Here is a 134,543-nt window from a genome sequence, read left to right as displayed (position 1 = left end):
GATTGCCCGGATATTTTTCTTTCGCATTAAAAGTCTCTTTCCTGCACCCCGTCCGTCTCTGTGCTCGCGAGGGGGGAAGCGTTGCCTCGAGAGGCGCCCGAGGGGGGGCGTGATTGTCCTAGGTCACTGGGCGGGGGCTGGAGCTCGTTGTGTGTTGTATTGTGTTGTGTGTTATTGAACCCAGCCCCTGTTGCTGCCACCCCCACCCAGCAGACGGTTACACAAGCAAGCCAGGGGAGGGCATGCTGCATGCTGGGGCCTGTGGGTGGCCTACGAATGGGCTACCTGTGGGACTGTGTCTGAAACACCTTCCCCCGCCCCGGGAAGCTGTCCAGCTATCACTGGCTTTTGGCAGCCAGGTTTGTAGCCTCCTTAGCCCTTCAGTACTGCCTGTCTCCAGACGAGCATCGCCGGGAGAGCCAGCCGGCCGCAGAGCGAGCGTCTCCTCCCTGCTTCGTGGACCGGAGTCACGGCACGGGACATGTGAGACCTGGAACGGGTCACTCTTGTTTTTAACGGTGTCCAGCACAAAGCTGCTTCTCTGACTCAGATGTTGTTTGAGAGAATGGACGGCCTGCGCTGACCTTCCCCGCCTGCCTCGGGGGTGGGGGGTGATGAAAACCGGGCTGTAAATCTGAGGCTTGCATCACTTCTGCCAGAGACGCTGACTTGATCCAGCCAGCAAAGCAAGTGTGTGTGTGTTGGGGGGAGCCAACGCCTCCGAACGCACAGCCTTGCCCTCCAGGAGTGGCCAGGGGCCTGTCTGCTGAGGGGCTGCCATGGAGGCCTGGTCTCCAAGGGAAGGTTGTAGCAGCATCACGATGGCTGTGAGGTGTGTGGGAGGGCGGGGGGGGGGGGGGGGAATCACCCCTTCAAGTGTTCCTCAGCTGTATCTGAGTCTGCGGGTGAGGCACAAGCCAAGACAATCCCTGCCACCTTTCACAGTGCCCTCTGGGTCCGGTCACACCCCCCAGGGCCAGCCTTCCTCTGCTCGCTGGCATGCAAGTAATGCCACAAACCCCTTCCCTGGCTCTCCAGAGGTGGCTGGCGCTGTCCGTGGCTCTTGGCCGGTGTAAGCTCTTTGCGGCGGGGACCAGCTGCGGGGCTGGGCCCCGTGGAGCTCTTGGCCCCCCTCCAGAACGGTCGCCTGGGGCTGGGACCGTTTTATGGCTTCTCAAGTGCCAAGTCACTGAGCTGCCCAGGAGACGTTTGCTGCTCTGCTAAGTGCCAGGCGGACCCTGCCTGCCTTGGGTGCCCGGCCTGCTGCGCTGTGAATCCAGGAGAGGAGCCGGCTCTGGCCAGAGTTGGGTCCTCTTGGGCAGGCCGGATGGGACTCAGCAGGGTTAGTAAAGTCAGCAGCGGCTCTGAGGCACGCAGGCCCTTCTCCCGTGCACGCTTTCCCCTCGGTCTGCCCTTTACGTGGCTTTTCCGCCCCCTCGTTTTTGCTCTACCTACAGGTCCTGGCACTTGCTAGGGGCAAAAACCTTCCCACATCCCAACTGTTCCTCACAACCCCCATGGATTGTTTGTGGGCCACGTGTGACCCCTGTTCCTTTTTGTCAGGGTCCTGAATTCCCCTCTGGCCAGAGGTAACTCCCCGCTGCTCTCAGAGGAGCTGAAGGGGGTTGGCCTGTGCCCTCAAAAAGGGTTTTTTCCAGATATCCGCATGGAGCTGCGAAGATTCACTCCAGGGGAGGAACTGAGAAAAGGGCTTTCATGTCACCTCTGATTTCCCCCGGCCGAGACACGGGCGACTCAAGCTCGATCAATCAGCCCTGCTACAGGGAAAACTCAGGGGTGCTTTTTTTTCTGGTAGATTTGCTAGAATTGCTAATTTACAGACTGAATTAGTGGTACTCGTTCACATCCCGGCCCTGCAGCCCGGCCCTTCTGCCCTCACAGTTGTCTTCCTGAATGCCAGCCTCGTTAACCTGGACGCTAACGAAATGAGCCCGCTGGTAACTCCTCCCCAGGCAGGGGGCTCGCCCAGCCGCACTTCCTCTTGCCATAGCTCTGGTTTGATGCTCGCGGGCGTTGATGCGGGGAGCTGACGTTTCCCAGCGCTCACGACTCGGTTTAGAGCGAACTTCTTAACACCAAGCCTTCCTCACAGGTGCTGCCTGGGCGGGAAGTAGCCCTCTGCGCCTGGGAACAGGCTGTCTTCATGGCTCCATCTCCCGCGGAGGCGACTGTCTCACCCAGCTGAACCAATCTATTGAAACACGCCTGTCACAGAAAGAAAAAGCAGGCGGTGGAAACTTTCTCTAGGACCTACACAAAAACATGGTATTACGGCCAGGCCCTGCCCTCGCGTGGCTCGAAGGGTGGGGAGGGCGATCTGTGTAGGACTCCACTCCTGTTCTCCAGGCCAGCGACGAGGGTTGCTGGGATCTTTTTGCCTCTTGCTGCGTGGGATGGACCGTGTCGCGTGGCAGGAGAGGACGTGGGCTGGGGCGGGACGTGGCTGTCGCTGCCATGAGCCTGCTTCTGTCGTACGGCAGCGTGGCATGGTCCATAGGGCGCTGCCGCAGGGCCGGTCCTGGTGTCACTGGAGTCTGATGTCCCTATAGGAGCGGCTGGGCCATGTGGGGCCCAGCAGTTAGGGAGGGGACGAGCCCCTTTTCCTGCCTCTCCTAAATCCCGCCATGAAGGGTTAATCCCCAGCACGGGCTCCACGGCTCCCAGCCAGGAGAGGTGGCCACCATGAGCACAGAAGCCAAACCCTGCGTCCTCCACGCAGCCTGGCGCTCGAGGGAGCGGCCTGGGAGCCAGGACTCCTGGGCTCTGTTCCTGATGGCCCCTCGTCCGACGTGGGGCGAGTCACGGCCCCTCGCTGTGCCCATGCCCCGCCCCCCCTGCGAAGCGAGGGAGACGGCGGCCTCCTTCATGGCATGCAGTGGGATCCTCAAGGGAAGGACGAGCAGCTGGGTTGCTTTGCTGGCCTGGCCACCCCCCAGTACCGCTGAGCCTACAGGGTCGGGGGCTGCCCTCTAGCAGGAGAGAGACAGCTGCCTTGACGTCTGCCGAGGTGCTGGGGTGCTGCGTGCAGGCCAGTACTGGCGTGTAGAAGGGATCGAAGCAGCACGTTCCCCCCACTTCTGGCTGGGGCCTCTTAGCTGCCCCTGCTCCCAGCTCCATGAAGGACGCGAGAGGAACACGCTCTCCCCGCCTGCTCAGCCCTTGGCCACCAGAGCCTGCCAGGGCAGCTGCTAGCCCAGGGGCTGGCGGCCCCTGGCCCTAGGAACAGGGCTGGGCACGCAGCAGTGGCCTGTGGGAACCTGTAATGCGCTGCCCGGTGCTGCAGAGCGCCCGGCTAAGCGTGAGCGGAGAACGTGGCCGCTCTTCCGTACCCTCCTGGGACGGTGCCCGCCAGCCTGCCCGAGTCCCCTGCTACAACCAGCACCTGCTTCCTCTCCGCCCAGACGCGGAGCTTCCTGCCAGGCTGGGCGGGTCCCGGTGCAATGCCGGGCAGGCCGCTGGGTCACGGGCCCGAGCCTCGAAGCCTCCCCAGCGAATCGTGCTGTTTGGTGCACGGAGCCCAGCCGGGCTCTCTCTGACTCCACGCATGCCTCGCGACGACTCCGCAGCAGCGAGGGCCTTAGCAAGCAGGCGGGATGCAGGCGCCGGAGGCAGAGACCAGAGCCAGCGAACCGCCTCGACGTTCGTAGCGCCCGCCCGTCTTTTCCTACCCTAGGGGTGAGCCCAGCCCCCGGCAGGGGGATGGAACCACTGACGCTGAGGCGCAAGACAGCTGCTGCTGCTCTGTGATGAGAGTTCGCAGCGGCTGTGCTTTCTCAGGTGGGTCACGTCCCCCTGGGCCTAGCAGGGGAGACAGCGAAGGGGCCTCTCGCCCCGCACCCCGCCTTCCGAATTGTAGGGGGGTGCCGATAGGGTCCAGAAAGAGACCCCCACATGCTACAGAGGGGGAGCCAAGAGGTGAGACGAGTCCTGCGGGGAGGAACGGAGCCACCCAGTGCCTTGACTCACCTACGTAGCGGCAGCTCCCCCCTGGGATTTGGCTGAGGGCTGGGGCATGAGGAAAGGGGTCCCGGCACGGCATCCACCAGGGACCGGTCTGTGTGCCAGTCACACGCCCTGTTTATGGCCCAGTTGGTTTCAATGGAAGGACAAAGCCTCCAAGCTCTCACCATGCTGCTTTCCCTAGAGCCCTCTTCTGGATTCCAGCTCGTGGTGAAATCCCAACCCAGCAGGGATCCCCCGGCCTGGAGGGGTTCCCGCCTCCTGCCCAGCACCTGTGCTGATCCCCTGGCCTAGCCGCTATCCCACGCCCCGGCCTTGCTGTTCCCCTACTCTTGTCCCCACGGGAGAGCACGGTGAAGGCAGGAAGCCAGGGTGACCTTTACCCGGCCACTCTCTCCCCGGACATGGGCAGCCTGCCCCAGTGCCCAGCTGACTAGCTGATAAGAGAAGTCATTGCCCAGGGCCAGGGGCTCGTGGTGGCTTTGTTGCGGAGGGTCTGTAGGAACAGGGGTCTCAGTGGACCTGGGCCAGAATGGCTCAGTTTGGGTTGGACCCTGTTCTCTCTGGCCTAGGAATGGCCCCAAACTCTTATTCTCCCGGCTAGGGCCTGGGCAGATACCAGGGTGCCAGGCGTCCGATCGGAAAAGGAACCTGACAGCATCCGCTTGCCTTCATTAACCAGCCCCCCGGGGGCAGGGGAGAGCAGCAGCTGCTCCAGGCTCCAGCTTCTTGGGCAGACAGGTAGGCACTGGCCAGTCGGGGGGGGAAATCCTGTCCACCTCCCCTGCAGCCTTCTCTGCACCGATTGCCCCGGCCCTTCACTCCGAGGACCAACCCCCCACTACCCCACTGTGCCCCGATTTCCCCACCCCAGCCCCTCACTCTGGTGACCCGACCCCCCACTCTGCCGTGCCCCATGGCACCATTCCCCCGCGGGTCGATGGGGAACATGGAAGCCCCTCCTTGGCAGACTCAGGAGAGCGTTAGCTGGAACTGGGCTAGGATGAAGCAGCCTGGCGCTGGGCCATATCAGCTTCACCCCACTCCATCTGCAGTAGGTGGCAACCTTTGGGGCGGGGGGAGTGAAAAGGGCTGAATCTGGCTGGGGTGGGGGCCGGCCGGGAAGGGGAGCAGATTGCTGACTCCTGCTCAGCGAGGGAAGCTGCGTGGGGCCGGGGACCCTGAAGGTAGGTCGGTACTAGGGCTGCAACGGGGAGTACCAGGCGGGGGTGAAGGGGGAAGTGAGTCTGCCCAGGGTCCTGCTGCAAGGAGAGCTGCAGGGAGCAGAGTCGGCCCTGCCCAGGGATTGGAGAAAACTCTCCTGCTGCAGAGCCAGCTGGGGGCTGCACGTGCAGAGAAGCTCTGCGGTGAGCTGTGGAGAGGGGCTGGCGCCCTGGGGAAAGGCTGTGGCAAAAGCCCCAAGCCAGGGCAAGGTAGGAAGTGGTCCAGGGAGGCAGCAAGCCCAGGGGTCTGTGCAGTCAGGCCGGGGTCCTTGGGTCAGACCACAGAGGAGCCGGGGTCCAGGGTTCCCCACTCGCTCGCTCACCAAGGAAAGCGGAGCAGTGGAAAGCCCCTGGTGCCAGCGGTTAAGGGCTAGTGAGTCCAGAGTCACACCGAAGGCCCGCCCTGAGCTCTGAGACCTATTTCATGCTGGGCCCCCTAGAAGGATGGGGTGAGAGGGCTGAGTCACAAGCAGGCCTGGGCGTGGGAGACCCTTGTTTGCAGCTAGCATTGGATCTGGCTGCTGAGGAAGATCCAGGCCGACACAGCCAGTGGCTCTCTGGCTCCCACGCGGATGCTCGGCCTCGGGGCTGAGTCGTGACCTGAACAAAGCCAAGGGGCTGGTGCTCTCACTGAGCAAACCGTGATCCCCGGCAGGATCCGGCCCGGAATCAGGGCCCTCGTTGTCCACGCACCTCACCAGCAGGTGGCAGCGTCACCCACGTCCTCTTTAAACTTCCAGCTGGTCTCTGTTTCCTGGGGGTGGGGGCTGGGAGGGGCTGGGCACAGACCCCAGTGCAGGGCATGCCTGGCAGTTCTGATCTGTGTGGCCGGGCCCCTGGAAGTTCTGTCCAGACCGCCGGGTGGCCAGGGGCTCTGGAAGCGGGTCAGAAATCAGAGTGAACAGAGGGGATATGTTCAGAGGGGTCGCCGTGTTCGTCTGTTTTTACCACAACGGCGAGAGTCCTGTGACACCTTAAAGACTAACAAATTTATTTGGGCCTCAGCTTTCCTGGGCAGAAATCCACTTCGTCAGACGCATGAAGTGGAAACTTCCGTTTGGCAGGTGTCTATACACGTGCAAGGATGGGTGGGTTACACCACAGTGCGAAGGGCGAGTGTTAACCAGGTAAATTCAATCAGACTTCTGCAAGACATTTGACTTGGTACCACATGATATTTTGATTACAAACTAGAAAGCTATAAAACCAGCATGGCCCACATTAAATGAACTAGAAGTTGGCTCACTGATAGATACCCAGCTGTAATTGCAAACAGAGAATCCACCTCAAACGGGTGTGTTTCTAGGGGGGTCCCATAGAGATCAGTTCTTGGCCCTAGACATTTTTATTAATGACCTGGATGTAAACATAAAGTCATCACTGATAAAGTTTGCAGCTACTACAAAAACTGGGGGAATGGTAAATAATGGAGAGGACAGGTCACCAGTACCAAGCGATTTGGATCATTGTGTGAATGGGTGGAAATAAACCACGTGTGTTTTTAATACAGCTAAGTGTAAAGCTATACATCTAGACCATCAGCCACACTTCGAGGATGGGGGAAGCAGTGAGGCTGAAAAGGATTTGGGGGTCATCGTGGTTAATCAGCTGACCACGAGCTCCCAGGGCAATGTTTAGCCAAAAGGGCTAATGTGATCCTGGAATGCATAAGCAGGGACATCTTGCATGTGAGTTATTTTATCTCTGTATTTGGCATTGGTGCAGCCACTGCTGGAATCCTGTGTCCAGTTCTGGTGCCCACAATTCCAGAAGGATGTTGATAAACTGGAGAGGGGTCAAAGAAGAGCGCCGAGAATGATTAGAGAATTACAACGCAGGCCTTATAGTGATAGACTCACGGATCTCCATCAGTCAACGAAGAGAAGGTTAACGGGGGACTTAATTACAGTCTATTTAAGTATCTATCTGGGGAACAGACATTCAGTCTAGCAGAGAAAGTTCTAACACAATCCAATGGCTGGAAGTTGAAGCTAGACAAATTCAGTTTGGAAATAAGGCGTACATTTTTAACAGGGAGAGTAATTAACCAAGGGAACAATTTAGCAAGGGCTGTGGTGGATTCTCCATCGCTGGCCATTTTTAATTCAAGACGGGCGGTTTTTCTACAACGTCTGCTCTAGGAATTATGTGGGGGCAGTTCTCTGGCCTGTCTTCTACGGGGGTCAGACTTCATGGCCACCGTGGTCCCTTCTCGTCTGGGAATCTGTGGAGCTGCAACAAGCCAGGCACCATCTGGGGATCGTCCCCTCCCCCCCACCTGTCATCGCAGAGTGCAGGGGTGATGCCTGCCATCTTGGCGAGGGGGAAAGAAAGAACATTTACCCTGAACCCTTACAACCTTGTTTTACCTAGGACAAATGTGAGTGCACCTCCCAGCTTGGGTTGCCCCATGGATGGCACCCTCTCCTTCCAGCAGTTTGCTGGGGTGGAGGCAGACTGAGTTTCTCGCAAGTAGTCGTGGCCCAGTTGTTCTGAGCTGGATGATGTCGCTGGCATCACGGCAGCCACGAGACCACGCCGCAGCCCCTCTGCACTGCTGGGATCTCTCCAGGGCCTGGCCCTTCATCCACACCTGCCTGGCTGCCCCAGCCAAAAGAGTCCCATGGAACTGAACCAAGGGATGTGTTCCCAGGGGAATTAGGAACTTTCCGACCTCCACTCCGGCAGTGAGCAGCGTGTCTATATCGCTCCACAACAGCAGCGCCAGGGTGATTGCACGTAGTGTAGACGGACACATTACATAGTGTATGGGGTTCCTACCACAGGTGCTGTTCTGGCTGCGCGTGTGTGTGGTGCGTGATAATGTGCCTGTGTGCTCCTGCACGCTGTGGTTTTGGTCAGTTAGCATCCGATGCCGTTGGGGAATATGAGTAATTTTTAATTTGTGTCTGCAGGAAGGCAGCTGAAGTCAGCAGCTCGTATCAATACAGCTCCACTTACGGTGAAGGCCGGCGTAATGAAAATCCAATGGCATGCTGGTGGGAGTAAATAAGTATGCCATTAAAATGAGAAAATCAAAGCCCCGGACAGGTCTTTTCTCTTGCCCATTGATTTCTTTTATTACGGAAATATTGCTGCTAAATAACATTAGTGTGAACAATCTGGACAGCGTTTTCCGTAGATTGCGGGTCAATAACTCGATGACAGGGATGGGGTCCCATTCGCAGCTGAGTGCCAGGGGGCGCAAGCATCTGCCCGGGTACCGTTCTTCACCTCCCATTGTTCAACAGACCAAGCCACACGGTCGGCGGGCTGGGAATGTGCTGCTCTGTGCCGTGAATGCCAGGTGACCGTGCATAGATGGCACCCTCAGATCATCCACCCTGACCTCCTGTCTGTTTCAGGCCCTCAGACTTCACCCAGTCACCCCTTGCTGATGCCTGGTGTCTTGCCCCACCCCAGGCTAGCCTGAGTAATTTTGTATCGTCTGCAAACTTTACCACCCCTCACCATTTGCCCCCTTTCCCAGCGCGTCTGCCCAGAAGCTAGCACCGTGCGAACTAGCTTGACTGGTTATGGTGATGGTGGGGGATGCGCGTGTGTGTGTGCGCGCGTGTGTGTGTGTGCGCGTGTGTGTGTGTGAGCTCCCAGAAAGTAACTGTCCACACGCCGCTGTAAAACCAGATCTGTGCGACCTGGGCTGGGGGATTCAGTGCGTGAGGTACCACACTGTATTGTAAACCTGGGTTCACAGCCAGGCTGACATGTCCATTCTGCGCAGTACGGACCTTCTCATTCTGTGCTGCAGCTTGACCTGCATCCACACTGCAACATGACAGGGCTTGAACTCGAGTCCAGGCTGGACTCTGGCTCTGACCTAACCTGCTAGCAGGGTCCTGGGACCCAAAGCCTGAGTGCTTGTGGACCCAAGTCAGACTGATTTGTGTGTGGACAGAATGGGCTCAAACCTGAGTCAGATCCTGGGGTTAGCGTGCAGTGTAGACATAAACATAGACGCTGGAAAAAGCAAGAGAGATCTTTTGGGTTTGATGTTGGCTTGGGGGATTGGTGAGCTAAGAAACTGCTCCTTTTTGTCCTTGTTTCCTTCTGCATTCAGAGACACAGGACTTTATACATTCCTTGTAAACCAGCAAGATTGCATCAAAGAAAACACCAGGCTCCATCCATTTTTATTCCAACCAGAACATCCCAGGGCCCCAATTTAGACTAGACACTTGGTCAAACAGACAACAGCGTCATAGCTACCAAAAGTCTGCAGCTGTATTGCCAAGGGCCCTGATTCATCCAGTCCTGTACCTCCCAACTACTTCAGCTCTTTGCCTCCTAAGATAAGCAGGGTTAGGGCAGGTCAGTAGCTGGCTGGGTTGGGACAGGGGACGCCTGGGATAGGAGATGGTGAATCAGTCGGTGGGGCGACAGCACACTGAACAAAGATGCTGCCATCTGGTTGAGCAAGGAAACCAGTGTCCTGGCTCCTTGACATTCCCATCAGAGACCAGCAGCGCGAGCTCCTGTGTGCATTCGGAGGACAATCTGCTTCCTCCACTTCCCCTGGAGTTTCTCTGGCATGGGACTAAGCTCATGAATTTTGCATCGTCCCCAAATGTTGCTCTCCAGACAGCACCCGTCTCCGTGCAGAACCCTGGGCCCCTCCCCCCCTTGCCCTTCTTCCATGGTGAAAATTCATCGATCGGTGATTGTGGCTCTTTGGTTCTTAAACCGCAGCCTGATCTGTGACAGAGCTTTACCTCTGTGCTCCAGGACCACTGTATTTAGCCCTCCATAGCCTCTTGCGAGGGACTTCATCGAGGTTTTCAAAATAACCGTTATCGACCAGTTTTCCTTTAGCTGCTAATTTGCTGATTCCCTCGGAGTCCAGCCCGTTACAAAATGAGACGTGGGGTACACGTGAGACGTGGATGCGGAGCAGGCCCTGGTGGGGTTTGGTTCGGAGCCAGCCCTAGACCCAATGTGCATGAACCACGTGAATGCTTGATCCAAACCCCTGACAAGAACAAATCCAGGGCGCTCCCCATCAAAACATGTTCTCTCTGCAGCTCTCTCTATCTTGCTGTATTTCTGTATACAGGCAGCTATTGATTTGCCTCGAGGATCTATCTATCTAAAGGATCTATCTATCTACAGATTCTTCCTGTGGTATCTATATATCTAGTGTATCTCTCAATCTCCTCTGTCTACAGTATCTGTATATCTACAGTGTCTATCTCATTGCAGTATCTATCTCCTGATTTACCTCCCGCATCTATCAACGCGTGGCATTTATCTATGATATTTATCTGCAGGATCTCTGCTTCAGTCTACAACCTGTGGCTTCTTAGGCCTGGTCTAAACTTTAAAATCAGATCAACCTAGCTACCTCGGTCAGTGCTGTGAAAAATTTCGCCCCCCTGCGCACCATCAAGTCAACCCAACCCCTGGTATAGATGCAGCTAGGGAAGAATTCTTCCTAGCCATGCAGGGAGCTCTACTATCAGGTATGGGCCATGCAATATCTCAACAAAGCAGCCTTTGCCCTCGCGGGGTCAAGGTACATAGATCTTATAAGAGACAGTCTCTGGGCAGTTTGGGGTTAAAATATTCGTACAAAACCTGGGGTCAATGGAAACGTTCCCTTGATTTTTTTCGGGGATGTAACATTAAGCTCTTTGGGTCATGGACTATAACTTATTACACATTTGTACAGCACCCAGCACAATAGGCCCAGCCTGGTTTTGGCCTTCAGATGTTATGGCAACATCGACAATACAGTTATTGCAGGTTTTCTGTGTGTTTGGGTCTAAGCCTTCCCCTATGCTCTTTGCAAACCCGGCATTTCAGCCGTCAGTTCATGCCAGACAGCCAGGGCGGGGACAGTGGAATAAAACTGCAAGTGTCTGGTCTGCTTTCACTGAGTCAGAGGAGACCAGCTGAGTTTTCAAACGCTTTCCACTTCAATCCTCTCAGAAGTGATTCGTAACACAGCGAGTGAATGGGAGGGGGTCGATCCAGGAATTTGAGTCGGAGAGTGTGCCTTTAGAAGAGACAGACACATTTGAGATAACGGCCCTGTTCTGCTGCTCTCGTTGTACTTGGGGCGGGAGCCAGGAGCTCTCCCTTCCTTTCATCTCTGTCTGTCAGGTACTTCTGCGGCCCCGTAACCGTGATCGCGGCGTGTCTGACCGCTCGCCAGGTGAAAGCTCCCTCGCAGCTGTTAGTGTGAGAGTGGCTGACCCCCAGTCTCTGTCCTGGCTGTGTTACAACAAATCTGGTTCTGAGCCGGACCCGCACATCTGCCCAAGCTCTGGGAGGCTCAGTCTGAATTTCCCAGCTCAGCTCAAACGCTCGCTAAATTTCCTTCCCATAACAGCCCCAAAAAAGCCCCCTTTGGTGAGCTGCTTCTGACTGTGCCATGGCTCAGGGTCCCCATCTCTCTGGGTCTCTGCCATGCCCTCAGGCTGCTTCTTTACACCGGGGGTTCCTCTCCAGGAAAATATTTGTCTTGGCTCCCTGTCTGGCCCCAGCCTTTAGCAATGATGTTCCAGGGCTGATCCCCGTCCTGTCACTAGATGTCACTCCTAGACCCCATCCTTTCTGCGGCTCCACGTAATGTATGCAGACTCTGATGTGGACACATCTGTCTTTTAAAAGTAGGTTTAAAGTGGCGGTAAACAGCTGGGATAGCGTGACGGGGGCGGGGAGGGTATGTGAAAGAGACGTCATCTTTGAGTCCCACTGCACTGATTTGTTCTGGGTGCGCCTCCTTGGATTTATCCAGTCCAAGCCTTTGGTTTCGGGTGTCCAGTCTGGGAGGTGACGAGCCTGGTTTTCAGAGATAACACGGAGATGGGACGCTCTTTGGGGCAAGGATTGTTTGTTCTGCGTGTGCGTGGGGTCCTGGTCCATGACGGGGACACCGAGGCACTGCTACTCAACAAATAATGTGTAATAGCGACCAGCCTCACTTGTTTGAACCCAGCCCCTTCCATGCGAAATGCACAGGCCCCCACAGCCAGCGGTAAAGGAATAATCCAGCTAGCCAGCAGCCGTCATAGGCCTTACGTGCACCAGCCCCTAGATGGGACAGAGCACCTCCTATGCCTCTCCCTGAATGTCTTGTGTCGGGTAAGCCAGCAAGAACTGGCCTTCGACCACAGCAGCCCCTTTTCCTGAGTGTGTTTCCCAGGATGAAGGTTACAGAGGAATTCCAGGTGCTGAAGGAGTTCAAAAGCACCTTCTGTCCTCTGCTCAAACCCATCTGCTATGCTCTGCCTTCAGACATGGCCAGCCCCTGCAGCTCACTGTGGTGACACACTGTCTCCTGGCCTTCTGTCCTGCTTCGCCCGGTGCCCTTCACTCTCATGCTGTTGGTACCCACCCTCCCAAGGCAAGTGATAGCCTGCGGAGAAGTGGCTCGCATTCCGTCAGCTACAAGTTTTTGGTGGGGTGGGTTTTCGTTTCGTTTCACAACAAAAATGGCTATTTGACCAAAACAAACCTTTCCAGGTAGGTCAGACACTTCCCTTTGCTGATGAAAAATGGAAATGTGCGTTTCGTTTTGAAAATGTTCGGGTGTCCCTTTTCTCATTGTTTTTAAAACTTTTTTTTATCTTTTCCAGTGGGAGAGCAAAAAACGAGGAGAGTTTGGTGCGGGGAGGGCAACGCTTTTTTTATTTTAAATGAAAGTTTTGGTTCCATTTCAAAGTTTTGCATGGGGGAAAAAAAAAAGAATCCTGGAAATGTTTTGACTGGCACAAATGTTCATCTCCTTCTCCGCTGTTTGCAGACTTTGCCGTGTTGAGCAGCCCTTTGTCCGAGCAGTGCAGGAGCGGTGGCCGGCCAGAAACATGGCATCTCTCGCTGTGCCTCAGAGCTGCAGGCATGAGGCCCACGGCTGGAGCCGACAGCCGCCATGCAATGCAGGTCCGTGGCGTGGTTAGCAGGTCTGGAGCGGCTGTCGGGTTTGGGGTTATCCTTCTCCCACACCTACCCTGCATTGTCAAGAAGAGCCCAAAAACACAGGGGAACCTAGAGAACCTGCATGGAGAGGGACAGGGAGACTGGTTCCTCCCTCCAAACTCCCTAAGTGTCCTAGACCCTATACCGCTCCGCAAGATACTAGCGCCTCCCATTACACATTGTTACCCTGGAATGGGGCCCTGCTGGGAACAATCCCCCATGGACGGACACACACACACACACACACCCGGCATTCCTGCACACTTTCCCACCTAGTCGTGTGCAACACAACTACACCCACATGGAGAGAAATCTTGTTAGATAGTGTGCCTTCATTAGGGCAGCTCTTCCTCCGTCAGCGTAAGAGCTCTGCAAACCCGCAGGCGCACATGGGGGGGGGGGTCTCTTCTGCGTTTCCAAGTGTCGGGAGTCACTCGGTTTCAGGTCTGCCACCCTATCACGGGGCATCAGAGGAATGTGTTAACAGCCCTGCCGTACGTGCGCTGTTGTGTCTGATTGCCTGGGCAAACTCCTGGCCTTACCTCTGGGGCAGTTCTTTGCAGGGATGGATTAGAAACAACGGATGACGTTGGATGTTACTTTATATATATCTGACCCCATCCATCGTCTGTGGCGCCTACACAGTCTTTAATGGCATGACCACTGGGTGTTTTTATCTGACACACAGGCCCCTGCCTCCTTCAGTGTTCAGGATGGACGGGACTCCCCGAGTGAGCAGCTGTTCAGTGTTTTCTTTTCTGCCCACCATTCAAACCCTGCTCTGAAGACAGAACTATTATTTTTCAAGGGCTTTTTGTGCTGCCTACCGCTCTGATATCTGAGTGCTTCGTACACGTGAATTGTTTTGTCCTCACTACATCCTGGGCGGTGAGATGGGGCGATCCCCCTTTTACACATGGGAAATTGAGGCACAGAGAGATTCAGGTCCAAAGAGTCCACTAATTTGGGTGCCCAGCTGGAGACACCCAGGCCCCGATTCCTCAGATGACTGAGCTCAAGAGAGCACTTTCCGCTCGTTGAGTTCAGGTGCAGGTGTGAGCGCTCAGGAATTCGGCAGATCAGACCCCAGGGTCTCATGTCAGGAGCTCAGAAAATGAGGCTCGCACCGTTAGTGACCTGTGAAAAGTCTGCTTTAAGTGACTTTTCCAGCATCACACAGCGATGCTGGGGCAGAGGCAGGGAGAGAATCCAGTACTTCAGGGCAGCGTTCAGCTGCCTTAACCACCGAACTATACTTTCTCTTCCTGCACCCCCCTGCCTTGTTCGCGACGCACCTTCCAACTTCTGCAGCAAACAAGCCGCAGGCCTCCCACGTACAGCATCTATCTCGCCACACCACCCTGATTCCTCCCCAGAGCACGGTCCATCCTGGGCACTGAACGAGGCAGGGCCTTGTGGGGGAAAAGCTTGTGTGTAATCATGTCCTTAGAGACTGTGCCCTAATGCACACGCGCAAGGGGACTGGATTAAGGTCGCAAGGGCCCGTCAATCTCTGTGAGCGCTGGGGTGAAGGAAGGCCCAGGGAATCAGACCTGAGCCCACTGTCCTGTACGAGGGGCAGGGAGCTGGGAAAGAACTCTGGAGGGATGTGAGACTTTTACTGAGCCCAGGCCAGGCAGATGCTGGTTGCATGAATGCTTCGTTTGAGTCTGTGAACTCTCTGAGGGGAGGAAAGCTATGAGCCCACGAGCCCTCCGCTTGGAGGAGGAATGGGGATGGTCGAAGAGTCAAGACTGAGGTGTGTTAAGTTACGAGATGAAGTTTTAGTTCATGCCTTTGAGACATGTACAGTAACAAATGGCCCCGGGACAAGCAAGTGTATGCTCAGCCCCGGATAGTGTTGGCCGAGTGATTGGAGGGACCCTGAGGGGAGGGGAAACTGAGGCTGGGAACCTGCAGAGCACATTCCTGCCACAAGAGGGCACTGGAAGAGGCCTGGCTTGTTATAGCCACCCCCACTGAGGTCAGTGGGAGTGGGACTCGGCCCCACGGGAAGGCTAGAGATGGCAGTCCCTGAGGGGGTGCAGGGAGAGTGTAGTCTAGTGAGCAGAGCACGGTGAGGGTTGATACTCAGGACTGCTGGGTTCTGTTCCCAGCTCTGCCGCTAACTTTCTGTGTGACCTCGCGTTGCCAGTTTGGGTCGGACGTACTCCTGAAGGTTCCATCCCACGACATGATCTTTAATTAATTAATCTTTCGTTCCTGGAGACTCCAGGGCAGTGCTGGAGGGATGATGGTGCGGCTTGACAAAGCCCTGGCTGGGATGGTTTAGCTGAGGTTGGTCCTGCTTTGAGCAGGGGGTTGGACTAGATACCTCCTGAGGTCCCTTCCCACCCTTCCAGTCTTCTATGATTCTATGGCAACCCTAGTGTGACCCTGTCCAAGTCAGTCAACGTCCCCTTGTGGGCCTCTGTACAATTAGGAGAGTGATATTTGCCCGCCTCATAGGGGTGCGTATGATCATTAGTTAATTGTCTGTAAAGCACATCACACCCCTGAATTGAAAGGCACTGGAGCAATTGGAAGTGTTTCAATAGACGTGCTAGTGTGTATGTGTGCCACTGCTCTCCAGTGGATGGAATCTGAACTGCTGAGCTGTGTGTCCTAGACCCTCTACTGTTGCCAGAGATCCTTCTTTAGCTCAGGTGCTGTGACGGCATCGTGAGCTCTCCCAGTGAGAGGGTCCGAGTTCTGTCAGTGGTTCTCCCACAACAAAGCTGCAAGGGGGTGCGGTGGATGTGAGACGCTGGATGACAGCCGCTAAGTCCGACATCACTGAAGATTTGCTATGGTGCAAATGACGCCATTATTTTCAGGCGCCTCTTTGTGGTTCTTATAAATCTAAAGAAATAATCACGGTTAGTAGTAACTAGATGGATGACACACAAATCACTCGCGCTTTTCCTTTGCCCTCCCCGTCCCTTGCATGCGTGTTCCTAACCTCACAAGGACGGAAACTTTGATGCTATGTGTGCAAAGGTACAGGATCCAGGCAGCTCTGTTTGTAGGGTGGGGTGTCTTCTGGACATGTCTGACCAGGGCAGCCTGGGGAACAAAGGGTGGGAATTGGGGGGGCTCTTCTACTGCCAGATCAGCTGGGAACAGGACACGTGATAGGACAAACAAACACAGAGGCCTGCGGGGCACCTTGTCCATTTATCAGGAAGCTCTGAAATACGAAACCACAACTAAGAAGCTCAGGCAGCACCAACATCACAGAACAAAAGGCTCTTTAGAAATTCAAACTCATTCGCCATCACTGACCGTTTCAAAATCAAGGTTGGATGTGTTTCTAGAAGCTCTGGGGCGGGTCTCTGGCCGGTGTGTTCCAGGGGGGTCAGACTCGATGATCACAATGGTCCCTTCTGGCCTTGCAATCTCTGAATCCCGCCAATAAAATTGCAACAGTCCAGCAATTAAAGGGGGACTGATCCTCCAGTCATTAGGTGAAACTCCCAGCATGAGGGGCCCTTTATACACTTGAATAGCCCCACATGCTCTTGAATGCATATGGCCCATATAAAATACACAGCAGACTAATCGCCTGTAGCTATTTAAGATCTGCCTAGAGCTTACTACTGAGAATTAGCACTAAGAGCTAATAATGAATAACACAGACAGAAAAACGTGCCCTCTGCTGGATGGAAGCAGATCCACTCAATTGTGTGTCATAGGCCCTATACTGCTAGCAACTAATGGTGAGTTTCCTTCAGCCTGAGTGGCAGGAATGATGTTGGAGCAGGAGGATCTAGCTTCTAGCCCTGCTGTTGGTGTGAAAGGTTGCCAGCGTGTGCAGCGGAATGACAATGATGAAGTTCCTAGGTAGCCATAGATTTTGGGAGCCTCTTTCGTCTGCTGATCTTGAAATAGGGGCAAAGGAAGCTCTCTGGGGCAGGTACCTATAGCCCTGTTTTACAGGTGAGAAACTGAGGCACAGAGCGGCTAAGGTGGATTAAAAGTGACCACTAATTGTGAATGCCCAACTCAAGACGCCTCAGGCCTGATTTTCAGAGGTGTTGAGCGGCTACAGCTCTCCATGCCCCGCCAAGCAGTCCCTAGGTGTCTGGGTACCGGACATTGAGGTTCCCCAGACTAACGGCATTTGTGCAAATGTTGGCCTGGGTGACTTGTCTAAAGTCACAAAGGGAGTCAGTGACAGAGCTCGGGATAGAACGCGGGAGTCCTGACACCAGAACGAGACCAGTCTTCCACTTACAGATAATAAATACTTGCGAATATCAGCGCGCTAAGTGCACACAGAAGGCAACACACACCAGTACACTACAGAAACGGGGTGGCCTGCAGCATGTTTGTCTCCTGCACAAAGAGAAATGGTCCTACAGGAGCTAAAGGTCTGCTTCTGCTGTTTCACCAGTAGAGTCATCAAAGATCTTTGCCAGGGATCCAAAGAAGCGGAGAGGAGTAGTGAAAAAGCACATTCCCCTGTGAAGATCAGGACTCACACCTAGTGGCCACCTGACAACGATGTTGCTTCAACGTGGCATGCTGGATATTTGTCACTATCACCAAACTACTGTGCAGTTCAGTCCTTGGCTTAATATTTCTTCAGGACAAGCCCAGGAATAGGGGTTGCTGCTGGTCCACACTAAGGTGTGTCAAGAGACCTGGAGGGGTGTCCTAGAACAAGGCGAGCAGGGGGTGAGAGCTATAAGATTGTGAAGCATGTTTCTCCCTCCCCATGGTCTGAATGCAAGCAGCAGCTTTGTTTCATACTCTCCTAGCCCTGCCCAGGCCTCAAGAATCTATGAGACTCATTATCTACCCCAGAATGGGACAAAGCAGATCCGAGATTTAGAACAGTCACAGGGCAGTCGTGACCCATGGGCTTCAATGAGATTCTCAGAACAAAGTAGGTCCTATTACTTAAAGATAATGATCTTACATTGCTACAGTGTATTTCAGACAAAACACTTTACATGCCATATATATGGGACTGACGTCATCCACCACTGAGATGCAGCTACCTCTGAGGTGGTGCACATCAGCTACCTAACAGCAGACAACAAGAAAAAAAATGAAGATTACATCCTAATGAAATTCCAGGGGACTTGGGGAGGCAGAATCTATAGAAAAGGTGATTGTTTAGTGGTGCATACATAGACCTAGCCGTCAAGAGTGCTCAGATCTAATCATAAATCTAGTGCCATTAACTCACTGTCGGCCTGAGCAAGTCACGTATTCTCTCACTGGCACTGTTTTTCCCCATCTGTGAAACACAGATGACAACCCTTTCCTATCTCATCCCGGCACTGTGAGGATTATGTGAATAACATTTATAAAACATCTCGAGACCCTCAGAGGAAAGGCATTACATAAACACAAACTATCCATATCATAGCCCGAATGCCCTGGGGTTAGGAAAAATCACTTTATGAAGAAAGTGCCACGGGACGATATTCAACGGCCACGATCGGACGGAAGCTTGGTTTTGTGGGTCCCGTTCAAAAGAAGAATGGAAGAAGTAACCACTCCCTCCTGGGCCACCACAACGACTCGGGGTGTGTTAGAGGAAGGGGAAATGACAGATTGACACTTTGAGATAAAACAATTTTCTTTTCTAAGGAAGGAAGGAAGGAAGGAAGGAGATAGATAGATAGATGGGGGCGTTGGGGATGGATGGATGGATAGAAGGGATGGATGGAAAAATAGAAGCGTTTATGGGGAAGGTAAATAGATAGAAGGGGTCTGGGACTGCATAGATGGATGGATAAGTGGAATGGATGGGGACCGATATAGAAAGAGAAAGAGGGGTGTACTGGGATAGAGAAAGAGACAGATCGATGTGGGCCCTGCGCTTTGCAGGAGGGGCATTGCTGGCTGTTCCCCTGCTTTAAGCCCATTGACTTATGAATGGTTCTAGCCGAATTAGATGCACTTAAAAAAATCAGTTTGTTAAAGCCATTGCTCACCCCTGAGATCTGCTCACATGGTGACCTTGCCATTTTGGGAATTCAGGAGTGGAAATTCAGGAGTGGAAAAATAACCTCCTAACAGAGTGATTAGTCTGGAGATGTAAGGAGCTACAGTAACCAGCTGTCCCCATTTCCAGGGAAAGCTGCCTCTGAGAGAGAGATTTTATAGAGACCACCTGCTCACCCCGTTCCCTCTTCCTGGTATTTATCTCAGATGTAAACACCCCGAAGGAGGCTAGATGATATCGTGTCTAGTTATCCTCCCCTAGTGGCACTGTCTCTGCTGCACCTCAGCATGTAATATTCCAGTTGTAGGAAAGAGAGGGTGGCCCAGTGGTTAGAGCTGCAGGAATTCTGGGCTCTGGTTACAGGTTTCCATGAGTCCCATCCTGCTGCTGTTCCTATTTGATTGCAGTAGGCTTGTACAATAGCTCCATGCCGCCCTGGGGTGAGTCACCTCACCTCAGTGCCTCAGTTTACCCATTTGTAAATCTGGGGGAATACTGTTCCTGCTTCCCAGAAGTGTTTTGAGACTTTATTAATGAATGCTAACAAAGCACCTGGGATCTTCAGGTGAAAGGAGCTATACAAGCAGGAGCCTGATCCTGCAAATATTTACACAGATCCATGGCAAAGGCATAGTTACCAATATGCCTACTGCAGGATCAGGGACTGTGTTATTTGCTTTGATCTCGTGTCTGAGAGATCCATGCAGATAATTAAAAGCAACAAGGTTTTTTCCCCCCTCATCTATTTATTTTGTGCATGTATGTGCATTAAAATATGCTGCAAACATAGAAAGAGGAGGGTGTGAAGCTGCGAAGATTGGGTCAGGGTGACGTTTCCTTTCTCTTCTGTGAATTTCTATAACCGGGGTGCTCTGTCCCACAGCCCTGCCTCCGGTGATCCCTCTCAGGGTCAGAACCTCCACTTACTTGATCACAAACGAATGCGCCCACGTCTTCGGGACAAAACATTGACGCCCTTTGCAGCTTTTGTCATCTTCGATGCTGTAAAGATGAATGCACTATAACTGCAGGTAGGTAGGTAGCTGAGTTGTATTCTTTTAATCTGTGTAAGAAAAGTAAATGAACAAGAATGTCAGAAGAGTGAGTGGAGTGTGTGTGTGAGTGAGTGGGGGGGGGGGGGGATTCCTTCCAGGAAAAAAAGAAAAACTCAAAACATCCTGTAATCCTATGCCCAGCAAACAATGGCCTTTAGGCACAGGGTAAGGACAAAGTTGATGTAACTGTGAATTTCCTGGCTTTGTGGGTGTGAGGCAGCTGGTATGGCTGGGTGTGGGTTTTGTGTGATTTTACACCGTTCCATAGCCAGTGCAGGATTTGAAGGTATATATATATCTATATTCCTCCTCAACCCCCGGCTCTTATGTTAACTTTTCAACCTGCTGCCCCTCACACTTATGCAGCGCTAATCACTTTCTGCTACAGCTCTCTGATGAGATGAAGTGCATCTGATTTGAAAGCAGGTGGGGGGGCCTTTCTGCTGTCAGCGGCACACGGCATATGTGCAGATGTCAGGAGGATTTATCCCAAGGCTTTGTGTAAGTTGCAGTGATTTCCCTGGCTGACAGGGAAAGGCAGGTCTTGTAGATGAAGATATCAGGCTTGGGTAGTAACATTTCTCCTGTTGAATGCGCCTGTCACTGCGGATCCTTTATAAACCCCCCCCCCCCCACACACACACACGGTCACTCACTCTCTCACACACACACGGGCAAGGAATGATCACACTTTTGTGTCAGGTATGGCAGAAATGCACTTTTCAAGCATGTCAGAAGATGCCTTGTATGGTGGCCAGGCCGCTGCCCCCAGTCTATGGATTGTCTGTGAAAGACAGAACACACACACACACACACACCGAGGGAGCTTCTGATCGCACACACACGTGTCAGTACACTAGGCGGCAAATGCCCGGGTGTGACCCCTGTTACACACACTGGACTAGGCTTCTCTGCCTGCTCTCACCTGTCATCTTCTGGGACAGTGAGGACAGGCTGGCTTGGTTTCCTCTTGCAGTAGTAATGGTAAAAAATAAAATAAAAATGCACCCCCCACGTGTCAGAGCCCTATGTTAGAAATGCACCGGTTTGCACCCCTATGTGCAGGCTGGAAAGGTCTCCCACACACACAGCGCCAGGCCCGGGTTGGAAATGTGTGGCTGTGACCGCGCACACAGCCTGGTCCAGAAGGAGGTTAGAAAGGCACTGATCTGATCCCTGTGCAGTATTTATCCTCCTATGTGATCTCCCTGCTGGGGAAGCATTACAGCAATTTCCCCCTTTGGCTGTCAGCAAACCCTGCCCTCTCCATTTATCACGCCCTTGACGTGTTGTTAGCAAATGGGGAGCAGAGAGGGCTGAACTCTCAGTGGAAGGGGTCAGACTGGCTCTGCCTGCCACTTGTTGCAAAGAAAAAAAAAGAGAGGAAAAAAAAAAAAAAAAAACCCTACCACCCGACTCACTCCTTCAACAAGCTGCCGAGTAAAACAAATGTGTGTAACAATCTGAGCAATCCTGTGCAGGCCGGGAGCGGGCCCAGAGCACCAGCCCAGCGCCAGAGGAATAAAAACACAGCCCCACCTCTGATTTTTCTTTTTTTGAATATATATTTATACAAACCCGTTCCCCCCTCCCCACCAGCTCGCTCCCTTTTGCACACAGGTCAGTGGGCGAGAAGGAAGCATGGTTGAAAACACCCGTGTAGCCACGAAATCCGCTTTGGTAAGCATTGCTTTTTAAAGAAAACTGTACCTTTTCGAATGCTTTTCAGAAAAATGACCGTCGGCTCGCGGGGGGGGGATGGATTCGGTTGCAGTTCTTTGGTTTCTTTCAGTTGTTTTGGGGTGGGTTTTTTTTCTTGGTGGGGGGTGGAAATGGGATCGGGGGAGGGGGTGGAAACTGCATCGAGCCAAACGTCCTGCAACTCCCCCCCCTGCCCAGCTGATTATGATATTTAATAAAGAGCCCTGATGCCACGGGGACTGTACCAAGGGGTGCACGTGGATTGCAAGCGGGTGTGGATCTGTCCGGACCGGACGGGGGATTCTCCCCGCCCTAGAGCCGGGGGGTGGGCTTGTGGGGACCCCCCGTACCCCCATCTCTCCTCCCCGTTTAAATTCTCCCGCTTTGTCTCCCTCTGCTCTGCTCTGGAGACCCCCGGACTTCGCCTGTCTCCCCCTCCTCGCCCGTCCGCCTGGCTGGGATGGTTTCGGGGGCGGGGTGGGGGGTGTCTCCCCGCCAGAGCCCGGCTCCGGGCTCCTCGTCTGACTCCCGGCTGCAAACTTTCCGCCTTGCTTTGCCGCCTGGGCCGAGAAGCCGCTTCCCAGGGCCGGGGCAGAGGGCGGCGGGGCTGGAGCCGGAGCCGGAGCCGGGCGGCGGCAAAAGTTAGACCAGAAGAAGCGTCCCCGCGCCCCGCGTTGGTCCGGCTGGGAGCAAAGGGGCGAGGCGCTCCGCTCCTTCTCCCGGCCCTCTGTCTTTCCCCTACCCGCTCTGCACCCCCTTGCCTCCCTTCTCCCCTTCTTCGTCCCCTCTCCTCCTCCTCCTCGCCGGCCGGCCGGGCACTCGCCGGCCCACTCACCCCCAGCCCCGCTTCCCCTCTGCTTGTGTCTCCCCAGCAGACCGTCTTCTCCTCCCCGGGGCCGCTGCCCCTGCTGGTGCCGGGCGGCGGCGGCTCCCCCGGGCGCGGCGCTGGCCTGGCGGCCCCGGCGGCCGGCGGGGGGCTCCGGCTGGAGGCGGTGATGGAGAACCTGCAGCGGCAGCAGGCGGCGCGGCTGGCCCGGGTGGAGGAGAAGCTGCGGCGGGGGCAGCCGGAGCCCGGCCCGGGGCAGCTGCGCTCGGTGGCCGGCAGCCGCCTCCAGCAGCAGGCGCTGGCCCTGCAGCGCTACCAGGCGGCCGTGCGCTGCGGGCTGGCCCCCCGGGGCCGCCTGGGGGGCTCCCCGCCGGGCGCCGGCGCCCCGGAGCCCGAGGAGGAGGACGACGACGAGCCGGAGGAAGAGGCGGGGGCGGCCCGGCACCCGCAGCCGCGCTCCCCCGGCGCCCCGCAGCCGCGCCCGGAGCCCGCCCGCTCGCTCTCCCCGCCGCGCCCGCCGCCCCAGCCCCACGAGTGGACCTACGAGGAGCAGTTCAAGCAGGTAAGAGCCGGCCCCCGGGCCGTCTTCCCCCGGGAGCCAGCGGCCCCGGAGACCCGACCCAACCCGAGAGCTGTCCGTCCCCCCCCAGCGCCCCCGCCCCACAGCTGTCCCCATAGCCCTTCTTGCCCCCCTATCCGCACCCCATAGCTGTCCCCACATTTCCTACTGCCCCCGGATCCGCACCCCATAGCTGTCCCCGCATCCTCCTTCTGCCCCATATGTCCACCCTATAGCTATCTCCATATCCCATTCCTGCCCTATATCCCCGCCCCATAGCTGTCCCCACATCCCCCTCTGTCTCCGTAACCCCACCCCATAGCTCTCCCCTTATCTCCCAGCCTGCCTTAATATCCCCATCCCAATAGCGATCCGCATGTCCCAGTCTGCCCCAGTAACCCTAACCCAATAACAATCCTAGTAACTGCGATATCCCTCATCCGCACCCCGGTGATTATCCCCATATCAATGGCCGTATCCTCCACCCTGCCGTAATATCCCTACCCCAATATCAACCCGTATCCAGCCCACCCCATTATCCCTCCCGACTGCTCCTGTCTCCCCAGATCCACCCTAATAACTGTCCCAGTATCAACAGCAGGATCCTCCACCTCTCCCCAGTAACTCCCCCAATATCTGCCCTAATATCCTCCCCCATGCCCACTCTCCGTCGAGTCAAGGCCACCCCATCGCCCCGAATATCCACTTCCAACCTCCATCCCACCCCCCGGGTTCCTATAGATCCTCAGCTCCAATACCTGCCCCCGCAATCACTCCTGCCCTGCCCCCTTCCAGCCTGCCCCACTATTAACACAGCTTCTCCAGCGTAAGCCACCGCTTCCTTTACCTTCCACCCCCCCCCATTTCCTGCTCCCTGCACCCCTATTTAATACTGCCCTGCTGTTTGCCCCCCTATCTTGTGCTCCCCTGCCCCAGCCAGCCAGCTGCCATTGCACAAGCCTCTCTGCCCTGGAGAAGTTTTGCTTCACTCTCTGACATGGCATACACAGGGCCCTTTCTCATCTGGGGAGGGCAGGCATGGCTTGGACAGCTTCCTCAGACTGGCTTGAACGGAGAGGGTGGGACTGGGAAATTCAGCCACTTGTTTGGCAGTGGAAGGCGAATCCAGCCTAGTACACTGCCTAAACCATCTGCTTCCTACCTCTAAATATGCAGGGACTTCCCCATCAGGGCATGCATTTCCCCGTTCCTCTGGGTATGTTGCTGTGGTTTGTATGATGATGGTTTACTAAACGTCTTACAACAGGTTTTTTTACCTTGCCCTTTGGAGACCTCTGTGTGATGCTTCCAACCCCGGAAACGCTGACCAAATTCCTACTGTGTTAGAAAGTGCAGGGCTTCCTCCCCATACACTCGCTCCTTGCCCAGGCAGCCCTTTCTCACCAGAATGAGTCTTTGCAGAGTCGGAGCCCTGCTCTCAAATATCTCCAGCCCCAAACTTCCGTCTCTTTATCACGCCAGTAAAACTGCAACCCCTCTCTTGATTTAGGGTAGGAAGGTCCTGTTCATTGTCCCTACCCCTATTGTTCTCAAGAACTGGATAGTTCAGCAGTGGCGTGAACGCTGGTTAATGCAGTACCCGCTCTCCTGTCATTAACTTCTGGAGGAATATAGGGGACTGTTTATAAAAGGGCATTTCTGTAACTGGATGTTCTAAGTGGCTGTGACGTTACCCTTGACTTGCCCTGCACCCAGGGCCAAACCTGCAACCCTGCCGAGAGATTCTTGGTCAGGCAAGTTGTCCAATTGGTGGCAGTCTCCTGAGTCCGCGGCGCTTACTCCTGCGGATGATCCAACTTGCTGTTGATTTCAGAGGGGGCTAATTACAGGAGGGAGGGTTACGTACCTGAGTGCCGGCGGCGGTACCTGAGAATCGGGGCCTGCGTGTGGGGAGAGATGCGGGCAATGTTGAGGCCTGCTCCTGCTCTAAAGTTAGGTCGCTGGCAAAAAAAAGAATTTCCCCTCTTCCCTGGAAGCTGATTTTCCCCAACACTTTTGCTGTTCACCTGCAGAAAACCCTGAGGAAATGCACCCTTTGGATGCAGGAAATGGAGTCAGGGCTGGAGCTGCCATGGACTGATCTTATTTATCTGGAAGAGACAGGAGCAGAGGTCTGTGTTTGAGGTGCCGAGGCAGATAAGGAGATGGAGGGGGCAGATAAGGTAGTGTGGTCGCTTGACAGACCCCTGCGGATGGCAGCTGACAGCCGGGGGGGGATAGCAGTGCCTGCTGTACTTGGCTTTTCATATTCACTCCTGGCCACGAGTTCTCTGCAGCGTGTTGAGAGTGACTGACGCATTTATAGCCAAGTAGCCCAGACCTTTCAACGAGCAGAGAGGCAGCAACTGGAGTGTTTATAGAAAGGAGTTCATTAAGCAACTGAACGGTGCAATGGCAGGGCAAGCGGGGCAGCCTGGCTTCCCCGTGCTGGGTGTGTGGCGGAACAGAGATGTCTCTCAATTTTGTCTTAAAAGCTGGAAGGGGGCGGGCAAGGGTGAGTGAGGGGTTTTCTATATACCACACACGCGCCCAGCTGTTAGCAATGAGGCTTCTGAATGGAACCCGGCCGCCTTTGTGCTGGAAATGGAAACGATTGTATTTACAGCTCGCCGATGTGCAAATTGATTTCCTGCCCTTCGTTGGCTGCATTTTTGTGGAATGAGGTCGTGTGGTGCGCCAGCTGATCACCCCGCTGCTCTTCGGGTCCCTCGGCCACGCAGGGCCCGCTGAAAACTCTGGCCAGGGCAGGGCTCAAGCGGCAAACTTTTAATAAGGAGGAACGGTCTTTCCCTTTTCCCCCCTCCTCTCCCCTCATGTTTGTTGTGTGTAATCGTGCGGCCCCTGACATGAATCCGCTTCACTCCTGGCATTGTCTGAACCCTGGTTTTCAGCATGTGTTTGCTGCCCCCGGAGCACCTTGGCTTGATGTTTTAGTGCCCGCATGTGTGAGCTCTATTCCTGCACCCGTTCGTAGATCCCAAGGCCACACGGCACCGCTGTGATCTCTAGTCTGACTCCTCCATAACACGGGCCAGAGAACTGCCGGGAATCGTTCCTTCGGAACTAGAGCAGATCTCTTCAAAACAAACCAAGAAATATTAGCGGAACCCCAGCCTGCTTTCACTGAGTTTAGTAAAACCCTCTGTCCAGGGAGAGAGACCATAAAAACCTCACCATTGTTCAGATGCGTTTTGCATTGGTACCCCCATCCAAGTTCTGGGGGGCAGGGGGACAGAGGGGACAATGAGAGCACCAGGGGCCCAATACTGAAGTCAGTGGAAATTTTATGAACACAAGGAATCTCCGGAGATCAGGGTGTATAACTGGGTTCTGTGACCTCTGGTAAATTAAAGTAATTACTGTTTGCAAAGGAGGGATTCCATTACATTTCCCAACTTGTTTCCTTTCGCTGTGATCCCTGGAGAAAGTCTGGCTTCCAGGAATGACGGTTGGTTTTGCACTAAGTGTTTAATGCCGTGTCTATGAGCACCGGAGATGGTGGGTTTGGGAAGATCTCTGCGGTGCAGTCGCACGCTAGAGGGGCGTGGGTGTGTCTGCAGATCATTGTTACAAATCCAAGCGTCACTGCCAAAGCAGTAAGAATGGGCTTAGCACAGCCCCGGGAATGGTGCCCCCGCTGACCTTTCTCTTTGAGAATTGCGCAATTATTACCTCGTTCTCCGGGGTTTCAAGCACAGTAACTGGCCAAACTAGAAATAGATTACCTCAGCATGTACCTGTAATGCGTAAGGTATGCGAGCAGGCAGTATGCATGGGCTGCCCGTGCCCCATTTCCATGTGCACTCGGCCTTTGGTCTATTTCAGGATCCAGGCGTGTATTTATAGAGAGAGGCCCACAGAATTGAGTGGGTGGGTGTGCTGCATAGAATTGAATTGCACGGCGAGGGAACTGCTTGTAGCTGCGGGTTACGTTACACACCATTGAAGAGAAAAAGGCTGACTGTCCAGTTACGAGGGGGCAGTGTGAGAGAGGTGACATGGCTACCCGCTCCGTGGGCTTGTTAAGGCTGTTCAGAGAGAAAGCATTCAGAGCATGTGTGTGAAACAGGGAAATCATCCTTCTAACACTCTCGGCCCTGGATCCCAATGTTCAGGCACACGTCCCCCTCAGGGAACGTCTAAACACACATGCAGTGCAAAAACGGGGTCTTGGTTTAAATGGAGCACAGAATAAATACCTGACTAGACAGATAGAAAGAAAATTGGATTGGCTGGCAAATAAAATCCTTCTTTTCTTTTCTTTCTTTCTTTCTTTCTGCTAAATTTTCTTCTGGATTCTTAAAATCAGATGAGAAATGGATATTTGTCACCCACCCAACCATCTGCCTGTCTGTCTTGTATGCCCAGCAACAACACTCTGCAAATTTGGCATCTGATCTAGCAAGTGCGTTTTCCCAGACAAGGAGAGCCTGGCTCCAGGAACTGCCCCTGGTGTATCACCTTTAGAGACAGGAATCACACGTTCTCAGCAGAAGGTTTGATGCAAAAAGTGGCTGCAGCTTTGGGTCGATCGGTCATCAGGGCTTAAAGCCTCAGGATAACGAGGCAGGCGAGGGTTAATTTGAAAGCTGCGGCTAGATGGTGGAGGAATTTAGTTGAAGGAAGCCCTATGGAACCCGACACAGTTGTGTCCCTCCTGTCCCCACAACACACGTGCTAGTTCCTGGACATGTATTGGAACCAATTCCGTGCTTTGGGAACCTCCAATGACAGCAGCGTTTCCCGGTTGTTCTGAAAACACTCTGGCATTGGGTGTGTGTGTTTAGCTTTTGCTACATGTTAGAACCAAAATGTGGTCTTCCATCTTCTAGATAAGAATATAGGAACGGCCATACTGGGTCAGACCGATGGTCCCTCTAGCCCAGTATCCTGTCTGCCAACAGTGGTCAATACAAGGTGCTTCAGAGGGAATGAACAGAACAGGTGATCCGCAAGTGATCCATCCCGTCAGCCATTCCCAGCCTCTGGCAAACAGCAACCCCTGGACCTATCCTCCATGCATAGACACGCTCATGATCTGATCACCTTAGATAAGAGCCCTAATGCTGCTGCAGCTGGTGAGGATGTCCCATCCTCTGAGGATCACCCACTCCGTGCAGCATCCAGAATGTGCTCTCCCACTTTCTTAGTTTATCAAGGGGCCCTTTTTCTCCTGTGGGCATGGGAGAGAAAGGCCTCTTGGCATCTCTCACTCCTGTTCCCTTTCCCTCAAGGGCCTTGGTCAGGCAGACCGTGAGTCACCCTCTTTGCCTGAGGATGAGCGCTCATCCAGGAGCGAAAATCCCCTGGTCGGCTCCGTGCTGTGGAGGTCTTGAGTGTGCTTCCTCGGAAGGAATGGTCCTGAGCTCCAACACCAGCATGGCCTGCCTGCATGTCCTGTGCCTTGTCCCAAGCCTGTCTTCTGCAGTCCTGGAGAACAGGCTCTGTTCTGAAGGAGCTGGGCTCTGAGTGGGGACATTCCTGGTCCCTCGCCTTTTGACTTTCATGACTCGCAGCAGCAATGCCCCCGAGAGAGGCCAGCTCAGAGGTTTGGTGGAAGCTCCCTTCATTGCTTCTTAGACTTCTGTACCTCGCCTGATTCAGTGGCCCTCACCGGGAGGCTGCAGCAAATGACTGGGGTGGTGCCTCATGCCCCACACAGCTGGTTCGTTCCCTGACTAATGCCACCGCTGCTGCCATGGGGAAGTGTCCCAGGCCAGGGGGTCTGTACTAGATCCGCTGTGCAAGGGCCACTGGGGTGTTGGGGCAGAAGAATCACTGAGATAGTGCCATTGAATGTGCTCCCTCCCTTGGGTGTCAAGGACACGTTCCCGTGTGCAGGTCAGAGGCCAGATGTCTGCCCTGCCTTCCTTATTCCTCTTTATGCAAAGTCACTGATTGGTGCAGGTAGAGTAGAGAGTCCTGAACTCAGATCTTGGCAGGTCTGTAAAGGAGGAACTCATTAAAATGTTGCTGAGCATTTAAAAACAAACCAACGCCCCCTGACCCACCAGGGCTGAGAGGGAAGGGCTGGTTCCCTGGCCCATGCAGCCCATGGTGCCTCTGCTGAGACTTTCAGGGAGCTTGTCAGTTGCATTAGCGTTTGGGCAGTTCATCTCCAAATGGATAGCGCAGAACAGGAGGGGACTCAGAGAAGAGCAGCAAGAATGATCACGGCCCTGGGCAATGAAGAGAGGTTGAACAGATTGGGATTGTTAACTTAGAAAGGAGCTGAATAAGTGGGGACAGGATGAATGTCCATGAAATACTGTCTGGCCTGTGAAAGGGAGACTGGGAGCGCCCATCCTCCCTGTCTCACACAAGAGCAAGGGGATGCTCGATGAAATGAAAAGGGGGCAAATTGGAAATGGCTAAAAAGAAATACGATGTGGAATGAGCCTGTGGAACTCACTGCCACCAGATGCTACTGAGGCCAAGAACTTAACAGGATTCCAACAGGGAGTGGGCACTTCTATGGATAACAAGAATAGCCGGAGTTATGCTAGTTAATGCTCAAAGTTCTGGGAGGGATATGAAATCTCATTGCTTCAAGCCAGTCTTGAGTTAGTAGGATGAGACCTTCATGAGGGGGCAGGTCCCACATCTGCCTAATGCAGGGTTTCGTGCACCTTCCTCTGAAGTAGCGGGTGCTGTCTGAGACCAGATACTGGACTGGCCTGTTTGACTGTTCCTGCCTTCTGTCTGTCAGACTTATTACTATGGTATGACAAACTTTAATGCATTTATCCTCACCCCTCTGTGTGGCAAGGCAGCGCAGGGCTGTTATCCTCCTACCAATGGGGTCCAGAGAGGATAAGTGACTGAGCTAAGGTCACACAGGAAGTCTGTGTCAGAGCAGGGAGAGAACTAGGCATTCCTAAGTCTGATCTAACTTTCTTCTCTGAGCTAGGTCCCCGCACGTCTGCACCACACACTCTTTTATTTCCTCCCCACCCCCAGAAGAGTTGTTAAGTGTTGGTAAAATAGCTGACTGTTCCTTGCTGGGGAGATCTCAGGGTTAGGGCTAACGTCACCCATGAAACACCAGTACTTTAATAACGTAAGAGAGAAAGGGGGATGGACACTGGGGGAGGAAGGAAAAAGGGTAAGCTGGCTAGTAGCCGTGGATGAATCATGCTGCCCCGGACTCTGGTGTGGAGAGACTGTGTTTGTACGCTGCCCAGCACAGTGGGGTTCTGGTTGAAGACCAGGGCTTCCAGGTGTGATGGTTGTACATATAATAAATCAACAAAAAATCCTACAAGGAAATCAGAACTAACCTCTGTCACCAGAGTATCTAACCTCCCCTTCCTGGACTTTCCGTAGTGTGGGGGGTGTCGGGGAGGGGCAGGACTCCTGGGTTCTGCTCACAGCTCAGCCGCTGGTTTTCTGTCTGATCGAGAGCAAACTGCCGATGGCCACGTTTTCAAAAGTGGCCACTCATTCCTGGGGCCTCAATTTTTGGGCGCTCAGCTGGAGAGGGTGAGGGCCTGAGTTTCAGAGGTGCTGAGTATCTGCAGAGCCAGCTGACTTCATTTAATAAGATAAGAGGCTACTGTGGCTAACGCATAAAGGCATTGCTACTTGAGTTCCAGTAGTCACACTCAAGGCTGTTGTTTCAAGCGCCAGTGCTTGAACCTTCCTCTTGCTTTCCCTGTGTCTATTGATAGCAAAGCTCTTTCTGGACTCGGGATGTGGTGCTGATGATGGAATGAAGCGTGATAACTTCAGAGTTTAGGTATTGGAGCTTGTTCTTTGGGGCCAGGCACTAGATCGTCACACAGCGCATAGTTAACCTGTGGAATTCCTTGCCAGGGGATAGTGTGAAGAGCAAAAGTATAACTGGGGTCAAAAAAGAATGAGATAAGTTCATGGAGGATAGGTCCATTTATGGATATTAGCCAAGATGGTCAGGGACGCAGCCCCATGCTCTGGGTGTCCCTAAACCTCTGACTGCACAAAAGCTGGGACTGGATGACAGGGGGGATGGATCCCTCAAAATTGCACTGCTCTGTTCACTTCCTCTGAAGCATCATGGTACTGGCCCACTGTCCAGAGACTGATTACTGGGCTAGGTGGACCACTGGTTTGAGCCCGTTCTCATGATCTCTCCAGTTACAGACTGTTCTCTGTTCTCATGATCTCTCCAGTTACAGACATGCCATGGGGGACTTGTCCTCTGTTTTTTCCTTATCTGTGCACAAAAATAGAGAGACTTGTAAAAAATCTCTTGGAGATGGAGGACTCTATCTTTGGAACTCCGAGATGAAATTAGCTCATTTGCACTGCGAATTCTACCCCGTCCCAGGAACTGACACCAGGTTTCAAATTGATCTGATTACATATGGATTGCAAGTACATAAGAACAGCCATATTGTGTCAGACCATTGGTCCTTCTAGCCTCGTATCTTGTCTTCCGACAGCAGCCAATGCCAGGTGCTTCGGAGGGAATGAACAGAACAGGCAATTGTCAAGTGATCCATCTCTTGTCACCCATCCCCAGCTTCTGGCAAACAGAAGCTAGGGACACTTCAGAGCATGGTTTTGCATCCCTGCCCATCCTGGCTAATAGCCATTGATGGACCTATCCTCCATGAACCTGTCTAGTTCTTTATTGAACCCTGTTATATTCTTGGCCTTCACAACATCCTCTGGCAAGGAGTTCCACAGGTTGACTGTGCGTTGTGTGAAGAAATACTTCCTTTTGTTCGTTTTAAACCTGCTGCCTATTAATTTCATTTGGTGAACGTTAGTTCTTGTGTTATGATGAGTACATAACACTTCCTTATTTACTTTCTCCATACCAGTCATGATTTTATAGACCTCTATCATATATCATATCATATCATATCATAGTTGTCTCTTTTCCAAGCAGAAAAGTCCCAGTCTTATTAATCTCTCTTCATATAGAAGCTGTTCTATACCTCTAATCATTTTTGTTGCCCTTTTCTGTACCTTTTCCAATTGTGATATATCTTTTTTGAGATGGGGCAACCAGAACTGCCTGCAGTATTCAAGGTGTGGGTGTAACAAGGATTTCTATAGTGGCATTATGATATGTACTGTCTTATTATCTATCTCTTTCCTAATGGTTCCTAACAGTCTGTTAGCATTTTTGACTGCCGCTTCACATGAAGTGGATGTTTTCAGAGCGCTATCCACGATGACTCGAAGATCTCCTTCTTGAGTGGTCACAGCTGATTTAGTTCTCATCATTTTGTATGTATATTGGGGTTATGTTTTCCAATGTGCAGTACTTTGCATTTATCTACATTACATTTCATCTGCCATTTTGTTGCCCAGTCACCCCGTTTGGTGAGATCCCTTTGTAACTCCTCACAGCCTGTTTGGACTTCACTATCTTGAGTCGTTTTGTATCATCTGCAAATTTTGCCACCTCCCTCTTGTGAATGTCATGTCTGGGAACCATGACATGGGGAAGCATGGGGAGAATCCGCAGCCTTTGAATAGCCTATAGGATTGCTGCATGGCGACTGGCTAAGCGGCCTCTGATGTCGCATGCCCAGCACCCAGCAATGAGCTGTGCAGAGAGGGGTCTTGAAATCAGAAAGTAAAAACCCGCTAAGGAGCCTTCCCCCCTGGATTTCGTGGCTGCCTTTCTGTTGGGTAGAGACACCAATTGCCCAAATAAACATGCAATGCAGGAGGGCTCAGGTTGGATGGAGCTTTTTCTTTTCAAAACCCTGTGATTTCCTCTAACGCAGGGAAACTGGACGAGGTGGTTCAACTTGTATCTCGAGGCACTAATGGCACCAGAAACTGCTTGGGCTTCTCTTCTGTCTTTAACGGTGGTGGAGTTGTTAGCTGAACCCTTCTTGTGTATGGTTTTACAGGCCACTGGCTCTTATCCCTCTTCCTGGTTGTCTCCACACTTTGGATAATAACAGCACGTTGCACTTTCATAACCCTGCCCATCCACAGGCCTTTCCAACGACCCCCTCTGTGAGAAGGGTAAGTGATGTGGAAACGGCAGCCACAGGGAAGTTAAAGGGGACTCTGTCAACTTACATTTGCCCCCACATTGACATTTGATTTGCAGTTTTTTAAAAGCAGAGACCAACAGAAATGTCTCCACACATTAAAAAAAAAACCCAAAAAAACCCCCACCCCCAGTGAATGAAAACACTGCCTTTCTAAGGAAATCAGCATTCCCCTCTGGGGTCTGATACCTGAACATTGCAACCCTGGGAACCAGAAAGGGAAACTGACTGTAAACAGACGTGAAACTGACACGCTGATGTCACTCTCTGAGCTGAGAGAAAGGCAAACAGGGAACGGAAGGCCAGGGTGCTGGATTTCCAAAGGGGTTGTGTCTTTCACTCTTGACACAGCAAACATGCTGTGAAGGAGCCACCGTGTACAGTATGCGGGGCCTAGCTTCCTCTATATGGTGGTGGGTTCTGGAACCAAGAACGCAGTGAGCGCCACCAGAGGTCTCTCAAACTATTTAAAGGGATACTACTCAATTCCTATACACAACAAAAATTCTTGCACGTGTTATAATCTAAGGCACTGTTTGTGATGTAGGTAAAGAAACGTACATGCTTTTCACATTTATGGTGTTGCTCTGACTTGCCCTCGGACCGGCCATTCAGTGAATCAATGGCAGAAGTGGGCCTAGGCCCCAGATCTGACGCGCCATTCAATGTGTTAACCACTAGGCCATGCTTCCCCACAGGTGGTGGGTGATGCTGTAAAGATTTATTGCTGCAGCTATAGCATGAGTCATTTACTTTGATTATGCCACTTATTTTGTTTGTGTTCTGTCCTTTTCACAGTCTCTCTGCTTTATCCCCTCTGAAATAGGGTTACTCTCTTATCGAGGCAATGTTATAATGGGTATAGTGGTGTGCACAAGCTGTATATAAAGGTCATTTTATAGCAGGCCACTATTTGAAATGCATGGCAATGTTTGCTGTTGCAAAATTCATTTGAGGCTCTCACAACCCTTTACAAACAATCCCAGACAAGCTTAGGTAAGATCCAGTTCATATTGGTGATAGCAACCGAATTAAAACATCGTTATCAGAATATCATGATTATTTAAAAATAAATAAAAGAAAATAAAAGAAAAGGCCTGAAATGAAGAAATTCATGAAAGTTCCACAAACCGCCTCCGGCCTGTTCCTGGTCATCACCCATGTGTCTGATTGTGCAGTCTCTGCATCAGATGGTAAGCAATACCACACATGAGCTGTGTGTGTGTGTGTGTGTGTGTGTGTGTGTGTGTGTGTGTGTGTGTGAGAGAGAGAGAGAGAGAGAGAGAATATACATTGGACTCGGCGACTCGTAGTGCGACGTTGGCTCTGAGATCATTGTTTCCGGGCTGCCTATGGCAGGTTCAGGGATGAAGCGTTGGGGTTTTTGCTGTTTGCGGGTAGTTGAACAGGAAGAGGGTCTGTGGAAGAGTTGGTTCACCTCCATGAACTGGAGCCAAAATCCCGGCTCTCTAGTACTGAGATAATCCCTAGCGCTCTGGTTCTTTGTAGCTTTATTTACAGTTTGAGTCGAGGGTGGTCCATCTTGGAAGTGATGACTCATTATGGCCTGGATGTGTGCTGGCTGAGCCGACCCGGGATTGCTGGTGGATAGTTAGAGGATCACTGTAGAAAACTGAGTCAGAGTTAAGGTTGTTTAAAAGTTCGTTATCTGAATTTTATGATTTGGGAATTTTTTTTTTTAACTGTTGCCTTTGCTTTGAATTTCCAACCCTTCTTCTTTGGAGTAACCACAATGTGCTTTTCATGTCGTTGCGATCCATGTTCAGTCTCCGAACAACGGTTTTGGCCTGAGAATTTCCTTAGCTTTAGAAAATATTTTAAAAATACAAGGAGACAGGAAACCAGGGTTTTATCTGCCTTCTAATAGAGGGATTGTATTTTGCTCAAATTCTAGCCGTGCTGCAGAGACAGCTCCCGTTATTCAATAACACAAAAACCAGGGTAGCGTTCCACTCAGATAAGCCACAGGTGTAGAGTCCATCACCACCTGGGATGCCCAGAATTTGGCTGACAAAGTTTCCAAACTCTGCACTGGAGCCGGTAATCTTGAACCGATGTGGGCTGGCCTCCGGGACTGACTGTCTCATGCCTGGGGGCTTCCAATGGCCACTGGATCTTTGAAGTTTACAGGGGCCATGGAAAAATCGAACCATCATAAGCCCGGAATGTAGAAAACATCTGCCCTGGTTAGGAATAACCATCAGCTCCTCAACCCTGCGCTTGAATCGAAGGGGAAGTTGTTGTCACGACTGACATTACAAAAGGGCATGGAGAGCTTTCCCACAGAGTCCAGCTGGCCTCCAGTTTCACAAGAAGAGGCCATTCTGCACACAGATCAGCCGCACGGCGTTTCGAGCAGAAGAGACTTTTGGAAAAAGCTGCTGGTGGGAGGAAAGAGCTGAGAACCGGGTTGGCAAGGGAGCAGCTTTGGATTTTATTCTTGCGGTCCCCAAAGGCAGCGGGATCCCGGCACAGTGCTAGGATGTGAGCGGCAGTAGCCCAGCCCAGGTGGGGAAGATGGAGAGGCCATGAAAGACAGAAAGGCAGGGGAGAGGGCGGAGGGGATGAAAGCACCTGGATTGCCCTGTAATTTGCTTCGTAGGGAGATGCCGCTGCTTGCTAGGGCTTTATAATTGAGTGGTTTTGGTTTTTGTGGGCAGGAGGAAGGGACATCAGACAGCAATCCCCTCCCCCCGCCTGACCATGCCCCCTCCCCCCCAGTTAAGACCCTGCTTTGTGGCAGACGTGTTCAGACAGAGCACAGAGGAGTTCTGGCTGCCCTGCAATCCTTGTCCTGGATTTAGCGCGGCAGCTCTCGCCTCGGCAGAGTGTGTGGTCTTCGCATTCCACCCAGCAGCCGCCACCTCCAGACCCAGAAGGGACCCTCTGGGAGAAGCTCCCCAATCACCTGCCTGCTCCCCGGTTACGCGCCCTCGCCCCTTGAAGGCCTGCACAGCCACGGACCGTGGCCCCTGCCCCTTTGCGCTCGCAGACCCTTGGGCCTGCGCCCCAACCCCTGGGAATACACCCTGCCATGGACGTCGCGGCACTGGGGAGGCCAGGAGAACTGCAGCGGAGGGCCCAGGCGAAGCAGTGTGCAGGGGAGAAAAGCCATGCTGGAAGCAGAAAACCACCTGGGGCTTGGAGGGCGGGCGGGGGCGGGGGAGCAGCAGAGCTTGCGGGCATAAGCCCCTTCCCAGGCCCAGACGGGGTGGCTGCTTCCACTCAGAGCTGGGTGAGTTGGAGGTGGGGGGCTGCTGTCCTTGGGCCCAGTTGTCGGTGTTCGGCGCCGGGGGCGACCTCCCTAATTTCCACCATCTGTACAGCATGAGCCCACTGAGGGGCTGGGGACAGGATCTAGGGGCCGGGAGCCCAGGCTGTCAAGGCTCCTCCGTGCATTGGCCCGTTGGGCTCTTCCCAGAACCAGCTGGGACTATCGCACCACATAGGGGCTGGCACAGATGGGCAGGGCTCAGGCTGCGTGTCCATCTCTCTCGGTACGCGCGTGTCCCGTGTCCATTTCGTGTCTGCAGAGGAAGGATGGCACAGTGGCGAGTGTATCAGCAGAAGAGCTGGGTTCAGTTTCCCACTCTGCCACAGACTTCCTGTGTAGTCTCGGGAAAGTCCCTTAGCTGCTCCAGGCAGCTGCTGCCCATCTGTACAAGGGGGTCCGTAGCACCGCCCTGCCTCACAGGGGCATTGGGAGAAGAAATACAGTAATAACCGGGCAGGGCTCAGGTGCTACGGTGATGGGCCTAAGACAGACAGTACCTTAGCGTCTCCCAAGGATATATGGAACAGATACAGACCTGGCAGGGCAGAGATGTACGTACAGGGTGTGGGAGGTCACACCGGCAGCCTCCATGGGAACCGGAGAGAGTCGTCCCTCAGGCTGCCAGCTGGACAGACCACAGCTGGTCGGGCGTGCAGGGCCTGCTGTGTGTCTTGCATCCACAGACTGCACGCCAGTGTAGTAATGTTCTGATCTGACACACACACACCCCGTACAGCGCAGGCCGGAGGATGGTCCTGAATTAATTCCTGCTTCCAGGGCGGTCGCTGGGGCTGAACTGCAGCCCATCCTTTAGAAACGCCGCCACGCTTGATTTAAAAATTGCCGGCGATGGAGAATCCACCACCACCCTTGGTGAGTGGTTCCAGGGGTGAATGACCCTCACTGTGGAAAACGTGTGCCGTATTTCTAGTCTGAATTTGTCTAGGTTCAGTTTCCAGCCATTGGGTTGTCTTATGTTTGCTAGACTGGAGAGCCCTCTGTCACCCAGCTGCTGTTCCCCACGTAGGTACTTACAGACTGGGACCAAGTCACCTTTTAACCTTCCCTTTGTCAAGCTAACCAGACTGAGCTCCCCTATTTATGCATCCCAGGCTCACGTTAACTCTTTTAACTACAGCGTCACACTGGTAGTAAGCTACCTCCATCTGATTCTCCATCATGACCTCCTGGTCTTTTTCAGAGTCACCGCTTCCCAGGAGAGAGTCCCCCAGCCTGTAAGTATGGCCTGGTTGCTTGTTCCTAGTTGTATGACCTTACATTTGGCTACGTCGAAACGCTTATTGTTCGCTTACCCAGCCATCCGGATTGCTGTGTGTTAAGGACCTGCCTTCTTCGTTATTTACCACTCCCCCAATTTTTGTGTCCTCTGCAAACGTGATCAGTGATGATTTTATGTTTTCTTCCAGGCCATTGTTAAAAATGTTAAATAGCGTAGGGCCAAGAGCCGATTCCTGCGGGACCTGGCTAGAAACACGCCCGCTCGATGGTGATTCTCCATTTACAGTTACATTTTGAGACATGCCAGTTAGCTAGCTCATTTCTAATCCGTTTTTTGTGTGCCGTGTTAATTTTGTATCAGTCTAGTGTCATAGTAAAAATATTGTGTGGTACCAAGTCAAACGCCTTATAGAAGTCTTAGTATGTTAAATCAGCACTCTCAGGTTGATCAACCAAATTTGTAATTTCATACAAAAAATAATATCAAGTTAGTTTGACAGGATCTATTTTCCATTTACCCAGGTTGATTGGCATTAACGATATTCCCCTTCTTTAATTTTTTATTAATCAAGTCCCGTATCAGCCACTCCATTATCTTGCCCAGGATTGATGTCAGGCTGACAGACCTATAATTCTCAAGTCATCCTCTTTGCCCTTTTTATATATTGGCACAACATTAGTTTTCTTCTAGTCCTCTGAAATTTCCCCAGTGTTCTCAGATTTATTCAACATTAATGGTCCAGCAAGCTCCTCAGCCAGCTCTTTTCAAACTCTTGGATGCAAGTTTTCTGAGCCTGCTGATTTGAAAATCAAAATTGTAACGTTAGTAGCTGTTGATTAACATGCTCCTTTGTTACCATTAGAGTGGAGAGTGTTTCATCATCATATGATATGACTACATCCTCTGTCTTTTTCTCAAACAGAACAGAAAAATGTATTGGACACTTCTGCCTTTTCTGCGTTATTATTGGCAATTCTGCCATTTCACCCAAGCTACTGGACCAGTATCATTGTCAGGATTTCCTTTCTGTGTCTGTTGCAATTTTAAAAACTCCTTCTTACTGTCCTTAACTCTGGTGGCCGTACTTTTCTCCTTGTGTCCCTTGGCTTCCCTTATCAACTTTTTACAGTTGTTAGTTTCTAATTTATATTCATTGCTGTCAGCTTTGTCCATTTTGTCCATTCGTCATATATATGTTTTATTTTGTATAGCTGGCTTCACTTTCCCTCTAAGCCAGGTTAGTTTTTTAACCTGCACCAGCTTCGTCCCTGTAGCCGCCTTTATAAAGAATAGCCGGGAAAGGGAGACCCTTCTAGGGCAGGTCAGGGCGAATGCTGGTGCTTTGAATGCCAAGAGTTTCGGGTGTGGCTGACCCTAGAGCCCCCCCTCCCCCCTCCTATATTGCACCTTCAATCCAGGTGCATCAGCCAACAACTGGAGGCTTCTTGGTGCATAATTAACGGGTCTCTGGTTGCATTCCAGCTCTGGGAGAGGGGGTTGGGGGCGGGCGGGTCAGTGTTGTTTCCTCCCATGTTGCCAGGAGATTTCTCAATCTAAGGTGGAAAATCTCATTGCCAGCCCTGCTGGCAGGGATGTTCCCCTCCGGGGAGGAGGAAGCGGGCTGGGGGCCACCTGCCATGGAGGATGGCTCTCGGGGCCGAGGGGGAAGGGCCGCCAAGGTCTGAGGCTAGGAGCAGAGATCAGGTCTGGGGAGTGAAAGGTCAATGCATTAATCCACTGTCCGGGCCAGCCCCGGGGGCCGCCAAGCAGCGTTTAATGGCAGCTCCTACGCCCAGCCGCTTTGTGCCGCGTTGTCTGGTGTACGGCCAAGAATGTGCCTGCTGTCGGCAGGCGATCAGCCCGGCTCCGGTAAACAAACAGAGCCCTGCCCCATGGGGGAGGCATGTGTGTTTGTGTGGGTGGGTGTGCGAGTGAGTGTGCCTGTGTGTCTTGGGGGGGGTGTACGCATGTGTGTTTCTGGGGGGTGGGGCTGGGTGCACGTGTGAGTCTGTGTGCAAGTGCATGCGTGTGGAAGTGCATGTGTGTGTATAGCTGCGTGTGCAAGTGCATGTGTGTGCAAGTGCATGTGTGTGCAAGTGCATGTGTGTGTGCATAGCTGCGTGTGCAAGTGCATGTGTGTGTGCATGCATGTGTGTGCAAGTGTATGTGTGTGTGTGCACAGCTGTGTGTGTGGGGGGGGTGGATCTCATGTCCACTTGTGCAGCAGAGCACAACTCAGGGATGGGACTCAGCATCAATGATGCCTCCGAGTGGGTTTCAGGAGCGGCTGCCACCCACCAACTGCCCCTTTTGTCCCGCCGCAGAGCCCCCACCTACCCCCCTGCAGCACAGCGCCCCCTACTGCCACCCTGAGGTGTTGAGGTCATGCAGGCCCACAGCGGGCCGTGCCCTTCCCTGCGCAGCCCAGCTTGGGTCTGCCGTGAGTCCCTCCTGCTGCAGATAAAATCCTGCCTCTGTGCTGCTGGGCAGCAAATACATGCAGAGAGCCGAAGAGCAGCATGGGGGGGTGGGGGACAGCACGCGTGTAAAAAGCAATCAAGGGTGTGAAGCGAAGATCAGCGGCGGGAGGGAGGTGGGGCGGGGATGGGGGAAGCGAAGGTTAGGACAAGCGCTGGCTCACGGGGCGAGGGGAGGGCGCGGGAGCCGGGGGAAGCAATTTCCCGACATGAGGGCTAGGCGCCGGGGAGAAGTTTCTGAAATGAGTTCTCTGCCTGGGTTACTCACAAAGGGAGCGCGAGGGGACGGCGTGGCGGAGATTTCCCAGGGGAGCCAGCAGCGGAGATTGGGATGAGACCGCCTCCGGTGAGCAGGGAAGTAGCGCATCTGATGGAGTGATGGGGTGACTTCGGGGACGGGGGGGGGCTGGATCTGAGCTCCCGACTGGAAGCAGTGGAGGGCTGGGCTGAAATCCCACCAGGACTGGGTGCCTCAGTTTCCCCATCTGTCAGATGGGGCTAGCGAGCCGGAAGCGCACGGAGCTGCTTGGCTGAGAGTGTCCCACGGGAGTGGAAATTGCCGGTCCTGGTTGTGAGGCGGGTTCGTTACCTGGAGGGGACGAGGGAGCAGAAAACAAAGCAACTGGCAGATAAAACAGAGCCCCCCCGCTCCGCCCCCGGCCTTTGGGGATGGCTCAGAGGAGGCAGCTGACTAGTGGCTTGATGGGCCAGGTTGGTGTTAGGAGCCGTGTGGCTGAGTGCCAGCGGACGCTGGTCCTGGGCCAGCGCTGCCTGCATGTTGGTGCTGTCTGACCACCCTTGGGGGCCCACCTGCGTCTTCCAAAGACCCGTCTGGAGGGCCGTCGCTGGGTCCGCTGCCCCACACGTGCGTCGAGGGGGTGGGAGGCCGTCTCGCGGCAGTGCCGTGGGCTGCAGACACAGCCCGGGCCCCGCACCCTTCAGCCCAGCTGCAAACCTGCTATCGAATGCTGGCCTGAGAAGTGGAGGCTGTTGGTGGGGCGCTCTGGGTCTTTCTGGTACCCGTGCAGCCCCCTTGTTGGCTTCTTTTCTCCTTCCCCCTCCCCCAACATCTGGTCCTTTGCTTGATCAGGGCAATTAATCATTGGGGCAATAAACATCCGCCCCTCCCAGCCCGACCAGAATGCGCGGGCAGGGGCGGGTTTGCAGCCTTGACCCCTGGCCCCTGTGCGGAAGACGTGTGCTTGGAGCCGGTAGCTCCGATTGTTCAGCTTGGGATGCTGAAGACTGTGTTGGAACTGCAGGGTATCACTTTGAGTGTGTGTGTGGGAGGGGGCGGGAGGGTTTCCTCATCTTGCTTGGGGGGCTCTGGAGGGAAGCCTGTGACCAGAGTCAGGCTGGAAAGAACCACCCTAGAACAAAATGGGGTGAGTTGTGCCGCTCGGCCCAAGGGAGCAGCCTGTTTTCTCTCTCTCTGGTTTGGTTTTGTGTTAGGATTCTGGATTCCAAGAAAGAAAGTCATGCTGGGCTGCAGCCTTCCAGCAAGAGGATGTGAGACTTCTGATTTAATTTCTCTGCGTGTGCGCCATGAATGCAGCAGGCAGGAGCATCTGGGAGTCTAGGCCGGGTGGGGGCACCCACTGGTGGGATGGGGAAAGTGGCAGAGGAGAGAGGAGTTTGCAGCTGGTGTCTGGGCCGTGGGAACGGGCTGTGCGTTGGGAGTCGAGAGCTCCTGGGTTTGGAGGTGGCTGTTGAAAAGGTTCGGAGACCAATGCGAGGTGGAACTTTGTTGTGGGGGAGCCAGGTCGAAGCAAGCCCCTGGCCCAGCAAGACCTTGGTCCAGGGAGCAGCCACGCTCGGCCTGTGGGCAGGGGGAGACCCAAACTGGGGCAGTTGCCATCCTGAAAAGCTGGGCCTCTTCCTGCACCGTCCCCTTGGCCTTTCCCTCCAGCTGCTGCCAGGTCATTGGATGTCACGGGAGTTTTTTGTGCCGGGGGCAGGGGAGAATTTCCTGACGCCCCCCTTCACCTTCTCTTGGGCAGGGCCTGGGCTAATCCAGTAATTGGTTTAATAATGAAAGGCAAATTCCCATATAGAAACAGCAGGCTGGGCTGGGCAGGTCCTTGGGGCCATGGGAAAGGCGGCGTGAGGACCCCAGTCATAAAACCCACCGCAACGGGGCCCAGAGTGTCACAGCTTTAACGGCAGTAACTGGATTTCCTCTCAGCCGCTAGCGGCCTGTGCGTGCGTGTATCCAAAGGTTCGGCGTGGCAACGGATCAAACAGCATGAAGGAAATTCCACACTGTGGTTTTATAGCTAGATGGCGTGTGAGACCCGCCGGGAGCATCAGCCCCCCTAGTCTGATCTCCTGGGTGACACAGGGCGGAGAATGTCACCCAGTTACCCCTGCGTTGAGCCCAGGAACAAAGCATCTCCTCCAGAAAGGCAGCCAGGAAGAAAACAAGAGACGGAGACTCCACCATGCCCCTTGGGTGTTTTTTTCCAGAGGCCAATCACCCTCCCTTTTCGAGATCTGGGCTGCATTTTTAGCTTGGGTTTGTCTGGCTTCAGCTTCCGGCCATTGGCTCTTGTTCTACCTTTCTCCACTAGACGGAAGAGCCCCTTAGCAGCTGGGATTTTCTCCCCAAGCAGGTTCCCACACCCGGTGACCAAGTCACCTCTCACTCTTCTCACTGATGAGCTAAACCGATGACGCGCCTTCATTCTCCCTGCTAAGACATTTCCTCCAGCCCTGGAATCGTTTCTGTGGCTCTTCTCTGCACCCGCTGCAGATCTGTAACGTGTGCGAGGATGATTTCTAGGGAGGGATAAATCCAATCAGCTGGGGCAGCTCCTGGCTGTGGATCTTGCAATGCTGTGTGTGTTGCATGGTCAGTCACCTGCCACCCTCCCTGGATGCAGCCAGGATGCAGCTGAGCCATCCATCCCTGCTCGGACGGAGAACTGGAGTCAGCCTCTGTCCCCTGACTCCAACCTCCCGGGTGTGTTTGCATTTTCTAACACGCCCGCCTGGGAAAACCCTCCTGTCGCCCCTTACTCTCAGCGTGTCGTAAAGGAAAAACCAGCAAAAACCTGGGGAGACAGCCAGGGATGTCATTGCTTCTCTTGGTCCGTTCTTGTGCATCTCTCCCATCTGAGTGCCCCCGGGCCAGCCAACTGCCTTGCCGAGGTGAGCTGGGCTTTTCCCTCTTCGCCCTTTTTCGCTTGATGGCAAAACAAGGGCCTTGGAAAGCAACCAGCCCCCTCCTGTCTGTGCACAGGCTCAGAGAGGGCAGCTGCCACAAGCCACAGGGCCTCTCGCGTCAGATGGGAAATCCCCCCGAGATCTGGGGGCAGGATGGAGCCAGGCAAAGTCAGGCCGTCTGGAGCAATTCCTCTAGGAAGCGGCAGAGCTGCCTGGCCCCCCCTTACCTTGCCCAGCAGCCGGGGGGGGCCCGCCTGTGCAGATGGGAGCCCTCGGCCCCAGTAGTAACCAGAAAGCGGCTCCCAGTAGCCGAAAGGTAGAGCCGCAAAGCTGGCAATGCTGCGGGGGGGGGGCCTGGGGCCAGGGGCCCGTTTCCCCGGAGCAGCGTGTGCTGGGTGGTAGCAGGGGTGCAAGTCCAGGGAAAGCACCTGCCCTCCGTCCCTGGTGCTGCATGGGACAACTGCAGGGCGCACAGCCGCCTCCTGGGGTGTGGGGAGGAAGGAAACGCGCCGTACGCTGCCGGGGCCCTCCCATCCAAACCAGCAGCCCTTATGCAATCCCAGTCCTGGAGTCCCCTCCCCCTTCCCCAGCTCTGCTGGTGCCCCTAGATCCCAGCCTGCAGCCCCCTGCGCTGCCAGCCCTGGGCTCTACCCCTCCCTGCCCCACGGCTCTGCTGGTGCCCCTCAGTCTCAGCCTGCAGCCCCTGCTCTGCCAGCCCCGGGCTCTGGCTCCCCCCAGCTCTGTTGGTACAAGTAGATCCCAGCCCGCAGCAAAGAACAGAGTCCTAGATTCCAGGGCCGGAAGGCAGCACTGTGATCCTCTCCTCTGACCCCCTGCAGAGCGCAGGCCAGAGCCCTGCCCCCAAATCATTCCCAGAGCAGATCTCTGGGGCGCACCGAACCTCAGAGACCCATTTCCGGGGCTATGCACTTCGTGCTTCTCCAGTCCATTGCCAGCAGAGTCTGGACAGGGGGGCCCCGAGACCTCCCCTCCCCTTTGTCTTTCTCACACCAGTTTGGAGAGGCCACACCCGCTTTACTGCCCTTTGTGGGTCTGTTTTCCTTTAAAAAAAACAACCCACGTGGCTGGGTCTGCCCCCAGTCCAGAGCTCAGGAGCGGCCCCACAACGACAGATCGGGGTTGCCAGCCTAGTGCGCGGGAGATAACAACCTAACAAACCAGCGAGCCGCCCAGCAACCCTACAATAACAAGCCAGCGTTTGTGCAGGGTGCGGGGGGGATTGTCTTTAAAGTCACAGATTCCGGTTGGGTGGTTGGCCAGGAAGCTGCCAGTAGCTAATGGGGATCACCCGAGAGGCGCCTTGGGTCAGGTCTGTCCCCTTCTCTGCCTGTCCCTGGGCAGAACAGGCTCTGCCCAGCATCCGTGCCTGGGCGCTTCCAACCCCAGGGTCGCCCTGGCTGGAGGAGCTGCTGGGATCGGGGCTGGGGCACGGGGGCAGCTGGTCTGACAGATGTTGGGGTTGCAGAGAAGGGAAATCTCAGAAGGTTCCTGTCAGCAAGGCAGCGATTTCCACCTTTGGATTTACGGCCGCGCGGGCTGGGGGGGGAGCGGGGTCTCTGCGCTCTCGCCTCCGCTGAGCCACTTCACTCTCCTGCTCTGTCACCTCAAGTGCCTGTTAACACAGGCTGGATTGCAGTGTAAACCTTGTTAGCCTGGCGTGTGACTGCCTGTTCGCTGAGCGCCATGTTCTGGGGCAGCTGCCCAGGGGCCAGGCTGACGGGCCTGGGTGGGCTTACCCCAGGGATGGAGTGGGCCCGATGTGGGGCCTGCGCTTTGCTTTCATCGTATTGACTCAGAACTATCCATTTTTAGTAATGAGTTACTTCATATAGCACCTCGCACCCTCGGGGATCCTCCCCATCCCCCCTCCAGCACCTTACAGACTTCGCCTATTGACAGACGCAGGCCTCATTTCATGCATCGACGAAATGCAGCCACCTCTGGGGTGCAGTACGACAGCTCTTTAACCACGCACAGCAACACCACTTGACAGGTGGGAATGTGATGACCCAGGCTGGCACTGGGCCAGGACACCGGAGTTAACCCCCCAACCCTTGGGCAAAGCGCCACAAAAGACACCGTCGAGGGGGCAGTGCTGTTGGCTTTCCTTGATGTAATAACGATGCATAACACTGCTTTAGCACTCTCCTCCCCCTCACCGTACGTAATGCATCCTCAGAATACCTCTGGGAAGCGGACCAGCGCGTATTGTCCCCATGCACCAGGAGGGGTGCCTGTGATGATGGAGCTGGATAAGTTTATGGAGAGGATTTACGTGAGGGCTGGCCTGGGATGTCAGGACTGGTCTCGATGACCCAGGAGGTCCCCTCTCATTCTGTGTCCAGTGTTAAGGCGGGGGCTGTTCGAGAGCAGAGGTGAGAGGGGACGTGGCAGAGGCCCGGGAGATAATGACCGAGCTAGAGACAGTGGACCGGGCTCCCCTTTACCCTCTCATAACGCGACCCCCAGGAGGGGGGGCAGTCGGTGGAATTGAGAAGCAGCAAATGTAAAACGGATCAAAAGAGTTTCTACATGGTTCAATTAATGAGCAGAACTCGCTGCTGCAAGAATCAAGGGGGCTGGGAGTCTGAGGGGAGAATTTTGAAAAGGGTTGGACCGTTTTAGGGTTAATGGGGACAGCCAGAGCTGTCAGAGCTGGTCAGAAATCTTCCCATGAAACTTTGTTTTTGAATGGCAAATGCTTTCTTGACCGAAAGGAAAATCGTCATTTTGTCGAACGTCGTGGGGTTTTTTACCACACGTTTCTCAGTGAAATTCTTTGAATTTTTTTAGAAAAATGTTTCCGTTTGGTGGGGAAAACATCACTTTTTATATTCTCCAACTCCACAAGCCCTTTGCTTTTCCAGAAGGAGAAAAACGAGTGTCTCCCCATGGAACCAAAACTATTTTAAAAGGCTTTTATTTTTAAAAATCGTTTAGAAATTTTTCATCGATTTTAAAAAACCACGAGAAATTTCAGACAAGATTTCCTTTGGGGTTTTGTTCGCTTGTTTTGCAAAATGTACTTCCCCCCCCAGCTACTCCCCATCGACAGTTGCATCGGACAGGACACAAAGATTTAGGAGTGATGTGAACTCTCCCATTTCACAGTGAGAGCTGGACACGAACTGGCAAGCCTCTCGGGATACGTTAGCCCATAACTGCCCCTAGGAGGGTGCTTGTCAGAGCCGGCCACTGTCAGAGATAAGGTGGGGCTAGATAGACCATGGTTCTGATCCGTTGGAGGTGCCCAGAACTCCACCGCAAGTGAATGGCAGAGCCAGGGATCGAAACTGGGACAGCACTGCTCTCTGTCCTCTGCATTTTACTCCATCTCTCTGTCTGTCTGTGGAGTCTGTGTCTTGCTATTTCTGTAAAGGGTTCAGAGCAACCCTACAATAACAAGCCAGCGCGTACAGCCCCACGCGGGTGAATAATTCCTGCAGGAACAAGCCAGTGGCTGGGTACAAACAGGGAAAAGCTGCCGTGTTATTCACAGCTCCGCCGATGCACCCCAGTCCCGACTTCCAGCCCCCCCTGCTATGCCGCAAGGCCGGGAGAGCCCTGGCGCAGGAGGAGGAGGAGGAGGAGGGAGAATGGCAAGGCCCCCAGTGGGCCATGCAGTATGGGGTGTCCAGTGTCAGTTTCTGGTGTGTGGGGCCAGGGCGGGCTGGGGGTATTAATCCCAGGCGTTTGTTTGCTGTAGTGTCACTCTCCGGGAGCTCTGCAGAGGGGAAAGTATGCGGGGGAACTCCCAGGGGAAGGCGGAGGGAGGGGAGCCCATTGTTAGGGGCCCCAACCGGCCTATTTGCTCTATAAATACTCCAGCTTCTCATTCAATTAAAAGCAGGAAGGGGGAGGAGAAGGCCACTTAACCCTTTCCTTGCTGGGCAGGATCAGGGAGGTGGCGGAGACCCCCAAGGGTGGGCGGGAAGCGAGGAGTCCTTCGTCAGCCACCCAGCTGGGCCGGCGGCCATGCCAGAGCTCTGTGGGGCAGAGCCTCAGGAGGGGGACAGGGCTCTGGACCCTTGGGACGGCAGAGGGGGGGACACAGCCCCAGGGCCGTGGGGCCAGTGGGCTATCACGGGGGCCTGGGCTCGGCTGACCCGGTGTAGGACCACGTGCTGCTGGGAGGGGCGCAGCGGGGTGTCTCTCTGTGACACATCACCTGCTGCTCCTTGCTCCATCTCTTCGGGAGGGGAATGGGGCTCTGTATATTTGGGGCCGGGCTGATCCCCCGCCAGGGGCCTGCTACAAAGCAAACTGCCAAGAGTCCAGGCAATCCACCGGGAAACAACACTGTCAGTACCCCAGGACCATCAGCCAGCTCCATCCAGGGCTTCCCCGGATCCCCCTTCCTCTCATCGGCCCCTGTCCAGGCCAGGAAAGGGAAGAGATAGCAGCCAGTCCATCCAAGACCCCCCCCCCTTCCTGGGAGTCATCCAGTGCCTCGCAGGTTCGATCCCCAACTCTCATTGCTTCGAGCGGGCGAGAGTGGGCGAAATGCCCTGCCCGGCCTGGCCCGGTGGATCAGCGGGGGGACTGGTATCACCCCACCGGCGAGCTGCCCAGTCGGGCGGACACCCTGCCGCCCGTCACGTCTATGATTCAGAGCTATTAAGGCCAGAAGGGACCGTTGTGATCACCTAGTCTGACCCCCTGCATAACACAGCCCGGAGACCTGCCCTCGTAATTCCTGGGGCGGATCTCTTAGAAAAACATCCAGTCTTGAGTTAAAGACTCTCAGTGATGGGGAATCCACCACGACTCGTGGTAAATTGTTCCAGGGGTTAATTATTCTCACTTAAGATTTGCACCTTATATCCCTCTGGGCTTGTCCAGCTGCCACCTCCAGCCACTGGACCTTTGTCTGCCAGACTGAAGAGCCTGTTATTAAACATCTGAGCCCCGTGTCGGTACTTCTAGGTTGTAACCAGGTCACCCCTTAACCTTCTCCTTGTTAAGCTAAATAGACGGAGCTGCTTGGGTCTGCCATTAGGAGGCGTCTTCTCCACTCCTTTGATCATCCTCTGAACCCTCTCCCCTTATCAGCATCCTGTGGGCACCAGAACTGGACCCAGGATCCCAGCAGCACCCAACACAGAGATAAAATAACCTCTCTGCTCCTACTCGGGAGTCCCCGTTTATGGATCCAAGGATCACATGATCCCTCTTCGCCATGGGCAGAGCCCTGTGGGCTCCTGTTCAACGGGTTATTTACCATGACCCCCAAGTCCTTTCCAGGGTCACGGCTTCCCAGATAGAGCGCCCAGCCTGTGACTTTGTTCCTAGACGTCTGGCCGTACCTTTGGCCGTACAGAAAGGTGTATTGTGTGCTCGCGGCCAGCTCCCCAAGCCAGCCAGGTGGCTCTGCCAGGGACCTGTCCTCTTTCTCATTTTCCACTCCCCCAGTCTCTGTGTCGTCTGCCGATGACCTCGCCAGAAAGGAGTTTTCCTCCAGGTCGCTGATCAAAATGTTAACTAGCGGAGAGCCAAGACCCGATCCCTGCAGGAGCCATGGGATGGGCCACGGGGACGGGAGAGGGGAAGGTCGGCAGATGGCGCGCCCCCCTGATCTGCACAGGGCTTAGTGCAGCTACCCCCGGGGCTCTGACCCCAGCTCTGATGACAATGCCCCTATACACCCAGGTTCTTCTAAGCCAGCAGTTCTCAACCTTCTGCCCAGCGCCACCCTGCCTTTCAACCGAGGAAAGTTTTGGGCCATTAAAAGGCAGAGAATCCTCCCTCGGAACTGCTCGTGCCGCCCCCCAGAATGAGAACCCGGGTTCAAACCACTCAAACCCAAGCACCCAAACCTCTGCAGCCTGGTGGCCTGTGCTCCCTTCTGCACATGGGTCGAGAGAGCGTTGTCTAGTGAGCAGAGCACAGGATCCTGGGTCCCGTTCCTGGCTCTCCGTGTGAGTTTCTGCCCGTCAGCGTCCCCCTGCGGGTTCCGGGCAGCGCGGGGCCACGAAGGGTGGGTTGGGAGGGGCTGAGGAAGGAGGCTGGCCCCCAGATTCCCTCTCCGCTCCCGGGCTGCGCCAACCCAACAGCTACGCAGCAACACAGCGGGCCTTGCAGCTTCCCACTGGCCACCCGGCTAGTGCTGAGCCAGGCTGGATGGCCGCGGCAGCTGTGAAGGAAGCGTGGCCTGCGGAGCCGTGGGAACCCGGCCAACAAGGCTGGGTTAGTCGACATGCCAGCTGGGCCTGTGCCAATCCCATTTGTTCATTTCATCTCGCTCTGAACTCTCTTGCCCGGCCCTCCCTGGCTGCCGACCTGCCCGCTTCATGTGCTGATTAAACGTCTCGGGGGGGCAGGCACCTCCGCCTCCCTCCTGCTGGCTCCTGCCCAGACGCCAGCGCTGAACGCAGGCGGTGGGTGCCCCGGGGCGAAGTCCCTGGGTCAGAACTATCCCAGCACGGGACTAGGCCCGCTACACTGCATGAGCCGGTGTTGCGGACTCCGCACTGGCCTCTCCCCCTGTCCAGTTCAGCTCCGGTCCGGGTTTCCCCTGCACTGCGGTAGGGGCTGCTCTGGTGCTGGACCTCTTGTCCATCAGCTGAACCAGGTCCCAGCCACCTGTGGTCAGCAAAGCTCCCAGAGCAGTTTTTCCGAAGACCGGAGGTTTTCGTTCTGGTCTCCTGGCTGCATTCCAGCGCCGACAGCTGCGTTTTTTTTATTGAAACCCCTGCTGCGCTTCCGGTCGGATACAGTAGCTGTTCGCTGTCACAGTGCTGCGGCCCGCCACCCCAGAGGTGGCCGCATTTCGCTGGTGGCCAAAGAGGTGACCCCCGAGCCTTCCTTGCCAGGGATGCGATGACGTTTAATTAGCGAATAATGTTTGTAAAGCGCTTGGAGAGCTTTGGGCGGAAGGCAACAGAGAAACGCCACGGTGCCGTTATTAATGCCTGGTGCTGCAGATGAGGCCAGCCTCCGCTAATCTGGGCCCTGACGTAATCTAGTAAAAGCTTTTTTAATGCTCCTGTTGCTGCGTTAGCCCGGCCCCAGGCATCAGATGTTCCCCTTTGCGTGGGACCCTCCATGGTCCTCTCGTGCAGGGGAAGGATTAGGAAGCAAGGAAACGAACCAGCGGCTCGTTGGGCGGATGGGTGCGGCGGGGGGAGGCAGGACTGGCTGGGGAGACAGGTGGGGATGCGGGGAACTGGCTGCTGACCACGTGGGGCTGGAAGATGCTGTTCCAAGTATGATGTAGCACCATTATTTGGTTCATCTCTCTGAGCAGTGGACCAGTCACCGGCGTTAGCTTGCGTCTCGCCGGCTCCTGGATCCCCTCCCCACGCTCGGTTCCTGAGAGGGGGCAGCCGGGGTCCTGCTCTCCCTCCCGGCCGTGGCGGGGTGTCTGGGGAGAAGAGTTCTTGGAGGCCCGGAACATCTCTGGGCCCGGCTGGCTGAGGGGGTTGGGGCCAAAAGTCACTGGTTGCGTTTCAGCCCCAGCCGCTGGGCGTGGGGGCAGCCTCTGAGCAGCGCGCCGGTGGGGCCCCGCCCCGGGAACCGGTGGCCACGTCTCCACGCTGACTCTCGTGGACTCAGCCGGGGGGCCCAAGGGCCGAGCGGGCTGTCGGGGCTGCACTCCCACGCCCAGGGCAGGGCGGCACACGCCAGCGCCGGGGGGCGCTTTGCCCGGTGCACCCTGCAGCGCCGGCTGGGAGCGGTGGGATGCTCTGAGGAATAATAATTATACCCGCCTCTTTGCAGAGGAGGGCGGAATCAAGCCCGGGGCCACCCGGCTGCTGAGCTGGGAATAGGACACGAGTCTGGGCCCCAGCCTGGTGCTCTAACCACTAGGACAAACTCCACCATCTGGGAGGCTGCCTCCATGTCCCCGCCGTGCCCCCGCCAGGCTGACGGGCCAGAGGCAGGGTGGTGACTCTCTCGCTGGGGCGTTAGGCCCCGTCTGGCTCCGTCCTGCATCAGTGGCAGGCTCGTGGCGTCCGAGGTGGGGGCTGGGTGTGAGGCCCCACCTGGTGGCTTCCCGGATGACAGGTGGGGCCGGGAGCAGGGCAGGGTGACAGATCAGCCCATCTGCTCTCGTGAGAAGCAGCTTCATCAGTGCCGCTCCAGCCCTGGGATTAATTCATTTCTCTCGGCCCCTCTCTGGCAGAGATTAACCCAGAAACAGATGTTCTTCTGCCCCCCGCTCCGTATTGAAAGTGGTCTCTTCTGAGAGGTGCTGCTATTCATCCCAGCACGTAAGAGACTCCCTGTGGGGGGAATGGGGTCTAGTGGTCAGAGCAGGGGGCTGGGAGTCAGGACTCCCGGGCTCTGTCTCTGGGAGGGGAGTAGGGTCTAGAGGTCAGAGAAGGGGCTGTCGGGTCAGGACTCCTGGGTTCCCTTCCTGGCGCTGGGCCGGGAGTGAGGTCCAGTGTTCAGAGCAGGGGGGTAGGAGTCAGGACTCCTGGGTTCTGTTCCTGCTTTTCAGAGGGGAGTTGGACCTAGTGGCTAGAGGGAGGGAAGCCCTGATAGTCGAGGCTCCTGGCTTCTGACCGTAGCATCCCTGGGTGGCCTGTTGCATGTTCTTTAATCTCTCTGTTGCAGTTTACCCATCTGCGGAAGGGGCGTGTGTGTCTGGGCGCACGATGAGCTCCTTGGGTGGAAGGGCGATAGAACTGAATAAACAGCTGCTGCTTCTTTTCCTTGATGCCGTTTTTCCTGGCGAGGGTCGCGGCAGCAGCCTGGAAAGTAGGGAGGACCAGACCTCCCTTTCTTCTGCTCCAGCTCCTCCTGCAGCATTCCCAGGCGTTCCCAGGCCAGCCGGGAGATACAATCCCTCCAGCGTGTCCTGGGTCAGCCTCGGGGCCTCCTCCCGGTGGGATGTGCCCGGTATCGTTCCAAAGGAAGCCTACCCGGGGGCATCTTTATCGGGTGCCTAAACCCCTGCAGCTAGCGCCTCTCGATCCGGAGGAGCAGCGGTTCTACCCGAATAGCCGAGTCCCTCAGCCTGTCTCGGAGAGTCAGCCCCGCTCATTTCCGCCGCCTGCACCCTGAGACAGAGCCACAGACTGCAGAGAGGAGCGAGCGACAGCTGAGCGCTCGGATTAGAGCGAGCCAGAACCTTGCCTGAGGAGGCCAGAGAGAGCAGCTGTCTGCCTCGCCGGGGAGGATAGATCAGCCAGCTAGGGAGAAACCAGGCAGAGGCATGGCCAGGGAGGAGGGCAGGCGCCCTGGTGCTCAGTTTGCCTCCTGGTCAGAGAGGACGAGCAGCCCAGAGCCTCGGGGCCAAAGGGTCTGGTGTGAGAGCGGGGCTTGTAGACATGCACTGTGACTGCAGCGGGTTCTGCCTGCAGGTCTTTTGGTCCGGAGGGGGAAAGACCACCCAGGGGACCCGGACGGGCAGGGGGACCGTGGCAATCCGCCACATGCCCGTGATTCTGTCCTGCGGGTCATTACTCAAAGTTCACGGCCATAGGTGAGGATGGGGACGTCAGTTGACCTGTAAACCGAGAGCTTCATCCTTAGCTCCCGCTTCACCATCACGGATCAGTGCAGTGCCCGCATCACTGCCGCCACCACCGCACTGATCCGCCGGTCAGTCTCCCGCTGCCGCGTGCCATCACTCGTGAACAAAACCCCTGGCTGCGTCAACTCTTCCACTAAGGGCAGCTGCTCCCCCTCCACCTGGAGAGAGCGCTCCTCTTTCTTCCGGGAAAGAGCCATGTCCTCTGATCTGGAGGTGCTGGTTCTCGTCCCAGCCACTTCACACTCGGCAGCGAAACGTTTGCGTGCGCGTCGGAGAGCACAGCCTGAAGAAACAAGAAGATCATCATCCTCTGCAAACGCAGAGATGCCACCTCCAATTCCCCGTACCGGATACGCTCCCCAACTCGGCTGCACCTCGACATCCTGTCCTTGAAGATCACGAACAGGAGTGGGGACAGGACAGAGTCCAACGCCCACCTTGAACCAATTCAACTTAATGCCAAGAATGTGGACACAATTCTCACGCCGGGAATAGAGGGACCGGATAGCACGCAGCAGCGGCACTGGCCGCTCAGACTCCCACAGGACGTTTCGGGGAATGTGGTCGTAAGCCCTCTCCATGTCTACAAGCAAAGGTAGACCTGGTTAGCCAACTCCCACCACCGAGTGAAGAGCTGGTCCGTTGTTCCACGTCCGGGACGGAAACCGCGTTGTTCCTCCTGAATCCGAGGTTCAACTAACAGGCGTGGCTTCTTCGAGGCCGTCCACTTGTCATTCTCCATGGTCTTTTCTAACTCCTCCCAGGCCTGGGCTTTACTTCAACCACCGCTCCTAGAGCAGCCCTTCTAGCCTGCCGGTATCGCTCCCTCGTTTCAAGAGTCCGAATCACAAGCATTTCTCGGCAGGCCTCCTTCTTCGCCTCGACAGCTTCCCTCATGCCTGGTGTCCACCACCAGCGGGTCCGAAGTTTGCCACCGTGACAGGCACCGATTGCCTTCAGGCCACAGCTTTTCACGGCTGCCTCCACGACTGAGGCCCTGAACGCGGTCCAGTCAGGCTCAATGTTCCCAACCTCGCCCGGAATGCGGGAGAAGTTCTCCAGAGGTGGGAATTGACGTCTTTCCTCACAGGGTCCTCCACCAGGCATTCCCAGGCGACCCGCGCTGATTGTTTGGGCTTCCCAGGTCTATCTGGCCAGCATCCCGGGCATCAGATCCAACTCACCACCAAGTAGTTAGTAGTCGGTTGACAGCTCTGCTCCGCTCTGTTCCCCCAGGACATACGGTCTCAGGTCTGATGAAACGACTATGAAGTGAATCGCCGCTCTCCGGCCCAAGGGGCTCTGGCATCAGGTACATTTGTGAGCAACCTTGTGTTTGAACATGGTGTTTGTTCTGGACCATCCATGACTAGCACACAGGTCCAATAACAGCTCACCTTCTGGGTCCAGATCAGGGAGGCCGTTCCTCCCCATCCCTTCCCTCGAGGTATCTCCAGCGTTCCCCACATGGGCATTAAAGCCCCCCAGTAGAATGGCGGAGTCAGTGGGTGACACAATCCCACCGTCTCTGAAAAGGCCGAGCACTCTGCACTGCTGTTAGCCATGTAAACACACACGGCGGTCAGGGTTTTCCTCTCTGAGACCCGCAGTCTCTGAATAACTAGCCCCGCACAGCCGGAGAGCTGTCCTTTATGGGTTTGGCTGGGGATCTGCAAAGGGAAGGAGTCTGTTTGGTGCTGAAGCAGTAGATAAGGCTGAAATCCCATGAGGGGGTTGCAGGACATTTGGCTCTCTCCTTTTCCCTGGCCCAGCCTCTAACCTCAGGCCCTGAAGTGAGACCCGCTCTGAACGGGTCCCCCGTGACTCACCTTTCTTGGTGGAGAAGAAGGAGCCAAAGGATCTGGGTTCTCTGACTCACGGGCCACATGTGAGGTCCAAGGCGTCTGATGTCGCCACAGATGGGATCCAGTGGGAGGTCTAATTTTGGACACAGAACTAGGCCCTATGATAACCCTGCGTCAGCACACACCGGGAACGGCTGCCTCCACTGAGCCATTCTAGCGTAACCCGCTGCTCCCCCCTAGCACCACCGTTCTGGCCACCGCGCCGCACGGTCATTGGCACGGTTGATGGGCCTGAGAAGCAGAAGCTAGAGAAAGTCAAACTAGCAGCGAGGGCAATTAGCCGCTGGACTGACCCGCTTGCAGGCCTGTTGCGTGACGTGTTTACACCAAGATGGCGTGCGTCTTGCTGAAAGATCTGCCGCTCCTTCTCCGTGCGGCTGATGTAAAGCGAGAGCAACAACTACAATTTTACCTTCCGTTGGTTTAGCCAGACAATTGCTTCCGGAGAAGCGGAGTGTATTGCTGCGATGTCGCCTTGAGACTCGTGAATTGGGCGTTAAATCTTTCTTGGAGAGTCTTTAAGTTTCCATTTGTGCAGCCAAGTATCTGCACCTGCCACGGTTTGTGCGGATGCGGTTTAGGGTTTAGGGTAAGCTTTGTAGGAGGTCGAAGCCAGGGATCTTCTGCGCTGGGTCCTTCACGAGGTGGTTGTGACCTCTCGCAAACTCCATCCGGCTCTCCAAGCTCCAGCAGGGTTGAAGTGACGTTGCTGAAGGTTCAGTGCGTGGGTGCAAAAGATCTTCTCTAGCTAGACCACAAGTTGAGGGGCAGGAAGCAGGAATCCCTGAGCAGGGTCTCTGGCCTGTACAATCTTATGGCCTTAGCCTCTGTGAATCTGTATCTCGGGGGGACAGCTGATCTCCGTCCATCCCCCGGAGATCACTAGCTGCCACCACACGTGTGCTGTCTTTGTTGGTTCACCCCAGCTTCAGACCCAACTGGCTGGACTCATGGAGATCCATGTTTCATCCCAACTTTCTCTGTGATCTTCCCGGGAAGATCACAGGAAGCTCAATGGTTGGGGAAATCGTCAGTGTCAGGAGCAGGCTACTGGGCAGGAGTCTAGCCACAGCTTCTTTAAGGGAGGCCAGCAGGCAGGTCAGTCCAGGCAACGCCCCGAACATCTCTGCTTCCACCAACCACAAGGAGTATGGCTGTAATGGAGAGGTCGTGCCCTCCAGGTCTGCAGTCTCCGGAGCGAGCAATGCTGGCTGGAACGCAAGCTGAGAAATCGCTGCCGTTTCGTCTCCGCTGGGCACGGCTCTGTCGCCATCGGCGTGGGTGCTTCGACTCGGAGCCGGGTGATTTCTATCTCGATGGCTCAGTGAGAGATGCTCATTTCTGTTGGCCCCGTCCAGCCAGGTCATTCTCCGCCCGGGAAAGTGCCACCCCTCGGGCACTGAGGAGGCTGTGGGGAGGCTGGAACGCGGCTGGATGTGGGGTCAAAGGCATGGATAGCGGGGCAGTGTTGTGTCACTTGGACATGGGCAGACCCTGCAGTAAAGGGAGTTCGTATTGTGGGTTTCCAGTGAACACTGCACTGCTTCCACCAGCCAACTGATGGCCGGTGCATGGTTTTCCTAGCCGTGCGGGCCTGGGACACGGCTTTGGGAGGGCCTGCACCTGAACCCTGCAGGAAGAATGGACCGACTGGCTGCATGGGGGCGTCGGGGGGGGAGGGAGATGGGGGACACACCTGCCTGCTACCCCAGACCTCTTTGGTGAAGGCAATTTCCTCGCTTTTCCTTTGATAACTACCTAGCAGAGCTCCGGTCGGTGTGATGGTGAGACCCTGTCTGCCCACAGAGAGGGCAGTGGTGGAGGTGCGGGCCCAGTCCATATAGAGAAGGGGGTGTCATCCGGTTCCAGGACAGCCCAAAATTCAGAGGGAGGGGGCTCAGGGCTAGGGTTCCAGCCCGGCTCGTTACAGAGACAGCTCGTCACAGCGGTGACCTGTGGCCCGTATCAGACGTGGCGACTGGGAGGAAGTGGTCAGAGTTGGGGGGTGTCCAGCCTGTACGGGGGGAGGAAGGGAGGGCGGGGGGCGGCTGGGGCTCAGAGCCGTGTGGTGGGGGCGCGCCTACGAGCGTCTGACGCGTCTCAGGAGAATTGCCCGGGACGGGCGTGTGCCCAGGGGGCGCTTGGCACCCTGAAGGCAATGCGGAGGGCTGCAAATTGACAATAAAACCCAAACTGAGGACGCAAAGGAGCCGGGCAGGGCAGGGGTATGCGGTGCCGTCTCTGCAGGGACGGGGGCAGAAGACGGAGCGTCAGGGCCACTTCCACAAAGCGAGGCGCGGGATTTCCCTGGGCCGGTGCGTGGTGGGGTGGGGGCAGCGTGGGGCTAGCAGCCTGGGGAGGGGCACAGACTCCCCTGGCTCGGCCTGGCCCAGGGAGGGCAGCTTCCGTCCCTCCTGAGCAGGGGAGGCTTCCCGGCCGTCGGGGGGTGTCGGACTGTGACCGGGATAAAGGGGATCGCGACCGCTTGAGAGCACACAGCTGCACCAGCCCCGGCCGACCTTTCTGCTCAGCGGCCCGGCTCTTCCTGAGGCCGGGACGCCAGGGCGCGGGGGAGAGCCCGCCGCACCTGACGGAGGGTGGGCACAGCACTGCCTTCCCGTGTGGGCATGACAGCCAGGTCCCTCCCCACCCCAGAAAGAAGCTGTCGGCAGCATCCCAGGGGGCTCCTCCCACCTCTGCCCTCCCACGCCACGTCATCGGTTTCCTCAGTGGATTCCCACCACCCAACCCTAGGACAGTGGGGGAGACGGGCCGGACCCCAGTGGGGAAATGGGACAGATCCTTCCAGGATTTCAGAGCTGCAGGAGGGAGGGCAGCTGCGGTTCTGGAGCTGGGGGGTCAGCGCGGGAATGGGGCAGGAGGCAGCAGGTTTCCATTCGGCCCTGGGCTGGCTTGAAGGAGGCCCCAAAACTTGGCCACATCCCAGCAGGTGGTTCTCCAACCCCCATCTCCTGCCAACTCCGGGGACGGGGCGGGGAGGCAGCCTGGGGGTGCTGGCATTGCAGCTGCTGGTTGTGGCGTGGGCCCTCCCCCGAGGGCCCCGGCTCCTGGCCGAGAATCACCCGCCTCCTGTGGGAGCCGAGGTTTGCAAAGCTGTGCCCAGGGCTCGGTGCCATTCACCTGCCCGCTGCCCCGGGACCAACTAGGCTCCGTGCCCACGACTGGCTTCTTCCCGGCTCCCTTTTCCTCCGGCTGTGTGCATGCACCATGCTGGGCTCCCCGGAGGATTAGCCGAGCCGTTGCCATGGCAGGGAGCAGCTGAGGAGAATGCCGTGCGCAGGTTTAACAGCTCGTTGGGAAGCCGGCTGGCGGTGGGGGTCAGAGCAGCTGTGGCAGGGAAGGCCCGTGGGGAGGGCCTGCTCCTCTCCCCGCACCAGAGCATGGGCCTGGCCGTGGCAGTGTCAGGGGTGCAGAGTGATGCGCCCGCCGGCGGGGCCTCTCCCCTGAGTCACAGCCAGAGACTCCCCAACATAAGGCTGGGCTGGGGCGAGGCTCCAAGCTGGGATGCCGGAGATCTGGGCTCCGCTACAGACTTGCTGGGCGGCCTTGGGCAAGTCCCTGCACCAATCCTGGCCTGTCAAAGCGGGGGTGATCGTCCTTCCTTTCTGCCGCCTATGTCTGCCTTGTCCGGGTCCTCGGACAGCCCTGCAGGGCAGAGACCAGCTCTCACCAGGTGTCTGTACAGGGCCTGGCACCGTGGGGCCCTGATCTCTGTCGGGCTTCTGGGTGCGACCATGGCACGCCTAATACCGATCGTCTCGATCGCTAGAGACAGAAGCTTTCACTGGGGCAGGGCCCACGGGAGCTGGCCTAGCCGTCAGCAGACAGAAAGGTCCATGGCCAGAGGTGCGGTTTATCACCTGCTTCTTTCAAGTTACTGTTCGGGGCCTCGCCCACCCAGCCACACAAACCCGGTCCGCGTTGAAGGACCTCCAGGGACGAAACAAACGCTGGGTCCCCCGTTGGGAAGCGGAGGCTGGATTCAAGGGATTCCAACCGCTGTGGCGCGGGAGGTGTCGGCTGTGGTCCGGTGACTGGGCCAGAATGGCCTGGTGCCGCGGTGTGGTTCTGGTCTCACCTGGGCGGGGAGAGAAGGCGGATTGTTCCTTTCAAATCTCGGGGCGGCTCTTCGGAGCTGCTGTGACGTGTGGAGCCCGGGGTAGGTCCGCCGGGAGAGGGGGCAATACACAGAGGGTAAGTGCGGCAGTCAGAGGTGGCAGATCAATGCAATTTATCGACGGGGAGCTCACCGCTTCGGACGCGAATGAGTTCATCTTCCCAGCACCTCTCGGAGGCGGTCAGGATCGCCCCCATTTCACAGCTGGGCCTGGAGGGGATGCCAGGAGATCAGCTGGGCCGCCTGGTCCTGGGCTCTGAGCTCTTCGGAGTCTGGAGCCCTGCACCGGGCCAGGAGCCTGGGGCGAGTTCAGGTGGGAAATGCGGATAAAAAGCCGGGATCGGAGCATGCTGGTGTGTTTCAGTTGGCCCGGGAGCCCCTGACTCCTCTCTCTGCATCCCACACACAGCCCCTCTGGAGGTTATAATTTATGTCCACAGGCAATTACCCGCGGCGCACTCCCATTTCCTGTCAGCGCGCCCCAGCTGCCGGGTGCCCAGGCTGGCTTTCATTTTAATAAGTGATGCTCGCCCTCCAAATTGACATTGATTCATCGGGGCTGGTTCAGGAGGATGCTTTACGATCCGGGGCTGGTAGCGGAAGGGAGAAGCTGCTGGTGCTAATCCTTTCCAGGACCTGCACTTTATGACTCCGCTGATGATCTGGAGAGAGGGGGGCCGGGGCAGGTGGGGCAGAGACAGCGCCTCTGCTCACAGAGAACAGGGGGGGTTAGAGATTCACAATCAGGGATGCCAGGCGTGTCTGCGCTTGGGGCAGTGGGGGATGAGTTCCCCCACACGACATGGCTCCTTCCATGCCCCTGCCCCTCCAGGCCTTTTATTTTGTATTCTTTTGTAAAGTTAGGAGGTGACAAATAATGTTCACAACTCAGAGGGCAACGCACACGCACGCACACACACACAGGGCTGCACAAGCCCGTGCATGCACACAGGTGTGCACTCAGCAGTACATACAAACACCCCCCCCCCCCCGGATGTGCGTAGCCCCAAACACGAAACATGCACAGGTGCACACAGCTGGGCATGCACAAGCAGACAGGCACACAGACATGCAAGTGCACGCAAAGCCCAGAGGCGCACGAGCACACGCACGCGGATGCACGGGCACACACGCGGATGCACGGGCGCACACGCGGATGCATGGGCACACACGGATGCACACACGTATATGATACGACTCATGTAGGGCCTGACATTCAGAAGAGCCATTGGGTCGGATGTGAGGGAAGCCCCGGCCAACCCCCTCCCCCCTCACCCCTTCTGCCTTCGGGTGCCACCTCTCTCACTCTGCAGCCCAGCCCCCACGCTTGCTCCACCGCACCTGGTCTGACGCCCACAGCGGTCCAGGCAGTGTCCGTCAGCCCCGAGGAAGCCAACGTGCCGTTTCTCTGGTGGCACCCAGCTGAGGGTGAGGGGCATCAATTCCAGGAGGGAGGCCAGGGCGCTGGACTGGGAGACGGGGCCGGGGTTCTCTTCCCAGCTATCCCAGTGCCTCTGCCCCCTGCCGGTTTGGAATCCAAGCTCTTTCGGGCAGGCGTTGTGTGTCCCTGTGTGTCTGCAGCGCCCAGCACACCAGGGCCATGATCTCGAGTAGGTGCCACTTGAAAACATACATACTTGTCACAGCGACATGTGAGCAGGCCATGCGGCACCGCTCCCTGGGCCGCTCGCCGCTCTGATCTGCAGGGATCAGTCCGTGTCGTGGGAGTGAGCCCGCCGTGCAAATCCTGGCTTTCTGGGCCCTTGCTACTGGACAAACCACAGCTGATGCCAGGTCTCTGTTGCTATTGACATGGACGAGTGCCCTGGCATTGTTGGTTTTTTAACATGTTTTATTTAAACGGATTTCCAGACTTGGCTCGGACGCCTTCTCTGGACAGCCGCGTTTATTGATTCACAAACTAGATCCAAAACCGTCGGGCCGGGAGTGGAAGTCGCCCGTTTACACACACGCTGGCGACGTGCTTGTTTGCATGCAGTGGCGTGTTACCAGGTCCCCAGACGTGACCCTGCCTTGGGTTGGGGAACCCTTCGGATCCCACAAGCTAGGCAGCGGTGGGTTGGGTCAGGTCGAGGCTTGGACAGGAGACAGACCAGGACAATCTAGGTTGGGGCGGGCAGTGGTGTTGGTGAATTAGGCTGTGCTCTTTTTTCTGGCGGCAGCGGGAGGGGTGTGTGATCTAGGCCAGGTCTATACTCGAGAATGGCCTTGTGTCTCTAACTCCCTGCTGCGGTTTCTTTTGGCTGCCGTGTCCTGTGCTGCTGGGTTGAATTGCCGTGGCCACGGGGTAGCGTTGCCGTGTTAGAGGGAGCCGGCTGGCTACAGCGAGCGGTTTCCATCCCATCCGCCTTGTGCACATGCTGGGTTTCTGGGCTGTTCTGGCCTCTCTGTCTTCCCACAAAAGAGGAGAATCCAACTAGTTTCGCAGCTCCTGTGTCCTTGGGGTCCGGCCCTCTCGTGGGACCCCAGTGCATTGAGCTTGTTGGACTCAGCCTAGCACCTCGTCGTCTCCTGGTGCCGTTCGGCGTGATTAACGATCTGTGTGCGGGAGATGTGCAGGGCATGAATGGCAGGGCCAAGGAGCTGTGTGGGGAGGGTTGGAGTCGCTGCGAGGCCGGGATGGAGGGGCGGGGGAAAGGCTACTGGGGAAGCTGCTTTCTGCGCTTCGCCTGGTTTTACCAAAGCTCGTTATCCTGCCACTCTCAAGGGCAGAAATTCCCTCATTGTTAAGAAATGCCAATAACATCTGTGCTTATCCAAACAGCCCCGGCTCCTGGACTCCCAAGCCGGGGAGATTAAACAGAGGAAGGAACCTTGTGCATTTGTCTTTTGGTGGCCTAGGGCCAGCTTGCAGCGCCGTGCGGGTAATGGGCAGCTCTTGGTAAGGGCACGTTCTGCACTCGGCCGGCCGGCCCAGGGGGGGATGGATGAGCCCGTCTCCCCGCAGGTGCCGTTCCAAGCAGTGTCCAAGGGTCAGGCGTGTCGCTAAGCCCAGGTGGGTGACGCTCCAGTCGGAACAGTGCCTTCCTTTCCTTGTTTTGTTTGAGACTGGCTTTCGTGTGTGTCTTCCTGTTTATCTAAGGGGCCGGCCCCTTCCGCACCCAAATTGCTGGCGATCCCGAGAGGATTAAGAAGCTCCGAGCTGATTAAAAGGCTCCTTGCCGGCTCCCATGTCCCCCCTCCTGGCCAGAGACTGGCAAGAGATTCTGAGCTCCCCGGCCCCAACCGTTGCACGGCTGCAGCACCGTGCGGCTGTTAAACTGCCGCCCCACCCCAGAAGCGGGCGCACTGTGGCCACGCTCCCTGTGTGCACCGGGGGATGGTGGAAGATGCTGTCCGAACGCTGGATGGCCACCAGAGCAGCCCTTGCAGGGGTGGGTCCGGGACGGACCAGAGCTCCGGTCCTTCGTACCTGGGCTCACGTCGGGCGAACTGCGCGGGGGGGCGGAACGACCCGCAGGCTGCTGTGCGAGACCGCCCCAGAGCAGCCCGTTCCCTGAGCCGAGGGGTTTCCGTCCCCTTCCTCCTCGCAGCATTTCACGCCGGGGCTTAGCACGGAGCAGGGAGCAGGCGGGAGGGCTGGGGGGTGGGGACTGCGCAGACCAGGCCTGTCAAGCTTGGAGGAGCTAGCGGGTCAAAGAGGTTAACCTGAACAAATCTCCGCATTGACTTCCTGTCCTCTTCAGCCGTGAACTAATAACAGGAGGCCGGGGGTGGGGCTGGGGTGAGGGGGTGGTGGGGCAGGGCTGACGGGAGGAGGGGACAGCCGAGAGGGACCCCCCACCGCGCCGCCCTGGCCTGGGTTCCCGCTTCAGATGCAGGGGCAGAGGAGGAGAGCTGGGGAGAGGGGCTTGTGCAGCGAACACTGAGCTGTGGCAAAGCCATTCTGGAGAGGGGAGCCTGCCACGCTAGGGCCCCAATCCTGCTCACCAGCCCCAGCTCAGGGCCTGATCCCTTGTGACCCTCGTGGATTGCAGGGCTTGCTCTGGGTCGACCCCTGCGTAACTGGGGGGCAGAATGTAGGCCCTAGGGTTTGAATTCAGCGGTTCCTCCCCTGCCAGCTGCCTCCGGGTTCATGGGAAGGGAGAGGATTTCAACCCTCCCAGCCTCGCCGCCGCCCTCCGCAACTCTTTGCACGCCCTTTGGCGTGTCGGTTTCACGGTGGTTTCTAAGAACCACCACAGATCTCATCTCCGCCTCGGCCAGATTGGGGAGCATCCTGTGACAGGGATTTAGGCACTGCCAGACCCCGTGGGGCCAGAACCAGCAGGTTCAGAGGACAGGACGAGATACCCCCCCCCAAAAGAATAATTCATCCATAGGGAAGAGAGGCTCATGCCCTTCCAGAGCTCTGAGTTATTTTTCACCCTCATGGTTTTGACTCCAGATAGCCTTGTTATTGGTATCCTTTTCTGGGTCCCGCTCAGCTCTTTGGCCTCAACAACATCTTGTGGCAGTGAGTTCCTCTGGCTGTTTGTGCCTTGTGTGGAAGAACACTATTCCTTCCCTCTGTTTTAAATTTGTTTCCTTCCCAGTTTAAGCTTGCTTTCCCTCGAGCATCCCCTGGTCCCTGCCTTCTGAGGCGGGGTGAATTGCAGCGCCCCGTCTCTCTTCTTTTGCCCGTTCACTACTTTCTAGCCCTCTGTCATATCCCCTCTTGCTTTCCTCCTCTCTAAAGTAACGGACCCTAGGCTTTCCAGTCTCTCTTAAGACACAAGCCTCCCCCTCCCTGTAAGCAGGTGACACAAAAATTGGGGGAGTGGTAAATAATGAAGAGGACGGGTCCCTAAGGCAGAGTGAGCCGGATCGCTTGGTAAACTGGGCGCAAGCAAAGACTCTGTGTTTTAATAGAGCTACATGTAAACGTATCCGCCTGGGAACAAAGAATGCCAGCTACTCTTACAGGCGGGGGACTCTATTCTGAGAAGCGGGGACTAAAGATCTGGGGCTGAGGTTGGATAATCAGCTGAACGTGAGCTCCCAGTGCAATGCTGTGGCCCAAAGGGGTCGAGCAGTGCTGGGGTGCATTAACAGGGGACTCTCCAGTCGGAGCAGAGAGGTTATTTGACCTCTGTGTTCGGCCGTAGCAGAAGTACGGTGCAATACCAGGGCCAGTGCCCACACGTCGAGAAGGATGTTGATTAACGCCGAGAAAGCGACGGGGTGATAGTCTATGGGGAACAGTAAAGGGCTCTTCAGTCTATCAGAGGCAGGTCTAACACGATCCAATGGCTGGTAGCTGAAGCTAGACAAATTCAGAGTGGAAATAAAGCGTAAGTTTTTAACGGTGGGAGTAATTCACTCCTGGAACAATCCGCCAAGGTTCATGGTGGATTCTCCTTCCCTGGCCATTTTCCAGTCAAGACTGGATGTTTGTCTAAAAGCTCTGCTCTGGGAATTACTTCGGGGCCGGTCTCCGGCCGGCGTTACACAGGATCACAGTGGTCCCGTCTGGCTTTGGAATCTATGTCACGTTTTCAGCACCTGTCTCTGAGCCCCCTTGAATTCTGCCATTTCCTTTTCTGAGGGGGGGTGACCAGAATAGCTGCCGGCCTCACCATTAACCCGCTGCCGCGTTCCACCCTGGAGATGGGCGAAGAGAGTTCGCTAAGTGCTTCGTGCTGACGGGCGCTCCAGGAAGGCCAGAGATTCTGCGGACAGCATAGCTGGGGCCGGGATAGCTCTGCCGGGGGAGGAAGGGGTGTTCCCTGGCTGACAGACAAATGCTGTTAGTAAAAGTCTGCTGGGAATTCGTGTCGCTCGTCCAAATCGCATTAGCAGCTGCCTGGGCTTACGCTGATGACAGGGGAGGGAAAATTGGCCTTCTCGGGGCAGATGAGGGAGGATTTGGGTCAGCTCCTGCTGGGTTAGGGTGGAGAGTTCAGAGGATGCTGGCCGCGGGGAAGCCTGTGTCTCCCAACAGGCAGCGTCTCAGATCAGCGGCCGCGCGGCACCCGGGGCTAAACTCACGCCTGGGTTTGGAGTCCGGCCGGCCCAGTTCTGAGCCCGGCAGTCGACTCTGTGATCCCTTCTTCCATCCTCTCCCCTGGAACCTGACCCAGCTCCCCGTCCCCGGGAGAGGGGCTGTGAGAGCAAAGCGCTGCTGGGCTGGGTAAGGAGTGAGCGGTGCAGGGGGGGGACTTTTGAAGGGGGAAGAGGGGCCGGATGTTGATGAAGGAGGGAACAGTGGAGAAGGAGAGGGGCGGTGGAAGGGCTCCGCTGAAGATGTTGGGGGAAGGGTGGCCTTGTGGTTGAGGCGCTGCCCTGGGACCCAGGAGGCCCGGATTCCATTCCTGCCTCTGCCACAGGCTGCTTGTCTGACCCTGGGCAAGTCACTGAATCAGTCTATGCCTCAGTTTCCCTGTCTGTAAGATGGGGGGGGGGTGCTGATCCTGCCCGGCCTCACAGGACTGTGGAGAGGGTAAATTCCTGAAAGAGGCGGGTTGAGGGAGAGGCACAGGAAAGCCAGGACGGCAAGTCACAAACAGAAGGCTGGTGGATTTACCCAGCTCAGCCCCAGGGGCTGAGAGCAGCGTAGGGGGGCAGCGGGGGAAGGGCGTGGGGCACGGGGCCAGCTCCGTGGGCCCAAGGCCAGGGGGCAGAGCAAACAGTCCCTCACCTTTTCCCAAAGCCGGGTTAATGTTTGAAACGCCGCCCCAGCGGGGACAGTCTGCGGCTGGGGTTTAATGACCTGCCGGATCAGCTGCATTATCAGCGCTTATTAAAGCTGCTGCTCTATAAAATGATGTTAAATATTAAGCATGGATGAAAGGTTGTGTTTGGATGGGGAGGGGGAGAGGTCACCCTGGCCGGGAAACTGCACAGGGCTGTTGGGGAGGGGAGCTCCGGAGGAGAGGGGCCGCTTGCCCGTACGGGGCTCGTAGTGCGCTCGCCCCTGGAGTGGGTCCCAGACCCCGGGACAGAGCTTGGGGGAGCTGCCTCAGCCCCTACGCCCAGCCCTGGCTCCCTGTCCCTGGCGCCAGCTGGGGGTGCCAGGGAGGAGAGCGGGATGCCTCAGCAAAGCTGTAACGGGGGGTCCTAAACGCAAGGGGCGCGCTGGGGCAAGTGGGGACGGGAGATGCCCCGTGATGCCCCCCCGAGGCAGGCTGGTGTCCGAGCAGGCAGCAGGGCCTTCCGCAGAGGGGCACGGGCCTTGCAGAGAACAACTTCTCACTCCGCCAGCGTTAATAAAACGCAGCCCCTTAACCATTAACTTATTAACGGCTCGTGGAGGCCCCGCGGCCAGGACCCAGCCAGCCAGGCGAGCTGGGTTCTGACACTTGGCATTTTGATGCGAAGCCAGCACACAAGGTCACGGGACACATCCTCCCCGGCCCACGCTTAGCGCCGCCCCCTGGCGCCAGCAGCGAGGAGAGGGGCTGGCGGGCGCCCCCCGAGAGAGCTGGCACTGCAGACCAAAGCCCTCCCCTTCTCCCTGGGCAGATACCTCCAATGGGCCCCAGCCAAACCCCCGCCAAACCCCCGGGGCTAGAGCTCGGCCTCCGTTGCCCCTTCGGGACCCGGCCTCTCGGCCCTGGGGGCCAGCTGGTGCTTGCGGGGAGGATCCTTGCCCTCTGGGATCTGGCTGAGACCCATCAAATCTCATCTCACCTGCCGGGAGGCGGGGAGGCGGCCGCCAGCAGTGGTGACCGTCAGCCGGGGCTGAGTGAGCCCCGGCGAGCTCGAGGTGACTGACCGGCTTCCTGGCCCGCGCCCTGGGCTCCTCGCACCCAGCTCCCCTCGAACCTCCCCCACCGCTTGCATGCAGCCCTCCGTGGGTGTTCTCTGCTCGTCAGGAAGGGGCCTTCCGCCATTGCCCAGGGCATGAGTCCTGCAGGCCCGTTGCGTTCAGACCGGCAGCTCCTCTGACCGACTGGGGCATGGCCGGGATAGGAGAGTCTTTGCTTCCGGATGTCACCTGGTGGTGTCATGAGAGCCAGGGGTCTGGGGCTCAGCTATCTGGCTGCTTAGGGAAGGGGCAGTGTGCCCCAGTGGTGGGGGCACTGGCCTTCCCCCCCTCCCCTGTCCTGCTGTGTGACGTTGGGCAAGCCCCTTTCCACTCCCCCCCTGGGTCTATTTTGACTGTGAGCTTTTTAGAGAGACTGTCTCTCCATGTGGATTTGTACAGCGCCCAGCACGGCGGGCCCTGGATCTCGGTCGGGATGTCTCATTGCTTCTGCAATGCAAATCATTTCTCCTAACTTCTCCACCCTCACACGTGGCTGGCTCCTCACCCCTCTTTGCTCTTTCAAACGGGAGGCCAGGAATTCGGGAAGAGTCAAAGAGGCATTGGAGATTTGTGTGGCTCTCAAAAACAGCCAGCGTTCGAGTAGTTCATGCTAGCAGGCCAGCGGCAGGGGTGTTAAACCTCCGGCTTCTAGTCTTCAGTTGATCTCCTAACCATCAGTGACCAGGGTGAGACCTTCCTGTGGGGGAGATTATCCCACATCTGCTCCTGATGGGTTCTCACGCCTTCTCTTCGGGGTTAGATGGACCTGGTCTGATCCCGTCGGGTAGTAACTGCGTTTCTGGGCTCCCCAGCTGACGGACGCCGTTCTCGCCCTGCCCCCTTAGCACCAGCAGATGGGGAAACTGAGTCCCGGAGGAGCCGGTGACCCTGACTGTGTCCAATACGCAGCGGGAGCTGAGAGAGGGACATTTCTCCTCTTCCCCCATCTCAGCCCTAGGAATCCCTGGGGAGGCGATTTATAACAACGGCAGAGAAAAACATTGTTGATTGTTGTTACCACTGCGTGTCTTACGTTACCATCGACAGGACCCAGCCAAGCCCGCTGTGCTGGGAGCTGCACGGTGAGAGACAGTCCCTGCCCCGACGAGCGTAGCTAGACAAGACAAAGGGGCAGGGGGAGAGGTAGGAGACCTCATGGCATCCCTGTCATAACATCCAGCTGCCCCAAGCACTGGGGATCGTCTGTTTAGACCAGGGGTTCCCAACCGTTTTAGGCTGGAGGGCCGCAGATATCATATTTACAGCCCTGAAGGGACACCCGTCTCCGCCAGCAGCCCCCTGCCCCCTGCAGCCAGACGAAAGGAGTTCGGCAAGGGGGCTGCCTTCTCATTGATCTCCCGTCCCCCTGGCTGCAGCAGGGAAACCGCACGCGTCCTGTAGCCCCGTGCGCTCCATGTGGATCCCTAGGCAGCGACTCCCTTCTGCAGCCAGCTTTGCCGAGTGTATCCTGCCTGCCCGACGCGGTATGAGCACAGCTCTTTTACAGCTCGGATACGGAGGCACAGAGAGAGGCAGAGGTTTGCTAACACCCACGCCGGGAATTGAACCCCCCACTCCTGAGTCGAAGGTCAGGGCCCCAACCCTCAGAGCACACTGCCTTGGAAGGAAGGCGCTCTCCCAGCTACAATGGTGTGGTGTCCTCTGAACGCGGCCGGCGCGCAGCTCAGATAATTAGCAGTACACAGAATCGATGGGATGCATATTTAATGGATTGCCCGTGAAAAGATGAAAAAATTAGCGCGATTCAAAATCAATGCGGCCCTTATTAAGTGGATTCAAAACTGGCTACTGGCCTCAAAACATAATTGTCAGTGGAGAACTATCAGCGACCGGGGGAGTTTGTGGCGGAAGCCCAGGGGGACTGGATCTTGACTTAATGTTAGTCAATATTTTGATCAATGGTCTGGAAGGAAATATAAAATCATTGTTGTTCAAGTTTGCAGATGACACAAAGATTGGTGGCGGGGCGGTAAATAATGAGGACAGGCTCTGACACAGAGCCATCTGGATCGCTTAGGAAGCTGGCACAATCGAACAATCTGCCTTTTAATACCACCAGCGCAAGGTCGTCCATCTCCGGACAAAGAATGCAGCTTGCGCTTGCACGACGAGGGACTGTAGCTGGGAAATCAGCAGCTGGCATGGGACTTGGGCATCCTGGTGGAAACCCAGTGAGCTCCCGGCACAATGCTGTGGCAAACAGGGGCTAAAGGGGAATGGGGAATAGGAGAAGGGATGCAGGGATCTCTGCATGTAGCGCCAGTGAGTCTGCCGCTTCGATATTGTACCCAGTTCTGGTGTCAGAACCACTGAATCGTAGGGACCTCAAGAGCTGGTCTAGTCCAGCCCCCTGCACTCAGGGCAGGACTAAGGATTATTTAGAGCATCCCTGGCAGGGATTTGTCTAACCATGCTTAAAAATCTCCCAGGACAGAGATTCCACAGCCTCCCTGGGCAATTTATCCCAGTGCTTAACTACCCTGACAGCTAGGAAGTTTTTCCTAATGTCCAACCTAAACCGCCCGTGCTGCAATTTAAGCCCATTGCTTCTTGTCCTGTCCTCAGAGGTTCACGAGAACAATTTTTCTCCCTCCTCCTTGTAGCAACCTTTTATGTACTTGAAAACGGTTCTCATGTCCCCACCCTCCGTCTTCCCTGCTCCAGACTAAACAAATCCAGTTCTTTCCATCTTCCCTCCTAGGTCGCGTCTTCCAGACTTTAATCATTTGTGTTGCTCTTGTCCATGCTACAAAAGGGATGTTCAGAAATGTAGCGGGCTCAGAGAAGAGTTCCGGGAATGATTTGAGGTCTGGAAAACCTGCCCTGGAGTGAAAGATTGAAAGCGTTTGATCTCATAAAGCTTCCTGAAGCAAAGGCTACGGGGTGACGTGATCATGGTCCCCGAGCTGGTCACAGAAGGTTCCTCAAACTAGCAGACAAGATCCAGGGGCTGAAGATTGAAGCCAGAACGGTTCAAATTGTAAATAAGACACAGATTTTTACCGGCGAGAGGGGTTCACCGCTGACCAGTTTCTCACTGGCCGGGAGGGTGGATCCTCCGCCACTTGGAGTCTTTTGGTTCAGACTGGGTCCTGCTTTCGAAAAGATCCGGTCTAGTTTCCCCACAGGCTGTTTGGCTCGGTATTCTTCGTGTGCACTGGAGTGTGGAACACGTCCCTCGGCTGCGGGAACAGCCGGGGGAGATTCTCTGGCCTGTGCAAGGCAAGAAGTTGGATGAGACGGTGGAAGTGGAGGACAGAGAGGAGAGGGAGAGAGACTATCAGTGCCGCCTGACTGGCTCAGAGTCCTGACTGGGTGACAGGACCTTACTGGGTATTTCACATCTTGGGCTGAGGTCTGTCTCCCGTTAAAGGGCCAGCGGCATGCCCCTCTGTTGCTTTTTTTCTGACGGAGAAGGATGGTCTGATTCCTCCCCCCCCCTTTTGTTAGTTTGATACAGAATTCGGGTCTGATCTGTGCTGCTTTTCCTGGAAGACTCTGGGAAACGTGGGATTGTGACATCACACATACCAAGGGAGTGAAACCTGAGCTGCTGAGCGGGGCGCGGTGATGGGGAAAATGCTCCTGGGGGAGGAAAGCGCCCTTGGTGACAGATTACGTATTTTTCCCCATCAATCAACACCCGGGAAAGCTCTCCCCCCACCCCAAGATCTCAGTCCTCCAAAGAGACCTCCAGCCAAACAGGGAAGGCAACATTTGTAATGGGGGGGGGGGGGAAGAAACGTATAGAAACAACCCAACAACCTTTTCTTCCAATTTCATCCATTGCAAAGAAGCAGAAAGGGCAGCTCCGATCCCAATATCTTCCTCAGGGCAGGACAGCTAGAAGCCTGGGCCACTTTAGCAAACTCAGAGTGTGTAAGGGGGAAGCTGTCGCAATAAAGCTGCAGTCAGAAATGTTTGCGGGGCTTCTGCTGGAGTTCTGCTGAGAGGTGTCCAGAGATCATAGAGCTTAGCCCCTGAACGTCCAGGTCCCCATCTCAGCGCGAGACTTTTCCCCACAGTGTGTGTGTCCCACGGAGCCTGGTACAATTGAAATGAATAACTAACCCTGTCCATCGGCAGGTCCCCGAACGTCCCCCCTGCAGAGTCAGCCCCATTGTCCTGTGCGATCACCTGTCTGGGTTTGTCCAGCACCTCACACAGTCACCAATAACACTATCCCCCTTGTGCACGACGGGGAAAACTCCCAGCCTCTAACGGAGCTCTCGCCTGGAGGGGATTGTTCCCAGTGCCCACTGCCTCCTCGCTCAGCAGCACCGTGTTCCCCCGTGGCTGGAATAATAGCGCCCGTGCCAGGTGTTCCCCAAACACTGAGCCTAGCAGCGTCTTTCCGTCCCAGGCAGCAGGGACAGCCGGTCCGAGCCTGGCCTATTCGCCATTCCTCACCCCAGCTCTGGCAGGTAGGTCAAGGGAGGTACCGGCCCTTGGCGTTCTCCTTTCTGCATTCCATGGTCCATTGAGCCGATATCTGGGGATCATGCCCCCCCAACCCCCCCCTGCCCAGCCACCCCGAGGGTGGAGCCTCTTCCTGCCAGGAGCTCCCTTGCTCCCCAGAGACGAAGGAAAACCATGTTTGATCACAACTGATTCAAATCCAGGCGGTTGCGAGCAATGGCTGCTGTCTCCCCTCGCTCTCACCCGCCCAACTAGCCCACAGAGGGGTCTGGCCTGGCCTGTGATCAGGGACCAGCTGTGCGCCTTAGTACACGGTGTTGGACTGACAGTTCCCCTAGCAATCTGTTCCTAAAGGCACACGCCCCGCGTCATCTAACCGTCGCCCGGACGCTCTGCCTCTCCAGAGAAACCAGCCGCTCACCCCAGGCCTGGACCAAGGACTCGGGTGCTGGCCACGTTTCCCCAGCGGCGCTGAGCGGGATAGAAAGAGACCCAGGGCAGAGCGGCCAGCACCGCAGTGCCAGCTGTCCCAGCCACGTCGGTCCCTGATCATGGGCCTGGGTGACCAGAACCTGCCTCCCCGGGCATGTCCCCGTCTCACCTCGCCAGGGGACCTTACAGGTGTTTGGCCACCTGCTTTCCAGCTGCCAGCAGCCGTGGGAACTGATACATGGGGGCAGGTTGGGGGGCGCAGAGGGATGCGATGGGGCAGGGGAGGGGCGAAGAGAGCCCCATTTCAGGCATTTAAAGGAGCTAGAGTCAATATTTTTTCAAAGAATAATCGGGGGGCGGGGGAAGCAGGAGGGTTCGTTACCGCCCCGTTAATAAACCGCGCTGGACCTTGTGACCTTTCAGCCTGCATGATGAGCGCCCATTATCCCCATCCCTGAAGTCATAAAAACGTCTCCATGGCGATGGGCTGCCGGGGAGGGGAGTGGGGGTGGGTCCCTTCGGCTACGGACCGTGGGCACGAAGAATGACAGAGGGGCTTGTGGGAGAGCGGTGCTGGCGTCTCGCCGCCTTCAGCCATCAGCCTGCGGGACTGCCCGCCACCGGGCGGAGATGTGGTGCGGGGGGATCCGGTCCGCCAGGCTGCCAGAGACACCCCAAAATCTCTGGGCTCGGCAGCTTGGAGTCTCTTCAGGGCCCTTGCTCAGCGCCTGATCCTGCCGGGTGCCGCCCGTCCTTGGCTTCCACCAACCTCCCAGAATCGGGGCCCCGGGGCTCTGGTGCAGCACCCCTGGTGACGTGCACGCAGTGGGAGAGGGGGGCGGGTTGATTCAGATTTCCTTCTGCCTCGCTGTGGTGGGTTTTCCTGCCGGGTTGCCGGTGAGGGCAGAGGAGAGCCGCAGACTAGCGGGAGTATTGATTCCACGGCTTGACAGTTTAATACTTCTGTTTATAGAGGAATATAGCTGCATTGATGGCATTAAATGAGTTACTAATTGTATCAATACAAACACGATTAAAAAGGGTCCCGCTCATAGGTCACTCCCCGCCAAAGACAACAGTGTCGTTGCACCATGGGCTGGGTGCAAGGTGCATGTGAGCACAGGTGTGTGCGTGTGCGCGTTTGTGCGTGGGCACGCGTGTGTGCAGGTCCTTGCACGAGTAGGAAGGTGGGCACACGCAGACGTGGGCAGGTCTGTGTGTGCCCAAGGGAAGCAGCTTTGTCTTTCTTCAGGCGTGACATTGCCTGGCCTATTTCTGAGCCCCGTCCGTGCTCTAAGGGGGCACCATTGACTCCCCTCCCCCCGCAGCAGCCTCCATGCAGCCCCAGGGCCAGGACCTAATGGCCCATCGCAACCCACCTCAGCGCAGGGAAGCGACGCAGCTCCCGTGTGGGCGTGGCGCTCGGCGCTCCCGGTGGGGAGCAGCTAACCAATCAGAGGGCGGCACCGTTTAGGGACCCCCTCTCTGAGGGGAAACTGAGGCACGGCAAACGATGTCGAGGGCCGGGGTGAGGGGGACAGGCCCAGGAGATGCATTTTGGACCCGTGAAGGCAGGGGGCACGGGGGCGATTGCAGAGAGGAGGAGCCCGAGGTGCCCCAGGTGGGAGATGGTGAGGGTCTGTCGGAAGATTTATACAACTAGACACTCTGGGCAGCCTGTCCACCTCATGGGGTGCTCCCCGCAGCTGTGTGTGCTAATTAGGGCTGGGTCCCCTGGGCCGGGAGATCTCCCAGCACAAGCCGCAGCAGTGGTTCTTATCTTAGCTGGATCTCAGCACCCAGCCATCCGTGGCCCCAACTGGGCCCGTTTCGGCCCGGGGTCTGTGAGGGCTCGTACAGCAGCCGTGCAGGCCCGTCGGGTGAGCGTCTGCCCAGCGGCGTCCAGGGGTCTGTCGAGCATTTGCAGCTGTGGCCGTTCCGGCCACTGGACCCTCTGGCTTCGCTCTCTGAACCTTTGATCCTCAACGTCCCGTGGCAGGTGCTGCGAGAGCCGGGCTCTCATAACCCGGGTGTCTTGTCCCAATTCCAGCGCCGCTGATCACATTCTCTCGCCCTTCCTGCCTCCTGTAGTTTCTGCTGGATACGGAATTCCTCTTCGCCTCCTGGCCCAAACTGGGGCACGATGTTGCTGGCTGCTGTTCAAAAGCTGCCCCGTTCCAGCCCAGCTGCAGCTGCACTTCTGTGGTGGGATGAAAGGATCTCTTTACATCCCCATAGGGCTGCACCACGGCGTAATTAACACACGCTTGTAGTGTGAGGTGCGATGCTTGGAAGAAACGGGCTAGAGAAGAGCAAAGGGTTATTATTATTTGTATTATTTATTAACTGGATGAAATCACAGGGGCTGTTACCCCTCACGCCGCAGGACGTAAGCTAAGCAGCAGCTGGTGTGAGAGAGAAATTCCCCCCATGGGATTACACTGCAGTATAAGGTGAACTCCGGGGCTGTTTACCCCACCCTTTGAAGCATGTGGCCCGGACAGAGGCAGGACGAGATGGATCATTGCTGGGATCCAGAGCAGCCGGGGAATAGCCCGCCAGCCTCACATCCGGTGCGGCATGGAAACGTCGTCTCGACTGGTGTGGTCCTGTACAACGGGGGGACAGGACGCTGGTCTAGCTCTGGTGCTGCGTCTCTTCCCTCCCCATCTTCTGGTTTTCACTTGTGGTGGTCCTAAGGGAGGGGCCGTAGGCGCGTGCGGAGATGCGACATCACACCGTGTCCCATGCCGCCGTGCCACGTGCTGACATGCGTGTTACGCTGCGGTGCCTCATCGCTGCATTGCAGGACCCGAATAAACGCCAGCCTCTGCAACAGACGTGCATGTGGCACTCAGGGAGCACCGCCTGTGCCAGAGGGTCCCCGTTTCCTCTCAGCACTGGCGTGCACAGCTCTGTCACCCATGCTGGCCTGTGTATTGTCTACATCCAGTCTGACCTGGGGCACGGCACAGGACAGAGACCCTCGCCCAGGGAGCCCTGCGGGGAAGCAAATACTTCTTCCCTTCTGCACGCCACTCTCAGTAATTTGGGGTTGAATCAGGGCATATCCTCTAGATCACGGGGGGCCAATAGGCAGACCATGGGCCAAATCCGGACCGCCAGACGCTTCTGAACGGATCCCGAAATCTTTGTATTGACTTCTCATCATCGTTGTTGTTATTTTTTGTATTATTTTCCCTGGCGTCTGGACCTGGCCCATCCCTTGACCAAGAAATTTGGACCTTGACATAAAAATAATTGATCGCTCCTGCTCTCGAGGGAGATCCGGTCTCAATTTAAAGACTCCACGGGATGGAGTCGCCACCCTGACGTCTCCCCACGGCCATCTCATTTAGAATTGTTTTCGTGTCCAGCTGTTGGGTCTCATTCTGCCTTCATCTGTTAGCTTCAAGAGCCCTCTGGTCTGGTGAGACGTCAGCTTGGGACGGCCTGCGGAAGCGTATCTGAAAGGAATGCACTGTCCTTTCTTGTTTCTCTGGGACGCAGGGAGCTGCAATGGTTAAACCAACACCCGGTGGTACATCTGCTTGTGGGAACATGTGAGGTAGCCCCTCTCAGGGATGGGCCCCTTAACCTTCCCCTGTTAAAGAAAGAAATGAAATTATCAAAGGCTTGGAGTCTGCTGATCAATGTGTTTTCAGAACACCTAAAAACCTACAGCCGCAACTCCCCCTGTTATTTCACTCAGCTATTGTCTCTGCTTAAAAGCTGACCTTTGCTCCCTGTTTGATGTAACATGTTTATGCATCTCAGTGCACCCACAGATAAAAGGTTAGAGGTTAATAAATGGTGGAAAAATAGATACCGGAGCTTTGAGGTCACACCTGTTTCTGTTTCTTTAAGTTACATGCTGGAAGCATCAAGCTGGATTTTAATTGCGTTGTGGCAGGGAGCATTCCTGCGTTTATATGAGGATAATTGAGAAGCGCAGCCTTGGGGGCACAAGAGAAAGCCATCCAGATGCCTCAGCCAGATAGTAGACGCTCTCTCCCGCTCTCACACATATGCACAATGTTCACCAGCACGCACGCAAGCAGCCCCCCGCTGTTGCAGCGCTCCCCCATTGCCAACGCCCCCCCCGCCAGCACGCTCAGACTCAGGTGTTCGCTAGCACCCCCACTTGGCGGTTCGCCGACAAACGCCACCCGCACACGTGCCGGCATGCAGTCACAGCACAGACACGCCACCAACACGCCCCGGTGGGTTGATCAGCGCGCAGCAACGACGCCACCACCGCACGCGCCTCGGTTTGTCAGCACCCGCGCCCGGGTTCGTAGCACCAGCACCCTGACACGCGTGCCACGCTCCTGCCAGGCAGCCGGACCCATATCGCACTCATTCGTCCACGCGCCCACACACACAGCACCAGCCGGCAGCGCTTTCGGCTAACACCTTTTATCCGCTGTATTAAACGTTGCCGACCAAGTTCTGAGTATCACAGCATAAATAAACCCCAGATCCACCCATGCACAGATTATAGCTATGGGCGTCCTCCATATTCCCAGGCCAGGGGCAGCTCCCAACTGCAGCCAGACGGAAGGAGTTTTACAACCCTGTGCAGCCCTGTGCACTGTGCACTCCACCTGGCTCTCTAGACAGAGGTTTCCTTCTGCAGCCAGGGAGATCAGTGCTGCCCTCCCTCTGGCTCCAGCAGGGACCCCAGAACCTATAGACCCAGGCGGAGCGCTTTGCTCTGCTCCCGGCTACAGCCAGGGGTTGGGGAGCGCTGGTCTCCCGTCCCCTTGGCTGCAGCAGGGAGCCGGCACTGGTCTGTTAGCCCCGCGGTACCACACTCCGCCTGGGTCCTTGGGCAACGGCTCCCTTCCGCAGCCAGCGGGAGGGGAGCCATGGGCTACTTTGAAAGCCCCCACGGGCCACTTTTGGCCCCCAGGCCACAGGTTGGGAACCTCTGACCTAGATAGCCTGAGGGCCTGATGGCTCCCTTGCCACTTGCTTGTCGGGAGAGGAGCGGTTCCTGTTGGACTTTTCCTGTAGGGACTCAGTTTACCCAGTCTGGCGCCTCTCTTTATAACTCCAGAGGGGGGGGTCGCCGTGTTAGTCTGTTTTCAGCAAAGCAGCGAGAGTCCTGTGGCACCTGAAAGACGAATATGCCCAAATAAATCTGTTAGTCTTTAAGATGCCACAGGACTCTCGCTTTTTTCACAACGTGATTGCGGCTGCACCTCATTAGCATTTATGCAAATAGGGCGCCCCGCGGTTAGCGCGCAAACGTGAGCAAAAAAACTACTGTTGATTTTTCACAGTACACCCCAGTGGCGCGTCTCGTCCCGTAATCTTACGTCACTGGCTCATTCTTTGGTCACTTACTTGTATCAAGCCTATGGCCCAGTATGGCTAAGCTGACATCTTACAAGCCTCAGCCTGTAGGCCTGCGTTTCAGCCCTGATACATACTTATCCCGTCTGGCCACTGATCAGTCTCATACGCCTGTAATCCTACAGGTTAACTCTAGTCAGCACGCACGGATTGCATGGGATGTAGCACAGGACTTAATGATAATATCACACCACGCACAAATGAATGACAAGGTGAACCCATTGGCTACAAGACGCACGCCCAACCACACACACAGCAACACTCTCAGCCGTTCACCAGTGTGGAGCCCCGCCGTGCTCCGGCGGTGGCTACACAAATAAGTGCCACCACCCAGACGTGTGTAGCTGCACACTTCCTGTGCCCGTAGCGTCTGTTCCTCACGAAGCGGAAGGTTGCTCTGTAGCACAAAAGCGTTTATTCCGATCGTTATGTGCACCGTGGGAGCGTCTGGGCGCTCCAGGCGCGGACTAGAACCCCGCTGCGCTAGGTGCTGTACAGACACAGGACAAATAGACAGTTCTTGCCCCGAAGAACTGACATGCTAAGTGTAAAACAAGTGACGCCAGGTGGCTACAGAGAGAGTGTCTCTGCCATCTCTCTGCTTTCTCCTAGGGTCAGGCACATCATTTGATCATTGTTTGTCACTTCTGGTAATGTGATGAAATCTCTCCCTTGGCCCCCGTCACACTGGAGGCAGGGTTAGAAGTGTCTCTCTGCGGCAGGCTTCTCCTCTGTCGCTTCGCCTGCGCAGTCTCTGGTCAGCCCTGTGCTTCCGCTCTCCCGGTCTGCACCCCTGCAGCGCTGGCGGTCCCTGCTGGGGTAGGCGATTGCTCGCCTTCGGTCTGCACATTTCACGGGAGCCGGGCCGCGAGCTGTCAGGGAGCGGTTGCAGCCTGGCTTGATTGGGGCTGCTCCTCCCATCGACGTGTCCGTTGGCACTTGGGGGTTTGGCCCAGGCTCTGAGCGACCGTGCGCTTTGGGTGAGGTTATTTGCAGTCCAGTTCAGGAGTGGGCGGTGCTTTCACGGGGCTTGGCGTTTCGACACTCTAGTGGTTAGCAGAGTTAGAGGGGTCTTTGACTGGGGTGAGCCTGGACACTGAACGTCCTTTTCCATCCCGTCCTGATGGGTTCAGGGTTGTACGGAAGCTACACCAGGCGTCCAGCCGCAGGCATCGGACGTGCTCCGCAGAACAGTTCAACCTAGCCCACCATCAGCAAGCCAGGCGATGCGGAAGCTCCCGCGCGCTGGAGGAGGATGGGTCGCATTAGGTGGCAGAACAGCTGTAGCCGCAGGTTCGTTGCAGGGCCGTAGCTCGCTAGTCAGTTCTTTACCGCAGAGGAGCCTCGTGGCGTTTATAGCTGAGATGCCGGGATAGCCAGTCAGAAGCTCCTGGAGGCATTTATAATGCGGCCCAGGGATGTATAATTCAGCCCGTCTCCACTTTCTGTGCTTCTGGAATAGAAGTGTAGGGCCTGGTTCACCCCACCTCCCTCTGGTTTCACACCGTTGTGGGGTTGGAACAGGGGAGGGGTGAAGCAAGCTCCGTTTGGGTGATTTTCCAGGCAGATCATGATCTTTTTCTTTCCCCGTTTGGCCTGTACAACTCAGGCATTGCCGTAGGTTTCTAGGAGTCAGTTCCCATGGAGACCATCTTGCCTAGGGGACGGTGTGACCAGGGCAGCATCAGCACACGGCAGACATTTCATCCCAGGCCTGGTCGATGCACAAAGTGCCCTGTTTCCACTGGAGGTGTGGTCTGAAACCAGTTTAGCTAAACCGGTGCAAACCCCCCATGTCGACTCCTAAATCAGTATGAGCCCCGCTTGGATTGGTGTAGCTGGCACGGCATTGGCAGGTGCAAGCCAGACCGATAGGATTGCTGTGCCCGTTCTCGGCGTGGACTGTGCTACTTTGTACTGGGCTTTTTAACCCAGTGCCGCTGAAATTGCTGCAAATGCTCTGCGTGTAGCGGGGGCCTGAGTCAGGCGGAGGGGGGGGTCTCCTGTCTGGGAACTGGCCTGCACCGAAGGGATTAGTCCATGGATTTTGTGGCCCCCTATGATTTCCCGCCAATCCCATTTTATAGCAATGTCAGGGTCAGTCTGGGGTGCCAGGTTAAGACCACAGCTTTGGTGAAAGCTAGGAAGCTGGCCCGCTTCCCATCTCCTATGCCTGTGCTAAGGAGCGTGCGTAGGGCACAGATGGTTTATCCGGGGCATTCCAATGGGAGTTCCTGGATTCCGTTGCTGGCCTGTTCATTCTTCTGGAATTCAGCCCAGGCGGCAGCCTGCGCGCGTCCCGCATATATCCCATTGCAGCTGCGTGGGCCTGGTCGCAGTGACTTTCACCCCAGGGCAGATTCTGGAGAACAGGTAGATGGTACTGCAGCTCACGGGGATACAGGAGTTAGTGTGAGTGAGGGCATCTCTGCGTGTGCTTCTTGGGGTCATTCCTCCGACCGTAAAACAAGGGTTAGAGGGATAAGTTAAATCATTGGCCAAGAGATTTCCTGGCTGTATTCAGTGCTGTCTCTCACGCTACCTTTGAGTTTTTATATTTGGGTTTCCTTGAATTCTGCTCAGCTATAGGGTGTGTGTGTGTGTTACTTTTTAATGGCGTTTTCTAGCGTAATTGTTTTTAAAATGACTTTGTTTTGTTCTCAACTGTTTGTTGGCTTGGCTTCCTTTGTGCGGTTTGGAAATCCATTCTGGGTTGCTGAGGTTTGTTTCTTTTCAATGGGTTTAAATTCTTCCTAGCTTTGCCAGGAGGAATTGGTGTCTATAGCGCCTTCGATTTGCGCTAATTTTTCCTTCGCGTGCTCTGACTTTTACTGCTGGTGCATTGATCTGTGGCTGTGCAGTTTGTCTTGCTCAGTGGAGCAGGGGTGAGCAGTATGTGGGCCCCGGAGTTTTAAACTGGAGAGATCCCTCACTTTGTGCTTTCGTTTAAGGGAACCTGTACCGAGCCATTTGCCTTCCCCTCTCCTCCTTTCAGAGACGCGCTACTTTCTTGCTGGCTGTGTGGGTCGGGATTGCGTTGCTGCTCTGGGGCGTCTCCTGTAAGGCGTTAGCGTTGGTTCAGACACGTGTCCGTTAGGTTTTCAGTGAGGGGGGTTTTCAAAGCTCTCTCCTGTTTGCCTTTGGACTCATATCCCCAGATCTATTGCTTGGCTGATCTCCAGGCTTTGTTCTGGGGCAGGGCCAGCGCCCGTTGGCTGTGCTCCCATACGGATGGCCTTGTTCGACTAGCAGCACGCTGATGTCACCAGAGTCTAGGCTCGAGATGACACAGTCGCTCTGACGCCTTTGGCTGAGCTGCAGGTCAGTCTGCCTAGGACGTCTCCTCTTCCTCTACCGCCGAGACCGCATCGACCAAAGCCTCTGACATCTTCATAACGCGCACACACGCGTTCACCAGCACACGCCCACCTACACATAAAACCCAGTGCCCCTCTAGCACCTTTCACCTGAGGATCTCAGAGCCTGATGGGGGTGGGAATAAAAACCCCCAGCCCCTGGCGGAAGCTGGTAAGTATGAGCATCCTCCTCATTTTGCAGAGGGCCCCGTCGGTTTCCGAGAGTGACTCCAGTGAAATCACCAGGGATGCATTTGCCCCGTGATGTGACCTGAGCACACTCACACACTCACATGTTTCCCCCAGAGTCTCGTGCGGGTCTCCAGGAAATATCCCGGCGCCCTCGCTAGGAAAACCGCTGCAGCAGCCGGTACGTACAAGTCTGTGTGCCAGGCCAAGAGGAAGTGGTTTTGGCAGCAGCTCCCGGCGGATCCCGCCTGTTGGCTGGCCCTGCCTGTTGATGTTCAATATCCTTCACTGCCACTGAGCCGGCCCCGCACAGCTCGGCAGTGCCACGGGCCCTGCTGTACCCCGCTTCTCGCCGGCACCCCGCAGCCTTCGGCAGAGCGTGCCTCTCATTCATCGCTTCTCCCTGCGACACGGGGCAGGCGCTGCTCGCCAGCTTCCCCATAGGCCCATCTCCTACTGGCTGGGGGTAATGGCGATGCTGTCAGCATCCTGGATACGGAGACTCCTGGGCAGCGCCAGGGCCACTTCGCCAGGCCCTGGGAAACCGCCGGGGAAGAGGAAGCGCTGCGGGGTGTGTGGAGGTGACCACGACGGACGGGACCGAGCGGTGCACAGCAAGGGGTGGGGCAGGGAATGACGACACAGCCTGACTTGCTTCCGGACCAGGGGCCTGATCCGGAGCAGGACTGAGCACCCCGCAGACCTGCTGTGCAGTCACTGGGTTGCCAGGTGTCCGAGGCCCAGTCGAAAAGGGAACCTGGCAGCATCCGCTCGGCACGGCTGACCGGAGGCGAAAAGTCCAGTAACTGCACCTGCGCCATGGGGGGACGGGGAGAGCAGCAGCGGGGGGTGGGTGGCTGGGAATCCCGTCTGGCCCCCCTGCCATGCCCTGATTGCCCCGGCCCTGGCCCCTTGCTATAGGGACCAAGACCCTCCTCCCGCCCCACTGTGCCCCTGGCCCGACTTCTCCAGCACAACACGCAGCAAAGGTTTGAACAGCAGATACTGTATGAGGAGTCAATGCAGTAGAGAAAAACGAAGCTGACCCTGAGAAACCCCTGACAACGACAGCGTCTCTATCAGTGGAAGATCCAGAACCGTGCAGGCTAAGGAATGACCAGGACCGGATATGTGTAAACAGACGTTTTCCGTGATGGGGACATGGTGTCGGATTAGGAGCGGAATTCTCTGCCTGCTCTCTTATAGTTCTCACGTCCTTTTGTCCTGGCTTAATAAGACGTCCACTAAACCTGAAAAAAGGTGAGCCAGCACGCGTGCAGTCTGACGTCTGAGGTGCTAGCGGCAGCAGTCAGAGCCTTCCCTGGGTGGTGCCGGTTGAACGGATGCGAATATGCAGAGATGTCCTTGCAGGACTGGACGTTACACAAGCTGCTCAAAACGAGCTTTCCTCCCCCGAAAACAGAAAAACAGCCTATGACAAGTTATGAGTCCCAGGAGAGGGGGCAGGTGAGCAATGGAGGGGGGGGGGGAAGGAGTGAGTGGGGGTGGGATCTCGGGGAGGGGCATGGCCTGGGGGAGGGCGGGGGAAGAAGTGGGGTGAGGTGCGTTCGGTTTTCAGCAGTTAGGAAGTTGGCAGCCCTCTCAGTGGAGGCGCCTCGGGGTCAGGCCCCCTGTTGCTGTTCTCCAGGGGGACCTGTTTTTATTCGGTGGCTAGTAAATATCACTCCCCCTCTTTTAACATTCAAGCAGCGGGTCAGCCAGGATGACAGCCATCCCGGGACGTCAGTGGAGCTGTGACTGGGGATCTTTCTCCAGCCAAGGAGGAGGCCGGCCGAGTCTCATCCCAGCGAAGGCAGGACCAGTTTCCCTTTGCTGATTTCACCCTCTTGCTCCTACTTCTACCCACTTCAATTCTCCCGCCCTGCCAAATATCTAGAGGCTGCATGTGCCCCTGCTTGTTGTTTGCCAAGCGATAGCAGAGGCCAGTTGCTTGGGGTGTTCAGGAGAAGTTTGGAGCATGGACCGGGCACGTTGAACTCTCCTAGCCTCCCTGAGAAGACAATCCCTCCAGATCCCTCGTCATTCCAGCTGCTCTTCTCTGCACCCACCTGGCCAGAAGTGAATGCGGTATCCTGGTGTAATGGCCTTGCACTGGGACCGTATCAGCCCCAAGCTCTGTGGAGACATGTCTCTGCCTCATACTGGCTATTTCTGATGTTGTGTGGCGTTGCAGGATCAGATGCAGTTTGCTCTCCATGCTCCCTCTTGGGCCTCTACTGTAGCCATCCCGGCTTCCCAGACTTCCACCCCCCCAGAGAAGAACCTTGCATTTCCCATTGTTCTTCCCCAGATGGATTTGCTGTAGTTCTCTACAATGACTCCCATGTGGTTATTTTCTGCCCATGTTTCTAATCACTCGGGGTCCCTTGATGTTCTTTCTCTGTTCTCCCTGCTGTTGGCAATTTCTCTCAACGTCACTTAATTAACCTACCATTCTTCTCGACCTTTAATGACCATCCTTCGTCCCCATCCCTGCACTGCTCCTCCAGATGCCTCCCTCAGTTCAGCATCTTGCTGCTTATCATTGCCTTGTGTTCAGGCCCTGCAGGTTCCCTTCTCCTAGGAAGCAGTGTCCATGCCCATGCCAATTTTAGTTTTGCAAATATGAAGTATTTTGTGAGACACAGAATCAAATATGCTACCGAAATCCCAATATATTACACCTCACTCATTTCCTTTGTCCACTAGTTTTGTAGCTCTGTATATACATAAAAGAGAAAATGATTTTTCCCTGGAATATTTTTCTTCCTTTAGAAACTCATCCTGCTTATTGTCCACCATTCCATTATCCTCAAGATATTTACAGTTCTTTCCCTGCAAATATTTCCTCCAGTGTTTCACTAGGGACTGACATCAGAATTATTCAGCAATAATTGTCAGGATCATTCTTCTTTCTTTTTTTGAAAACCTGCACCACATTTACTTCAGTCTCGTCTTTCCCACCTCCTCAGTGCCCTGGGGCTTTTAAAAAATAATTGAGAATGGTTTGGGAAAGCTGTTAGCCTGCTGGGATGTGTGTTACCCAGATCCACTGAACTGTATATGTTCCAATTCTCCAATGAGCCCTTTACTCCATCTTCATTAATATCTATTTTTGCAAGTTCTTCATTGATTCTCTGCTGTCCACAGGCCACTTCTTTATTTCTCTTGTTAAGGACAGACTTTTCAAACAGCAGCTCAAATCTCAGCCACTTTTAGAGCCACTGTAGATACATTTCTGTGGAGATACAGGGAGTAACGGAACAGAATGATTGCACTGGATTGGGAAAAGCGATGTGTGATGTCACAGGGAATGCCTGTCAGATTCCTGCTGGAGTTACGGGAGGGATTTCTGAGCTCTTATTGGCTAGTATCCTTCTCCTATGTAACGTCATAATGCTCATTAATTAAGCACTTATATAGGCGCTTTTCACCCGTAGATCACAAAGCACTTTTAAGAGACTGGTATATTACAGGTGGTGTGACAGGGCCAGACCTGATGGCTACAGGAGAGTAGTAGAGGGGGTCTATATTAGCCCCAGAATGAACAAATCTCTGTTCCCTGGGTGATCCAGCTGGGGCTACTCTGGGGCGATTAGGCCAATTAGGCCAGCTGAGGCCAATCAAGGAGCTTGCCCCAGCAGTTAAAAGCCTCCCTGCCAGGCAGATGGGGGCAGCTGGAAGGGAGTTAGGAGAAGAAGCAGAGTGGAGGGGGAGCTGAGCTGAGCTGAGCTGAGCTGAGCTGAGCTGAGCTGAGCTGAGCTGCTACAGGACTTGGAGCAACCACTGCCACATATTACAACCCCGAAGGTACCAGAGACAAGAGGGGGGGTACCTGTCTGGCTACGGCCAGGGACCCAAGGCACAGGCCTGAGGGAGAACCCCTCCCCACCCAGTTCCAGGAAGCAGGCTGTAAGCAGTGGGGCCAAAGACAGGTGACCCAGGGAAGGGAGTAAGTCACAGACTGGGCAGTTTGAAGACTACTCCACACAGGGTCCCTGGGTCGGGGCCTGGGGCAGAGGGTGGGCCTGGGGCCCTGCTCCCACCCAGGCATGCCATAGTCATAGCTGAAGAGGGCACAGTATCCACGAGAGGGCTAAACTAGCCGCCTGCGCCACAGTGGGGAAACTGAGGCACAAGAATTTGGCCTCTCCGCTGAGGATGACCCGGGCACCAGTAAGAGCCATCACTGATACACTGGGGACTGGACTGAGCCCCATTTCACATAAGCCACCCAACCACTGTCCGACAGGCTCAGAGCAGGAATGCCCCAGCAGAATGCCAGCCCTCTGAGAGCCATCCAAGCCCAGCCTTGGGGCGTTATTTAATTGCCACTTGGGGGGCAGAGGACTCACCTGTGGTGGGGAGGCAGCCTGCCATTCGGACCAGCCTTTCTTCCCCACATCCTTCCCCAGCGCTCCTGCAGAACCAGTTAGCGAAGGGGCTGTGGCCAGGGGCTGCCCTAAGGCGTCAGAGGCTGTGCGAACGGTGCTTGGTTAGTCAGAGGTGAGCCGCAAGACTGGCGGACGCGCTGGGCTGAATTCACCCGGGGGGGGGGACGGCAGAGACCCAGCGCAGCTCGGCCAGCGTGAGCTCGGCGCTGTGTTGTGCAGGAAGGCCGGAAACCCGACAAGGCCACATGCAGAGCAAGGGAACCGAGGGAGGTCAGCAGTGCTGGGGGGTACCGTGGTATCAGGGCGCTGCACAGTCGTTAATGTATTGACCCCGGCCAAACCCTTTGGAAGCAGGGCGGGGCTATTATCCCCATCGCATGGATGGGCCAACTGAGACACAGAGAGACTAAGTGACTGGGCCAAGGTCACACAAGGGGTCTGTGGCAGAGCAGACTAACTATTCTGAGTCCCCGACTAGCGTCTGAGCCACTGGCCCGCCTGCCTTGGTTATCTGGACAGGCTGCACTCAGTGATCCCTGCCAGTCCCCCAGAGGGGCACTGACTGCTTATCAGGATAGACCTGTAGCACCTCGCACCTGAAGGACCCCGAGCGCTCTGCAGATTGCACCCAGAGGATGGTGGCGGCAGCTCTGGTGTGGAGTGTGGCAGCTGTTTAGCAGTGCACAGGACTGCTATGGCCGCGCGTCAGGGGTGAAGGGAAGCCTGAGCTCTCCAGTTTCAGTGGTGGTGCGGGGGTGGGATTTAGATTGCCAGAAGGTCACTCCCCAGAGCTGGAATCTGGCCAGGACACTGGGGTTAACTCCTTGCTCCCAGCCCCCACATCGAATCTCCAGCAATAATAGCTTCTCCCAAGAGTCTCTGGATTATTTCTCTCCAAAGCCTTTTAATAGCCATGTCCATTGCATGTTGCACTACTTGGAACCGACCTGGCCTGGAGACCTCACACGGCTTACCCAGGCTCCTGGTCCCCAGTCCGTCATTAACAGCACTTTCTTATGAGAGGGTAACGAAGCTACCTTCCCAGCTGTCTTGGTGCTGCGTGCCGGGGTCACGCAGAACTTCACAGCCACAGCAGGGAGCAACATCAGAGCCTCCTGCCCCGACAGCATCAGCCTCTGCAGCTGCTCCTTTAGCAAAGAGATGTAGGGGGCCTATGACACAGAGCTCAGCAGTTCCGATTCCACACACCAGAGGGCAGTGGCACCCGTACCCGCTCCTCTCTGGCATTGCCATGTGTGGGGTCCGGAAGGAGTTCCCCCCCCCAGGGCAGATTGGCAGAGGCCCTGGGGGTTTTTCGCCTTCCTCTGTAGTGGGGGGCACGGGTCACTGGCTGGTGGGTTCTCTGTCCCTTGAAGTCTTTAAACCCTGATTTGAGGACGTCAGTAGCTCAGTCATGGTCAGGGTCTGTTACAGGAGTGGGTGGCTGAGGGCCTGAGGCCTGCGCTGTGCAGGAGGTCGGACTGGATGGTCATAATGGTCCCTTCTGACCTTAAAGTCTGTGAGTCGATCACCTCTCCAGGGAAGGGGCAGAAGCATTTCCTGGCTTTGCCCATCTGTAACGGCTGGCACTCGCCCACTGTGGCAAAGCTCACTGGGGTCAATGACAAGGGCTGTGCATTAGTCGAGGGCAGTGACTCGGGTTCAAAGAGACTCCAGGTGCAGCTCAGCCAGAGTGGGGCTGAATGCCCATTTTTTTTTTTTTTTTGGGCAGAGGCTGGCGCGTGGCAGCACAAAGCCCCGGCGTGCTGTCCCGGCAGGAGCTGGGCAGAGGCTGGATGATCCCCGGAGAGCATCCGCTCACAGGGGGTGGGAAAGGAAATGCCAGGGGAGCACAGGAGGGTCAGGCCCACGCCAAGGCCTCACCTCCCCAGGTGGGAACATGTTAGCACTCGTCCTAAGCAGGAGCAGACCTGGCCGGTACTCAGAGGGGAAACTGAGGCAGGGGCTCCTCGGGAATCTTGCAGCCGGCAACCCCTTGGCCCTTCCCCGCCTCCTAGGGCTCGGCAGCGCATTCCAGAGGTGGCCCCTCCGGGGCTGTTATCCCTCTGCCCTTCAGCTCCCCGGCTTGCCCCTCGGCCGGGTTGGGGTGGCTCTGGGGGCTCTCCCTGGTTGGGGGGGGCCTTTCCTGGCCAGAGGATCTCCAGCGGCACCGTCCCCTTTCACGTCCCTGCTTTCCCCTCCCCCCACTCCTTCCCCCTCCCCCACTGCAAATATTTGTCCCGATGAAGGTTAGCAGACTGACAGATCTAAAGTCCGCTGTTTATCCGCCGGCCAGCGCCCAGGCACGTAGCGTGTGAGGGGCCCGGCTCCCCGCTCCATGGCTGCCAGGTCTTCCGCGGGCGCGCCCCCTTGGCCTCCCACCCGCAAGGGAAGAGGCTCAAGGGGGCTATTGCTGGGCTCCTGCGGAACGTGGCCGCGGGGATCCTGTCTCCGCAGTGCCGCCATGTAGCCCGTGCTCGCGCCGCTCTCCTGCGCCTACGACAAGAGCTTGGCCTGAATAAGGGACTCTCAGATTTGCACCTTCATCACACCTGCTGCATCGGCAGCCGTCGCCCCATCGGTAGGGGAGGCAAAGGCAGCAGGACGTCCGTCTGGGTCCTAGGGCAGCCACGGGGGCTGGCAGCGCAGGGATGCCCACCTTGGTCTCACAGCCGTGCTGGGGTTGGTGGCGTAGGGATACCTGTCTGGGCCCAATCGCTTTGATGGGTGCAGGGTGCGGTGCAGGGAGACGAGGCGGAGTCTCAGAGCAGAGATCAGAGACTTCTACACTCGGAGAAGGTGAGGGTTGGCAGGGACCTCAGGAGGTCACCTAGTCCCACCCCTGCTCAGAGCAGGACCAACCTCAGCTATATCATCCCAGCCAGGGCGTTGTCAAGCCTCAGCTTAAAAACCTCTAAGGATGGAGATTCCACCACCTCCCTAGGTAACCCATTCCAGTGCTTCACCACGCACCTAGGGAAAAACTTTTTGCCTAATGTCCAACCTAGACCTCCCCCCTGCAACTTGAGACCGTTGCTCCTTGTTCTGTCATCTGCCACCACCGAGAACAGCCTAGCTCCATCCTCCCTGGAACCCCCTTTCAGGTAGTTAAAGGCTGCTATCAAATCCCCCCTCACTCTTCTCTTCTGCAGACTAAACAAGCCTAGTTCCCTCAGCCTCTCCTCATAAGTCCTGTGCTCCAGCCCCCTCATCATTTTTGTTGCCCTCCGCTGCACCCTCTCCAACTTCTCCACATCCTTTTTGTAGTGGGGGGCTCAAAACTGGACATAATATTCTAAATGTAGAGGGGAATCATGACTTCCCTCGGGCTACTGGCAATTCTCCTCCTCATGCAGGCCAATATGCCTTGATGGGGTTGGTGGCGTAGGGATACCCCTGGTCTCAGAGCAGTGATGGGGTCGGTGGTGTAGGGATACTGCTGTGTCTCAGAACAGGGATGAGGTTGGTGGCGTAGGAATACCGGTTGTCTCACCGCAGTGATGGGGTCAGTGGCGGAGGGATACCTGACTGGCGTCACTGAGTTGTGCCTTGCTGTGAAGTCCCCAGGCAGCCCTTCTGGGGGCAGCATATGGAGACGCGGCGTATGGAAGCTGCCGCAGGATGATGGGGCCCTGCACCCAGTTCTCAGTCTCCCGGCTGTCTCGGGGCCAGGGAACAGCGAGCGACCTGGGCAGGGGGGCTGACCTGTATCCAGAGCAGCTGCATCCATGAAGCGCTGGACCCCTTCCCCCCACCCCTCAGCCCACTCCTGCCGCCTCCGGCTGCCTCTGCTCTGCTCCCCTTCGGCGTTTCCTGCCGCCTCTGCCGTGCTCCCCTCAGCATCTCCCCGTCGAGCTGGGGATCCTTTCCCGCCACCCTGGGAGCTCCCCTGGAAAGGGGCCCCTGTGCTGCGTGGAGTGTGACGATGAACCGGAGATCAGAGCAGCTGGGATCACCATCAGACACCCCACACACCTCCACACGGGCACAGCCGTGCATACAAGTGCACACGCCTCCACACGCATGCACGGGCACAGCCATACATACAAGTGCACACGCCTCCACACCCATGCACAGTACACGCCTCCTGGTACCTACAGCCCCGCCCTCTCCCGGGGCGGCTGGCCCCTGTAAGGGGAGCCGGGGCCCGGTCTCCCTGGGGCAGGCTACGTTTAAGGGAAGGAGCTAACGGCCCCGCTGGCTACTTGGCGGCTGGCTGGCTAATGAGCCACGGGCCCCGTCTCCCCGGTGAGCCTAGGCAGAGGAGCAGGAGGCAGCCTTGGCGGGAAGGACTGAGCTGGGCGGCGGGGGCCAGCTGGGACAGAGCTCCTGCCGCGGCCCGGGAGGAGACGCTCTGGGGCTCCGGAGTCCAAGGCGGGGCAGGGGGGGGCTGCGTGACTCTGGAACTTAGGAGAGGCCCTGTGGGAATGACTGCAGAGCAAGGGTGGACTTGAGGGGCTGGAGAGTTAATAACTAAGCTCCCGTGGGGGGGATCTTGATGTAAGCGCTGTACTCTGGTCTGGGCGTAAATCATTGCAAGAGAGAGTGGGTCCCAGGGGCACTGGGCAGGCAGGGCCACGCCGTACACTGGCGCGCGTAGCAGGGCAGTGCGCACTTGCCCACCCATGCCCAGACCCTCCCGCATCGCCCAGGCACATCCTCCAACAACGTCTATTCCGTCACCGCCCGGGCGCAGCAAGGGGGAAGAGAGCAGACCAGTGAAATCCTGCGTCCTCGGGCGTCCTCTGCAGCCTTTCAACCCTGATGTGAGGACGTCAGTAACTCAGTCCTAGCTCAGGGTCTGTTACAGGAGTGGGTGGGTGAGGTTCTGGGGCCTGCGATGTGCGGGGGGGGTCAGACTAGATGATCAGATTGGTCCCTTCTGGCCTTAAAGTCTATGAGTCTGTGTGCCCGGGACGGGGCTTCCCGCAGGCAAAGGAATAGCTGGCCTGGCTGCTCTCAGACACCCCCCCTGCCTCTCCAGGCATGCACCGCCAGGCACAAAGACGCCATTGCTATGGGAGCCGTCGACACGTAGAGACGCTCTGTGGACATTGTAAACTCTCTGTAGAACTGGGCCCAGGAGAAGCAGGCTGGGCTTGTGGCTAACACACTGGGCTGGCCCCCAGGAGAGCCGGGTTCATGTCTACTTCTGCCACAGACTCCCCCGGTGGCCTCAGTTTTCCCGTCTGTAAAATGGGGCTAATAATAACGCAGCCCTGTCTGTTTAGCCTGGGAGCTCTGTGGGGCAGAGGCTGGCTCACTGTGCAGGGCCTGGTGCAAGGAGGACCTGACCTCAGCTGTGGCCTCTAGGGCGGTGTCTGAGGCGGCGACAGCTGGCTGAGAAGCTCGCACAGGCCTGCGAGAAACAACTGTAGCGTGTAGCTGTGGTTCATCACGCCTCTGGGACCGTGCCGCCTGCCTCTCGGCCCCTCTGCTTGGGGTTGAGTCCAGCTTTCCCACCTTCGCAGTGCTCCACGCAGGCGCCAGTCCCTTGTATCAATCCACCTGCCTGAGAAATGAGTCCCGCCGTCTGCTGGGAGGGATTTCCCTCATTCGCCCCCTCCCCAGGGCTCGTGCGATTCAGTCTGGGGTGGTGACAGGGTCCCTTTAAAGCCACGTGCCTTGTGTCCTGCAGGGCTGGAGCCGAGAGCTTTATCCCATGGGGAAGGCGAGAGTCCCAGTTCCCCACGCGGCTCGTGGCATTCGGGACGGGAAATGGAGAATCTGAAACTGGGGACGTTCCGCGGGTTCAGAAAGGCAGGGGAAAGCCCCCGTAATGGAGCGCAGGGATGTTTAACATCCAGAAAATCGAGACTGGTGTGTGAAATTCAGGAGCAAGCAGGCAAACATACGTGGGCGGTACCTCCCCGGAGGGAACGTGTCATTTATCGGGGGGGGGGGGTGGGGACCGGGACCCCTCCCTGGGCAGCAGCCGGGAGACCCCACTCAGGATCCGTGCTGGGTTCTGGGCACCCCTGTGCCGGAAGGTGATGGGCGTGTGTGTTGGAGCCAGCTCAGAGAGCAGCAGCAGAACTGGGTGGGAGGTGGGAGGCTGGCGGGACCCACAAGGAAAGGGCTGGTGGTGGGGCTGGGCAGGAAGAAAGCACAAGCCTAGGTCTGAGGGGCAGAAACGCCCTGGGACAGGATGAAGAGGCAGGGAGGCTGAGTATGGGGCGTACGTCCGAACAGCTCTGGCTGTGGACGCGTCCCCACAGGGGAGGGAGATGGAATCTCCTCACTCAGGACATGGACATCTCAGTAGAGCAGGTGGGGTCGCCCTGCCTTGACCCCCAGGGGATGGACTGGGCGGTGCCTGGATACCCTCGCGAGGAAGACGCTAGGTGTGACCTAATTGATTCAGAGGAGCTCTGCTCGTCCCTGCGAACTGAGTGCACCTCTTATGCCAGGCGGGTCGGTGACCCCAGCACAGAGACTCAAGAGGAGGCTTCGGTTCTGAACCCGGGACCGTCAGGTCTCTGGAATCCAGGGGATCCGGATCGGAATCCAAGCCCCGGCTCTGTGGCTGGGGTGCTGACTCTCCACTCCCCAGCAGCGGGATTGGCTGGGTAGATACTGAAGCCCCGGTGTTTAATTGGTGACTTTTTAAAAAGGAGTGAAATGGAAAAGAATCCCAGGTCCACAGGAAAATCTGCTGCGCTAGGCAGTCCGGCACCCGACGTGCCCCTCACCCTCCCAACGCCCCCTGGCCTCTCGCTAACAGAGGGATGGGGGCGTTTGTGTTGGATTTCCAGCCTTCCAGGGATTCTGCCTCCTCTTCTCTGCCAGTCCTCTCTGGAGAATCAGCCTTGGTAGCATCTCTCCGGTTTACCTTAGTGTAAGAATAGCAGCTCTGAGGGGGTGGGCTAGTGACTGGAGAAGTGATTTTGGTGACAAGGTTCCTGGACTCTGCTCCTGGCTCCGCCACTGACTCACTGCAAGACCTTGGGCAAGTCTCTTTGCTGCCCTGTGCCTCAGTTTCCCCACCAGGAATAGGGCTATATTAAGACTCGTCTCTCTCCCAGGATGGTGCCGAGTGTTAAGGAATGAGAGATTCTTGAATGGAAGCTGCTCGAGCACATAGTGTTTGTGATTTGGCGTCTTTCCGCCCAAATGACCCCCAAACACTTTGCAGAGTGTGTGTACGCACGGCAGGAATCTCTTCACCCGCCCCTGAAATGCATTCACTTCTCAGGTGCAGCATCACAGCAGCTTACCAGCTCACAGCAACACTGCAACCGCATTGGCCAGAATGTAGAACAGAGTCATGCCTCTTATGGGAAACCGCCAGGGGATTTTCCTTCTGCCTCTGCTCTGGAAGATGGTATTTCCAGCCGTGCGGTGGTGACTCACAGGCGAGAGCGCCTGCTCCTGAATCACAGTGTTTCCATTGCTGGTCCAAGCCTTGCTTTGCTCGGGAAGCATGATGGGATCACACTCTGGACATCTACCCCCTCTGTCCTTTTCCTTTTAGTCTGAGTTAACCATTTCACATCCAGTCCTTGTAGACCGGTAATTAGGCAGTGGAACTCTTTGCCACAGGAAGTCATTGAAGCCAAGAGTGTAGCAAGACGCAAAGAGGGCCTGTGCTCTGATATGGATAGCTAGATTATCCAGAGTTATCACGGTGAACGCTAACAAACCTTCAGGATCCTGCCCAGCCTGCCAACAGCTGCAAGTGCCAGGTGCTTCAGAGGGAATGAACAGAACAGGGCAATTATCAAGTGATCCATCCCCTGTCGTCCAGTCCCAGCATCTGGCAGTCAGAGGCCAGGGACACCCAGAACATGGAGATCATCTCGGCTAACAGCCATTGATGGACCTGTCCTCCAGGAAGTTACTTAATTCTTTTTTCAACCCAGTTATACTTTTGGCCTTCACAACATCCCCCGGCAGTGAGTTCCACAGGTTGACTGCACACTGGATGAAGAACCACTTCCTTTTGTTTTAAACCAGCTGCCTATTCATTTCATTGGCTGAACCCTGGTTCTTGTGTTATCTGAAGGGGTAAATAACACTTCCTTATTCACTTTCTCCACACCAGGCATGATTTTATAGACCTCTTAGCCATTTCGTTTCCAAGATGAAAAGTCCCAGCCCCAATCTTTTTAATCTCTCCTCATATGGAAGATGTTCCCGACCCCTAATCATTTTTGTTGCCCTTCTCTGCACCTTATTCCAATTCTAATATATCTTTTTTGAGATGGGGTGACCAGAGCTGCACTCAGTAGTCAAGGTGCAGTGTACCAGGGATTTCTATAGTGGCATTATATTTTCTGTCTTATTATCTACCTCTTTTATAATGGGTCCTAACATTCTGTTAACTTTTTTGACTGCTGCTGTACATTGAGTGGATGTTTTCTGAGAACTATCCACAGTGACTCCAAGATCTCTTTCTTCAGTGGTAACAGCTAATTTAGACCCCATCATTTTGTATGCATAGTTGGGATTATGTTTTCCAATGTGCATTACTTTGCATTTATCAACGTTGACTTTCATCTGCCATTTTCTTGCCCAGTCACCCAGTTTTGTGAGATCCCTTTGTAACTCTTCGCAGTCTGCTTTGGACTTAACTATCTTGAGTAATTTTGTATCCTCTGCAAATTTTGTCACCTCCCTGTTTACCCCTTTTTCTAGATCATTTATGAATATGTTGAACATTACTGGTCCCAGTGCAGACCCCTGGGGACACCGCTATTTACCTCCCTCCATTCTGAAAAATGACCATTTATTCCTACCCTTCATTTCCTACCTTGTAACCAGTTACTGATCTGTGAGAGGACCTTCCCTCCCATCCAATCACACCTTACTTTACTGAAGAGCCTTTGGTGAGGGACCTTTGTCAATTGTTTTCTGAAAGTCTAATTACACTATATCCATTGGATGACCTTTGCCCACATGTCTGTTGACCCCCTCAAAGAATTCTAGTAGATTGGTGAGGCATGATTTCCTTTTACAAAAGCCATGTTGATTCCTCCCCAACAAACTGTGTTCATGTATGTGTCTGGTAATTCCTTTCTGTACTATCGACTCAAATGATTTACCTGGCAGTGCAGTAAAGCTAACTGGCTTGTAATTGTCAGGATCGCTGCTGGAGCCTTTTTTAAAAACCGGCGTCACATTAGCTATGCTCCAGTCTTCTGGCACAGGACCTGATTTAAGTGACAGGTTACGTTCCACAGTCCGTAGTTCTGCAATTTCACATTTGACTTCCTTCAGAACTCTTGGGTGGAGACCATCCGGCATTGGTGGCCTAGTAGTGCTTAATTTATCCATTTGTTGGCACTTCAGTCTGGGACAGTTCCTCAGATGTGTCACCAGAGCAGAACGATTCAGGCACTAGAATTCCTCACAGATAACCATGGCCGAGAGGTGGCTGTTGGGCTGGGACTTCAAGTGCTGCCCTTAGACCTCTTCATAGAGCCGCAGATTCCACAGCCAGACGGGACCATTGTGATCATCTGCTCTGACCTCCTGACCAGACCGGAGAGGCCAGAGAATGCCCCCAAAGTAATTTCTAGAGCAGTTCTCTAAGAAAAACATCCAATCTTGAGTTAAAAATTGCCAGTGGTGGAGAATCTACCACGGCCTTTGGTAAATTAACCATTCGAACAGTTACTCTCACTGTTAAAAATTTACCCCTTATTTCCAATCTGAATATATCATCTTCCAGCTATTGGATCGTGTTGGACCCTTTCCTGCTAGACTGACGAGCCCGTTATTAAATAATTGTGCTCCAGGTAGGTACTTGTAGGCTGAGATCAAGTCAGCCTTTACCCTGCTCTTTGTGAAGTTAAAGAGTTTGAGTCTCTCACGATAAGACGAGTTTTCTCATATTTAGTCATTTTCATGGCTGTCCTCTGACCCCTCTGCAATTTATCAACATCCTTCTTGAATTGTGGGCACCAGACCTGGCCATGGGATTCCAGCAGCGGCTGCACCAGTGCCAGACACTGTTCCTAGGGCCTTGTAACATGGGATGGTAAAAGGCTGGGACGCACAGTCAGTCCCTTCCCACACAGGCTTCTCCCAGCACTGCCCCTCTGGTGGTGGAGGTTTTATGGGCGAAGGCAAAGGCTGTCTCGAAACCTGGCCAGGCGTCCAAAGGCCATGTCTGCTTTACGTGCGATTCTCCCCGCCTCTCTCTGCGGAAAGTGGCGACACAGGCAGCTGTCTGGTTGGCTTGTGCTCAGAGCTTCCCCGATCCAGGAACAGAAACGACTCATTGCAATAAAAACCCTGCCGCTGATCAGTTCTGCCCTGGGACCGAAGGCGTGGGGCCAGGACTCTACCCCTCTGTGCTTTCAACCCTCCCTTCACGCCACCCACCTCGGGCAGCACCTCAGACGGGTGGAAGCCGAAATGGCCCCGCTTCACATCCGGAGTCTCATGCGCTGGTCCAGAGATGCAATGCTGGGGTTACACCCACTGCAGGCATCCTCTCCCCAGGGAACACTTTGCCCCCATCCTCCCAGCGCTGCCCCTGCCCCTTCTCCCTCAACGGCTGGTGCCGCATCTCCCAGCTCCCTAGGCACTGCTGAGGTTCCCCTCTCTCTTCCACCCAGCGGGAAGGCTCTGCTGGGAGGTGGAGGCTGGTGGGTTGGAGGGGAAGGGGGAAGGCTGCAGCCGTTCCCCAGCTGCTTTTCCTGGGAGTCCTCCTGTTGTGGGCATCTCTGCCTCTGCTCTCCAAGCCTGCCTCCCCACCGCCTGGCCTTGAGGTCTCGGGCAGGCAGGGGTGGGGCAGGGGGCAGTCCCTTGCTTAGGATCTCAGCCGACTGGCACCCCGAGACCGGGACTCTGTGAGATGGGGCAGGACATTTGAAACGGGGTTGATCTAAATCCTGATCCTCGTGCAAAGGGGACCCATCCTGCCCTGGGTTAGGCAGAGAGACACCGGGGCATCCCCACAGCCAGGAACCGGACACCAGCTCCCCACGTAGCCGGGCACTAGCCACTAGGCATTCCTGCCCCAGCTCTCAGATACTTCAAGCCGCCTGCCCTCGTGGTGATGAGCTCCTGGCTCCAGCCCTTGGCTCCCTTCCAGCCCCGCTGCGGTTTGTTTGGCTTCTCCTGCGGTGGATTTGTCACATCATTAAACCGTGGCGAAAATCCAGCTAACCACTGAACTGGCAGCTTTCCCGCCAGCTGACTCAGAGCCTGGCTGAGACCCAGCTGCTCCGCTCTGAGCGATCTCCCGCTGGGACCCGATGCTGCGCCGAAGGTGCTGTGCTGCTCTGCAGGTGCGGGGCTGCACCCCGTCATTCCCACCCACCCACGTCTGTGCTAGAGCCCATCAGAGACAGATGGGGGAGGAGGGCTTGGGGATGCTGTGTGATTGGTCCCTCTAAGAATCTAGCGAGGTAGGATGGCTGGCTGGGCAGGAGACTCACCTCCCTTCCCACCACCCAGAAAACGGATCAGTTCTTAGAGCAACCCTCGGGGGTGATCCACCCCCCCTGCAGCCTGGAATCGGCTGGTTCTCCGAGCAGGCAGCGAGATCCTCTCCTCCTGTAGCACACGCAGGGAAGTGGAGCCAGGACTGAAATTTGCAATGCCCCTGGCTCTCAGGGGTCCGTGCTAGACGCTCAGGCTGGGTGATTGAAAAGCCTGGTGTTTATTTCAGTGCTGGGGACGTGATGGCGTTAGAGCTCTATAACGACCACCCACATCGTCATCCCTAGACCACGGAGCGCTCCACAAAGCAGGACAGACTTGTTATCCCCGCTTTACAGATGGGGAAACTGAGGCACTGAGCAGGGATGGTCACCCAGTGGCAGACACCAACGTCTCAATGCCAGGTCACACAACGGCACGCCGCACACGATGAGAAGATGCAGCGTCACCTGGTCGCCCCATCTCAAAAAAGATATATCGGAATTGGAAAAGCTACAGAGCAGGGCGACAAGAATGATGAGGGGGACGGAGATTAATAAAACTGGGACCATTCAGCTTGGAGAAGAGACGACGAAGGGGGGATATGCTAGAGATCTATCAAATCATGACAGGTGTGGAGCAAGCGAATAGGGAAGCGTTCTTTACCCCTTCACATAACACAAGAACCAGGGGTCACCCAATGAAATGAACAGGCAGCAGGTTTAAAACAAACAAAAGAAAGTATTTATTTCTTCACACGACACACAGTTAACCTGTGGAACTCACTGCCAGGGGATGTTGTGAAGGCCAAAAGCATCACTGGGTTGAAAAAAGAACTCGACAAGTTCCTGGAGGACAGGTCCATCAATGGCTATTGGCCAAGACGGTCAGGGATGCAACCCCATCCTCCGGGTATCCCTAAGCATCTGACTGCCAGAAGGAGGACTGAGGACTGGACAGCTGGGGATGGATCACTCGATGATTGCCCTGTTCTTTTCATTCTCTCTGCAGCACCAGGCATTGGCCATTGTCGGCAGACCGGCTTCTAGGCTAGATGGACCATTGGGCTGACCCAGCCTGGCCGGTCTTATGTTCTTAGTGCCGATGAGAGCTGGTGCATGGCCTCCTGTAAGCAGTTACCTGCTGGTGTGGCCAGCTGCTGAGATTCCCCCACTCCCGCGCCACGTCCTGGTGGAACTCCGCAACCGATGAAAAAGCACTGTAAGAAGCCCACGGCCACCTGGGATTTCATGGGGCTCACTAAGCTGTGCCCACCCCAGAAATTCACACAGTGGGGGTAGAGCTCAGCTCTTTCCCCACCAAGTGCATTGGTCTCCTCTGTCACTTGCATGGAAAGTGAGGGAATCATCCTTAGCTGTGAGCAACATAGGGCCTATGATCCCTAGCTGTGCAGTTCTAATTCTGTCCCCTAGGGGGCAATGGTAAGATCTGCGCAAGCCAGCTCCTTACAGCACCAAGCCTGGAATTCAGAATAAAAGCTGCCCCCGGGAAGGGGAGTCGGAGTCGTCGCAGGAGAATGAGGGGACCTGGGATGGTTCCTTGCTTAAATCGGTCACTGTTATGTCAGAGGGAAGTTACAATTCACATAATCGAGTCCAGGTCTCTCTCCCGCAGATACTCTCAGAGCCCCGCCCGGTATCTGAGCACCTCCCAAACTCCCGGTGAGGCAGGGCCGGGCTGTTATCCCCTTGCACACAGGGGCAGTGAGGTATTTAGGCTCCCACCTCACATTGAAATTGGGGGGAGGGAGGGTTAGGAGCCTCAATCCCTTTTGAGGGTCTTGATCTCCGGGACTGGCCCAGGGTCACACAGGATGGCGGTGGCAGAGCTGAAATTTCAGCCTGCATCTCTGGCGTCCTGGGTCGGTGCCCCGAGCACCCTGGGACCGTCCGTAGAGAACAACGTCCCTTCCCTGTGTCGCTACAGCCGAGTCAGGCTGGACTCTGAAGATTCCCCCTTCGCTTTTCACTGCTGCGGTGACTCCTGGCACACACGCTCCCCACCCGCCCCTTTTCTTTGCCTCTCTGGGGTCAGACGAGCAGCCGGGCTCCTCCGTCTCCCTGGGAGGTTCTCCTTGCTCAGATTCAGTTGGATCCCCTCCCTTTTGGATTCTCCGCGGCTGGACGCGTGCCTGGAGGCTTTCCTGACGGCACGGCTGTGTTTCCTGTGCGGGGCGGGGAGGGTAACCCCGCAGCTGGTGCTGTTGTGTTCTTGCACTGGGCTTTGGACTGGATGGAGCCCAGCCTGGCATCCCCTATGCTCCCACTTCTCCTGGGTGTGGGGTCTACATAGCCCAGGCTGCGTCCCGATGACTGCACTCAGTGGAAGGGGAGCTACACGGCTTGATGGTGTGAGCTGCCCCCCCCTCACCCTGGGCACCCACCGGTTAGACCAGCCAAGAGAAAACCCCAGCCCCCGTCAGAATTAGTAACAGCTGCCGCTGGCTGTTCGTCTAGGGCCAGATCCTGCCCTCCGTGTCTGCCCTGGACTTCAGTGGGGCAGGTCCTGCACAAGAGGGGGGCATATGGCTCCATTCTGCAGCGCTCCTTTCTCACTATCTGGGCCACGGGTCCCTGACTTTGTTTCCCAGGGTCCCTCCGAAGCCGCTCTGCCTGGCTCTGACGGGCGAGAGGCAGGGCCCGGGGATGAGAGTGACGCGCTAATCGGAGCTGAGCCGATTGCTGGCTGGCCCAACTCCAGCTGGCTCCGCGCCCGCTCCCCTGGGCCGCGCTCTGCTGCCTCGGAAGCTGAGCTAATGAGATGTGTTTAGTTAACAAGGGGTGTGTGTGTGTGTGTGTGTGTGTGTGTGTCTGTGTCCCGGCCGTGCACTCACACAGGGGATTCACCAGTGACTCCGGCCAACGGCGGCTGGATTATTGGACCCCGGGGAGCTGAGCTGCTTGCGTGGCGGCGGGCGAAGAGGGCGGGCGGCGGCCAAGCGGGCAGGCAGGGACTGACTGGCGGGGGATTCGCGGCAGCAATGACACAGCTACCGGGGCTTTCCCTTCCCCACGCGTCGCAAAGCTGACGCCAGGCAGCAGAGGCGCCTGGCACAGGTAGCTGGCACGGGCTGTGTGTCCCGCCCCCCGTCCCCGGTCTTCAGGGGACAATTGCTTCCCTCCTTGCCTCTTCTTCCTCTTCGTAGGCAAAGCCCGGCGTGCTGAGCAGTGGCTCCGGGGGCAGGTGTCCCCATATATGAGAAGGAGCCCCCCCTCCAGGGCCGGGGGTCCCCCTTGCCAGCTCGCCGTGTGCCAGGAGCCTCCCTCGCGTCCCACCCATCCAATAGCCGAGAACGCAGGGTCCGGGCTGGAGGATCTTGCCCCAGCCCTGGAGACTTTCACAGGGCAGCGAAAGGGGGCCTGGTTCAGCGCCTGGTGGTGCAGGGGGCTGGCAACCAGGGAACAGGTGGAAATGTGGGGGGGGGGGGCTGGTGCTTGGGGGCTGGGCATCTGCATATCCCCCCAGCTCAGGTCCCCTGGGTGCTGTGCTCTGAACGGCTCTCAGCACATGCTCCCCCTCCTCCCCCGGCTGTTATCTGCACACACGCTATCAGTGGCAGCCCACTGACCGTGCTCGGGGGGAGCCCCTGCGCCTCCTGCCTGCGGGAGCCATGCCAGCCGCCAGCCCCCTGCGCGGCTGCGGGGCGAGACGTTGTCTCCTGGAGCTGGGATAACAGCCCCCCCAATACTCCTTGCAGGAGTAGAAATAATGCAGGCAGCGTGGGGTCTAGCCAGCGTATTGCACTGAATGCAGCCCAGACGATCGCCGGCCTTGTGGGCAGCTGGCGTGTGTGTGTGTGTGTGCGTTCGGTGCCAGGAGCGCCTGGCTCTCAGAGATCCAGGACAGGCTCTTGCGCCCAGGGTGGCTGAACGGGAGGAGCGAAGGGGCACAGAGAGGTACACAGAGGAGCCTCTCCCGCACACAGCAGAGCGATTCCGCGCCCCGGTCTGACCGCCTCGGTGCCGTTGAGGATGATGGCAGTCTCAGGGAAGGAGAACACCAAGCTGGAGCGGAGGGAAATGATCCCATGGTTGGGACCCTCCTTCCAGATAAGTTCGCACTGAGGAAACCCCTCCAGAAGAAACGGGTAATGGTAATGGGGGGCTCGCTCATTATAGACATAGGTAGCTGGGTTTGTGACGACCAGGAGAACCGCACGGTGACTTGCCTGCCGGGTGCGAAGGTTGTGGCTCTCTCCAGACATCTAGACAGACGTGTGCAGTGCTGGGGAGGAGCCGGTGGTCGTAGCACATGTAGGTACCAATGACGTAGGGAAGGATAGCAGAGAGGTCCTGGAGGCCGAATCTGGCTGCTCAGTAAGAGACTGAAGTCCAGGACGTCCATGGCAGCATTCTCTGAAATGCTTCCAGTTCTACACACAGGGCCAGTTAGACTGGCAGAACTGCAGGGTCTCAATGCGTGGATGGGATGATGGTGCAGGGAGAAGGGGTTTAGATTCCTTAGGAACTGGGGAAGCTTTTGGGAAAAAGGGGAGCCTGTGCAGGAAGGATGGGCTCCACCTAAACCAGAACGGAACCGGATTGCTGGCACGTAAAATTAAAAAGGTGGTAGAGCAGTTTTTAAGCTAAAGGCTGGGGGAAAGCCGACAGGTGCAGAGGAGCACGTGGTTCAGACAGAGACATCCCTTAAGAGAAGATGTGTTCATAGGGATTCTCAAAAGCCTCGTAAGTGGGAGAGGATAGAAGATGATAAAGTACAGGTAGGAACTGAAGACAAACAGATCCCCTTTCAGTTACATCACATGAAGGCAGGTGACTAAATATTGACACATTTTATAAGTGCTCGTATGCAAATGCCAGGAGGGTGAACATATACAGAGGGGTGAACTATTCACTGATTATATTGCTATCATGGGCATCACAGAAACTTGATAATCAATGGGACATGGTAATAGCGGAGGATAAAATCTATGGGAATCACAGAGTAGGTTGTGCTGGGGTGTGAGGGGCTCTACATGTGAAAGACAGCATAGAGGCAAAGACAGTACAAACCTGAAATGAATCAGACAGTGCTGTAGACGATGGATTGTAATTCCAAGATGGAATAATAAGAGTATAGCAGTAGGGATGTACTGCCGACCACCTGGCCAGGACGGTGACAGTGACTGTGAAATGCTCAGGGAGACTAGAGAGGCTACAGAAATAGAAAACTCAGTAATAAAGGGGGATTTCAACTATCCCCAGACTGACTGGGTACATGCCACCTCAGGACGGGCAGCAAAGATAGCATTTCTAGACACCATGAATGGCTGCTTCATGGAGCAGCTAGTCCTGGAACCCACCAGGGCAGAGGCAATTCTTGATTTAGTCTTGATTTAGTCTTTGATTTAGGCCAAAAAAGAATGTGAAGAGCAACTAGCAAGAGACACAACATTAAAGAGCACAGGTTTTTTTAAGTCCATCAGAAGCAGGAACAAACCATATGTGGGGCTACTGGACAATGGAGGTGCTGAAGCAGCACTCAAGGAAGATAAGGCTATTGCAGACAGGCTAAATGAATTCTTTGCATGGGTCTTCACGGCAAAGGATGTGAGAGAGATTCCCACACCTGAGCCATTCTTTTTAGGTGACAGAGCTGAGGCACTGTCCCAGATTGAGGTGTCATTAGAGGAGGTTTTGGAACAACTTGATTTTTTAAACAGTAGTAAGTCACCAGGACCAGATGGTCTCCACCCAAGTGTACTGAAAGAACTCAAATGTGAAATTGCAGAACTACTAACTGTGGTGTGTCACCTATCGCTTAAATCAGCCTCTGTACCAGATGACTGGAGGGTAGCTAATGTGACACTGATTTTTAAAAAAGGCTCCAGAGGCGATCCTGGCAATTACAGGCCGGTAAGCCTAACTTCAGTACCAGGCAAATTGGAAACTATAGTAAAGAACCGAATGATCAGACACACAGATGAACAGGACATGTTGGGGAAGAGTCAATATAGCTTTCATGAAGGGAAATCATGCCTCACCAATCTACTAGAAATCTTAGTGGGGGTCAACAAACGTGGACAAAAGTGATCCAGTTGATACAGTGTAACTTGGACTTTCAGAAAGCTCTTCTAGTCACTGTGGATAGTTCTCAGAAAACATCTGCTGTCTGCGCCGCAGCTGTCACAAATGCTTGGAGAAAGTTAGGAACCGTTAAAGCGACAAGGTAACGGATATATTATCTTTTATTGGACCAAATTCTGTTGTTGAGAGAGACATTTCCTGCTGCACAGAGCTCTTGGAAACTCAGTCAGAATGTCACAGCTAAATGCAAGGTGGAACAGATTGTTTAGCGTAAATAATTAATACCCATTTCGAGGGACCATTCAAGGTGAAGTGGCCCATTTAATACCCATCCAGTCACAGGGAGGAAAGGAAGTAGGGGGGAGGCAGCTGGGGTGGGGGTTTGTTAGTCGGTTACGGGCTGTGGTAACAAGCCATCAATTCCGTGTGTCTGTTCAGTCCGTGATTTTTCGTGTCGGGCTCCGTTCTGAGTTGAAGCTCTCAGGCGCATTGTTTGAAGCCCTTGTGCAGGTTTCCTTTGAGGACTGAGAGGTCAGACGTGGAGTGATCGCTCTGGGGAGAGGATCCGCCCATGGGTGAGATGGCAGTCAGGTCTTTTACCCCTGTTCGGTGTGAGTTCATTCCAGAGCGGTGTGATGGTCTCGTTTCACCCATAGAGCTGCTGTCGGGGCGCTTAGTGCACTGGGTGAGGTGAACACCCGTACCGGACCCTTGACCGGGGTTGACTGGGGGGCGTTGATCATTGTGGCAGCGGAGATACGGCTGCAGGTTTGGCATCCGTTGTTCTGGCAGGGTCTGGTGCCGCTTTGGGTTGGTGGGTCCTGGTCTGTGGGGAGCTCGCTGACGATGATGAGCGTGGAGAGGCTGGGGGGTTGTTTGAAGGGCAGAAGTCGGTATTCAGGAAAAATGTCTTTCCGGATGGGGTCCCCCTCGAGTCTGGCTTGTAGCTGTTTGATGTTCTGGGTTCTCGTCTGGGTTCCAGAGGGGGGGGAGGTGACAGCGAGGGGCGTGCGAACAGAGTGGGGTTTATTTCTGTCTTGAAGCAGGTTCTCCCAGGGTATGTGAGTGGCCCGTTCCATGGTGCGATCTACTTCTCTGGTGGCGCGTCCTTGTCTGGTGAAGGCGGTTCTGAGTGTGCGTGTCCCGGACTTTCTCTTTGGAGCATATTCTGCAGTATCCTAGCACCGGGCTGTAGCTGTCAGATTTCCTGGTGTGTCTGGGGTGGGGGTAGGTGCGGGGATCCCTGGGTTTCCCGTATGTTGCTGTCTATAGGGGTCCGTGCTGCCCAGGAAGTTGATGCTAGCGTGGGTGTGTCCCAGGGAGAGTTTGATGGATGGGTGGTTGTTGAAGTTGGGGTGGAAATCTCCGAAGGAGTTTAAGCCGTCTGTCCAGAGGACAATAGCATCCATGTCCCTCAGGTATTTACCATTTGTGCATTTGTCCAGACGTTCTTCTTCAAGGGTCCCTAGTACCCACGGCTGCTCCCACGGCTTGGACAAAGCGTTTGCTGTCAAATGCAAGGTTGTTACCGGTGAGGATGAAATGGACGAATCTGATCTGAGCACTGTCCATTGCCCTGTAAATATCTGGGCAGGCAGCGGTGCCGTCAGTAGAGGGGGGTGACATCTGTGGCGGCACACACGCGGTGCTGGGGAAGGTTGTTCATGTTGCAGAGTTTGTGGAACCGTTAGGAAAGGGACAGGTACTGAGACAGCAAATATCACCAGGCCACTATAGAAATCCACGGGACGCCCACACCTGGAATCCTGCGGGCAGTTCCAGGCACCCCATCTCGGAACTGGAAAAGGTGCAGGCAAGGGCAAGAAAATGGATTTGGGGCACTGACCAGCTTCCATACGGGCAGAGATTAAAAAGCCTGGGACTATTCAGTGTGGGAAAGAGACGACTGGCGGGGATATGATCGAGGTCTATAAAATCATGACTGGTGTGGAGAAAGTGAATAGGGAAGTGTTCTTTATTCCTTCTCACAACAGAAGAGACAGGGGTCACCTGATGAAATTAACAGGTCGCAGGTTTAAAACTTCTTCACCCAACGCACAGTCAACCTGTGGAACTCACTGCCAGGGGATGTTGTGAAGGTCAAAAGTATAACTGGGTTGCAAAAAGAATTAGATCAATTCCTGGAGGACAGGTCCATCAATGGCTATTAGCCAAGTTGATCAGGGACGCAACCCCACGCTCTGGGTGTCCCTGCCTCTGACTGCCAGAAGCTGGGACTGGACGACAGGGGTGGATCACTCGGTAATTGCCCTGTTCTGTCCGTTCCCTCTGAAGCACCTGGCACTGGCTGCTGTCGGCAGACATTGGCCCATTGGTCTGACCCAGTGCGGCCATTCTTATGTTATCAGTGGGAGTCGGTCCATCTTTGCAGCTCCCCCAGCGCAGGCGGGTGTGGGGATGGGAGATGGACGGTTGGATGGGGGTGGGGAAGGGGGCTGAACACTGCTGACTACCCCCCCGGTCCCAGCACTTTGCTCTTCACTCCCCCCTTCTGCTGGCAGACAGGGTCATCGGTCCCGGCTGGGGCAGTCAAGGGTCGGGGGATCTGCGACAGCTCCCTGGGGCCCAGGGCTCCGCGTGGAGTGGAAAGGCCCGTGACAGGCCGGGAAACCCTCCTGGCTTTGGGGCTGGTTATAGCTGGACCCCCAGCGCTGTGCGGAAGCCATCCTGCAGGGCCCCTCTCACAGAAGCTTCCCGGGGTCCATTCGCAGCCTGAGCCCCGCAGGCCCTGGTGCCACAGGGGGTGCTCTCCTCGGCCGCTGCACGGAGCAGGGGTCACTCCTGGCTTAGCGCACGACTGGAAGGAGCCCAGATACTGCGGTGATGGGTGCGGGATAAGAACCTACAGAGACCAGAGCCAAGCAAGGGAATTCAGTTAGTGCCTCTCGAGAGAACAACCGTGCAACACGACCACGGCTTCACGCCTGGGCACATGGCTACGGGTGGACCCCGGGGCACGGGCACACGGGAAACAGAGCATGTGCAAAGACACGCCAAGCACACGCAGAGCCACAGACCTGGAAGTACACCCCAGGCGTACACAACCTCCCACCCAGACAGACGCCTGGCAAACCTCTCACAGCACTGCCCGCGCCCCAGAGATGGGGCTGCCCCTCTGTGGGGCCATTGGCACAGGCAGCTGTGGGTCTAAGGAAGGGGATAGCACCCAGATTTGGGGGAAGCTCCTGAGATCAGCCTCGCCCACATCCAGTGGGGGCTGCAGAGATCAGATACCACAGTGAGGGGCAGCCCGGAAATGTCTGGGGTGCAGCGACTCTTGGCGGGGGCCGAGTGTGGCTAGTCCATTTGCATCCCATTCCTCAGCATAGCAGGGGACAGGGAGCTGCAGGGGAAGCTGCATAGTAACCCAGGGCTCTCCCCGCCCTCCCGCCACACTGCCCCGCTGAGCCGGGAGACCCAGTCCATGTCTCTGGCTGGGTCGCTCAGCCTGCCCCCTCCTCCGGCTGGGACAGAAATCCGAGCTCCTGGTGGGTATCGTGAGCCCCGGCTGTTGGACTGGTGCTAGGGCGGGGGAGGCAGAAAACCAGCTGTATCTGGGGCCGTGGCTGGGCAGGGACAGGGCGATGCTGGGGAATAAGCACAGCTGGGGCCTGGGTCACCGTCTGCCGGGACGTGGATCTCGTGCTCCAGAAGGGGTGTCTGCAGGGTCAGTCACAGCTACACAGGCAGCTACACAGCTCTCGCTAGGAGAACAGCCGTGTACAACTTCAGTGAGGGCGGGGCCAGAACCCAGTTCCTCCCACCAGGTCAGTTACAGGGGACTCGGCTGGCAGGAGGGGGCCTATGACACACAGGGGCACGGCGCCGGTGCTGCCCAGCAGAGGGCAGTGGCGTCTCTTGTTCGCCCAGCCGCACGCTGGCCAGTCTGTCGCAGCGCCCCCCTGCGGGACGTGTGCGTGGGTTTGCATGAGGGCTGGCTCGTCCCTCCGGCGCTGACCTGCCGCCTCTCTCTCTCCCGCCCGCAGCTCTACGAACTGGACGACGACCCCAAGCGGAAGGAGTTCCTGGACGACCTGTTCGGTTTCATGCAGAAGAGAGGTAAGGCCGGCTGCTTTGGGGGGCTCGGCCGGGGGCCCAGCTGCAGACAGGTGAGCTCATAGGTCAGGGTTGACTCACTCTCACCCTGAGCAGTTCTCCAGACCCGCCATGGGGCTGGCAGGAAGGCGACCCTTTGTGCTGGGGGCATGGGGGGCCTGTGGGAAGAACAGCGAGCAGAGGAAAAGTCCCCTGGGAAGCCTGGCCAGACCTGGGGTGACTATGGGGCTGAGATCCGTTGCTGGTTCAGCTGGGTTGCCGGTGCCGCCCTGCCAGGATCCGTTTTCCGGGGCTGACTCTCGGGTCGAAGGAGGGGATGTTCCGGTGCCGGGGGGACGTGGCTGGGTCCGGCCGCAGGCGCTCGGATCTGGGCCGGAGGCGTCTGCAGCACGCGGGTCCGTTGGCTGGTTCTGTTCCGTGGCTCTCAGGGGCAGGAGGAGCTGCTGCATTCCTGGGAGGTGCTGGCGTGGCGGGTCGGCGCCGGGGAGGCACCGGGGCACCTCGAATCTAGCGCCGGTGTTGGGTAGACTGGTCCTGGCACAGAGAGCTTCTCGCCACGGACACTGGACTGCGACGGACTGGGGTGCTGCGGGCCGGGGCACCGGCAGAGCTGGGTGTGGGGGGAGCCCAGGGGGGTCTGCGTGTCGGGATTGAGGGGCGCCGGCAGAGCTGGGTGTGGGGGGAGCCCAGGGGGGGTCTGCGTGTCGGGATTGAGGGGCACCGGCAGAGCTGGGCGTGGGAAGAGCGCTCCAAGCCGGGGTCTGAGCTGCATCTCCGGTGCCTGCGCGGGAGCGAAAGGGTTACGCGCGCCGTGACGGACAGCTGCACCTGTATTGGAAATCCTTGGCGGGCTCTGTTATCGGCACCAGGCGGGATGAATTGGAAGCCTCGGCAATTGAGGTGATTCGATAAATGCTTTAACCTTTGACCCCCCCCTTCCCCCAGCCAGCCCTGGAACAATTAAAAGGCTCCTCGGCCCTGGGGGGGGGCTGGGCCTGTATTAATTAGAGCCCTTTGCTGGCGGCTAGATTAATGAACACGCCGCTCGATACGGCAGAAACCCCAGGCAGAGGTTAATGTTGTGCTAATTAACACGGGCTGGCCGGCGGGCAGGGAGAAGGGGCTGCCTGTGCCCGGGACATGGAGCTTGGCCCAGCCTGGCTGCTGGTGAGATCTCCGGGGCAGAGGGGGGTCCGTGCCAGAGTCGGCACCAAATACCCCTGGCCATGTGTCACGTCATGTCGCAAGCCCCCCCCCCCGTGATGCCCCCTGCCTTGCCAGCCAGCCCCTCACTGCCAGGGCTCTCTGCCCGATGGCCAGGGAGGGGCCGGGAATGGTCTGTGGCTGGTGCGGGGCGGGATATGGCTGTTTGGGCTGAGACCCGGCAAACTTGTGTCACTCCATGGCCACTAGGGAGGGCAAGGACTGGCTAGGGTGAGTCTGGGAGCGCCGCTGCCCTCTGCTGGAGAGAATGAGAACGGCGTGGCTGCTTTTCCTATCCCCTGTACAGCTGGCAGCTCAGGGCGAGTCCCGGCAGCCTAAATAGCAGGGGCGGGCGCGTTGGGGCGGGAGCCAGGCATCCCGTTGTGGGCTGCAGTGCCAGACATGTGGGGCACAGGCAGGGGCGGATGGGTGGGTGCAAGAAGGGGGCAGGACGTTTCTGCCCCCGGCTGTCCGTCCGCCTGCGGCTGCGGTTAACCCCTCGCACCCAGCTGCACCGTGACTGCCCGGCAAAGGCCCGAGTTCAGGACGCGCCAGGGGCAGCCTCGGGCATGGGCTGAGCCGTTCCCATTCCCCCGCCCGTCAGGGCTCGGCGGCCGTCACAGGAGATGGGGCTCGGTCCCTGGAAAGCAGCCCCTCCTCACCTGCTCCCCCAGTCCTGGTGCTGGTTCCTAAGGCCCCCGCCCCCCAGCCGCGTGCAGAGGGCACTGGGCACACCTGGGACGAGGGAGCTGACGGTGGGGTCACGGCAGAGACTGGGGGGGCCAGGGAGCAGCTGAGGCCGGAGCAAGGGGGGGACGGCCCTGCCTGCCTCCAACCCGGAGCGTCCAGGAGAGGCAGCGCGGGAGACAAGATTCATGAGCGGCTGTGCAGGGCTCATTATCTCTCTCTCCAGAGCTAATTAACTCCATCTCCATTCGGGCCGGCTGAGATACGGGCGCTAATTAACCGCCAGCCGCTCTTTGTGCGCCTCTGATTGGGGCTTTTGTGCAGCTCCTGAAATCGAGCCGGGGGGGGGATCGAACCCCCCCTCCCCCCCGGGGGGGGCCGCTCTCTGGGGCCGGGCCCGGTCGATGGCTATAAATCCACAGCGGGGGCCGCTCCTGAGCCAGCCGGCCCCAGCGCCGGTGGACGGCGATAACATCGATCCCGGCGCGGGGACAAATCACTGTGCTCCCCGCCGTGCTTCGTGCCTCCGTCCCGGGCGGCCTTCATTTGTCCACCCGTCCGGATGCAATCGCTAATCTCTGCCACCCATCTCCATCTCCATTAGGGCCACACAACGGGGCAGTGCCCCAGTAATGAGATCACATTAGCCCAGCGAGAGCAATTAGCCGGACTGGGCATCTCCCCCAGGGAAGGGCTAAAAACCACCCTGGGCAGCTCCTTGGAGAATTGAGTCAGGGGGTGAACCAGTCCCCACCTCCCACCAGAAACGGCCCTTTGCGCTCCTTGTCCGAACTTGCCGTGTGGCGTTGGTGTGCACAGTGAAGCAGCAGCTGCGTTCCACCCCAGACTTAGCTGCATGTCAGCCTGCAGGGAGGCGCTCCCTACGTGTGCCGTCAGCAAAATGCTCTAGTATCGTCTGAGCTGAGAGGCGCTGGAGAGCCCCGGATTTTATGATTGTTCTCCGGTGACTTCCCCAAGGCTCCAGAGCCCCTCTGGCCAGGAGGGGCTGCGCTGGGCGGTCCCTGCGTGCGCGGGATTCGCCCGGTCGCTGATTAGGCTGCAGGGGCCTGGAATGGAGGCCGAGAATATTTCAAGCAGGGACAGCGCGAGTGGGGCTGTGCGAGCCGGTCCGAGAGCAGCTGGGTGGGGAGAGCGGGCACCGTTTGTCTGGTTGCGGCCAGCCACCTGCAGTTCAAACCACGGCCCTGCCTCGTTCAGGGCTGGCTCCTCTCTCGCGGTGGTGAACGGGGGCAACCCTCAGTGCGGTGACAGCAGCTCACCCCTTTCGAGGACCGGCGCATTCCCTAGCACGGCTCTTTCCCCGGCTGTCTCATTGCCCTGCGGTTTAAGGGAGCCCTTACCAACCCAGCTGTGCGCACAGCTGAGCCGCTCTGGATGCACTACAATACACCCCATCCCGGAGCCCCCCAGCTCCAGCTGGCTGGGTCCAAGCCAGGTCAGAGGCTCATGTGAAGCAGTTGGTGGGGCTCCACCAGCATCCCGGTGAGACACGTCTCTGCGAGCCCCAGGGCCTCGGGAAAATAAGATTCAACCAGATACTAGCGGCCTTCCCTCCCAAAACAGCACCCCAAGCTCCAGGGGGCCTTCCGGCTTCGAAACCAGGCACGACTGGGGGGTGGGGGAGCCGCAGGACTAGCAGGGGGTGCAGGTCGGGATCGAGGGGCACTGGCAGAGCTGTGTGTGGGGAGCCCGGGGCTGGGATAGCAGGGGCCTGTGGGATGGAGCGAGGGGCATGAGCAGAGATGTGGGTACAAACAGATCTGCCCAGGACTGCCCTGCCCCGCCCCGTCCCGCCCCGGGGTTGGCGCTGACACTCCCCCAGTTCCAGGCCTTCGTCTCCGTCAGTGCAGAATTCATTCCAAGACTTTTTAGAACGAAGGGTTGTCTGCAAAACGACCATGCCCGTGTGTGCAGCCCGGCAGCTGTAACAACCCAGCGTGTGGAAGCGCGGCAGCCCTACAATAACAATGCAGTATTATTCAGCAGCGGAGGTGGGAATTATTCAGTAAGGGATTAGACTGCAGGAATTAGACTTTGCAAGGAGGTGCTCGACCGGGACTGGCAGCAGGATTTCTTAAATGGCACAAAATCCCTTGAGCTGGCTCCGTTAGCCGGGGGAGTGACTGCCCCACGCTCCCACGAAGGGGGAGGGGAAATAGAAGCCCAGAGTCGAGGAGGGAATAGAACCCAGGTGTCCTGGCTCCCAGTCCAGTGCACAACTCACTGCCCCTAAAGGCCAAGAGGTGGAGGTGCGGGAAAGGTTTTCTGTCTGTGTGAGGTGGGCCGTGGGGCAGCTGGGACGCTCGTCACTGGATCCCCCCTGCCCCAGGGACCATTCAGCCTTTTCCCGGGGAGCCCATCCTCCAACGTGCGGTGTTTAGGTAGGACCTACACCCCACGTTTCTGGCTGCCTGGGCAGCGTGGTGTCTCTGCTCCTGGGAACGGCTCACCGCCCAAACCCATTTCCCAGGCGGCCGCGCTGGGGCGGCGGCTCAGCAGTAAACACCACAAGGGCTGCGGGAAATGCCGGGGGTGCTGCGAGCTGGGGAAAAGGCAATGCAATTTGCAGGCCCTGGGAAGGTCTTGCACACAATGGGGAGTGAAGGAGAATGACCCCGGCTGAGTCGTGGGGCTGGGCTGTGGGCTGCCTGCCCCAGCCCTGGGTTTGCGGGCTTTTTCCCTTCCTTTGTAACACTAATATTTACCCTGGCTGGGCAGGGCTGTGAAACCGGTTCTTCCTGATCCCCGGAGCAGGGCCGGCTGGCTGCCATGGGGCCTGGCTGGGGACCCGCTTTCCTGCCCCTTTCTGCTCGGCTCAGTGGGACCTAGCAGCGAAGGGAAATCCTCCGCGGAGGTCTCTGGGCATGGTGTGGCCTGGGATCATCACATGAGCCGCTGTGTGTTTGTGTGTGCGTGCACTGCACGAGCAGTTGTGTGTTTGCATGTGTGTGGTTGCGTATGGCTGCGTCTGTTGCGCACGTGTGTGGCTGTAGTTGTGAGTTAGTGTGGTGGTGGAGGCGTACGAGTGTGTGCAGATGCACGAGTGGTGCACATGCGTGTGGGTGTGTACGGCTGTGTGGGTGTGGCTGAGTGAGGGAGTTCAATGTGTGTGCATGGGAGTGTGATTGTAGATAAATGTGCTTGTGTGTAGCTATGTGCGACTGAGTTGCGTGTGTGCATGCACGTGAGTCCGAGTGTGTTTGTGTGTGTGTAGCTCCGTGCGACTGAGTGTGGTGCGTGCGCGCGTGAGTGAGCACGAGTGTGGTTGTATATACACGTATGTGCAGCTAGGAGTGAGCTGCGTACGTGCGTGCGAGCGAATACAAGCGTGCGAGCGGGGCCGTGTGCGCCAGCCCAGCCGCTGCGGTTCCCTTTCCGGCCCAGACTCACCCCCGGCCCCGGGACTCCGCCATGGCTGCACGGCTGGCTCCGGCTATCCCTGGCTGCACGGTGCCCCCGGGCGAGAGGCAGACGCGTTGCACGGCGCCCCCGGGTGGTGGCGACACTCGCTCTCAGCAGCGCCAGCCCCTTGCGGACCATTGAAGTGCCTGGCCCTTCCCCCCACCCCACCTGCCGAAGGTCTCCCCATGCCGGCCGTGGGGCCGCTGGGATGCCCCTCACTGCACCCCCTGCCCCAGCGTCCGTTCATTGACCGGAGTGACTCCGGAGCAGCTCCAGCCCAGCTGGGGGGGGTGGCTCCGTATGGCTGGAGGTAAACTGAGGCAGGGAGCACAGGCATGGGAGTGAGAGCAGGAAAAGGGGGGTTACCGCTGGAGACCCAGAGCGAGCCCATGGCCAAGCCGGGCAGGGGGTACTCACCCGTCAGTCCCTGCGTGGGGAGAAGCGTCTGAGTCGAGGGGCTCTTCCCTCTAGCGCGGGGATCTCAGCCCGGGGGTGGTCTGAGGCTGGGGGGCTCGCTGGCTTCGACGGCCCCGGCGCGTGGGGTCGCAGCCCGGCTTTGGCCCAGCCTCCCCTCCAGCGACGGGGGGGGCCGGCCGGATCGGCACGAATGGCTCTGCCATTTTATAGCACCACAAGCCCACGTCAGCTCACCCAGGCCCACCACGGCCACGCCGGGGGCCTTCTCATGCAGCACAGACGTCCCCTGGGCGTCTTTAAACCGAGACCGGCTGTCGCTGACCCGCCAGGTCTCAGGCCAGTGGCGTGCGTGACGGGGCCATGTAGAGGTGAGGCCTATTTCCAAAATCAGCTGGAAACGAAGGGCAGCCCAAAGGGTTGGAGCCAAGGGCCGGGCTGGCCGTTGCCCTGCTGCGTGTTTACACTGCACAGTTCGGTTTGGATTAGTCAGCCGGGACTAGCGGCACGTTGTCCCCTGCTCCGCACATGCAGCGAGGGAGCGTGGCCGGCGCCCGCCTGGGTGGCAGCCTTGAGTATTGGATGTGGAGCAGCCGGTTGTGGGCCTGTGAAACGCCCCAGCTGGGACCCCCGCAAGCAGCAGACTCAGGCCTGGCCTAGGGCTTTTGGGAGACGTCCCTGAGCCAGGCGTCAGTGTCTGGGAACGTTGTAAGGCACGCTGTCCCCGTGGAGTCAGACTAAACCGCTGCCCGGGTGTGGGGTGCGGGGCTGGTGAGCTGCAGGACGGAGCCCTGCGCTCCTTAAAGACACGGGTGCTTTGCGTCTAACCCAAATCCCAGCTCAGAGGTTGCCGGTTTGTACCAGCCTCACCCACTTGCCCCTGCCCTTCAGTCCCTCGCTCTCCCCCCCGGGAGCAGCTGCAGTTGTTCTGACAGGGACTGAGCGTGCGTGTCGTGTTGCTGCAGGCTGTTAGCCCTGCCCTGCTCCACCCCAGAGGGGACTGCATTTCAGCGCTGCAGGGGATCGTGTGTGACGGGCTTTGGGGGTGTGAGGCTGGCGGTGATGGCTGTCACAGCAGCCCGAGTTCGAGTGGTGCTACCCCAGCAGAACGAGAAGACCCATAAGGGCTGTGGGGGGGGGGAGCTGAAGATATAACGGTCTACAGCTGTCTCAGCTCCCATCTCGCCGATCCTGCCGGGACCAGCTTAGTGCCATCAGGGCTCCCTTCTGTGCCTTGCTCCATTCTGGGTCCCCCCCCCCACCACCCAGGCAGGCTTGGGTGACCCACACGCATCTGATTCCCAGAGACACCCTCTCCCCCCCCCCCCCCAGCGTCCCTCTGCATCGCTGGTGCGTCACGCGGGGCATCCCTCCGGCGAGCTCCCCCGCCCGGCCTGCTGGAGAGGGAATTTGGGCCGCGTGGCTCCGCTGCCTCATTAGGCACCGTGAGGTCAGGGACCCGGCGACGCCCTCTGACCCCGAGCGCTATTAATCGTCCGCTGCCAGGCGCGCCCCTGGCCGGTCACTGAGGGCGGCTGGGAGCTGTCCCTGGCCGTGTCTGTGCGGCTCTGCCCCCGGCCTCCCCCGGGCGGCAGGGGACCCCCCGAGCGTGTCGTAGCAGTGAAGCGTATTTCACCCCGTGGGGAGGGATGTGCCTGTGAACCACACACACTCACACACTCGTGTGCACTCCCCCGCCATGCTCACGCACACTGTGCACACCCGCTTTGCCCCATCCTGCTCACACACGCGCCTCCCTCGGCACCAGGCGCACACGGGTGTAAACAGGCTTCTCCCAGTTGCACACAGGCCCTTGCACTCGGCGGGCATTCAGGGAAGTGCCCACGCACACACGTTCACACCCAGACACCTCCGCCAGGCAGGGGCTTTCCCGTCCCCTTTAGATGGCGCCGGGGGTGGGCCTGGCGCAGGGAGGACATAACAGGTCGTTACAAGGAGGAGGGAGAAAAATGGTTCTCGTGAACCTCTGAGGCGAGGACAAGAGACCGGAGACGTAACTTGCAGCACGGGCGGCTTAGGTTGGACATTAGGAAAAACTTCCTGGCTGTCAGGGCAGTTAAGCAGTGGGATCAACTGCCCAGGGGGCCGTGGAATCTCCGTCCTGGGGGGTTTAAGAGCAGGTTGGACAAACCCCTGTCAGGGCCAGGTTAGATGGTGCTTGGTCCTGCCTTGAGTGCAGGGCACTGGGCTACATGATCTCGCGACGCCCCTTCCTGCGCTTCTACGATTCCCAGATAACGAGCAGCTCTCTGCCCTGACGGGGGCACGTGACTGCATGGACCAGCCCTTTGCTCCAACACGGGACCTTGGGTTAGCGCAAACTCAGAGTCTGCAAAGTGTTGGCAGCCGGGAAAGAGACGGGTGCACAGAGTCACCTTCCCAACCCCCTGTGAGGCAGGAGCCTTCAGAGCTTATGGCCAGATAGCAGCCATCAGGTCGGAAGGACGTGTTTGGGGAGAGAGCGGGGGTGGATGTAGGGTGGATGGCGCAAGAAGGGGGTGTGTGGATGGATGGATAGAGACTGGAGAGGGGCGTGCGTGGGGACAGATGGATGGAGGGGGCGTGCGTGGGATGGACGGATGGAGGGGGTATGTGTGGAGACAGACGGATGGAGGGGGTATGTGTGGGGACAGACGGATGGAGGGGGTATGTGTGGGGATGGATGGACAGGTGGGGAGGGGCGTGCGTGGGGACAGCCGGATGGACGGGGTATGTGTGGGGACGGATGGACAGGTGGAGGGGGCGTGCGTGGGGCAGACGGGGAGGTGGTGATTGGTTCTGAAGGCGTCTCTGTAGCACCCAGGCATGCCCCTGGCTACCCAGCAGCGATAGGAGCTGTGGGGGGCTGCGTCTTTCCCACCCCCTTCCTGCCAAGCCCCCGGGAGGAGGTCCTTGTGTGGCCAGTGACAGCCCGCCCCCGCCCCGATTGAAGCCTGTCCGACATCAGCTGGGGGAGTGGGGAGAAACTGCCCTGGGACTCAGCCTGCTTCCTTGCAGCCCTGCCTGTCTGGGCAGACAGACTGGCGGGGAGATGCCAACCCAGCTTTCCCGCGGGCGCGGCGTGCAGAGACGGGAGGGGGCGCGAGACGACCCCTTAGCCGAGGAGGGCCAATGAGGTCACCGCTCCCATGCCCCCCCCTCAGTGCCCCTCCCCCGTCTCCATTCCGCCTCCAGCACCCCAACATTTTGCCACATTTTGACGTGTGCCACCCCTACAAACCGGAGCCCTGCGCCCCACCCTGCCGCCCCTCTGGATCCGCCTTGGCTGGGGGGCGCAGCCTGGGAGCCCCCCCGTGCGGTGTGGGGTCGGGGGAGAGGCAAGGCTCCGGCCCCACCTGCTCTCCAACTGCCTGCAGGGCCCCCCCACTGGAAAAGGGGCGCGGGGCGGTGGGGATCCAGCTGTGGGCTGTCCGGAAGCAGGGAGCCCTGGGGGGCCGGCTCTTGCCAGTCGCTCAGGCTGTGCCTCCGCCTGCTGCAGCCCCGGGGGGGGTTGGCGGGGGGGAGGGGGGTGTTTGCACGCTCAGCCGTGCTCCCGTTTGCTTTCCCTGCATTAGGCGCCTGCTCCTTGACAGCTGAGCCCAGGAGAGAGTCGCCGGGGCTCCCTGCCTGCTCCAGCCCCGATCCCCCACCTGTAGGCCAGGGGCGCCCGTGGCGCTGACTCCCTCACACCTGCCCCCCCCACACATGGAGGAGCTGGGGTGAGACGGGGGTGGGGAAAGCCCCCGCGGGACCGCAGCCACAGCGAAATGCGACGTCTGCCCCGCTCGCCGCGTGCCTGGCGCCCCCGTCCTTCGTCAGCGGGGCGCAGAACTGAGCCGGGGTGAAAAATGGGGCTCCGCGGCAAAGCGTAACGGCGGCACCCAGCGCGTGGAGCTCAGAGGGCCCCGTGCCCCCAGGGGCAGCCTCCGCTGGCACTGTGCCCGCCCCACATAACGATCCGCCCAGCCCCGACTGCCCCTCCGGCATGTCCCCCATCTCCGACTGCCCCCTCGCCCCCAGACAATCCCCCCCCCGGCCCTGACTTCCCCCTTTGCCCCCCATGACCCTCCGCGGCCTGGCTGCTCGCTCACCGCACAACAATCCCCCCCAAGACTTGTCTGCAACCTCACCCCCCCGCTGGCAGAGAGCACAGCGTGGGCAGCTCGTCCTGCGCCAGCCCCGGGCTGCCCCTGCTCCGTGGGGGACTCCGGCACCCGCTGGTGCAGTTACACAGCCGGACCTGACCTGGGAAGCCGGCCCGGATCGATGCAGCCCCCTCTGAAGCGGCGTGCGGGCCGCCTTCGCCAGTCCGGGAGCAAGCGGGCCCAGCAAAGCTGGGGGCCTGACTCTGGGGAGTGGGGGAGTCACGTCTTGCTGCGCGTCTGGCGGGGGCAGCCGCGAGAACAGCCTGACTCCGGAGCGAAGAGCCCACCGCGGGGCACAGCCTCGCCCAAAGGATGGGCGGCTCCCGGCTGCCACGGAAGGGCACTCGGGTCCGGTCTGAGGCGCACCCCCTGAGGAGCCGTCCCGGCAATGCAGCATCCACAAGCCAGCGACACGCCAGGGCGAAGGCGTGGTGCCGGCTCCGTGGGGAAGAACCGGAGCAGCTGAATCTCCGACTCCTGCTGGCATTCCCGGGGGTGTTTTGGGGGGGGACTCCCGTGCAAGGGCTCCGGCATCAGAACAGGCCCCTGAGCCTGGGGGGAAGCCCTCCCCAGAAGCACCCCCACTTGGTGTTCGGGAGCATCACTGACGGGGACATTTTGCCCGGATGCCGGAAAGTGACACCAACCCACACCCTCGCCCCCCACCCGTCAGGCACAGCACCCTGGGGCGTCCGCGTCTCGGGCTGGGGAGCCGCGGGCCCACGGGCGCCTCTTTCTGCCGCGGGCTCACCCCCCTTCCCCCCCCCCCCCCCCCCGGCGTCTCTGCAGCCGGCACGATCCCCGCCGCGGAGGGCCCTGCCGATAACTCCTCGCCGTAAATCAATCCGGCCCGGGAGCTCGGCGCGGCCTGACAATGGCTGCGCCTCCTGAATGGGGCTTTTGTGGAGATCTCATTACTCTCGGGGGCGGGAGACAGGTGCCTTTGTGCCGGGGACCGGGGCAGCGGCCCCCGCGGCGGGACGGCCCCCGAGATTAATGAAAAACCATTTTCATTAGCTGGCTGGGCGTGGGGGGGAGGGGGGGGAGAAAGGAAAAGTCCCAGCGGTGATTGTGGGGGCGAAGGGGGGCAGGAAGGTGACCATCAATCTCTGCAAACAGGCCGTGTTTGCTTTATTGATGCAGGCCCCGGCCTGGGGGGGCCATGGGTGGGGTGAGAGGGGAGTTCTGCCTGGGCCCCTCTGTGGAGACAGCTCAGCGGGGCTTGGGGGGCCTGTCCCACAGGGGAACAGGACGAGACCCACCAAACCCCCTTCCCAGCTGGCTCGCAGGTGCCCTTCCTACAGGCGAGGGTCAGAAATGGCCAAGAAAGTGCTTAGCCGCAGGGAGAGCGGGCCCGGGAGCCGCTCATCAGTCACCAGTTCAACCCGCCTGGGCTGAGAGGGGATAGGTACGTTTCCTGTGCTGGGGGGCAGGAGGGGGAGCTGTGATCCCATGCCGTGGGGCAGAGGGGGGAGCTGTGATCCCATGCCATGGGGCAGCGGGGGGAGATGTGATCCTTTGTCGTGGGGCAGAGGGGGGAGCTGTGATCCCATGCCGTGGGGCAGAGGGAGGAGCTGTGATCCCATGCCGTGGGGCAGAGGGGGGAGCTGTGATCCTTTGTCGTGGGGCAGAGGGGGGAGCTGTGATCCCATGCCGTGGGGCAGAGGGGGGGAGCTGTGATCCTTTGTCGTGGGGCAGAGGGAGGAGCTGTGATCCCATGCCGTGGGGCAGAGGGGGGAGTTGTGATCCCGTGCCGTGGGGCGGGGGGGGCGGTGATCTCTGGCGGGGTGGAGGGGACGAGGCAGCAGAGGCTCTCAGGTATGGGGCGTGAGATCAGGTGGGGGGTTTAAGCAAGCCGTGGACTCAAGCCCGCGTCCTGCCAGGAACCAAGCCCAGCGTGCGCTGCAGGAACGCCCCGGGCCCAATCCTCTGTCACACCGAGGGGCTCCCTGCGGGCAGAGACGACTGACCCCTGAGCAGGCGTGGAGCTGGCCAAGGGGCTGCGTGCCAGCCCTGCCCGCAGACCGCGCTGCGTGGGGCACAGCGGGCGGGAGCCGGAGCACACCGGGCAGCTGTCACGGATGCTAACGGCCGGGCAGGCCCTGGCGCGCTCCCAGAACATGGCTCGACACCCCTGCCCGAAGCGCCGGACGGGGCGGGGGAGGCGTTGAGAGCCCAGCTCCAGTGCTGAGAAAATTGCTTTGCAGGGCGAGACGGGGAGGGAAAAAAAGCAACAAAACCCTCTTGCCAAGCCCACGGACGCCCAAGTTAAATGAAGTTCGGGAAGGAATAAAAAGAGCTCATTTTTCAGGCTTCTGAGAAGAAGCCGAGCCGATATCAGGGCCATAAATTAGGGCCGCGGGCGAGCGCCGGTGAGTGACTGTTTCGTTCGCGGCGGGGAGCGCGCCGGTGACAGTCTCTGCAAACCGAATGGATGGTTTTTCAATACTCGCCGCCCGGAATAAATATGGGACGCGTCTCCCCGAGCCGGGACCCACCGGCTGCGTCTCACTGAAACAAAGCACGGCCGGCGGGGAGTTTGCAAAGTGCAACTTGCCCAGCGTCGCTGCGTGAGCGAGCCCAAGGCCGGCTCTGCCCAGGGGTGTGTGTGCGCAGCTGGACAGACGGGGGTGTGATCCTGAGTGACGCAGACTGGGGGGCATCTTCTCCCCCCGGCTGTGATGTCCTCCTCATGTCCCTCTCTCAGCAGCAGCAGCATCTGTCCGGGCAGAGTCTGATCTGCCTGGCTCACCGGGCCGCCTGTCCAAGGCAGGGCCTCCCCTCTGCTCCCCCTGTGAAAGGGCCACGGGGAGGAGTGTGTGTGTCAGACACAACAGAGAACCTGCGGCAACTCAGCAAGAGGCAGATAGCGTCATCCAAGCCGAGCTGTTCCCATCGAGCCCTACAGCTCCTCCCTGGCAGAGGAACAGCTGGTCCATGGTCTGTTGGCCTTCAGGATTGTGCTCCGTGGCGCAGCCCCTTTGCCAGCTGCAGCAAAGTGTTTGTAGAGTGTCCCATTGGCCAGCAACAGGCGGAACAACAAAGTGGCCTGATGCCTGGTGGCTGGGGAAAGGGATGTTTTCAGGGCTCTGATAAGAACATGGGGGGGGAGGAGGGATTTCTTGCTGACAGTAACATCTGGAGGTAGCATCTACTGGAAAGCAGCGTGGGGGAGATAGGGACTTTTAAAAACAACATCACGTCAGCCTGTGGAACTCACTGCCACAGGATATTATGGAGACAAACAGTCAGATTCTAGAAAGGGATTAGACATCTCTTTAGGAAGAGCCAGAACGGCAGTTATGTTAGCAAGGAACTTATTAATAGGGTAAATACGGTACCGGAGCCAGGGATCCTCATGTTTCGGGGCATAACTAGATCCCTGGTAACAGAAGTCAGGAAGGAATTTCCTCAGATGCTACAATATTGCACAATCAGGCTGTTTACAGGGATTTCCCATGTTCTGCTGAAGCACCTGGTGCTGGCCCCTGTTGGAGACTGACTGTCCAACCCATGGACTCCTTGTCTGATCCTTGACCAAAACATTTTCCACGGGCACAGCACCCCGGTGAGGTGTGTGTTACTGTCTCGCCTTTGCACACGGAGGGCCCAAGGTGACGTCAGCGGTAAAGCAAGGACAGCAGGGAAAGAAGCCATGAGACATGCTGTCCTATGGGCGCCTGGCAGCTGGGCTTGCTGTCCTCGGTAGCTGCTAGCCCGTTGGGCTGGGCTGATGTCCGCGTTCTCTCCTCATCTCCCCCGCGCCGTGTCCACGCCGATCCCAGGGGGGTCAGGGAGAGGGGCTGTGGTCCTGGGCGGGTGGCACGGTGCACAAGGAGATGGCCAAGGTGATAGTTGCCACCTTCCAAGCCCCGCACGTGGTCTCTCCCCTAACGAGTTCCTGGGCCTTATGCTGCCTTCGGAGCTGACACCGGGTTCATGGCACGGCCGATGGGCTGGGATATTGACGCGCCGCTCGCGCCTTGGCTCTGTAGCTTTCTGATCACGGGCGGCTCAGCCTCCGACGTGCCCGCCGCTCCCCCGGCCTGTTGACCGATCCCAGCTGCCCGCAACCAAGGGGAATCAAGAGTTGGGGGCAGCGGGGACTGGGAGCGCCAGTGGGGAGGGAGCATCTCGCCTTCCTCTGCAGTGACTCTGCTGAGCAGCCACGCCCCAGGCCTCCCGTTCCCGGGGAGGGATCCAGAAGTAGGAGCCTTCGTGCTCTGCAGCCTTGGGAGGGAAGGAAGAGGGGACCTGGGGACACCCCACACGGGCTCCAAGAAGACGGGAATTTCGGTCCGTCCGTGCTATGCACCTGCCTTTCCTGCAGCTAAAGGCTCCCCCCGTTCCTCAGCTGGGTTATTTTCAGGGGCTCCTGCCAGCCAGACCCCGTGGCCCCTGCCCGGCCCCTGCTGGGATATCGGAGGGTGGGCAGGGACCCAGCTGATGGCCTGGCCCTGGGGGCTCTGGTTCAGGTTTAGCCACACCATGCCGCTGCTCCCTGCAGAGTTACAGCATCCCAGCGGCAGTAATTCCTGCTGCCTATTGAGGGCTCCGGCCATAAATCCAGGCAGCCCCATAAAGCTGCAAAGGCAAAGCACAGGTTAACGAGGGCAGGTCAGGCCCCAGAGCCCCGGGAGGCGGGGGGGCCCTTAAGCTGTGAGCAGGACAGAGCCCTCCGGGGCAGGGAGCCGGTCTCCAAGAGCTTCCCTTGGGGGCGGAGGGGGGTGCCGGGCAGGGGGCCCTGTGTTTCCTGCTGGGGGGTGGTGAAGGGGCAGACAGCCCCGTCCGTGTGCTGCCCCCTCTGCAGCGGTGACGGTAAAACCCACCTGTGCCGTGCCGGCGGGCTAGGCTCTGGCTGGGGCCCAGGGGCGCTGTGGGGCTGAGGTGGCCTGGTGGGGCTGTCATTAGCCCCGGGCGCAGCCGGAAGAGCTGTCGATGCAGCAGGGTTATTGGAATTGATTTCAATGTAGAAGCTGAGAGCCGCCCGGCGGGGAGCAGGCTGGGGCCGTGCACAGCCGCTCTGCGCCGCAGCCACACGCCCCGTCAGCACCAGCGGGCGCCTCCTGCCCAGGGAGCGGCTCTGTCTGTCGGGGGCGCTAGACCGGAGCGCTGGGAGTCAGGATGCCTGGGTTCGCAGCCTGCCTGGTCGAGTGACTAGAGCAGAGCACTACGCTGCAGTGTAAACCCGGGTCCGGTGCGTGGGGACTCGGCGCTTCCACGCCCGTGCTTGAGCGTCCACGCTGCTCTGTGACCCAGGGCGGGCCCAGGCCGCACAGCCGTGCCGACGCGTCTGCACCACACTGCAGAGACCTCCTGAGTCGGGTCTCGGCTTGAGCTGCGTCCGCACTGCAGAGCGGCGGGGCTTGGAGCTGAGGCACCGCAGGATTCAGGCTCTCACCCACCTGCCTCTCGGGGTCCTAGCACCTGGGCGCTCGCTCCCCGCCTCAGACTGATGCGCGTGTGGGCGGAAGGAAGGCTTGGGCTCACCCCTGAGTCGGAGCCCAGGCTTAGCGACCTGTGTAGACGCACCCGCGGTGTCAGGAGGAGTCTGGGGGAGTCTCGTGACCCCAGACCCTTTCTTTGCTCCCCCGCCGCTGTGCGGCTCTGACCTGCTGCGTGAGGGGCCGGGCGCAGTCTGCATCCCCCCGCTGCCGGATGAGGGGCCGTACCCAGCCCTGGCGTTACTAGTTAGTGTTATTGCTGAGGCCAGCCGCAGTCATGTTTGCTTATCCCAGGGCTGCGCTTGGCCCTGTCGCTGCAGACAGCTGCAGACTCCGCTGTAGCTAGCCACAAGGGCGACCTGGTTTATAAGGGCTGGGGGCTCGCCCCAACGGCCGTCTGGAGTGCTTGGCTCAGGTCCTCGAGGGGGGTAGAAGACACCTCCTGTGTGGCACCTGGCGGGCACTTTACAAAGAGGCGCTAGCCAGTCCCTCAGTGACGCCTGCAAAGGATGGCGTGAATGTGGCCATGGTTCCCCAGCAGCTTCTCGCCTGAAGCGAATCCAGCTCCTGTCTCAGATTCAGGAATCTTTTACTAGTCACGTGGCAGGCGCTGATCCCCGGATACAACCCCCAGTGCCCTGGGAAAGGTGCAGCCCCGCTCCCATCTTTGCCCCGGGTTCTGTCAGGGCCGGACTGCAGCCCTGGATCAAACCCATCCGGATCTGAGCCGTGGTCCGGTGCAGGTCTGGTTCCAGAACCAAGCTGCACTGCTCAGCCCCGCAGCCCGGTGCCGCTCTGGTAAAGAGGGACATCCCCTCGTGGGACATAATGCAGCTCTTCTTCCAGCCGGGGGGTCCCGCTGGCACCTGCGCCCCCTGCGAGCGAAGCCTGAGCCCCCAGGAGCCGCCATGGTGGGAGTGCGGCCGCCACATCGTGGTGTTCGGAGGCTGCACCATTTAGCGTTCACGCTCGGACCGTGACTAATGCACGGCCCCAAAGCCGCAGGGAGAAGCTCTCCAAGCCCCAGATGCAGCCCCTGGGTTCTGCAGGGTGAGCCGTGGCTGTCCTCACCCAGTGAGCCTTGGAGACTACAGCTCCCATCATGCACTCTGACACCTTGAGCTGAGAGGGGATGCTGGGACTTCATGCTTCCTAGTTCTCCACCCCTCCTTATGCCGCGCTGGCTAGGGGGTGTGCACCGCTGCCCTCCCCAGGGCAGAGCCAGAGCTGCTCTGCTGCAGGCTGCTGAAAACCAGAGCAGGGGCGGAGCCTTCAGGGCAGGAGGAGGTGACGTCAGTCACTGTTGTTGCTGGCGATGCTGCGTGCGGCAAAGCAACACCCGCCAACTTCTGTGCACCTGCAGGCCTGGTGCAGCCTTGAACCAGGTGGTGGTAGCAGCAGTCTGCTCCGGACCAGCCAAACCGGAGGAGGCTCTTGCACGCCTGCCAAAGTGTCCTGCCACTGGCCTGGTGACGTTCCAGTGCCCCGCACTGGGGCCTGTTGCTGAGGTGTGGGGTTGCAGGAAGCTGAGCACAGACACTTTTTTCCCCTCTGTGCCTTTTTTTAGGGTTTGCACCCGTGACTTGGCTCCTGATTCTTTGGTGACGTTTCAGTGTCGTCCCAGCGTGACTCAGCAGCAGTGCAATTCAGCGTGCCGGCTGCGCTCCCGGTGCCGACGGCACAGCCCAGGGGGCTGGGAACCAGCTAACGCCTTTGGCCTCTTGGGAGTGCACCGACTGGCACTTCATTTCTAAAGCTTTTCACCTCCAGGGGCGCTGGTTCAAGTCCAACCCAGGGAGCAAGAGACACGTGTTGCCGGCTCATGGCTGGGTGGGATGAGCTGCTGATCTCAGCCCCGTTCCTAGCAGCCCAGCAAGCCCTAACTGGCCGTTTCGCTGGCAGGTCTGGCAGAGATGCCGAGGACTAAATGCGCCTCAGAGATTGACCCCCTCGAGGGGGGCCTGCCGGATGCTAGGGGGCAGAGTCGAGGGGAAACTCAGCCTGTTTCTGCCCAGCTCCTTCCACCCGCAGCAGTTCCCTGCAGTTCACAGCAGCAGAAATTCACCGCAGCCCTCGGATTCCTTCCCGTGACGCCGCCAAGCGGGGCCATGGCGTGTATGTCATACAGCCCCCCTTTCTCTCTCTGCCTGGCACGCACACACCCCCCTTCACACGCGTTCTCTCTTTCACTTGCGCCCTTTCTCTCTCTCTCTGTCTTTCTGTCTCTTTAAGGGACTCCAGTGAACCGAATCCCCATCATGGCCAAGCAGGTGCTGGACCTGTACACCCTCTACCGGCTGGTGACCGAGAAGGGGGCCTGGTCGAAGTGATCAACAAGAAGATCTGGCGGGAGATCACCAAAGGCCTCAGCCTCCCCACCTCCATCACCAGCGCAGCGTTCACACTCCGCACGCAGTGAGCCGCCGGGAGAGAGCTGGGCTGGGGGGACCCGGGGCGGGGCTATGGGAGGGGGCAGCGAGTCCCCCCTTCGATCATAGGTGGGGTGATGGGTTGTGCACAAACTCCCCTCCCGGCCACGGAGACGGAGTGAAACCGTGCAGGGAAGGAGTGGAGCCGTGATGGGATCCGAGACTGGACTCCCCGCGGGGGCCACAGGGCCAGCAGCGCCGCTCCCACGGTGCCATGGGCGAGCCAGGATGGGCCACTTTGGAGAGGGGGGGTGGAGCCTTTCTGACCCTCCCGGCACCCCCTCTCTGGTGGCAGCTGGATAACTCCCACGCCCAGCCCCACGGCCAGAGCCAGCCCAGTGGCTCGTGTGCTTCGCTGGATGTTTCCGCGCCACCTCCTGCTTCCCACAGGATGTTTGGCCGGGTGCAGGAGCCGTGAGGGGTTGGTCGTTATGACCAATAATGGCCTGCATGCGTGCATGATGTCGCCCTCCGGTGGCCATCCCACAGGGAGCCTGTGCTCGCCACAAGGACTCCCCCTTCGCTCCGGCAGTGGAGGCCGCCAGTTTTGGACCCAAAGTACCAGAGCTGGCTCCCCAGACGTGGCTGGAAAACTGCATTCAGACAACATCCAGCCTGCCAAGGGCATCACTCAAAAGTCAGTAAAAGCCAGAGTGAAGGTTGCCCACCTAACCTTAACTCTGCCCCTGGTGGGTTTGCACATGTGTTTGTACAGCCCCTAGCACCGAGGGGGCCTCGATGCTGGATGGGCATAAGTGCAACCCACCAGACAGGCCTTGTGTAGCTGAGCACAGGCTGTCTGGGCCGTAAGCCGTCGTCCTCGGATGGGAGCGTTGGGGCAATTAACCAGTCCTGGGTTCCCGTCTCCGCCGGCAGGGGTGAGGGGTGGAATATGCCACCAGTCACAGCCAGGGGGATCATCACCCTCTGTGTCACCCCCCCCCCCCCACTGTCCCTGCCAGGTACATGAAATACCTCTACCCCTACGAATGTGAGAAACGAGCCCTCAGCTCCCCCGGCGAGCTGCAGGCCGCCATCGACAGCAACCGGCGGGAGGGGCGGAGGCAGAGCTTCGGGACCGCGCTCTTCAGTTACTCCCCAGTGGGCACCCCCGCCATGCTGTCCTCCCCGAAGATCCCCGTGCCAGCCCTCACCATCTCCACGCACAACTGCAGCCAGATCAGCCAAGTGCACGCCATTAAGAAAGGTGGGCCGGGCGGGGTGCGGAAGCTGCGCGGTGACGGGGAGGGCGGGGACAGGACGGGGCCAGCTCGGGGCATCCTGCCAGGGGGTCAGCGGCGCACGGGAGCTCGCCTTTCCCCCTGCAGCAGGGGACGCGGGGGTCTGGCCCCCGTGCTGCACGCAAGCTGGGCAGATCGGTGGTTAGTGGCCGCAGAGGCCGGAAGGGGTCAGTAGCTCCCCGTTTGCCAGGTGCTCTCCGCGGCTGGGCAAAGGCGTTGCTCTTTCCACTCCTGGAGGCTCTCCAGACGCAGCCTGGTGGGAGCCGTCCCGCACGAGCCCCGGGGGGAAGGGGACCTAGAGCACCCCCTGGCCCCGCGACTCGGCTGCCAGCCCACGAGCCCGTTCCGCCGCCTTCTCGTTCCAGAAGACGGCATCCTCTCCGCGGCGGTGCCCAGCCGGCTCACCATCCCCGTCAGCCTGGCAGGGCACCACATAGCCGCTGCCCAAGCGGCGGCCTCCCAGGCGGCCGTGCTGGAGCAGCTGCGGGAGAAGCTGGAGACCGGGGAGCCGCCCGAGAAGAAGATGGCGCTGATGGCGGAGGAGCAGCAGCGGCTGATGCAGCACGCCCTGCAGCAGAACCTGCTGGCCATGGCCTCGCAGTTCCCCATGAACATCAAGATCAGCAACCGAGGTCCCGTGCGGGGGGCGTGGGCAGGGGGCACAGACCAGCCTGGCCCGGGGGGGTGCTGTCATTGGCTGCACCAGCCTGGGCTGTGACGGGCACCTGAGGCTGAAGCTAAGCAAGGGCTGGGCCGGTCACGGTGTGGATGGGGGACGCAGATCACCTGGGCAGTTCTGCTCTCCGAGTCAGTGTTGGAGGGAGTGAAGGGACGGCAGGTGTCTGAGCCTTGGATTGCCCATGGCATAACTCCCTGTGGGGTCCGTGGGTCCCCCCCCAAGCGTGTTGCTCTGTCCCTCCAAGGAGGGAGTGTGGCTGAGAGGATGCAGTCCAGCGTGCCCACGTGGCGAGCAGATTCAGCCAGCGCCCCCTCATCTAGTCACAACCCCACCGCTCAGCCTCCCCGCTGACTCTGGCCCCGGGCTGGGAAACCAGCCCTGCTTTTCTGGGGCTGGCTTGATGTGGCATGGCGGTGACAGCTGCCGGCACAGCCCTCGCCCGGGTTAGTGATCACCTGGGCGCATGCCGGTCTGGAGCAGAGGGGCGGGGCGGGGGTTGCCCCCAAATGTTCCTGGCTCTGTGACCTGGCATCACGGTGACGGGCACAACCCAAACCCCAGCTGGCTGGAGTAGAGAGGGGGCACTGTCTGATATAGGGCGAGCGGGATCCAGGTGGACAGACAGATGGACGTATGTTGTATAAAGGGTGCGTACGACAGAGAGACAGCTAGGGCAGTAGATGGGACTCTCCTTACCCAGAAACGCCGGGAAGCGGCAGCTCCGGGGAGTGGCACGAATTGTTCCCCCAGCCGGGCCCTGCGAGATCCCGCCCAGCAAACCTGGGGAAGAAAACACCCCCGTTGCTAAGATGGAGAGGCAAACGGGGACGCGGCTCCTGTGCTCGCCCAGCCGGCTGGCCCGGGGAGAGGGTCTTTGTTTCCCAGGCAGGCCCGGCTCGTTTCTGTTTCTCCTAATGCTCATATTGGTATTTCCTCTCCCACAGATGACAGGCAGGAGGCTGCATTGAACCTGTCCACCAACAGCATTAGCAGCATCAACATGTCAATAGAAATAAATGGAGTTGTCTACACAGGTAAATAGAAGGGCGGCCTGGCCCATGTAATTGCGGCGAGGAAATCCAATAAGTTATAGCCACTGCCGGGCCGGCGAGTCCTTCCTTCAATCTGATGTCTTGACTATAAAATCCATCGTAATGAAGTGGCAGGGCCGAGGGAGGCGGGGGCGGGGGGGCCGAGTGCAGGAAGCCGAAGAGCCGGAGATGGCCCTGTCGCTGTGGTGGCAGAGGGCACTGGGCGGGGAGGAACGCTGGAGGCTGGGGCTTTAATTCTGCGGGATCAGTGGGCCATAGCGTGGTGACTCAGGGTGACGGGGGGCGGGGGAGGCCGGCACAGACAGACAGCTGGCCGGACTTCTTACACGGCTTCTCTAGAGCAAAGGTGGCGGGTGGCTGCTGCCCGGCTTGCGGTGCCCGCTGGAGAACGCACCCTTCCAGAACCAGGAACAGAACCTGGGACGCTTTGCTGAGGGTCCTAGTGTGATTTCCCCCATCACGTCCCACCCGAACCAGGGCTCCCCCACTGCCATTAACGGGCAGCAGGTTTCCAGCAAGCAGAAGGCAGGCACTTCCCTCACCCAGAGCGCAGACAACCTGCGGAACTCCTTGCCAGAGGATGTTGTGAAGGCCAAAACTATAAGCGGGTTGAAAAAAGAATGAGCTACGTTCCTGGAGGACAGGTCCATCAATGGCTATTGGCCAAGATGGTCAGGGACGCACCCCCACGCTCTGGGGGTCCCTAAATTTCCAACTGCCTGGAGCTGGGACTGGACGACAGGGGATGGCTCGCTCGCTAATTGCCCTGTGCTGTTCATTCCCTCTGAAGCACCGGCCACTGCCGGCAGACAGGAGACTGGGCTACACGGCCCATTGGCCTGACCCAGGCCGGCCGGCTGTCTGTTCTTAGAAGCGCGATGGATGCCTGCATGCCGGAGAGCAGAGATGCAGGCGGGGGCAGATCTGTGCAGAGTCGAAGGGGTGGCCCAGCAAGCTGGAGTTGGGAGCCTGTTAAATAACATATTTAATGATAATGAGCCTGAGCCTCCCACCTTGTCCCAGCCTCATGCGCCATCAACGGAAACGGATCCAGGCGCCGTCTCTCTGAGCAGAGCTGTGCCCGCAGTGTGGGCCGTGGCCGGTGTGCGTGACAGCCCCTCTGCTGAGAGACCCTTTGGGACTGTGGGGCCAGATGGATGCAATCCAGGGCCTATCCCTTTAAAGCCCAGGGGTCCTCTCTGCGGGGGTGCCTGCTTTGGCTAAGTGGGTCACCCCCCCTGCCCCCTGCAGACGCCTCCTCGCCATGCTGCGCTGCCCCAATTAACACATCAAGCTGCATTTGACAGCAATTAAATATTTAGCTCCATGGAAAGGTCAGGGCTGATAGACCGCCCTTCCTCTGCCCCCTGGCTGCACACCCCAGCTATTCCCCACAGCTCCAGAGAGGGGCAGACGGCCAGGCCGAGGCGATGCCCGGGAGGTGGGGCTGTCCACAACGACGGGAACGTGGGGGGAGAGACCAGCAGGGAGGGCCCGGCTAGGGCTAGTCCAGTGGACCCGGGTGCTGGAAGTGGATGGAGGGGGCCGGTTCTCGCTGTGAGAGGGAGGGATTCCCCTGCTTGGATCCAGGCCCTGTGTGGGGCACACGCCCTGCCCCTCTTCCGCCAGCAGGCATGTGGGACGCCCCTGACGTGGAGCTCTCGCGCCAGGCAGCGGGAAGCAACTTGAGCAAAGGGACGGTTCGGAAACAAAGGCCCAGCCAACCTCTCCCCGCCCGGGTCCTGGGGCGCCCGACAGGCTGCCGTGCTCCACGGGCCGCGGGACCCCGGGCCCTGCTCCTGGCGGCTCGCACCCGCACGCGCCTCGAAAGCGGCCAGCAGCGGCCCCGGGTCCCTCTTCCAGGCGCTGATGCCAGTGGTGGCTGCCAGGGCGTGGCAGGATGGGCGTGACAGATGCACACCCGCTAGTGCATCTCAGGCGGGGCAGGGGCCCTGTGTCCGGGGCTGGAGGTTGGGAAGGGGCCCCCTGTGTGGGATTGGAGGTGGGAGGGGCCCCGTGTACTAGATCAGAGGTGGGGTGGGTGGGTGGGAATCGTGGCGCTGTGGAGACGGGGACAAGGAGGCAGGACATCACAGGGCCCTGAGAAGCCGGTCCCCGTGCCCACGATCTCCAGGCCGCGGGCTCTGCGGTGCCCTCCCACGGGCGTGCTGGCTCACTCCGTCTGTCTGTCCCACAGGCGTCCTGTTTGCCCGCAGGCCCATTGTCCCAGGGGCAGCCGGCAGCGCCAGCGGCGGGAGCTCCCTCGGCCGGTCCAGCCCGGTGCCCGCACAGAACCAGCTGCTTCCGTCCGCCTCGCACAGTCACACTCCTGCCAGTGCCCTGCCGTGAGGGAGGCAGAGACGCCGCGGCCCCCCCGCCCCCACCAGCCCCCCTCTGCAATAAAGAAACTTGGAGTCAACGGTCCAGAGTCCTTAGGGCCGGGCCCTGGCCCAGGGGAGCGCCCACGACATGCCTTCTGCGGGGGGCCCCCACGGCGGCTGGCACAGCAAGACGGTCACCTTCCGCCGGTCCTTCTGTCCTGGCTGCCTGCGCCCGAGGAACCAGCTGGGCTGCCCTGGAGCAGGGGGGGTCTCTAGCCCGGCTGCCCTGGGGCAAGAGATAGGGGGAGCGCTGGCCGGGCTGCCCTGGCCCATGGAGCAGGGGGGGGGCGCTGGCTGGGTTTCCCTGGGGCGAGGGATGGGAGGTCTGGCCCGGCTGTCCTGGGGCGAGGGATAGGGGAGCGGGGCAAAGGGCTCTGCGGGCACATGGCCCACTTACACACGCACAGGGTGCCCTACACGTGCACACAGGCACAGCGTGCGTCCCCGCCCGTAACACTCACGCGATCCCCTCCCTCCAGCACACGTGCGCGCACACACACAGTGTGTTACACATGTGTGTGTGAGTCGCCATTCATTGTTACATAGAGATCCTTCCCTGTTGCACACACACACGTGGTACCCGCCCCCCGTTGGTACCCACTCCCTTGCACACTCATATATGATGCCTGCCCCCATTACACACATTCACACGTGGTACCACCCCGTTGCACACTCACACATGGTGCCCGCCCCGGTTGCACACTCACGCGTGGTGCCCGCCCCGTTGCACACACACAACATGTGCCCACCCCTGTTGCACACTCACACACGATCCTGTCTCCCAGCTCACCCGTAGCTAACGTGTATTTGAGCTGGAGAAGCTCCCAGCCCTGGTGGCGCCGAGGCCAGGCAGGGTGCAGGGCAGGGTGGGCAGACAGAAGGCAGGACAAGGAGGCGCAGGGTGGGCAGACAGGAGCAGCCGGGGGCGGGGGGGGGGCGAGGAAGGTGTGGGGCTGGAGGCAGTGCACCTCACTGACCCAGCCAACCCCCAAGTGCCCCGTCCTGGCACCAGCCGGGTGCGTCGGCAGAGCTGATGGGGCTGGCTGTGCCCACAAGGATGCTGCGGTCTGTCCGGCCAGGGAGGGAAGCGGGGGGAGGATGGGGGGTGCTATTCGGCTGCCAGCCCCTCGCAGTGGTGTCTGGGCTCCAGGCTGTGCGCTCTTTGCCCCGCCTCTCTCGAGTCCCCTTCGGCCTGGTGACTGGATCCCCTGCCTGTGGGGGTCGGCGTGACACACCCCTGCTCTGTGTCTATGGGGAGGGCACCCCTGAGGTCCTGTGCTGTCCCCCCCCCCAGTGCTCCCCTCCTCCACCCACAAGGCCTGCCCTGGACACGAGTCCCCCCAGCACGCCCTGGCCTGGCCCCAGGCAGCTCCCCGGGCGGGCGGGCCGCTCTGAGGACGGGCCTTGCTCACGCCCTGCGTTGCGGGATCTCTGCAGGACCCTTGCCTGCCGCGACTCCAGACCCTTTGGGCAGCCCGGCAGGTGCCGCCTTCCTTCCCTCCGCTCACGGCCGCGCCTGGGGCGGGGGATTTGTCTTGTGCACGTGTAAATCGTTTCGGTACCAAAGAAGGGAACAAGCAGAACTAGCCTCACGTCTACCTCATGGTGCGCCAGGATGTGCCGCCCGCCCGCCAGGCTGGCAGAGCGTGCTGGGGGGGGACTAGAGTCTGGCTGGGGTGGCCCATGCCAGGTCAGTGCGTTCGACTGCAGCTCTGCAGCGGGGCGAGGCCGGCAGAGCCGGGCCAATCTGACGGGCACGGCGCCGTCAGCCGACTCCGAGCCACGGCCCTCGGGCCCGTGCGGTTCTTCGTGTGAATTCCCTTTTCAGCTTCCCCAACGTTCAAGAAAATAATCCTGCAATTGACCAAAGACCCCCCTCCCCTTCCCTGAAGCGGATTCTCTTCCTGCGTGCACCCCTGGACGGGATCCCACCCGAGCTGCCGCCTGGCAGTGGCACAGGGAAGGACCAGACGTGTTCTGCCACGGCTCCCAGCTGCAGACACAGGGGTGGCACCCAGCCAGCGTTGCCTTCCAGCCGTCCTGCGGTGACGGGGTGGGCACCGCCTCTGCGCCCGTCGCCGGCGCTGCCTGGAAGAGCTGGACGTTTCGGGGGTAACGGAAATGGACGGAGCCAGGACTTGGGCGGCTGGGGCTGGGTTCGGATTTTAAAAGCTCTTGTACCAAAGATCAAACGCATCAGGCACTTGGCTTTCATTTCGTAGGCCCAGTAGCACATGGAGAAGGGAAAAGGAAGCAGAGAATGCTCTTACGTCTGCCTGTGTGTCTGTCTGCTCTCCGCTCTTCCTTTGCTATGCTAGTTGCTAGGTTTTAGAGGCTGTGTTGGCTTTCGCTTGCTGTGTATGACGCTTTCTGCGCTTTCCTGGTTTCTCTCCCTTTGGTTTCTTCTCTCCTACGTTTCGGCGTCGATCCAGCGCACGCAGCGGGAGCTGGATCGTGGTGCTCAGGGGAATCAAATAAACCGTGACAAAACAAAGCAAGGACGAAAGAGACATTTTCCTTCGGCTGCTCTGAGTTCCAGCGCGTTTGGACAATAAAAGTGCTGCTTTTCGCTCAGCTCTGAGCTGCCCGTCTTGTGTCTGGCGTTCCGGGTACCCACCCTGCCCCCTGCCCTTGCTCTGGGATTCGCTGGGCATGGGCCGGGTGCCTGGCTCTGCACCATGGCTTCGGGGCGTGTCTGCCAGCTGCACATTCAAGTGCAGGTCTCCCAAGGGTGCCTCCTGGCTGGGGGGAGTGAAGTGGCGAAGAGGACGGGACTGAACCCACACTCCTCAGGGTGCAGGGGCCCCCGCCTTCCCTTTTCTCCCTAGAGATCTGGGTTTCAGGCCTGGTCAAGAGTGGAGACGAATCTCTTGGTCTCTCCGGCCCGAACACAAATCCAGCCGCATCGCCCAACCCCCCCGCATTGCAGCAAAGCCTAGGACCTGCCGGCATGGTGCCAGGAGGGGGGGTTACTCAGCACATGGGGTACTCAGCATAGCTCAGGGGTGAGTGGCTGTGTGAGCGATTCCCAAGGCCTGGCTGCCGTCCCCACGCCATAGCACGCTGTGTTCCCAGCCAGGGGGTTTGAACCTGGCACTGGCCGTGCCAGAAAACAGAGGCTCGTGTCATTGGACCCAACAGAGAGCACGTCCCTGTGGGCAGCAGTAGTAGGTTGTTATAGTCTCTGAAGGTGGGGAGACAGGAACGCAAGCACAAGGCTAGCCACTCACACGTGCAGGGTGCAGGGGAGCATGTCCCCTAGTCAGCATCGCGCCCTCTGGAGGTCAGGCCCCTGGGGGGGCCAGTCCCAAGGATAAAAGCCCATCCTGTCTGCAGGCACTTCGGCCTGGCCGTGATTGCGGCCGTGCAGCGAGCTGCCTCGCATCAGCCAACAAGCGCCTGCAGGGGCTGGGTGGGGAATGGGCGCAGCCGGGCAATACGCTCAGTAACTGCCCTGCTCCGCCCCACGGCTGGGCTCCAGGCCGATAGCTCAGGCCAGTCACTCTTGCTGGAGGTTCCCAGGGGTCCCGCCGAGGAGACCGGGGCAGGGAGGGGACACACCCGGCACATGCAGGCCACGGCTCCGCCCGGTTAACGGCCCTGTGGGCGGCACAGCTGATGCCCACAGACACCCTGGGCTGACCCGATACCCCAGCCCGGTCCCGGCGCTGCTGGAAGTGCCGACCAGCCAAGGGGGTGGAAAAGGAAAGACCCGATTGGTCGTACCCATCCCAGCCCTTCCCCTCTGGGGCTCAAAGCGCTTTACGGCCCATCGGGCCTGGCACCCTCCTCCCAAGCAGGCAGGGACCTCCACGCTCCCCCCAGAGACTTCCCGGGCCTCCTCCACAGACACGCTGGGGACGCACTGCAACGCCCGGGGGATCAGCTCCCCTTAACTCCCCGGCCGGCTCCATCCTTCGCTGGGCAGGGCTGACCCACGGCTTCCCCCTCTCCGAAGGGTTTTTGCCGGCAAGCCCCTCCTAGCAGGGGAGGGGCAGGAAGCCACGGGGTGACCCAGCCACAGGAGGGCGTTCCTCACTGGGGGTGTGACCACTGCCCTCCTGGCTTGCAGCACCCCTGGGATTGAAGTGGGGACCCCCCTCCCCGGCGCTAAAAGCACAAGTAGATCGGCCACATCACACACCCTCATCAGTGGGTCCCGGCCCCACTGGCGGCCAGCTCCTCACAGCCCAGCCCGCTCAGGCCCAACGAGAGCCTTTATACACATGGGCCCTGCTGCTTCCCCAGCAAATTCCTCCAGTGGCAAGCTCCTGCAGCCCGGCCAGTTGTTTTCCCCCTCGTGCCCCGGGCTCCACTGGCGCCGCCTGTGCAAAACACACGTTCACGCCCGGCCACGCTGGGCTCCCTTTCAAGGTGGTTTCTGGCAAGCTGCTGACGGGGCTGTGTCTCCTACCAATCCCCCCCTCCCCCGATGGCCTCTGTCGGCTGCCTCCGTCCAGCCTTCTGCAGCCGGGAGGTTGGTATTAACAGAGACCGACACACAGGCAACGCGACCGGGGAACGGCACGGTGACTAAATGGTCATATTGACTGGGGCAGGACCCCCGGGCGCTTGGCGGTGGTTGACAGCCTGCCTGGGAGACGCGGGGCGCGCGGGCGGTGGAGGCAAAGGCCCTGTCGCCCGGGTTCCCCGTCGGTGCACTGCGGGGACCAGCCGCTTGCTGGAATCCGCTCCTGCAGCGTGGGGGGGGGGGGGGTGTCCGTGTTAGACCAGTCTTCAGGGGATGTGCTCGGATTGGTCCTGCGGGCAGCCCCCCAGCAGAGGAGCAGGGCAGGACAGGGGCAAACCAGCCCAGCTTCGGTGCCCCACGGCAGCAGCTCTCCAGCCTGCTGGACAGAGAGCCGGGCCTGGCCATCCCGGGGGAGGCACGGCAGCTCCGAAAGCCATTCCTGGGCTCCATGTGGTCAGTGCTGGGCAGGGCCTGTGCCCTGGCTCACGTCGGAGCTCAGACCAGTCTGAGGAATTCTGGCCTTGACCGCCCCATATGGCACACGAGCCCCCTCCAGCTGGCTCTGCACCCCGCTCAAGTCCTTTGGCAGAGGCCCCGGGGGCTGGC

The 134,543-nt window shown here is 57.9% G+C and overlaps 1 protein-coding gene across 1 annotated transcript; it reads left to right on the top strand.

Annotated features, from left to right (window-relative positions):
- The first annotated feature begins 21,604 nt into the window (after window positions 1-21,604).
- Window positions 21,605-129,586, top strand: ARID3C (AT-rich interaction domain 3C). Its single transcript, XM_067530887.1, is given in 9 exon segments — window positions 21,605-21,839; window positions 22,736-23,248; window positions 106,299-106,371; window positions 123,917-123,991; window positions 123,994-124,099; window positions 125,076-125,320; window positions 125,720-125,986; window positions 126,978-127,067; window positions 129,283-129,586. Coding segments are annotated over 9 exon segments (1,560 nt in total). The 5' UTR covers window positions 21,605-21,800; the 3' UTR covers window positions 129,435-129,586.
- Window positions 129,587-134,543: the final 4,957 nt, after the last annotated feature.

Source organism: Emydura macquarii, unplaced genomic scaffold, assembly GCF_026122565.2.
Source record: "Emydura macquarii macquarii isolate MOO-44397 ecotype Brisbane River unplaced genomic scaffold, CSIRO-AGI_Emac_v2 contig_3114, whole genome shotgun sequence".
Classification (NCBI taxonomy): domain Eukaryota; kingdom Metazoa; phylum Chordata; order Testudines; family Chelidae; genus Emydura; species Emydura macquarii.
This window is presented reverse-complemented; position numbering and strand designations above follow the sequence as displayed.